The 121,015-nt window shown below is 42.0% G+C and overlaps 5 protein-coding genes across 5 annotated transcripts; 3 read left to right on the top strand and 2 right to left on the bottom strand.

Moving 5' to 3' along the window:
* Nucleotides 1-9,599: 9,599 nt before the first annotated feature.
* Nucleotides 9,600-27,288, bottom strand: slc41a2a (solute carrier family 41 member 2a; the record flags this gene model as incomplete). Its single annotated transcript, XM_080841824.1, has 10 exons — nucleotides 9,600-9,839; nucleotides 10,335-10,483; nucleotides 11,705-11,836; nucleotides 14,171-14,250; nucleotides 14,598-14,745; nucleotides 14,840-14,986; nucleotides 26,118-26,262; nucleotides 26,378-26,449; nucleotides 26,807-26,914; nucleotides 26,998-27,288. 10 exons carry the CDS (start codon nucleotides 27,286-27,288, stop codon nucleotides 9,654-9,656), a joined length of 1,458 nt encoding a protein of 485 aa, XP_080697950.1. The 3' UTR covers nucleotides 9,600-9,653.
* A 1,053-nt stretch (nucleotides 27,289-28,341) lies between these two features.
* Nucleotides 28,342-58,000, top strand: washc4 (WASH complex subunit 4). The gene is made up of 33 exons (XM_080842691.1): nucleotides 28,342-28,458; nucleotides 29,075-29,214; nucleotides 35,936-35,989; nucleotides 36,108-36,173; nucleotides 36,275-36,320; nucleotides 38,365-38,432; nucleotides 38,696-38,778; nucleotides 38,863-38,905; nucleotides 39,040-39,143; nucleotides 42,107-42,227; nucleotides 42,338-42,461; nucleotides 42,602-42,729; nucleotides 42,867-43,027; nucleotides 43,397-43,523; nucleotides 43,736-43,861; nucleotides 44,040-44,147; nucleotides 49,930-50,076; nucleotides 50,616-50,695; nucleotides 50,826-50,931; nucleotides 51,133-51,249; nucleotides 51,407-51,575; nucleotides 51,890-52,044; nucleotides 52,131-52,205; nucleotides 52,289-52,393; nucleotides 52,588-52,722; nucleotides 52,851-52,959; nucleotides 53,338-53,404; nucleotides 53,516-53,602; nucleotides 53,714-53,861; nucleotides 53,970-54,066; nucleotides 54,173-54,369; nucleotides 56,505-56,601; nucleotides 56,794-58,000. The coding sequence occupies exons 1-33, from the start codon at nucleotides 28,398-28,400 to the stop codon at nucleotides 56,859-56,861; spliced, it is 3,519 nt and encodes a 1,172-aa protein (XP_080698817.1). The 5' UTR covers nucleotides 28,342-28,397; the 3' UTR covers nucleotides 56,862-58,000.
* A 247-nt stretch (nucleotides 58,001-58,247) lies between these two features.
* cnot2 (CCR4-NOT transcription complex, subunit 2) lies at nucleotides 58,248-70,657 on the bottom strand. The gene is made up of 15 exons (XM_080842689.1): nucleotides 70,640-70,657; nucleotides 67,760-67,882; nucleotides 67,481-67,553; nucleotides 67,214-67,361; nucleotides 66,885-67,064; nucleotides 65,782-65,861; nucleotides 65,488-65,610; nucleotides 65,237-65,361; nucleotides 64,742-64,862; nucleotides 64,260-64,416; nucleotides 63,431-63,492; nucleotides 63,280-63,329; nucleotides 62,927-63,027; nucleotides 61,744-61,888; nucleotides 58,248-59,596 (listed from the first exon to the last, which is right to left on the bottom strand). Exons 2-15 carry the CDS (start codon nucleotides 67,868-67,870, stop codon nucleotides 59,510-59,512), a joined length of 1,563 nt encoding a protein of 520 aa, XP_080698815.1. The 5' UTR covers nucleotides 67,871-67,882; nucleotides 70,640-70,657; the 3' UTR covers nucleotides 58,248-59,509.
* Nucleotides 70,658-92,732: 22,075 nt separating this feature from the next.
* lrrc10 (leucine rich repeat containing 10) lies at nucleotides 92,733-93,599 on the top strand (the record flags this gene model as incomplete). Its single annotated transcript, XM_080842690.1, has 1 exon — nucleotides 92,733-93,599. One exon carries the CDS (start codon nucleotides 92,733-92,735, stop codon nucleotides 93,597-93,599), a length of 867 nt encoding a protein of 288 aa, XP_080698816.1.
* A 1,088-nt stretch (nucleotides 93,600-94,687) lies between these two features.
* On the top strand, nucleotides 94,688-115,080 carry fnbp4 (formin binding protein 4; the record flags this gene model as incomplete). Its single annotated transcript, XM_080842687.1, has 17 exons — nucleotides 94,688-94,805; nucleotides 95,990-96,067; nucleotides 97,986-98,116; nucleotides 100,264-100,435; nucleotides 100,766-100,913; nucleotides 101,075-101,207; nucleotides 103,013-103,333; nucleotides 105,280-105,478; nucleotides 105,677-105,774; nucleotides 109,251-109,355; nucleotides 109,484-109,617; nucleotides 110,569-110,735; nucleotides 110,867-111,129; nucleotides 112,173-112,308; nucleotides 112,613-112,779; nucleotides 113,228-113,385; nucleotides 114,171-115,080. 17 exons carry the CDS (start codon nucleotides 94,688-94,690, stop codon nucleotides 114,265-114,267), a joined length of 2,625 nt encoding a protein of 874 aa, XP_080698813.1. The 3' UTR covers nucleotides 114,268-115,080.
* Nucleotides 115,081-121,015: the final 5,935 nt, after the last annotated feature.

The raw sequence follows: 121,015 nt of genomic DNA, 5'->3' as shown, positions 1-121,015 counted from the left end.
TTTCGGGTAAAATTGCGGTGATTTTGAGAGTTGATTATGGAGAAATTACATTAATGTGAACATCATACTGTTTAAACACAAGAAAACACAACGTCAGCATAAAGATTTTTTTACTTTAAGCTAGGAGACATTAAAGTTGAGTCTGAATAACTTCAGAGTTATATCATCATTTAAAGTCCAGAAGCTTTTTTGTCAATAAAAGCTACTTCAGTTTTTTATTCTCCGTAAAACCTTTCAAATTGTCTCGGAAATGAAATGTTTAAAAACATGCTATCAAAACCAACCAGTGCAATGCTGTAATGCCACAGGCTCGAATCATTGCACTATATTTGTTTACCATCAGTTGAGCCGGGGGACTGTTCGGCGACGCTCGCTAAGCGGTTTAGAGAGCTAGATTCCAGGCTAAAAAAAGAGGATGCCCCTTTAACGAGTTCGCCGAAGCAACTTCTGATCAATAACCATGGTAATTAATCGCTTAGCACTAACCTGCTCCAGGGCAGGCTAACCAAAGTTTAGCTGGCTAAACTTGCCACACCCACGCCAAAAGGAGGGATCCCATTGACAAGGAGTCATATAAACTTTGGTTAGCCTGCCTTGGAGCAGGTTAGTGCTTAGCGATTGGTTACCATGGTAATTAATAAAAAGTTGCTTCGCGAACTCGATAAAGGGGTGTTGTCTTTTTTTTGCCTGGAATTTAGCTCGCGAAACCGCTTAGCGAGTGTCGCCGAACAGTACCCAGGGGAGATCCAACCCACATCCCTGAGTGAGATATAACACGAATATTATAGTATATAATAACAATAATATAATAATTATAGTAGATAATCAGAATACATTGTTAATGACTTCAGTCCGGCCGAACATATTATGACAAGGCTATTTAAAAGGTAAAGTGCTTTAGAACACCAGACTAAAGTAACTCGAACAGTCTTGATGAGGTTAAAACCTGCAAGATAAAATGCAATTCATTCAATACATTCAAAGATAGTAATTCAATAAATTCAATACATTTAAACATAGTAATTCAATAAATTCATACATAGTAATTCAATAAATTCATACATAGTAATTCAATAAATTCAATACATTAAAACATAGAAATTCAATACATTCATACATAGTAATTCAATAAATTCAATACATTCAAACATAGTAATTCATGAGGTAGCCTGGTTTGGCGCAGGCACAGACTGGTCGTGCTGCAGGATTGCCTGGGCCTCCAGAGTCCGGATCAGGATCTCGGCTGGCCTCCAGGTCTGCGGCGGTATGTGTGGCCACTTTGCGGAGGCGGCGTGCATGCCACCGCGTTCCATCTGAGAGGCGAAAGGTGGCAGGCCCCAGTTGCTCAGCCACCTGGAAAGGCGCTGACCAGAATGACAAAAGCTAATGGCCCCTTGTGGGCCTCCTGACCCTGACCCAGTCCAGAATGGTGAAAGCTGGGTGTTTGGCCCTGTGGGACCAGTCAAAGCGCTGTTTAGTTGCCTGCTGTCGTGCTGAGACTCGGTCGCGTAGCTGATCAGTTGTTTCCCGCTGGGCCCCCTGTGATGTCAGGTGAGCAGGAACACAAAGGCGATCCAGGGGTAGTGATAGCTCCCGCCCCAACATCAGAAGTGCTGGTAAGCTGTCTGTTGTAGTGTGTTTAGCAGCTCGGTAGTGCAGTAGGGTCCGCAGGAGTGCTCTTGAGAATTGAAACCCCTCTGCTAGGTGAGCTCTGATACCATTTTTCAGTGTCTGGTTCATGCGCTCCACACCCCCATTCACCTGAGGGTTATAGAAGGCCGTGCGTATGTGTCTGATGATCCCCCGCTCACTCAGAAAAGTCGTGAACTCTGCAGAGATGAATTGCGGCCCATTGTCTGTGGTGATTGTTGTGGGCATGCCCCAACGAGCAAAAAGCACCTCCAGAAAGTCAATGACCGCCTGTGTGGTGACTGACCCTGTAGAGGCTGCCTCAGGCCACTTAGAGTACAGGTCATAGGCCACAATGAGGAACCGTTGGTGATGTGGGACGCCACGAAGCTCACCACCATTTGGATGTGCTCCCAAGGCCCAGCTGGCCACTGCATGGCTGAAGGGGAGGAGCTGGTCTTTCCACTCACCAGGCAGGCTGTGAAGTCTCTCACCATAGCCTTCACATCTCCATCTCTTCCTGGCCACCAGACCACTTCCCTGCAGCGCTGTTTCACTTTGACAATGCCCAGGTGGCCTTCATGGGCCATGGACAAGACACGTGGCTGTAAAGCGGAGGGTATGACTGTGCGATGGCCCCTTGCAACGCAGTGGTCGTTCCAGCAAAAGAGTTCATTAAATTGGCGGAAAGGAGCTAGACTGTCTGGTAAACCGCTAAGCTGCGGAGGTCGGCTATATAATGCTGTACTGACTCATCCGCTTTTTGCCTGCGCTGTCGGAAGATTATTCGGCGGAGAATTACTGTCTGTGGAGCAGCAAAGTGTGCTTCAAGGAGTTTTGTAGCTTCTCTGTACTTTTTTGCCTGTCCCAGTGTTGTGTCAGATTTATAGTTTAAAAGTAGGAAAAATATACAGTTTTCTGATCTGGTTAAAACTCTAAGTTCTTGTTACTTGTGGTGAAAATACTCACAAAGTCCAGCTGACCGGCAGAGTGTGAATCAATAAGTTTATTCAGTCAGTGCAATACCTAACATCACAAACCTAAGCATGTCTGCAGACAGTGGTCCTGATTCAAAGATTTGCAATGGCTTATATACAGTAGATGTACCCTAAATCTTAAAATCTCCGCCCCTGTGTCTACAATGCAACTTCAACTTTTTGCTGAGTAGCAAGCAGGTGCAACAGTTGAACTCTCCATGACACTGGTGTAGGTTTTTTTCAGTACTCCCCAGAGACCTCTATGAGGAGCCGCTCGTCCTATTATTTCCAGCACTTTCCAAGCCTAATATGTTTGTTTTTAAGACTGCTGCAATCTTATGTCAGTGTAATATCTCATGCTGTGTTACACCCATATCATGGTGCTTATTATGAACATTCTATTGATTACTATAATATTAGTATTTTTCACATATTGAACAAAACCTGTGTGAGTCTGATGGTGTCTGCATAGGCGAGTAGGGTCCGTGGGCCTCTGCCTCTGTACTTCTGCCTGTGTGTGTGTGTGTGTGTGTGTATGTGTATGCGCATGTGTGTGAGTGAGTGTGTGACTGTATGAGTGAGTGAGTGAGTGAGTGTGTGTGTGTGTATATGTTTGTATGTGTGTGTGTGTGTGTGTATGAGTAAGTGTCTGATTGTGTGAGTGAGTGAGTGAGTGTGTGTGTATGTGTATGCGCATGTGTGTGAGTGTGTGTGTGAGTGTGTGATTGTGTGAGTGAGGAAGTGTGTGAGTGTGTGTGTGTGTGTGTGTGTGTGTGTGTGTGTATGAGTGAGTGTCTGATTGTGTGAGTGAGTGAGTGAGTGAGTGAGTGAGTGAGTGTGTATGTGTATGTGTGTGTGTGTGTGTGTGTGTGTGTGTGTGTGTGTGTGTGTGTGTATGTGTGTGAGTGAGTGTGTGATTGTTCAAGTTCAAGTTCAAGTTTATTTATATAGCACATTTCATATGGTATACATAGACACAATGTGCTTTGTGCAGAGAAAACATTCAATTATCTAAAATAAACACACAAACAAATACACTTAGCAAAAAATATATATACAGTACTGTGCAAAAGTTTTAGGCAGGTGTGAAAAAATGCTATGAACTAAGAATGCTTTGAAAAATGTAAACAATAAATGTTTATTTTTTATCCATTTACATGGTAAGACTGAGCACAGCAACAAGACACAACGTAGTTATACTGCATCAGCAGGGTCTCTCCCAGACAAAGATTTCAAAGCAGACGGGGGTTTCAAAATGTGCAGTTCAAGCTCTTTTGAAGAAGACGTTGAGGATCGTAGACGCAGTGTTCAGCCAAGGAAACTTAATGCAGCTGATGAAAAACACATCAAGCTTATTTACCTTCGAAATCGGAAGATTTCAAGCAGTGGCATCAGCTCAGAACTGGCAGAAACCAGTGGTACCCAGGTACAGACATTTACTATCCGGGGAAGTCTGGCCAGAAGTGGTCTTCATGGAAGAGTTGCAGCCAAAAAGCTCTACCCCGACAAGGAAACAAGGCCAAGTGACTGAACTAAGCACGTAAACATAGAAACTAGGGTGCAGAAACATGGCAGAAGGTGCTCTGGACTGATGAGTCAAAATTAGAAATATTTGGCTGTAGAAGAAGGCAGTTTGTTCGCTGGAGGCTGGAGAGAGGTACAATAATGAGAGTCTGCAGGCAACAGTGAAGCATGGTAGAGGTTCCTTTCCAGTTTGGGGCTGCATTTCTGCAAGTGGAGTTGGAGATTTGGTCAGGATGAATGGTGTCCTCAATGCTGAGAAATACAGGCAGATACTAATCCATCATGCAATACCATCAGGGAGGCGTATGATTGGCACCAAATGTATTCTGCAGCAGGAACATAACCCCAAACATACAGCCAATGTCATTAACAACTATCTTCAGCTTAAAGAAGAACAAAAAGTCCTGCAAGTGATGGTATGACCCCCACAGAGCCCTAATCTCTACATCATCGAGTCTGTCTGGGTTTACATGAAGAGACAGAAGAATTTTAGGAAGCCTACATCCTCAGAAGATCTGTGGTTAGTTCTCTAAGATGTTTGGAACAATTTACCAGCCGTGTTCCTTCAAAAACTGCGCAAGTGTATCTGGAAGAATTGATGCTATTTTGAAGGCAAAGGGTGGTCACACCAATATTGATTTAATTTAGAATTTTCTTCTGTTCCTTCACTGCATTTTATTTATGAAGAATTGATGAAAATAAACTGTTAACACTTCCATTTTTGAAAGCATTCTTAGTTTACAGCATTTTTTCACACCTGCCTAAAACTTTTGCACAGTACTGTATGTATATACATGAAATAAAAGAAAATAAAAAAAATAAAAAACTATAAGATAAAAAACAATAAAAGAAGTGTTAAAAACTTGAAAAAAAACCCTATAGTCATGAATAGGCTGTAGAAATTACAAAAGTTTTAATTCCCTTTTTGAAAGAGAGCACTGAGTGAGATGACCTTAACTCCAAAGGTAGGCTATTCCAGAGGGTTGGGGCACAGTAGCTAAAGGCACCGTGTGCAGCATTGGTGTTCATTCTTGGGGTCGTGAGAAGACGTTTATTGGAGGATCTTAGGCAACGCGATGGATCATAAAAAGAAATCAGATCGGAAATGTAGGGTGGGGCAAGACCGTTTAGTGATTTATACACAAGAAGGAGTATTTTAAACTCAATTCTTTGTTGTACAGGGAGCCAGTGAAGTGATTTAAGAACAGGAGTGATATGATTGAATTTTGAAGTTCTAGTGACTATTCTAGCAGCTGCATTTTGGATAAGTTGAAGTTTATTTAACATCTGTTTTGTTAGACCAGCATAGAGTGCGTTGCAGTAATCTAACCGACTTGAGATGAATGCATGAACTAATATTTCAGAATCCTGTAAAGACAGGAAGCCACGGACTTTAGAAATATTTCTAAGGTGGTAAAAGGCTGTCTTAGTAATGTTAGATATATGCTTTTGAAAATTAAGATCTGCATCAAGAGTCACTCCTACATTTTTTACATTCGCACATGGTTTTGCCCAGAGGGAGGTTAAAATTGGTTGAAAGTGATTTCTCAGGGCCTTAGGGCCTACAACCAGAATCTCTGTCTTGGCATCATTTAGCCGTAGAAAATTTTGGGCCATCCAATTTTTAATGTCGGAGATACAACGAGTGAGGTCATTTACCGGACTGGGGTCATCAGAGGAGATGGATAAGTAAAGTTGGGTATCATCAGCATATGAATGGTAGGAGATGTTGTGTTGCCGAATGATAGATCCAAGTGGTAACATGTACAAATTAAAAAGCAAAGGACCAAGAATTGACCATATAAGATGGGCCTTACATCAGAAGACAGGCTATTTATAGAAACAGAAAATTTTAAATTTAAGTTTAAATAGGATGAGATCCAATCAAGAGCTGTACCCTGGAGGCCAACTGAGTGCTGAAGACGTTGAAGAAGAATAGCATGATCAATTGTATCAAATGGAGCGCTTAAATCGAGGAGAACGAGAATCGATATTTTTTGATTGTCAGTCGCAATTCGAAGGTCATTTACAACTCTGACTAGAGCAGTCTCTGTGCTATGTTTTACCCTAAACCCAGATTGAAAGGCATCAAGAAATGGAATTTTGAGACAAAAAGGTGCAAAGTTGCCTTTAAACAACCTTCTCTAGAATTTTGCCTAAGAAAGGCAAGTTAGAGATAGGCCTATAACTCTCAAAAGCCAAAGGGTCGAGCGTAGTTTTTTTTAGTAATGGTGTAACAATGGCATGTTTGAGGCAACCAGGGAATGCTCCAGATAGCAGGGAGGTATTGACAATATGAAGTATGTCAGCTGCGATGCAGCTGAAGACTTGTTTGAACAGTTTAGTAGGTACAGGGTCGAGGGGACAATTCATTGTGTGAGTGAGGGAGTGTGTGTGTGTGTCTGTATATGTGTGAGTGAGTGTGTGTGTGTGTGTATGTTAGTGTGTGTGTGTGTGTGTGTATGTATATGTGTGAGTGAGTGAGTGTGTGTGTGTGTGTGTGTATGTGTATGTGTAAGTTAGTGAGTGTGTGTGTGTGTGCGTGTTCCTGTGTGTCTGTAGCTTTGTTCGTTAATAATATACACACAGATTAGTACAATTTAATTTACAGATTTTCCACCACACCAGGGTTCTGAAAATGCGCTGTCCCTCAGTAACGAGGCAATGAACAAGAAGTGCTCTTCGTCGCGGGTCGCTAGCATCCTCCAGTCCGAGAGCTGCGAGGTATGTTTCAAACGACTCCAGCCAACGAATCCACGGTACCGGAGGCTCGCCTGGTAGTGTAAGGAAAGGTGTAGGTGGTGGGAGTGAAAACTCCATCCTCGTCGCCAATGTTATGTGTGCAAACACTACGCGAAACACGGGAGCCTCATAAGTTCAACTGTTTACTGAAACTTATTCCGACGGACACACTGACCGGAAACACATCATCCGTTACATTAAAATGCAGGCATGCTATCAAAATACGGGCATGCCGTAAACTACCTACAATGATTTGCTCCTATCATCATCGCACTGATGATGATAGGAGCAAATCGTTGTAGGTGGACCAAATTGTGGTCCTGTTGTGGACCAAATTCGAATGAACTTAAAGGTGCAGTCAAAAAGCGTGAGACTGCGCAAGCTTGTCTCTGAACCCTGGACCATCTGCACTGGAGCCCCACAAGGCTGTGTGCTCTCCCCTCTACTCTTCTCCTTCTACACCAACAACTGCATCTCTAGCCACCTCTCTGTCAAACTCCTGAAATTAGCTTATGACACAACCCTCATTGGACTAATCTCCAATTGGGACGAGGCTGCCTACAGAAAGGTAGTTGACAGCATGGCTATCTGGTGCAGCCAGAACAACCTGGAGCTAAATGCCCTGAAAACTGTAGAGATGGTAGCAGACTTCAGGAGGAGCCCAGCCCCAACCGTCCCCCTGATCATGTTTTACTCCCCAGTTAACACTGTGGAGTCTTTAAGATTTCTGGGGACAATAATTGCACAGGACCTAAGGTGGACAGAGAACACCTCCACAATCAAGCAGGCCCAGCAGAGGATTTTCTTCCAGGAGCAGCTGAAGAAATTCAACATGCTGCAGAAAGTGATGGTCAAGTCATCCTTACCTTATCAATCACACTTTTTTTCCGCTGCCTCCACTGCCAAGGACAAAGGCAGACTGCATCAGATCATTCGGTCTGCCGAGAAGGTCATCTGCTGCGACCTGCCGTCTCTCCTAGGCCTGGTCCACTCCAGGACCAGCAAGAGAACAGGCAAGATCATTGCTGATCCTTCACATCCCGGTCATCACCTTTTCCAGAGACTCCCATCCGGCAAAAGGTACCGGGCTATTAAGACCAATTCATGCACATATACAGATACACACAAATACCCTTCAATGTAAATCTGCATCTTAGCCCTGCGCGTGCCCAATTATTTATTTGTACATTTTCGGTTAATACTTTGTTCTACTTATATACTACTATAAACTGTATATTGTTGTTTTATGTCTTATGCACCAACCACACCAAATCAATTCCTGTATTTCATATTCTATCAAAATAATTCTGATTCTGATTCTAATCACCTTCAAGGTGCAGTCATGATTGTAATCCAATACATGTTTGTGAAATTCAACGCAGTGTGCGCTCAAAGCCATTCTTCTTCTGGGGGCGCAGGGACAGGTGGACATGATGCTGTGGCTTTGATAGCTTAAGCTCTTTATTTAGCAATGATGATGCGGGTGTGCAAGGATGATGTCACAAAAGTAACACATTAAATGTAGAATACAACCTGACAAATGAGCACATAGTTACTTTATCTGAGTTAGTACATCATTCATGTGTTACAAATGATCATGATTAATGCTAGAGTTCTAGTTAAAAAGCACAGTGTTGGCCTCATGCACTATAGCCATAAGCTTCCAACAATGTAACAAGCTAATAAAGGGAAGTCTATGATTCTAATCGCATGCATTTTTTGTCGAATTTAGATAATTGATCCTAACACTTCTCTAGCTGTCCATTCAGGGTTGGCTCGGACTGAACCATAAACAATCCTTGCCAATCAACACGGTGCTGCAAGAGTATGGAATGGAGGGCTGTAAGTTTGATTGGCTGTTGAGCTCAAAGTTGAGTTAAAATACATACCTAAAACAATGATATACAAGATTCTACTATCACTTTCTGCACTATGCAGGTGGATTATTTAAATCAAATAAAAACATTACATTGTTTTGGGTCTATTCTCAGTAAAATATGATGATGGATGTTATATCATCAATAATTATACTATCAATATGATATATTACTGACAATTTTTGATTAATCTTCCTATCATATTACCTGCTTTGTGGGTAAAAAAACCCAAACATCCAATTTAATAAATACATTTTCACTTTATTTTCCTATTTTATAGTATTGCTTAAATGGAACAATCAAATTCATGCTAAATCATTCAGATATCGCCAGCCCTGCCACTTGATAAGGGATACAGCAGTAATTCTTCTAACCATCCAATTGTGGTACAAATGGTATTTCATTTAAATAAAGGAAATGAAAATATGCAATGTGGATAGAAGATGATCTTGGTTTATGACATTGGCACATTTTCTAAAACAACCATAAAAATCCTTGAGGGTCAATAGCCTTGGTAAGTGGAAGCAGAGGAGAATGTATATGCAGAGAAATGGTGAGCGTGGAGATTTATGTAAAAGATGTGTGTGTATGGCTGACCACTTCAGCACAATTAAATATTTGCATTTCAACACATAAACACACAATAATTCAATATTACTTCCAGGACACACACGATCTTGACAACAAAACCCTATGACAAATATGCTTTTCCAAAACCACTGATATTTGCTTGTGTTTTGTTCAAATACAAAGTCCTAAAACCTGAAGTATATCACCTAAGTAAGGTTGAAAACACAAAAGGCATTACATTCAAATACAGTATAGATAATAGAGTACAAATCCTGCTCGCTGTTTGCTGTGTGCAATTGCAAAAAATTTATCTTCCACTTCACAAGCAGTCATCTCAGTCTCCCACGTCACTTCCCTTTTCCACAACGATGAACAGGAGGTGAAAACTTAAAGCTAAGAAAGCAGTCCCTAAGAGGTCTCCCAAAGCTGTTAGATAGGGAATGGAACATGTATCTGGGTCTCTTCCGATCCGCCACAGACAGTGCACCATCCAGTCAGCTATAGACAACAGTAGAAGCACCTGATGGAGATAATGTTTTTTAGCATTTTTAGAACAGAACTGTACATAACATGGAATAGGGACAAACAACCAATACATAAAAAATCTACATAAAAACAGAATTCTTGCTCAATGTTCACCACCATGGTCAGCCTATCGAATAGGTAATTTTATTTTAACTAGTGTTTTTCAGCCCATCGAATGGGTAAGTCTATTTAAACTAGTGTTTTTTTCAGCAGCATCTCATGTCCAGCCTGCTTAATACTTGCTAACTGACCCACCACTAGAGGAGCTGTGCGGAGTGGCACACCCATCCATGGCAGCATGGTGAGCAACCCACCAAACTAAACTTGTGGAGGGTTCTCACTGAGATGTACTCTTAATGTAAGAGTGATCATTACTCTCTTTGACTGCACCACTAAGGAGACTACACAAAAGCCATGTGTGCTGTAATACCCTTAAATGACTAAAACATCTAGAGAGCACCTTGCAACAGTCATTATGATGTAGACCCACCTGCACAAAAGCAGCTGTCAATAAGAACACTATGAAGATGGGTGTCAGGATGGCCTGGTCATTTTGGATGAGGTGGATGAAATAAATGAAGATCAGGTGACCAGGGATGACCAACAGCAGAAGCAGTTGAGCAGACCGCTGGTTGGGCCCTTTAAGAAAAACACATAAAATACATACTTCATCCAGGATAGGCTGACCGGCTCTGCTGAAAGGTTGTTTTTGTTGATAAAGGGGAATTAAGACGGATTGAGTGGATTCAAGACGGATTTAGGCCGAATCTCGATTCTTCCCCTTGCCCCTTTTGCTTTGTCTTTGTCTTGTCTTAACCCTAGCACTTGCAAGTGTAAGGGCCAAGGGCTGAAAACTTTTCCCTATGAAATGAGACGCCACTCGGTTTCGGGTACGTCATGCGTGACTGTATGAGCTATGAAACTAGCGATTTAAAAAAAGTTTAAATGAAGAACATGGTTGCAAATATATATGTATACAACTGTGTAGAGCACGAAACAAGACTGTCGTCATTTTTTAATTAATTATAAGCCAAAAATACTTACATGTAGTGTATGTCGCATCTAGCTAGCAAGCTACCATATAAGCCAATGGAGTGGTGGTATAAGCGCTAATTGTACCCTAAAACTACCGTTTGAAAGCTTCAGTTAAGACCTACAATACTATGCATCGTTCGTGTAGCACATTTCAGATCAAACCGAGTCATTATAAACATATAAAAAGTTGTGTAGATAGCTTTATTCACGTAAAATATTCCTCGCTTCAAGCAGCCATGTTTTTTTGAAAATTCCCGAGCTGGTTTCGCTGTGTGCTCTGGGATAGCCCTTGGAGGAGCAAGTAAGCTCTCCGATAATCTTAATTTTAAGGGGTATAAAGCCCTCAATCTTATCCCTTAATCTTGATCAAATTGGGTATTGAGACACCACTAGCTCTCACATGAACGCGGAAATTTAAGGGTAAGGGGGAAGATAAGGGGTAAGGGGAAGTATTGAGATTGGGCCTAATACTGTATCACTTTTAAGCATTATGATGCTCTTTCTGTCCAAACTAAATGTTTTTTTTTTTAGAGAGAGATTTATGTATATGAAAAATAACAGATACCAGATCCTTGCTTAAAGAAACCCTAATAGAAACCATCACATAAATGTCAATGGTTTCAGTGGTTAAGAACACTGTCCTAACTGCAAGCGACCAGTGTCACAGCATATTGCATATTCCACATTGCATATTGATATATGTTCCAATGAAATGTCCTGACATTTTTGGCAACTCATACAGCAGTTGACATTCTAAACTGCCAAGCAAAATATCTTAACCTCAATAACCATACTCAAATAATATTATAGTGGTAAGATTGCTACCTTTGCCACAAAAGGTTTGGCAAGGGCAGTGGTAGCCTCTAGCCACTGTGGGCAGGACTCCGAGGACTGAATGAAAGTGCAGATAGGTTGCAATGCGACTGGACTGAATTGCAACAAGATTCCCTCCAATACCTTGATGAGAGGACAGGAAGGAGGAGACAGAGATGGATAATAATATTTAGTTATATTATTCAGGGATACAAAAACATACTGCAGTATAGTGCTGGCCTGGCACGGCCATATTACATTCAATTATTATACGGCTCTTCAGAATGTTCCAAAAAGTACCGTTGATTTGACTGGGCCATCCCTACGTCATAGGTCACATTAATTCCTGCTAACATACTGCTGCGAAAAGATAATGACCGCTGTCATTGGCAACGGGTTTTGTACTTCTAATTCACATCTTTCATATCATTCCGCCAGAAGTCCAGTCATTTTAACGCAACAGTAGACAGTAATTTGAAGTCAGCAAGTAATGGGTTGCTATGCAGCACCTGAAACTTCAAAGTTCTATTTGCTTGAAGAACTATTTATTTCTAAACGGGACTCATGAAACGGCAACTAAATCATTAAAAAGAGGTATGTTGGAGGAATTTCTTCTATCGTTTTTGGCAAGTAACCGTATAATAAGCGGGATAATGTAATGTCCGTCGGTGCACGTCGGGGTGTTGTTCGCCCCGTCGGTAATTATTTTTGGAGAATGACCTCCGGACAATACATTATCCCTTACTTAATTTATTCTGGTTTGGAAACATTCTATTGGATTGTAATTGAGCAAGGTTGCTAAAGTACTAATTAAAATAATATTAAAATCATTGGATCTTTGAGTCAGTAAAACTTACTGACTCTCAGATGGGAGCCAACATCCTTTTCCTAAGGAAAAGCCTACCCATATGGAAAATTCATATGTGTGTTTTTATATAGTATAAACTATAACAGTGTACTAGCACACATAATTATGGCACCTTTCATATACAGTAACATAGGAAAAAAGTTATGTTTTATATATGACCTACCTTGCGTATTGGACGGCATTATGCCATATTAGTTTAAAATGTATGTAGGCTCTTTGCCACAGATTTATTATTATGCACAGAATGTGATTTAGATGTTTTATTCACACATTTCCATATGGGTGTGTTTTTCTGCTGAAATTTCCATTACCTGATCCAATCATTTAGGATAAAATGCATCCCCTGCTCTTTGCCAGCAGCAAGAATGCTTAGTTGCAGTTTACAAGGAAACTCAAAAAGACATTTCCCCCAGTGTTTTTAGTTTCCGTCTAACAAATGGATCACACTGGTCCTAAGTGTTGTATGCTTGTTTGTCTATATCACCTGTCTTGTTCCAGTCTATAAATCTCCTGGATAACCAGTGTATACATCAGTTACTGGAAGTTCTAGTAGTAATCTCCTGGGTAACCAGTGTATACATCAGTTACTGGAAGTTCTAGAAGGAGTACCACCATGACCAAGAGCAAATCTGTGCTAGCTCTTCTTTCAGAGTACCAGCTTCGCGCCCCAGACATTGCCCTTCAAAAGGCCAGGAAGACCTGTGGGGAGGTAGACAGATCCCAGGGCAGAAGTGTACCACATTCAAAAGTGGTGGCAGTGGCACATTCCCTCAAAGACAAGGTTTAGAGCTGGATATCCATTTGGCTTGAGTGTGGACCTGATCCACAAAGCCAAACTCAGAATGCCCCAGTCCTGTTGCTCAAGTCTCAAGAATCTTGGAGAAAAGGTTTTAAGTACATCATCATCTTACATCATACAAGAAAATGGGGTTTCGAACTTTAAACAAGCATGCCACACAGATGCCAAAATACTGAAAAACGGGATTTTGTTCTGATGAATGCGCTCTCTACCTGTTTTCAACCCCCAGTAAGTAAAGTAAGAGTCACATGTGCATAGCCATGAAAAAAAATCAACCATATGGACAAGAACAGTAAAGTTCTTTTCAGGGCTTGACTGAATGACTGGAGGATTCTGTCAGCATTGGCTGCTGAATGCATTGATTCTTCCGGGGAGATTTAATTTCAGGTGAATTTATGTGGAGAATGTATTTTTTGTAAAGAAAAATAATATTAAAAAAATATGTGACAAAATATCCCTTGAGGGCAGTATGTCAGAGTCACTAAGCATTAGGGGTGTGTGACTCTCATGAAAAAGACTATCTGACTCGTATCTTGATACATGGGCGTGATGTAATACAAGAATGCATGCAGGCTTTGGACAATGACAGGCTGTCATTGCTCTGACTGAGATCTAATGCAACAGGTCAGCGAGTGTTTTGCGTAGCAACTTAACGGAGAGACAAACGCTAGTGAACCGGTTCATAACTTTTAAATCGGGCAAAGACCGGTTCATGAAATATTGCAGGGCCAGCATTTGGATATTCCTGTGGCAATATTTGATATTGCCATGGCATGTTTGTTTAGTCATACCCATTAGGCCTTAACATTACCATTGATGACAGGACTGTATACCACTATTCCCTCAAGGTTTGGGTTTGACACTGTTCTATTCAGAATAAGTCCACCCATGCTGTAGGAAAGATCAAAGGCAATGTTGGGGTATGGGGCTCACTGACAAATTATTTTTATAAAACATAATTAGATACTGACAGGCAATTCAAACATAATATTAATCTAAAATAAAATGATCACATTCTTACTACAGATAAACCATATAAAACAGCACATGGCTCAAATATCCTACATGTGTGCGACTCAAATATCACTGATAATAATAATAATTAATTTTATTTGTAGTGCACTCTACATTCAAAAAGAAACTCAGAGTGCATAGCAACAATTCATTTGGATGATGGGAGTATACTGGTTTTAATCCCTCAGTTTACTCTGCTTACACAGAAAATGTGAATGACTGACCTGCTGATAAACATAGCAGTGATGATTGGTTCCCAGCCAGTATAAAGCAGTTTTCGACTCTCTGGGTGTTGAAACGATGCTACCACCCAAGCTGGGGTCAGGCATAGCAAAGTTATACAAAGTAGATAGGAGACATAGGGGTGCGAGTCTATAACACAGAGAGAGAGGAGAAAAGACAGCCATTGAGAGAGAGCATCATTCAAATACCACCTTTTTCTAAATCTTTCTCTCATTCCTCTTACCAATGCAGACATACAGCCCTTGACCAACAAATGCTAAGATCATTAAGGTGAGTAGGTCTCCAAAGCTTGCTGCAATTGGTGTGGCTACATTGTCAGGGTTGATGCCCATCTTCTTGGCCCCAAGAATGACTCCGACCATGAGGATGCCTGTTGGACAATCAGAGTCAGGTATGGGCCATACCGTATGGGACAGTGGATGATACACTGGATGATACAGTGCTCGGGTAGAACTTAGGTTTTCAGATGACCATGACGTGACATGGAGAAGAACAGTAAAAAAAACCTTGAACTACTTTACAGCTGTGCAAATGTAATAAATTGATTGCCAACCTAAAGAAACACAGAATTGGGAATTCAACAAGCTGTGGAATACTTTAATAGGATAACAATATCAGAACAGGTAGTACTGGACACATAAGGGAGGAAGTCCAGCATCTCTGATATTCTTTAATCCCAGCTCAGTATTGATGTTTCCATAGTCTAGGTCACAGGTGTTAGTCAGTACGTTTACATGATGGCATAAACCCGATTTCGGCTAAAGCCCGGCTTCTCTATCCATGGGGTTTAGCTGCTTTATCTCACGGTAAATGGCAGTGACAAATCCAGATCTTGGCCACGTCAGTTCAAATCAAATGTGGAATGTTTACAAGCGGGCATCAGCTACCGTTGATTATACAGTAAATACGTTGTGAAATGAAACAAAAACATATCACAGTTAAAGTTGTATTAGTATTGATTGTATCACATCGATATGAATGGCTGACATGACTCAAGTGGTGGAAAAGTAATATGAAAATATTTGTTCAGTGAATTAGCGCATTCTGTCCAAAACAGTCGCAGTCAACGTTTTTCTAATGTCAACACATTGGTATAGACTACCACATAACTATCATCTGAAATATCCCGGTGTGTCGCAACAAACCTTTGATCTAAACAGAATAATCAGCATGGAAAGGGAATAGATCAGAGCAGTATCTTTTATCGTGTTTGACACATACATTTACATTACGTTTCAGTATTTGAAAGTGAATGAGAGAGCACAAGAACATCGAGTGTTGTGGAGACTCTGATTTTCTGGTTAGAAATGTTTAAAAGCCGCTGTGGTGCATCTGATTAAAATGCCTTAGAATGATGTTCAATCCCACTTGATGTTTATAAATAACTTGAAATGAATGGAATGAATAAAGGGTGTGTTTGTGTGTGTCTGTATGTGTGTTTAGGTTATATTTGCGTGTGTGATTAGGTTATGTAAATGTATGTGTGTCTGGTTCTGCAAAGAAACAATACAAAAGAGATACTTAGCAATCATACCTATATGCATCTCACAATATAAAGCTAGTCACAACCTCACAATAATAATAGCATTACTCAACAAGTTTGTCATATAACTAAAATGACACAACTACCCACATTATTTACTTACTCTATTAAATTCTAGCTGCTAAACAGCACAGGTTACACTAAACATGTCACTAATTCGCTAACGAAGATTAGATACACATTTATAACGTAACCGCGACCAGCATTAATTAAATATGCACCCGCGATCATGCAACGCATTTAAACATCAATGCCCTGTATGACAAACACAGACTGATAGCAGAATAAACTAAACATAACAAAAAGGAACAGTAAAGATACTTACAGGTATCTGAACGCACAAAATTTAAACGCTAATCTTTAAACTGTAACTTATGCCTTAACCCCATCTGCATCTCCAGTCCACTGCTCTACTATTCCCGCCACTGGGTACCATCAGTGCAAGCATCCCCCTGACTCCACTCTGATTGGATGCACAAGTAAAGCCATGGAGGGTGCATGCACTAAAGGAATGACCCAGCAGCAGCGAATGGGCTGTTCATGTGAACAGTCTTAGGGCAAATCATCAGTCCTTTGCAACAGCCGCCCCCAAAGTTGGTCCCCCAAGTTTGCCCTCATCAGAAGGGCTGGATGATTCCGAGTCAATTTCCGGGATGGCGGGAAAGGTGATGAGGCGGGCAACTGGTCTGAGGTAGTGTCTGTCCTTCACCTTGACCACCGCTGATCTGATACAACTGTCGACTCCAGGGTTCACCTTGGTTACTCGGCCCACAGGCCAGAGTGCTCTGGGTAGGAGATGATCCATCACCATGACGATGTCATCAGGTTGCAGGGCTGGCGTGTCCCTATGCCACTTTGAGTGGGTTTGGAGAGCGGGAAGGTAATGCCTGATAAAATGCATCCAGAACTGGTCTGCAAGGATCTGTGAGTGCTTCCACCATCTCCGACTTAGAAGCTCTGACTCTTTATAAACTGTTTGGGGCAGTGATGGGTCCAGCCGCCCCATCAACAACAGATTTGGGGTTACTGGATCTGGATCAGCCACATCACTGGACACATATCCCAGTGGCCTGGAATTGAGTATGCCTTCCACCTCAATCAGAACTGTTCGCAACACCTCTTCTTGAACTGTAAGGGGGTGCACAGTGGCATACAGGGCCGCCTTTACCGACCTGACTTCTCTCCCCCAAATGCCCCCAAATTGAGGTGCATTAGGAGGGTTGAATTTAAAGCTTATCTAGTGCACAGATAACTCCTCCTTCAGACCAGGATGCAATGCCTGAAAAGCTTCCCGGAGCTTTCTCACTCCACCTTTGAAATTTGTACCCTGGTCAGATAACAATTCTGATGGTTTCCCTCTTCTCGCAATGAATCTGCGCAGGGCCATCAAAAATGAATCAGTGTCCAGGTTTTACAGGATATCTAAATGCACTGCGTGTGTCGTCAGACACTTGAACAGTATCCCCCATCTTTTTTCATTGCGACGTCTAATCTTGATGGTGAACGGCCCAAAACAGTCCACTCCTGTGGAGAAGAAGGGGGGCTTGAACAGGCGGAGCCTTGCTTGGGGAAGGTCTGCCATTTTGGGCACCAATGGCTTGGCTCTCCACCGCTTGCAGTCCGGGCAGGAATGTTGATGCCGTTTAACGGCCTCTCGTCCATGTAAGATCCAAAACCTCCTCCGGATTTCTGCAAAGAGGCGCTCGGAACCTGGATGCCGCAGGTCTTTATCCACATCATGGATGAGAAGTTTTGTGACTTTGTGAGCTGGATCTAAGACAACAGGATGGATAGATTCTGCGTCCATGTGTTCGCTGTGGCAAAGGCGTCCTCCAACTCTGAATAACCTGGTGGCTTGGTCGTACTCAGGGGCAAGAGTAATCAGCCTGCTAGTGGTAGTAACTGGCCTGCCAGCAGCTAGGTACACCTGCGAGCTGCGGAAGATGAAGACGGCTGGGCGTGTCCTTGAAAGGCGGCTCAAGGCCTCTGGACTGACTGTTCACAAACAAGCTTACAGGGAACACAGGAGGGCATATGCAGATGCTCTGAGGGATGCACGGTCCAAGTATTACTTTACCATCATCAACAACAGCCCTGGTAACTCCAAACAACTTTTCTCCACTATAAATCACCTTCTCAAACCCCCTTCACCATCCTTTTCCGAGGTCACTGAAGAGAGGTGCAACATGCCCATGACTTTCTTCCGACAAAAAGTTGAGAACATCCACTCACACCTCTCCACCACTTCTGCCCTGCCTCTCACAACCGCAACTCACTGTTAAAGTCTGTCCCGCCCCTCTGCTTTTTCTCTGATGTCACGCAGGAAGAGGTGGAGGCCATCATCATAAACTGGCCTTCCGTGAACATCAAAGGGCCTACTCCAACTTACTTAAAGATGCTCACAGTTCTATTCCAACTTAATTAATAAAAACCCTGGCAACTCTAAACAGCTTTTTACCACCATAAATCATCTCCTGAAGCCACAACCATCCTCTTCAACTGAGGCTACAGAGGAGCAATGCAACAGCTTCATTGACTTTTTCAGATCCAAGGTCAACAACATTCGCTCTCAGATGTCAAGCTCCCCGGCTCTGCTTCCCTATGACACCAACGCCTCATCTGCGAGTGTGCTGTCTCCTCTACATCTCGCTGAGGTTGGGGAGAGCCATGTTGAAGAAATCCTCAGAAAAATGAGATCGTGTACCTGTACCCTGGACCCTATTCCCACTGCTCTGCTCAAGTCACACATCCCCACTCTCAGTCCTTTCATCACCAAAATCGTTAACCTTTCCCTTCAGTCTGGCTGTGTCCCACCTGCCCTCAAGGTTGCTGTCATCCGTCCCCTTCTTAAGAAGCCCACCCTGGACCCGGTGGTTCTAGCCAACTACAGGCCTATCTCAAACCTTGCCTTCCTGTCCAAGGTGTTAGAGAAGGTAGTTGCTTCTCAACTTCAGGACCACCTCAAACACAACAACTTGTTTGAAAAATTTCAATCAGGATTTCGTTCAGCCCACAGCACTGAAACAGCTTTGCTCAGGGTGACAAATGACCTGCTGATGACAGCCGATGCAGGATCACCCTCACTCCTCATCCTCCTGGACCTGACTGCTGCATTTGACACAGTGGACCACACTATCCTGCTAGAGCGCCTCCACACCACCATTGGACTATCAGACTCTGCACTCAAGTGGTTTCAGTCCTACCTTTCTGGCAGAACTGAATATGTCTCACTGGGAAGTTGCAAGTCCAGACAGCTCCCTGTCTCCTGTGGTGTTCCGCAAGGGTCGGTCCTCGGCCCCATCCTCTTCATTATGTACATGCTCCCCCTCGGACGCGTCATCAGCAGACATGGGATGTCTTTCCACTGTTATGCTGATGACACACAGCTTTATATCAAAACTGCCCCAAGCCCCACTGCAGCCATGTCATCTCTCAACACCTGTCTTGGGGAGATAAAGGCATGGATGAGCAACAACTTTCTCCAGCTTAATAGTAGCAAAACTGAAGCCCTTCTTGTTGGTACCCCACACCAGGTTCAGTCATCCTCCTTGACTCATCTCACCTTCGACAGCCAGGTCATCCCCCTCTCCTCCACAGTCACTAATCTCGGAGTTAGGTTTGACTCTCACCTGAACTTTAATGATCATATAAAACACCTGTGCAAAACCTCTTTTTATCATCTAAGAAACATCTCCAAACTCCGCCCCACTTTAACCCTATCAGATGCAGAGAAGCTTGTCCACGCCTTTATCTCCTCAAGACTGGACTATTGTAATTCACTCTTCTATGGGGTCACTGGCAAGAACATCCAGAAGCTGCAATACATCCAAAACAGCGCTGCCAGGATTCTGATGAAGGTCCGGAAATATGAGCACATAACACCAATATTACACTCACTACACTGGCTCCCTGTCTCTTTCCGGATAGACTACAAAGTCCTTATAATCACCCATACATGCATAAATGGACATGCACCTCCCTACCTGCAAGAATTAATTACTTCCCAAACCTCCACCTGCACCCTCAGGTCTTCAAACAGCTTGCTCCTCCGCATCCCCAAAACCAAGCGTCGCACCATGGGCGACCGGGCCTGTTGCTCGGCAGCGCCACATTTATGGAACAGCCTCCCTGACCACCTAAGGGCAACGCAGACGCTGGATTCCTTTAAAGCTGGACTTAAGACTTTTTTATTCAGGAAGGCATTTCTGGCCTTGTGTTGAATCTTTTCTGTTATGCTTATGTTAATATTTAAATTTGTTTTTAATTTTATTGTATTATTATAGTTATTTTCTAATATGTAGGCACTCTGAGATTCCTTTGATTGAAAAGTGCTTTAAAAAAAAAATGAAAAAAAAAAAAAAATGAATCATCAGAAAAATTAAGCTGTCCACCTGTGCCTTGGAACCTTTCCCTTCAACCCTGTTGAAAACCAACATCTCTGCCATCTCTCCACTCATCACCAGGATCATTAACCTCTCCCTCCTGGCCGGCCATATCCCAAACTCATTAAAAACTGCTGTCATCAGACCACTGCTAAAAAAAACCTCTCTGGATCCTGAAGTCCTCTCCAACTGCAGGCCCATCTCCAATCTTCATTTCCTGTCAAAGGTTCTGGAAAAAACAGTTGCAGCACAACTCAAAGATCACCTCAAACTAAATAACCTTTTTGAGAAGTTGCAGTCAGGTTTTCGTACCGGCCATAGTACAGAGACAGCCTTGGTCAGGGTCACCAATGACCTCCTGATGGCAGCAGACACTGGCTCCCCATCTCTCCTCATCCTCCTGGACCTAACAGCTGCTTTTGACACAGTGGATCACAACATCCTTCTCCACCGCCTGCAATACACCATTGGGCTCTCAGACAATGTACTAAACTGGTTCACCTCTTACCTAACCGACAGAACTGAGCACGTCGCCTTGGGCAGTGCAAAATCTTACAACCACAACGTCACCTGCGGCGTCCCTCAAGGCTCTGTGCTGGGCCCCACCCTCTTCTCCCTCTACCTGCTCCCCCTGGGCAATGTCATCAGCAAGCATGGGATTTCCTACCATTGCTATGCTGATGACACACAGCTCTACATAAGGACAACACCCACTTCTGCTGCACCTGTGCCAACATCCACTCTGACCACCTGCTTGGAGGAGATTGAGGCGTGGATGAAGGTAAACTTCCTACAGCTGAACAGTTCAAAAACGGAAGCCATACTAGTCAGCACACCACATCAGCTCCGCTCTTCCACCATCATTAGCCTTACCTTCTCTGGCCAAAACATCTCTCTTTCCAAATCAGTTACCAACCTGGGTGTTAAAATGGATGCTGAATTGACCTATGACACCCACATCAAACACCTCTGCAAGGTTTCATTCATCACCTCAGGAACATTGCCAAACTCCGTCCATCACTCACCCTGGCAGATGCAGAGAAGCTTGTCCACGCCTTTGTCTCCTCCAGACTGGACTACTGTAACGCACTCCTCATTGGGATCCCTGGCAAGAGCATACAGAGACTGCAATATATCCAGAACAGCGCTGCCAGGATCCTGATGAGGGTGCGTAAACACGACCACACCACCCCCACCCTGAAAGCACTTCACTGGCTCCCAGTCCCACTTAGAATAGAGTTCAAGGTCTCCCTCCTCACCCACAAATGCCTATACGGACATGCTCCCCCCTACCTCAGGGAACTCCTCTCCCCCCAGACCTCCTCAGGCTTCCTCCGTTCTGCATCCGCAAACACCCTTCAAGCCACCAGAACCAAGCTCTGCACCATGGGTGACTGGGCTTTCTCCTCTGTTGCCCCAAGGCTGTGGAATGCCCTCCCTGACCATCTCAGGGCCCCACAGTCTACTGACGTTTAAAAAAAAGGCCTAAATACTTTAGCTTTCTGCTAATCAATGTTCATTGTTGTTTTATATGTATATGTAGCACTTTGAGATTTGTATAATGTAAAGTGCAATACAAATAAAATGTATTATTATTATTATTATTAGGTGGGTGTAGTCTTCTGCAAAGCTATCCTGCTGAGCTTGTCGCATGACATCCAACTCTATTTCTCTGTAGTCCTCAGCAGTTGAACCACTTTTGCTGGCGGCCGCCCCATGGCTGGAAAGTGCAATGGCATGCACCATGTCTCTTAATGAGGAGAACTGTTCTGGATCTGGAAGGGAGGCGTGTGCCACTGTTGTGGCATAGCTGCAGAAAGTGGGCTTACACACTTCAGCCTCTTCCTCCACTTCACCCACAGCTGGCTTTGTGGGCCAGAACTCCGGTGGTTGTAATAGGAATGCTGGTCCATCTTTCCATCGGCCATCTACAGCGATCTCCAGCAGGGTTTTACCTCTCGTGATGTCATCCGCGGGCACTGCACGAAAAGCAAGATTATCGGGCCCGTATACGCTGTGATACAGCCGCGAATGATCACCATTCCTGGCTGATCGCGGACATTCCCCCGAAATATCCGTCTGCCGCATACGAACGGAAATTCCCCGGAAGGAACCTGCGAGGGGAGGGGGGCCGATTTGTTTAGCATTCTCACCTCCCGCTGACAGAGGTGCGAAATGCTCTTATTACCATATTGACTGTCAGCAGTCTAGCCACACACACCCTGCTGCAGCCATTGTTTGAAAACGACACGGAATTGAATTAAAACTTCTTGTGATGAGATGACATTCTGTCTATAGGTCAGCTTTCAACTGACAAAACGTATCCCCTCCCATTTACAGCTATTGCCCCATAAAAACGAAATTAAAATGTACACGATAATAATTTAATTAATATTCTGTCTTTAGGGTTTTGCGCCAGGGTTATCACATTTCTTGATTTGCCTTCCGTTTTCAGAGTTCTGTCTTTAGGGTTTTGATTTCGGGGATATCACGATTCTTGCTTTGCCTTTCATTTTCAGAGTTCGAGGGTTGCAATGTACTTTCGAGGCTGTTCCACTCATATTCCGGAGCTTCCTCTCTGTAATGTTCTTGAGATTCACTTTTGGCTTGTAATTATACAGAGTCGGGCTTACTCTGATATTGAGATAGTCATTTCGCAACTTGAGAAATGTTTGCCACTCGTAAATATCAAACCTGTGACTTCTCAGGTAGATTTTACGCGAGCTGTGCGAGATTTGAACCTGCGCTCTTCAGGTAAGTGGTATTGTGTACCTAATGGTGCTGTTTCTAACCGCTTGTTTTCAATCCAGGTCAATTCAATTAACATAACAAAACCTAGGCCTGGCCAAGGGGAAGGGGTGGGGGGGGCTTTCACACCAATGTGGGCTTCTACGGCAATACACAGGGTCGAAGACTGTCGTAAATCCCACATTTCATGCAGTGGGGGTTGCTGGCAGAATCCACATAATTCCAGCTGCTGGCATCCGTGAGTTCTTGGATCTCTGATACTCTAGTGCCAACGAACACTTTAAACCTGCAAGACTCTGACTGGATCAAGGTAAGCACGGTTGTGGAGTCTGTCCAGAGCTCAACACCCTGAGGAGGGTAAGTTCTTTCTGCAGTGGGTAAGAGTGTTCTGCCAAGCCTAGTTCATCTGCAGTAAATGCTCAACTGATCTTAAATATCCTGTGCGGCTGGCAGGCAGGAGAAATGGAGAATGACTCACATGACCCATGAACTTCCAGGCTGTTCTGCTCCATGGAGAATGCTGGTAGGACGGTTTGACTTAAAATCCCTACGTTTCTCCTTCTTTGTATCTCCATCCAATTTGTCACTCCCATTGAGAGTCTCAAACACAGTCTCCTGCATCTTCAGCTCGTACTCTAGCCACTCAGCAAAGTGCAGCAGAGTTGGGATGCGAGTGCGTTGAGGGTACAGGTACCTCTTAAATTCTGCTCTCATGTCCTGTGGGGGCTTCTGCAGCAATCTGGTAACATGTGACCCACAATGCAGCTCGATGTTGCCACTATCACCAAGCTGGTCAAGCATCCCCACGAGCGCCCTTGCTCGCAGTGCAAACTTCTTAAAGGCACCAGTGTCAATGGTGCGGATGTTTGGGGCTTCCATCAGTTTCTGCAATGCGTCTCAGAGCCAGCTGGTGTGGTTGCCCATAGTGTTCAGTGAGGGTCGCCATTGTATCTGAGTATGGCTGCCTTGAGTTGGTGTAGGAGTCGGCAATCAAGAGAGCCTCTTCAAACTTCAAATGGTCCACTAATATCTGATATTTAAAGCGCTCAGTTACATCAGCAGGCAACAAGTTTTCCAGTGCTATCTTTAGCCGGGCGAACTCTCTTGGGTCAGCTTTCGTGAAGTAGGGTATCTTGGGCTTTGGTCCAAGATACACACACTCTTGCTGATAACCTCTGAAGTCTTGTTGGACGGCCACTGACTCTCTGCTTGTGGCAGGGATGCTGAAGACAGAATTCCTTTCATAAACTTCATATGGCTCGCAGTACTCGGCTGTGGGCACTCCATCTCTATGTGGTGTTTTTCCCATCCTCTTCATGTGCTCTGTGAGCTCCTCCATCAGGTTACTGTGTGTAACTGCAACAGGTGCTGGCCTTGGCGCCACATACTCTGGTGGAGGTGGCGGTGGTGGGAAATAATCCTGCTCTTCCTTTGGCTGGCCATACTGATAACTGGAACGCTGTGGCAGTGGTGGTGGTGGCGGTGGCCAATCATCCTCCTCCTCCTTTAGCACACGATACTGCATACTTGAGTGCTGCAGCGGTGGTGGTGGTAGCAAAAAGCTTCTGTCCCTTGTGGGTGGCCTTGGTGGTGCAGAATGGTGCAACACTGGTCCTGGAGCGCTGGTGCTGAGCTGTCTCTGCATCTGTATGACTGTGTAGTGCAGTCTCTGGTTGTCCTCCGGGAGCTGCTTGATAGCATCCAATATGACTGATGTGGCCTCTGGTGCTGGTTCACTAGTTGGAGCAGGAGTGCTTTGATAATGTGGTCTGAATAGCGCAGGCTGACTTGGATTCCTTAATGCAGCACTGGCATCTTCAGCCCACTGCTGTATAGGCGATTTAGGGCAAGAGGGACCATCTCGGCTGACCTCTCCGCACCGTAATCTCTCTCCTGGGTTCCCACTAGATAAGGCACTGATTGAGCAGGTGGAGGGTGCTAATTGTAATTGGGGTGTGAGACAGTATAATCTACAAACCAGGCAGGAGATTCTGAATCGGGAGCTCTTGAATCGCGATACGAATGTGAATCGATTTTTTTTGCACACCCCTAGTGAACAGTCTTAGGGCAAATCATCAGTCCTTTGCAGCAGTGAGCGTCTAGCAGTGATTATCATAGACATATGATGCATCATGCATGTATATATGTCTATGGACGGGATCTCAACCATGCGCAAAAGACGTCATCTCCAGTTGTTATCTAGTTTCAAAAGTTACAAGCGCGCGTTGTCCGATTTACAACCAAATCTGATCCCTTATCTGGGGGTGTAAATCTGATTTCAGTCAGACACAGCATAGATTTGGGGAGTAACATGAAATGGATCTTCGATTTAAACCCGACAACGCCCGAAATCTGGACACATGTAACCGCAGTGACTAGAACCCTTTCCTAAACAACTGCTATTCTCCTACCTCACCTCTCCCTTTCTATCCCAATCTATAGAGGGCTGGTCTAGGCCAGATGGGTTCCCCCTTCTGAGCTGGGTTCTTCTCAGTTCCTTGCCACCGCATTTGTATTCTTGCTCTTGCTCGGACACTGTAAGTGCCTTTAGACAATATTAAATAAATAATTATTAATGGTGCAATTGGAACAAACATGTTTGGATTGAACTGAAATTACTGAAAGACAACTCCAGGCGTTTGCTCTATACTTAGATGAGTTTACATCATGGCTGCTGTGGCTAAAAGTGTACACCATTTCTTGTACCATATCTTAGATTTAGGTTCAATCATGTGAAGTCACGCGGCTTTCTGTGTCTTGAATTGTGTGCGAGTACTGAATCAGTGAGTTTGGCAGACAGGTGTCAGCAGTGAGTTGGGGAGACCTACCCTGTAAGAGGGAGGCAGTGAAGGCTGTCACCACACTGGAGCAGCACAGGACTGCTGCGTGGCTCAGTGTCAGCTCCTCGGTCAGAGCCCAGCCCAGGCCACAGGCAGCCAGAGCAGCCAGGAGGCCCAGCACCGTGGCCTGCACCTTGGAACAAAAGGAGGTGGTGCCACTGAAAGATCTGCCTTTATAGTAATGTGTTCATGTTTTGGAATCAAAATAACATTGCAGATTATATTGACAATGAGGAAAATTAGTTTACTTGCTTGAGTGCCAGATTTCCAATGATCAGGTTACGCTTTTCTGTTGAATTTTTAATCTTTCCAACATTAACCTGACAAAAAGTGCAGATGTATTATGTTACATACAGACATTGGATTAATCCCCCCAGTTTTCACTTTATTACCAGTGAAACTCATGCCCTCAGCCAAATCACAGCTGTGGGGACAACCTTTAACAACCATATTCTCCTCCCAGTCATATTGCTTACGTACACATTTACCATATCCTTGCTGGACTGTTTCCTTAACAAGTCTGTGTTAAGTTTCACAGAGGGGAGACAAGAGCATGTGATGCAAATGAAAGAATGTCACCAACAGATCCTGGCAGCCTAGTTTGTTTACGAGTGTGTATGTGTGTGTCTGAGTCTGTGTGTGTCTTTGTGTGTCTGAGTGTGTCTGAGTCTGCTCACAGCCGTAGACAGCCTCGAGGCCAAAGTCATCTCCAGGTTTCCTTTTAGGCCGAGAAGAGGAGGCACCAGAATGAAGATCTCTGTGATGTTCACAAACACATCCCAGTACTGTCAGACAAAGACAAACAGACAGACAGGTCCATTAATAGTCTACTCTCTCTACACTCTGAAACATGACTCACAGAACTCACCTGAATCACATCCAGCAACATTCCAGCTGACACAGTCCCAATCCCTGCAAGTAGGAAGGGCACCAGGATCTGGAGCAACATGACACGGACAGACTCATTGGGCATTCCATGAGGATGGGAGTGGTGCCCGTCCGTGTCATTATCCAAGTACAGTCTGTGCGAACGGCTGCTGCGTAGCAAAAGATCAGTCTCTTTGTAGTCTCTGATATCACGATCAGAGAGGCTAAGAGAACCCCCTGTGAGTTTCTCAAATGGGTCTTCATGTGCCCGTTCTAGTCCAGGATGAGCCATGGAGAACTGCTGTGCTCAATCTGTCTATCAGAAGGGTATACAAACGATCAAAGGCATCTCTCCATATCATTTAAACCATGCTTTGGGTTAACCTGGGATTTCATTACAAACACAAAACTGGAGGCTATCTGCCTACATTTGTTCAGGATTTGTAAATGTCTTCATTTGCATATGTTGGATGTTTATCTGAAACAAAAAGGAAGCACAGATTTATAAAGTTGTTCATTTATAGGCCTAAGTTAAGAAAAACAGCATTTACAACTACTTCAGTGAATAGTTATAAAGACATTGACTTAATAGGCTACCTTCGCAGTTTTAATGGTGGTGGGAAGAAATAAGGCCTATACAAAATGGTCTTCTATCACTGTGTTAATTACTAGGCTAGGATATCCAGGAACTTTCACAATGACTAACTCAAATGTAGCCAGTAGTTTTAGTCAGGTTTTTGTAAATATCATAAATGAAGCGAATTATGATCATGGCATCTGTCACACCTGGACACAAAGTTAGTCTGTCATATAGGTTATTACACACATGGCTTTTTTGAAAATGCAGTCTACACATTTGTATAACCGTTGAGTCTCAATCAGTCACACACAAAAATAGAGGAATATTGTTAGTGTACGAACTGAATGAAAGATCTCTGACCTGAAGGCATAGCGAAAAGCTGACAGTTGGTGGTCTTCTTCGCTTATTCCTCACGGGCGTAATGGCAACTCCTGGCAATTCAACACAACTTCAACTGAAGTCCCCGCCCAGATTTAGAAGTCCCCGCTCAGGCTTAGCTCTGATAGCCTATTCTCATATTCATGAGGTAACGCCTACCATTTACCATTTCTTAATGTAATCCACTCTAACTAATCAATGTTCTCACATAGATTGTTAAACAAATAATAATAACAATTTAAAGATGGGTGAGTATTTGTTTTTGCATTTTTGATTTGTCCAGTAGCTAATACTATTAGCAAAAACTACATTACCCACATGTCTTTCGTCATGGGTTAAATCATGGGACCGTCACGCCCTGTGATCACACCGTAGTGCATTCAGTGAGAGGTCGGTTTGTATGCATAGTTGGTTGTAGTTAGCCGATTGTGTCAAACAACACGATGGCCGTGGAGGCTATCTCCCCGGACTGGGAATTTGACCGTTTTGACGATGGTTCACAGAGTAAGTATCTATTGTGCAGTGACACCTGGCTATGATGTGGCAAATTCCCGATATTATATGCTAACTTGTCAGCTAGCATGGTAGCTAGTGGTCAGGTTGACAAGATAGCTATCGTTAGTTGGCACTGGGCAATTAAGTGTGAACTGGTGGCAAGCTTTCAGATGGCGACTTTTATATGCTGTACTCCGCAAACACTGGTTGCCGTGATCGGTTCGTGCAAGGTACTGGTTAAGCCGAGTCACGGTATTCAGTACGATAGAGCAGTTCTCCATTTGATAATGTTACGTGATGTTAACTGCCGATATTTCAAGACAATGATTACCATATCTCTTTAAAAAATAGTTTTCCAATTTTTGCGATATGCTGCTCGGAAGTTGCAGGTTGTGGTGATTCTTTAACAGAATTGTCACATAGTTTTGGGTCGGTTGAGGTTGTGAAAGCCAACACAGCATCGCATAGCAGTGATTTGAAAATGAGGCTATAGCCTCACACCACAAAGCAATTAGCGACACCATATAGGTTCTTTCGACAGAAAATATAACACTACAGTGTCAGTATGGGTACTGTAATTGCAGCACATTTTAACCAGCAGAACGGGCTCATCTTATGTTCACAGAAATACACACCGAAGTGCAGTTGAAGAATTATGGGAAGTTCCTGGAAGAATACACATCACAACTAAAGGGCATCGAGGAAGCCTTAGATGATACTATTGGGGATGTGTGGGACTTCACCTTGGACCCTATCGCACTGCAGGTATTGTGGCGTTCGTCTCCGAGACGAATAACAGGACTCGCTAGTCACTGTGTTTTAAAAATGAATGGCTCTTTATTCAGCACATGTGTAGCATTTCTTAAGTGCAATCAAAATGGTGACGGAGCGAACATGCGCGTATGGTTTTTATACTGAACGTAAACAATATCACGCATGACGTCACATGACTCCCCTCTTTTTTCAAGTATGAGTATGCATTACATTAACATAAACATAAACCCTCTTCGTTTAAATCTCCTGTTAATTGTTACTATTGAACCAAAAATCTCAAACACAGCAAACAAGATATTTTTTTTTTTTTAATATCTCTAACTAAGGTTGTGGGTAGACTACCACGATCCCTTGGACAGGGTTTATTCTGCCCTGTATGTCCTTCATCTCACTAGCTCTCATACCTTAGGTTTGGCTTTACAGTTCTACCAAACCTGGTGACAACTTGACCCGAGGACTTAGGTGTACTAGGGGGTTCAGTGGGAATGCTCTGGGTGTCGCCAAAGTCTGGTTCCTCTGGCCCCTCTTGGTCTTGTGGAGGAGAATCCGTCTTCAGAGGTGAGGACGGCTCTCGACTCACCAGTTGGATGGGGCGCCGGTTTCTCCTTGGAGTGTTGCCTTGCTCTGTCTCCATGGTGAAGGAGCGTGGCGTAGCCTCCTGGCGCTTCACAGTCGCGGTGGTTGTCCAGGCCTTTTCTCGATCAATCTTCAGCCTCACTTTATCACCGATGCTTAGTGACGGAAGAGGTTTGGTAGAGAACCTGCGGTTGTAGTACCTTTCATAGCACTTCTTAGCTTTTGCATAATTTCTTTTGATGGTTTCCAGGTCAGGCCACACTGGCAACAGGTTCTCTTTCAGGACTGGAAGTGTTGTGCGGATCTCACAACCCATCAACAGCCTGGCAGGGCTCTCTCTTGTTGGTTCTGTTGGTGTTGAACGGTAACTCAAAAGTGCCAAGTGGGGGTCATCCTGTTTCAAGATCCACTTTGCCGTCTTTACAGCATGTTCAGCCATGCCGTTCGATTGTGGAAAATGAGGACTTGAAGTCACATGTTGGATATCATACTCTGCTGCAAAGCATCTGAACTGTTCAGCTGTGAATTGTGGTCCGTTATCGGTCATGAACTCTTCTGGTGTTCCATAACGTACGAAGATGCTTTTCAGTTTTTGTATGACTGTTTCTGCGTTTGTCTTTGGTAGTTCTAGGATCTAGGGATGCAAATGATTAATCGACTTTAGATTAATTGTCGATTAAGAGGTTGCTCGATCAAAATGTATTAATCACGATTAATCGCTAGAGGGCGCTAGCGCGAGAGACCGGTTGAAAACGAAATGAAGCGAGCGAAAAGAAGTGCGGTGTGGGACCACTTCAACATTGTTAATTCAGGCAAAGAAGTCAAATGTTCGCTGTGTAATGCGGTATTGAAATACAATAGTTCCACTAGCTCACTCAGTTATCATTTGAACACCGTGCATGCTGCTGTCCTGCATGGCACCACCAGTTCGACTGGTCAATCTAAAATCACAGCTACACTGTATTATACCTTCTCTCGCTTACTGCCGCGATTTAAGGCTTAAAACTCAGGTTAGCTGTTAGATCGTTAGCGGGCTAGCTCACCTTGCTATGAATGTGAATATCTCTGTCTACTCCCGCGCTAACGTGTGCCCGCGAGTTTGGCTCATGAGAGTTAGTAAGTAAGTAAGTAAGTAAGAGTTGAGTTGGCTATTTAGCTTGATAGCGGACTAGCTCACTCAGGCTTAATGATATTATATACCTAGCTCGTTAGCGGGCTAGCTTACCTTTGCCTGATGGCTTGCCATTGAGAATGTAACTACTCTATCCCTCACTACCGTGAGCGCGAGTTAAACTTCAGAGAGTTGTGTTGGCTATTTAGCTTGTAATAGCCTAGATGCAGTTTCTTCATAATCTATAGGCTCAATAATATTCTGTTTGGCTCTCTATTTAATTTCTTCTATTCTTTTTTTTTTATGTCTGTTTCAAATGCAAGAACTGAGCCAGTCCATAATTGATTTCTTTGTCTGTATTTCTAATTAAAGAATGTATTTTGTTATACCATAAAAAAACTTTTCTGCTTTCTTTTCCTAATGCATAATTACTTGAGGAATGTATAATAGAATAGAATAGAATATAATTATCATAATGTAATGTAATATAATAACTCAACTATTTAGCGGATATTTGTAAAGGCCCTATTAAAGCACTGAAACTCAGGTGAAAAACGCCGCTTATCAATTAATCGAAAGTCGATCGATAAGATTATCAACTAATGATTAATTAATTAATCGATAATTTGCATCCCTACTAGGATCTCAAGCCATCTTGAAAAGTAGTCAACTACAATTAAGTACTGACGACCCTTATGCTCACATAAGTCAGCAGCTAGCTTCTGCCACGGTAAGTCTGGCAGTGGTGTAAGTCTGGCAGTGGTGACAAGCTGTTTCACGTCACTGGCTATGCCTGGCCACCACACAGCACCTCTGTAACGTTCGCTGCACTTGGTAAGGCCTAGATGGCCCTGGTGTATCTTCTGGAGCACTTCATCACTCATGCTTTCAGGGATTACAATATGTTTACGACGGCGCAGCAGTCCATTGGCTTCACTAAGTGAGCCACGCTCTTTGAAGTAGGCACTTGCCTGTAACGCTACACTCTTTAGATGTTCAGGCCACCCGTTGTGAATGTACCTGAGAACACACTGGAGTTTGCCGTCTGTCCTGGTCTCATCTTTTATTTGATTGATGACGGGCTTTCTCACCCTTAGGTCATCTTCAACTGAGTCCACGTATGCTTGCACCTCTGCTTCTAGGTCACCTGGTGAAGTGTCTGCCACAGGTTGCCTGGACAGGGCATCTGCCACGACTAGTTGTTTTCCAGGAACATATTCGGAAACTGGGTTAAACTTAATGAACCTAATGAGCAGGCGCTGACAACGCAAAGGTGTGGTGTTAAGGTCTTTTGAATTGATTAGGGTTACCAAAGGCTTGTGGTCTGTTAGCAACTTGTATTTCTCGAGGCCGCACAGGTACTGATAGAAACGCTCTGATGCCCACACTCCTGCTAGGCACTCTTTTCAATCTGAGCATACCTCTTTTCAGCTTCAGTCAGGGTGCGTGAACAGAAGGCCACTGGCTTCAGTCTTCCATCATGGCTCTGCATGAGGACTCCACCTAGCGCATAGCTGCTGGCATCAGCACTGACGACTGTTGGCTTTGCTGGATCAAAGAACTCTAGGACCGGAGCTGACGAGATTAACTTCTGTGAATACTTTTTTGTTGCGGTCCCCAGCACCAGTCACACTCTGACTTGAGCAGCTCGTTGAGCGGTTGAAGCACAGTGGACAGGTTTGGCAAATATCGTCCGATGTAGTTCACCATCCCCAGCAGCCGTCTCAACTCACTGATGTTTTGGGGCGGATCCATTGCTACAATGGCCTTGACCCTCTCTGGGCTTGGTGCAATGCCGTCTTTGGTCACCACTTGCCCTAGGAAGTCCAATTCTGGCTTGCTGAACCGACATTTCTCCTTATTTAACCTCAGACCTGAGGCCTGTATGGTCTCCATGACCCTCTGGTCGTGAATTTCTTGTGTCTCACCAAACACTAAAATGTCGTCCATGTAGACAACTGTCCCGTCGTGCCCCTGCAGTAGCTCAGACATCTTTCGTTGGAAGATTTCGGGCGCTGACGTGATGCCAAAGGGTAATCTTTTGAAGCAGTATCTGCCCAGCGGTGTGATAAAGGTGGTCTTCTTTTAGAGGGATCTGCCAAAATCCACTCTCAGCATCCAAGCTGGAGAACACTGTACTCTTGGCTAACTTGGGGAAGTATATCGTCTAACGTAGGCAAGATGAACTTCTCTCTTTTCACATTCTCATTAAGTCTTTTTAAATCAACACAGATTCTTATTTTTCCATTCTTTTTTATCACTGGCACCATAGGAGCACACCATTCAGTTGGCTCAGTTATTTTCTCTTTAATGCCCATTGACTCAATTCTTTTCAGTTCCTCTTCTACTTTGGAGAGTAATGGAATAGGAACCCGTCTTGGTACGGCTACAATGTACGGCTGTGCATCATCCTTTAAGGTGATTTTCACTGGATCCCCTTTGAGTGTGCCTACACCACTGAATGAGTTGACTTGACTTCATCCAATCGCTTAATTAAGCCTAGTTTAGTAGCCACAGTTCGGCTAAGGAGGTTTTCTCCACTGGTTTTCACAACCACTACACGAAAACAGCAGTTTCGTAGCTGTCCATTAACATGGGCTTTCATTTTGGCTAAAAGCTGCCCCCTAGTGGCCACAACACCGCCTGGACTTTGCAGCGTGTTTTTCACCTCTGTGAGTTTGGGCTTTTCCTTCAATTTCTCAAATGTGGTTTCAGACATCACTGATGCATCCGCACCGGAGTCAATCTTGAATGAGATTGAGAATGGTGTTTGTGCTACAGTCAGAGTTGTGCGCCATGGTGGCTCATCCTCAGCTAACAATGAATTAATCATGTTTTGCTCCTGTTGCACTGACCCTAAGAACATGCATTCTTCGACTTTAGCCTCAGTTATTTCATGTACAGCTGCTTTTGAGTGGCACACGGCAGCGTAGTGTCCTACTTTGTTACACTTAAGACACTTTTCCCCTATTGCCCTATTCGCCATCATCATGATTACGGCCACATCTTGTACATGTTCCTTTTCTATTCTTTATAGAAGCCTTTCCTGAGTAGCCAGTTATTTTGTATTCCTTCTTTCTAACTGACTTAATGTTATCCACATGCTGTGCATGTTTCTCTCCTCCAGTGTTCTGAGATTTTATTAACTCGCAGTGTCTCGCCATTTCAATAGCTGTTCGCAACGTGAGGTCACTTTTCATTTGTAGTTTTTGTGACACTTGTTTATCACGTATTCCAATCACTATGCGATCAAGCATCTGTTCATCTTTATCTGCTCCAAAAGCACAGTTTTCAGCTAACTCATAAAGCTGCCTGACGAATGCTACCACTATCTCTCCGGAAAGTTGGGCTTGTGAATGTAATTTGGCACGTTCATAGATAACGTTGCGCTTCGGGATAAAATGTTCATCAAACTTGGCCATTACTATGTCGTATTTGTCGATATCACCTACTGCTGTGAACGTGAATGACCTGAATATGTGCTCAGCCTCTGCTCCCATTGAATATATCAAGGCATTTACCTGTACAACTTCGTCATCCTCCGTCAGCGATGCAACTCGGTATCTGGCAAACCTTTGCTTCCAGTCCGGCCCCCTTCGGGCTTGTGAAAGTCGAACTGCTCAGGCGGGGAAAACTTGGCCATAGCCATGGCGATGCACACTTCAGTACAAAGTTAATCACGTCTTCACACACTTTGCTTCTGACACCATGTGGCGTTCGTCGCCGAGACGAATAACAGGACTCACTAGTCACTGTGTTTTAACAATGAATGACTCTTTATTCAGCACATGTGTAGCATCTCTTAAGTGCAATCAAAATGGTGACTGCGCGTATGGTTTTTATGCTGAGCGTTAGGGCTGTCAACGAATATTCGAAGTTCGAATAGTATCCAAAAACGCGAATTCGAACGTGAAAATTAATATTCGAATGTGAAAAAACACTCCCGCGGTACAAGCGCCTCTATCTGCTTTGTGAATGAGCCTCTGTCTGTTCGCAATGTCCCTCATGTAATGTTTAGTGCTGATCTTATCTTATTGTGAAATGATGCGTGAACCGGAAACTAGTGTAAAGTAGCTACCTGAGAGTGGAAGACGGTTGATTTAATAAAGACTCCTGAACTTGCAGTATATGTGGATACCGGGTAGTACTTTCTATGATAAAGTACAAGTCAATACATGGTGTCAGAAGTGGGATAATATTCGAATGTGAAAAAACACTCCCGCGGTACAAGCGCCTATCTGCTTTGTGAATGAGCCTCTGTCTGTTCGCGATGTCCCTCGTTTTAAAGTAAGGAAGCAGTGCTGCTTGCCATGATCGTTCTTATAGCCTTATTATTTATTTTTTCATTGAGAATAACCCAGCAGTTTATCCAAGGTTGCACTACATTACAAAATCATATAGCCTAAGTTCCTCATTTTTGTTCTTGGCGATTTCAATTGGTTGTCTGTGCAAGACAACAGACATGGACATTTATTCTTTCTTATTCACAACTGTTCTGAGCTGGACTTACATAGGCTATGCCATTCAATAAGCATCCGAAGTAGAGCTCAGGGGAGCTAGTAGTCTGGTTGGTGAAAGCTGCTGTAACGCAATGTTCTCGGCAAAGTCCGAGACAGCTTTTTTTCGCATTATTGACGGCAACTGCGTAAAATAGGCAACCAGATATTCAAATTCGTGATTTTTTTTTCCCAAACGAACATTCGAATGTCATTTTTGAGCAATTTTGACAGCCCTACTGAGCGTAAACAATATCACGCATGACGTCACATGACAGGTATTATAACCTTAAAGTGATGATATTCTAATTTAATAGATGGAAATTATTAATATTTGGCACTGGTAATGGTATTTTTAATCACTAAACAACATGAAATGAAAACCCTGTAATACATTGTCATAAACTGTACACCAGGTAAGATTTCATTTGTGAAAATGTTATAGTATAGTAGTTTGCAATGAATACATATTTGTTTACCTTTTGCACACGGCAACATTTGATATGCATTAACACGCTTTCTCCTACAGCTTGTCCCACACGAACAGTCGTCATTGTTGGAGTTGATTAAAACGGAGAATAAGGTACAATCTACCCTGAAGTGTTGCAGTCAAATACAGCATCACGGTCAATTATAACTAATGTATGTAAGCACATGTTTTCATTGTTGGTTTTGACATCATTGTTTTCTCTTAATCTTAGGTCCTCAACAAAGTTATTACTGTCTATGCAGCCTTGTGCAGTGAAGTGAAGAAGTTAAAATACGAGGTATGTTGCATGCCATTCTAAACAACACTAAGATAACTCTTAAACGCTCTAGACACCTGTCTAAGTCAACATGAATTAATATCCCATTATTTCCTCTGTAGGCTGAGAATAAGTTTTATAATGGCCTACTCTACTATGGTGAAGGAGGTAGGCCTATTCATTGATTTTATTTACTGTCATCTTTGTAAAATCTGTCACCTAACTTGCACTTCCTCTTCCTTCCTCTTCTTCTCCTTATCTTTCCTCTAATGCTATCTCCTCAAACTTGTACTTAAACTCGCACTGACAGTAGTTACATGCCTGCACTTTTTATTTCTTATGTAAAGTAGTATTTAATGTTACACTAGGACTTTATTGCTCGTAGCTTGATTGTTCTCTCCTTTGTACATCACTTTGGATAAAAGCATCTGCTAAATTACTAAATGTAAATCTATTTAGAAGATGTACTTTTGAATAATAAAGTTAGTTAGCTTTATATTTTGCTTTAGCTTTACATTCTCTGAGAAAAACCTGGGTTTTGTATTAGTATTAGTGCTGCCAAATGATTAATATATTTAATCGCGATTAATCGCATTTATGTCGTAGTTAACTCAAAATTAACCATTTCAAATATTTCCATTCAAAGCTTTTTATCATCCATTTCGCCTTATCCCGCCCACCATTCACTCAAACCATAACGTTTGCTTACTACACAGTTTGCGAACGTTAAATGAAAAATAAATAAATAAAAAATGTAATTAAAAAAAAGACGTTAGTCTTGCGATACAAAAATGAACGCGTTAAAATGAGTTTGCGTTTACGCTGTTAATAACGCGTTAAACTGACAGCACTAATAAGTATTAACCAATAATGTACATCCCATTAAAGCAGCATTTTGGAGATTTGGCCTAATAGCTAAAATCATTAAAAAAGCCCATGGCACTGATAAAAGCTTACTGATTTGCTAACTGGCACCTTTTGGCAATGTAGTTAGTGATGTGCTGTGACAGCATTTCTTAATTTCTTTATCTGTGTGCTACAGTTTAGTTTGGTGTAATTTTGGATGGAATGTTTACATGGCCCACAATACGTCAAATGCAACGTTTCTCCTACATGTTTTGTATGGGATCATAAAGGCCGAAATATGCTTCTACGACTGCGTTACTGTGTGGCCACGCAGTTGCTTCGACGAACTTGTGAACCTTTTATAGTTCTCCGTCGGTTGGTGGGTGTCGCAAAGCAATACAAAAAAAAAGATGGCTGACCAAACTCCGTAGATGGCCGTATTTGTACATAAAAGTTGTTTGCTTGACTTTTTTTTTGCTTAGATTTTTTTTAAAGTTACAGAGAAATAGACACTGTGCAATGTAAAAAAAACTCGTTATTGGAACTGAAAAGTAGGCTATGTCTCAGCCAGCTATCTTATGTTGGCATGCTACTACCCACAAGGTAAACAGTGAAACAGATAGTTTGTTTTACATTTTTTTGCTTAGATTTTTTAAAAGTTACTGAGAATTTGACACTGTGCAATATAAAAACCCTGTTATTGTAACTGAAAAATACGTCTAAGGGGATTTGTGAGGTGTCCGAGCCAGCTATCTAATGTTAGCATGCTACTACCCACAAGGTAAACAGCATGGGTTGAACCAATCACAGCCCTTCAGTCTCTGTGGGCTCGCTGTAATTTTGACGGATAGTAACAAAATTTGGGAGGTGCACATCAGGCCACGGAGAGGTGCTTGGAGAGTGTTTGCAACGATAGAGAGGGCTCTGCGTGTCTGCGTAAAAGGCTGACCATAAATCGGGCTTAAGCCATCCACTGTCTTGCCAACAGGTCTTGAGTTTGTATTTAGCATAGCTCAAGGACTGTTTTCAAATGTTTGGGCATCCCTGAGCAGAATATGCACTTTGATTTTTGAAGTGAAAAGCAGTAAATACAACCCCTGCAGCAAACCGACATTTAAAAACCAGAATTTCTTCAAATGTTAATGCACTTTTACATTTTACTTAATGAAAATAGTTCATATAGTTATTATGGCATATGCAAAAGTTTGGGGCCTAAGAGCATAATATAGTTAGACCTTGTTTGACTCAAAGTCCAATTGTTTGATGTCTGCTTGCTGCAGGGGTTCTACTGACTACTGATCTGGTATTCTACAGGGGTGCCCAAACTGTATTGTGTTCTTCACAAGTGTTCTGTCATGTATTACAGCATCAGATACTAGTGTGGTGGAAGGAGAATCACAGATACAGATGGGCAGATTCATCTCGTTTTTACAGGTGAGCCTTGAACAAGGTTCAAAGTGAGATCCTCATTTACATAATATTGAAGGCACAAATGTATTAAATGTTTCTTAACATAGCGTTATGTTCTAGAATGATCCTGTTTTAGGGATGTTTTAAGGATTGATGGGTGATAATAGAGCCAATATATCAATATTATTTTTCATTATCTAGATGCATGGTCATTATGAAAAAGTGGGCTCTAACCTCATCAGTCAATCTAGAGTTTCATCTTTCTCTGTCTTTTGTGTCCAATTCAGGAGCTGTCATGTTTTGTCTCTCGCTGCTTTGAAGTTGTGGTCAACATAGTTCATCAGTTGGCAGCTCTTTACAACACTAACAAGTAAGTGTGTTTGCGTTTCAGGGCAGAACTGTTAACTCCACAAGTGTTTATAAGCACATGTTTAATTTTTGTGTTTTTGTTTAGGGGTGCCACTAAAATAATTGAGTCTACTGGTGTTCACTTTCAGGTAGTTTTGATATGTTCCTATTTTATAACTTCTCTGTAGAATTCAAATTGTTGATGTAATGAAATGGAAAGTGTTTAACACATTTGTGCAACTTCAAAACCTTCATGTAAAATCCACAATTTGAATGTCTGCAGACAGTATATGAGCACCTGGGAGAGTTGCTTGTGGTTCTCATAACTTTGGACGAGATTATGGAGAATCACACAACTTTGAGAGACCACTGGAAGATGTACAAGAGGTAAGAATCGCCATCCCCCCTCTCATGGACGATGCACATCATTTATACTGAAATATATGTATTGAGAGAAGCTGTGTTGCTTTTCTCTAAAAGTTTAGGCCCATTTTAGTCTGCATATGCAGCTGAGAGTCTTTGGTCTCTGAACTCATATGCAGCTATACTGGAATCAGAATAAATTGTGATGCGCAGTGTTGAGGTCTGTCAACTCAAGGTTGAGATTTTCTTAATCTGTCGTTTGAATACCCCCTGTTCCATTATTTGTGTAATAATTATTATCACTTTTCAAAACCTAGTGCTCTATAGGCCAGGATAAGGCAACTCTAACAGCAAATGTGTTTTGATGTGAATAAGCCTGTTTACATTAACTTAAAAGGATATAGATTTATCCTAATTATCAGAGACTCAGTCAAGTGAAAATGGAATGTCAAGATTCAGGTTTAATCTTACAATGATGATCATCAGAGAAGAGAGAGACGAGACCTAAGCTCATGGATTAAAGTTTTCCGTCGCTATGACGGATTTCCGTCAACTCGGCGCGCATAAGGCCAAAAATGAGTGATGCAGATCCGAAGAGAAAAAAAAATAGGGGGGCAAAGGGCAAAACTGCCCCTAAGAAATATAATTTTGCCCCTAAAATTACTAGGAGAGGGGCAAAAAATGCCCCCACAATTTTCTGTAATAATAATGTGTCAAAAACATTGTAGCCTATATGACCCGGTCAGTTGCCATTTAATGTTTAGATTTTCGCCTTGACTGATTGTTGCGTGAAGAAACGAACGTTCTAACAATAAATATTTGGAGCGCTTCCTAATCAGACCTGGGACTTCGAGAGTGAGGAGAAATGAGGATCAGCGCAGTCTCCTTCACCATCTCAGGTTCTAAAAGATAAAATGTACACACCCAGCGACTGTCAAAAATGAAAGCTAGATTGGCTTGGGGTGGAGGAAGGACGGAGGAGGACGAAGAGAAACAGACCCGGTTTTGTTTTCAAGGCATGTCGGAATTGTGGACAACGAGTTGCCCAAATCTTTGTCAATCCAGCACAGGGAAATTCTTCTGCTGACTCCATCAAGGGGAGCGAAAAAACATTCAGAAATACATGGCATTTCGTCACCAAACGCCAAGCAACACGCATCGCCTACGGTGAATGATGACTAGTAATAATAATTTTAGAAATGATTTAGTTCGGTTAAGCTAGTTTAATGTTAGTTATCTAACATTAGCTATCTCTGATAGTTGGCTACAAAGGCTACCTAACTAGTCTAATATGTATTTCCTGTAGGCCTACTATGGTAGGTACATGAATAAAGGTAACTTAAACATCCATAAATATAATGTGTTATTATTATTAAAAAAAAGAAGAAAAAAACAATTGTTAAGTTATTTAATTTTGTTTTACCTTTGATAAGATTTGATTAGTGATTATTACTATAACAACTAATAACCACAAAGAAATGAGAATACAATTGAATATGATTGTCTAATTTACGTTGTTTGTTTGGTTTTTGTTAAAAAAAATCTAAGAAAACACTTTGAATCTGTAGACTAATGCCTAATAGTCTTATTATTGTCATTTGATGACAATTGTTCATATACTGTAAGCCTAAATAAGTGTGTTTATTATTTGGAACAAAGGTTAAACGTTATTTAACAAGTTTCTAAAAGTGCCCCCAATTTTTTGTTAAATGCCCCTGGATTTCCATTACGTAACAAGAATGGTGAAGTCTTGCAAAAAATATTGGTTTTATGCCCTAGCTTTGAACTAGTAAGTGATAATATCGTGATGATATGAAGTTCAAATATCGAGGCGGTATGCAGCCACGAACCAAAGTGAGTGCCGATTTAGTTTTTTCAGTCAGATGATTTTTTTTTGCTTTAATCCCTGCCTAAGCTTCACTAACAGATAGTTTCACCTAGCCTGTTTCTCACTGACTGACTGTTCTGAAATTCCTGTATTTAAGAAGAAGACATGGGGAATGGGGGTGGTTACCAGAATTCTAATTCGTACCTAAAAGACAGAAGGGCTAAGGTGGTCTATATCCTGGCCTGAGGTGTTATCACTTCCCACAGTGATCTAGATAGCTGTGACCATTTGGGTTCTTACAGAATACACAGGAAGTTTTATATATAGCTCTTGACTGTGGATTACATTGAATAATTAATCTTCTATTTCTCAGATACTATCAAACCTTAGTCTAATTTTACTCTATACGTGTGGGATTTCCTATTTGAATGTTCAACATTTGCATTAGAAAGTTGGATGGAAACCCAGCTATTGTTCACGGTTGACTGAGTAGATATATTTAATGCTGCCTCTTAAGTGCATTTGCTGTCACGGCACAGATATCTGCATGGATGCCAGGCAAGCCCTAGCCTGATGATGTCATACTCATAATTTTAGTCAGAATATGAGTCTGATACTGCTCTATTGGGCTGTGATTATGGGGTGTGTTTTAACGAACCAGGGGAAAAAAATGCCTCCGCTCAATTGGCTATACCTAGAACCAGTCAGAGCAACGTAGTATGACCATCGGGCCAGCTGGTACATTAAACTTTTACCGGATCCCATAGGAAGGATGGCAAAAACATCTTTTCGATCAACAAATACCTTGATAGCGTGTCTCTGTTCCTCTTTCAAAATGAATGCGCTGTCAATGTCTTCTAAAACAGACTTGAATCCCCAAATTTTAGCTCTCCAGCGGCAGCCATGATTGTTGAATACGAATTCAACCCAAGCGTTGGTGACGTAGTTGATTACGTTACGGTTGATCATCTGTCCATCATCGTATAAAGCCCGCTCTGACAATTTGATTGGTCAGATCAGTTTCTGAAATCCGATAATTTCTCCCAAACGGAACAGTGCCAGATCGAACTTCCAGACCTCAAATGTTGGGGGCTAAGTTCTGTCTGGTATCCAGGCTAGGCAAGTCCATCAGTTATTCTTTGTATTTCAACTCTTTCAGGTTACTGAAATCAGTGCATCACAACCCATCCAAGTTTGCCATTTCAGAAGAGAAGCTAAAGCCCTTTGAGAAACTGCTGCTGAAGCTGGAAGGACAGTTGCTGGATGGAATGATATTTCAGGTAGACTTTCTGCTTCCTAACAGTTCTTTAACATATTGATAATAAATGCATTATACTGGTTCTGTCCAGGACCTTGATGTCTGCATAACACCGTATGTTTTTCCAAATAGGCTTGTGTGGACCAAAGGTTTGATGATCCAGGAGAAGGTGTGTCTGTCTCTAAAAATACTTCATTTGCTGAAGAGTTTGGTCAGAACATCCGCACCATTTTTGCCAATGTTGAGTCAAAGCTTGGTAAGTTTACACTTGTCTGACCTTGTTTCTTTAACGACCATTAATATACTTTGCTGTGTGTTGAAAGTTTTGAGTGACTCATTATGATTTAATTTCATATTTGATTCATTTCATTTTGTGGCTCTGATTGTGCCTTTCAGGGGAGCCTTCAGAGATTGACCAGCGGGACAAGTATGCTGGAGTCTCTGGCCTGTTTGTTCTGCATTTTCACATCTTCAGAACAGTAGACAAGAAGCTTTACAAATCTTTGCTGGATGTTTGCAAAAAAGTGTGTAGTGCTAGTCTGTGGAATTTTACTTGAATAATAGCATATTTTGCATTTTCTTCTACAAGTATGATCATTTGAAAAACATCTAAGAGCTTTAGAGAACGAGAGCATTCATTTTCTATAAATCCTTTATGCAGGTACCTGCAGTGACTCTCACAGCCAACATCATCTGGTTCCCTGATGCCTTCCTCATCAATAAGGTTCCTCCTGCAGCCAAACTGATGGACAAGAAGAGTTTACAGAACATCCGTCTACATAGAGACACCTTCTTACAGCAGAAGGCACAGTCACTCACCAAGTCAGTGAAAACATTTTCTGTTTCTGCAGCCTTGTAATTACATAGAAAAAAAGGTAAAATTTAGATGCCATGAATCAGTGCAATTGGAGAAATTACTCATTTAGATGTTTTTGCCACAGTCTTCTCTGAAGCATTTTGAGCATGTAGAAAAGGAAATGTGTCTTCAGGTGCACAAGACTGCCAAAATAATAAGGAAAAAGGCAGTCATTATTACCCTCTGAAGGTCTTAAGTGTTGTGTTTATAGAAAGTACTTTATTTATATTTTATACTTTACTTAAAGGTATAAAACGTGAATATGTTTTCAGGACTATCATGGACTTCATCCAGTGGCTCTTCAGCATTTTCAGTATATTTTGTTCCTTGTTCAGGGATGTCCAGTCCTATTATGTGTTTGTGACATCCTGGATGATGAAGATGGAGTCCATCTTATCTAAGGAGCAACGGCCAGAGAAGCTGGCAGAAGACCTGAGCAGCAGGTGCAATGTGTTTGTGCAGGTAAATAAATAGTGATGTTGTTGCTGTTTCTGCGATTGTTGCTGTGGTGAATATATTGTTAATAACATATTTTTTGCAAAATAAATTGCTGCGTGAACTTGACTTTACTCTATGGTGTTTCTAATTACAGTGCCACAAATGCCCAATGTCAAAAACGTATAGTATTTTACCACAGCTCCCATCATCCCAACCACTCAATCATCTTTCTCTAGGGTATCCTGTATGCCTACAGCCTGAGCACCATCATCAAGACCACTATGAACATGTACATGTCTCTGCAAAGGCCCATGACTAAGACCTCTGTGAAAGCCTTATGCCGGCTGGTGGAGCTGTTGAAAGTAAGCCATGATTAATAATATCTTACAAATGAATTCATTAATACTCATCCACAGATCATTTTAGAATCAGGTGTTGATCTCTAAAGAATAAATAAAATAAAATAAAAAAATTGAATGATCAAATGCTTCATCAAAATAGTAACTGAACAAGATTTGACTGCCTGGTGTTCTTTTTCAGGCGGTAGAACACACATTTCACCGGCGTTCCATGGTCGTGGCTGATTCTGTGTCTCACATTACCCAGCAGTTGCAGTCCCAGGCCCTCACAGCCATTGCCCATGCCAAGGTGAGCCTCCTCTCTGACAGCTATTCTTAACTCACAGGTTGCTTTGAGGCAGAACGCTTGGCTTTTAGAAGAGCAAACCTACAGTTAAACATCTCTCTTTCACCTTTTGCTTTTAAAAGAGCAAACCAACAGTTAAACATCTCTCTCATCTCTATCTCACCGTTTGGCTTTTAGAACAGCAAACCTACAGTTAAACAATCTGTTATATTCTTACAACTTAACATTGATTTCTCGTTAGAAATGCAATCTTAACATGTTTATTGTACATCGTTTGACTTCATGAAGTATGTTCATGAGGAGCGAAAATTCTCATTCACTTTAAATGGGGTGACGTCATCAGTTCCATTTTACCAAAATATGTGTAATTACTGGTGTTCTGCTTCATGAAAAACTGTTTAGTTGTTATATTCTTACAATTTAACATTGATTTCTCGTCAAAAATGCAATCATAACACGTTTATTTTACCCATAGTCTTTGAATGGGGTTTGAATGGGGTGCGTCCGTTTTGCGCCCCCCCACAGGACCCATAACGCTGGTTTTAGTAAGCTATGTATTTTTTAAATAACCATTTCTTGCTCAATTTTCATCCGATTTTTAAACAGTTTGGTTTGTTATAAAGGTCAGAGATGTAGTTATCCTATGAAACCTATGAATAATTGTGTTATTTTCTAAAGAATTATAGCCACGTTAATAACGTTTGTAACAAACCAAACCATTTTTAAATCCATTGAATAATTGGGCAAGTTACGGTTATTTAAAAAGTACATGCCACTACCAACACAATGTTATGGGTGGGCGAGCTCATATACGTCTTAAGACATCAAGCCCTTATATCCATGGTTGTTGCAACGGAGCTGTGTTTTTTTTCTGAATAAAAGGCGCAATAGCGTTTACATTTCTCACCCAAGTCGTTTTTATATTCAGAGTTTTATGATCTACGTGCATTTATTATTATGACTATGAGGATTAACAATACACAAGAAGCATGTTATGTTGTCCTGTTACAGTTTTTCCCCCGAGAGGATATATTTTATATTGATATTGATATACGCACATAAAAGCATTATAATATCAACCTCTTAGTCATATGAATGATTCCTTCACTGACCAAGGCTGTTAAACCATTGACTTCAATTCAATTAATTTATATAGTGCAAAAACAATCAAATTGACTCCTTAGAAGTGGTAATAGGGGAGGGGAAACATTGCAGAAAAATGGTAAAACCATTGCTGATATTCACCCCCAGGAACCTGAACCAGCTGAACTTTTCCACTTTAGATTAGTTGATGTGTTGTGCATGCTCCACCTCCTGCCATCTCCTAAAGAACATAATCATCCCCTTAGTCTTGCTGATGTTGAGAGTGCAGATCGGTGCCAACAACAGCTCCTGCCTTTCTCACCAGCCTGTCAAGTCGCCCTGCATCCCTCTTCTTTATGCTGCCTCCCCAGCACACCACAGCATAGAAAAGGACGCTGGCAACAACAGACTGGTAAAACATGCGCAGGAGTTTGTTGCAGACATTGAAGGACCTCAGCCTCCTCAGAAAGTACAGTTGGCTCTGGCCCTTCTTGTAGATGGCATTTGTGTTAGCTGACCAGTCCAGTTTATTGTCCAGATGAACTCCTAAGTACTTGTAGGTGATGACCACCTCCACACTGACACCCTCTATGGAGACTGGTAGCAGAGGAGGCTGAGACCTCCTAAAATCTACCACCATCTCCTTGGTCTTGGAGGTGTTCAGCAGCAGGTGGTTATGCCTACACCACTGCACAAAGTTGTCCACCAGGCTCCTGTACTCAGCCTCCTGTCCATCCCTGATACACCCCACAACAGCAGAGTCATCAGATAACTTCTGTATGTGGCACGACTCTGTGTTGTAAGTGAAGTCTGAAGTGTACAGGGTGAACAGCACTGGTGCGAGCACAGTCCCCTGTCTCAGATACGCAGTCTTTCAGCCTGACAAACTGCGGCCTCTCCGTCAGGTAGTCCATGACCCAGGATACAAGGTGAGCGTTCACAGCCATCTGCACGAGCTTGTCACTCAGACAGAGGGGCTGGATGGTGTTGAAGGCACTGGAGAAATCAAAGAACATGATTCTCACAGCACCCTTCCCCTTGTCCAGATGAGTGTGTGCTCTGTGCATCAGGTAGATGATGGCATCTTCCACGCCCACCTTCTCCTGGTAGGCAAACTGCAGCGGGTCAAGTACATGGCGTACCTGGGGTCTGATGATGTGCAGTAGCAGTCGTTCCATGGTCTTGCAGATGTGTGATGTTAGGGCGACTGGCCTGTAGTCATTCAGCTCCCTGGGGTGTGGCTTTTTTGGAACAGGGATGAGGCAGGATGTTTTCCACAGAGCAGGGACCTTCCCCAGTTGGAGGCTCAGCTCATTTGCGACATTGCTTCAAAAAACCAACCATCACAAGGCCCAGATGATATTTCAGGTAGGGGTTGTGCTGACCAGCTAGCAGGGGTCTTCACTGACATCTTTAACCTCTCCCTCAGCCTGTCTGTACTTCCCACCTGCTTCAAGAGGAACACCATTGTTCCTGTATCTAAGAGCACTAAGGTCACCTGCATGAGTGACTATCGCCCGGTAACACTGACCTCTGTCATCATGAAGTGCTTTGAGCAACTAGTCAAATCATGAATTTGCTCCTCACTGCCCCCCACCCTTGACCCTATGCAGTTTGCATACCAGTCCAACAGGTCTTCAGACTATGCCATCTCGCTGACTGCACACACCGCTCTCCCACCTGGACAAAGGGAATACGTATGTGTGGATGCTGTTTATTGACTACAGTTCAGCATTCATCACCATCATCCCCTCCAGACTCGTCTCCAAGCTTGTGGACCTGGGACTTAAAATCTCCCTATGCAAGTGGATCTTCGACTTCCTGACGGGGAGGCCACAGGTGGTGAGAGTGGGTGACCGTATCTCAGCCACAGTGATCACCAACACAGGCACCACCCAAGGCTGTGTGCTCAGCCCCCTCCTGTTGTACATGTTCACACATGATGTTGTTCACCCATGTCGTGCGGCAACGCACCGTTCCAATCTCATCGTTAGGTTTGCTACACAACCATTGTGGGCCTCATCCCTGAGAGTGACGAGTCAGCCTACAGAGGGGAGGTTTATACCCTGACAACATGGTTTGAGGATAATAACCTCACTCTCAACATCAGCAAGACTAAGGGGATGATTATGTTCTTTAGGAGATGGCAGGAAGTGAAGCATGCACCACTACACATCAACTACCGTAAATCCTCAAATAAAGGCCGGGATTCAATTAAAAGCCGGGCTTCAGATAGTAGCCGGAGTCGTGGTCCATACGGACAAATAAAGGCCGGGCCCCGAATACAAGCCGGGGGTAAAATAAAGTAGCCTATATTACTGTAGCCTACCAGCATCAGTCCGTCGGCTCAAAGTAGACAACACAATTTAATTGAATGCATTTCACAAATACATGTTCTCCTCATGTTTAATATTATATTATATAATATTGTTGGCTAATGTCATGGGCTGTTTGCAATAAAAAAAGAAATTTCCCCACGTAGGAAGTTGTTATTGTTTAGCCTAAATGCACGTACTGTTGTTTATCTGTAACGTTTTAGTTGGCTAGGTTACTTTTTCCAGAAGGGATCAGAAAGCAGTAGTAGACTTACGTAACTTTGATATTAAATTCAAAGAGATGGTGTATGCTGATTGCTGAAGAATATTCGGGAGAAAAAGCATCAAAGAAGTTTGACTGACCCGAGACGAATGCGATAGGCTACGACTAGCAGGTGGAGGTAGAAAGAAAGTTAGGCTGGATATCAAACCAGCTCATTGAATACATTTTTTCAGTCCGCGATGGGCATAATAGAGTGTCTAGAAAAATGATTAAAATCAAGGCTTTGGAAATCTTTTCCTCCGTGACTGGCAGTGGAGACCATAACTCGATGGTTATTTTTCGTTCACACCGCATATAAACCGCTACGCGATGTGCAGAAAGTGTTGAACGCATATGCAATGAATTATATTAGCCTACTGCAATTAAGCCCATTATTTAAATAATACAATTCTATAACAGAGTATAAGTAAGAAATAAAGGCCTGCCCCTAAGACAAGCCTGCCCCAAATAAAGGCCGGTGCGCTGTGCAGCCTAAGTAAATACAAGCCCCGGCCATAATTGGAGGATTTACGGTAATCTAAAGTGGAAAAGTTCAGCTGCTTCAGGTTCCTGGAGGTGAATATCAGCAATGGTTTTACAATTTTTCTGCAATGTTTCCCCTCCCCTATTACCACTTCTAAGGAGTCAATTTGATTGTTTTTGCACTATATAAATTAATTGAATTGAAGTCAATGGTTTAACAGCCTTAGTCAGTGAAGGAATCATTCGTATGACGAAGAGGTTGATATTATAATGCTTTTATGTGCGTATATCAATATCAATATAAAATATAACCTCTCTGGGGGAAAAAACTGTAACAGGACAACATAACATGCTTCTTGTGTATTGTTAATCCTCATAGTCATAATAATAAATGCACGTAGATCATAAATCTCTGAATATAAAAACGACTTGGGTGAGAAATGTAAACGCTATTGCGCCTTTTATTCAGAAAAAAAACACAGCTCCGTTGCAACAACCATGGATATAAGGGCTTGATGTCTTAAGACGTATATGAGCTCGCCCACCCATAACATTGTGTTGGTAGTGGTATGTACTTTTTAAATAACCGTAACTTGCCCAATTATTCAATGGATTTAAAAATGGTTTGGTTTGTTACAAACGTTATTAACGTGGCTATAATTCTTTAGAAAATAACACAATTATTCATAGGTATGTCCTGTCATAACTACATCTCTGACCTTTATAACAAACCAAACTGTTTAAAAATCGGATGAAAATTGAGCAAGAAATGGTTATTTAAAAAATACATAGCTTACTAAAACCAGCGTTATGGGTCCTGTGGGGGGGGGGGGGGGGGGGGGGGGGGGGGCGCAAAACGGACAACCACTGATGACGTCACCCCATTCAAAGACTATGGGTAAAATAAACGTGATATGATTGCATTTTTGACAAGAAATCAATGTTAAATTGTAAGAATATAACAACTAAACAGTTTTTCATGAAGCAGAACACAAGTTATTACACATATTTTGGTAAAATGGAACTGATGACGTCACCCCATTTAAAGTGAATGAGAATTTTCGTTCCTCGTGAACATACTTCGTGAAGTCAAACGACGTACAATAAACATGTTATGATTGCATTTCTAATGAGAAATCAATGTTAAGTTGTAAGAATATAACAGAAAAACAGTATTTCATGAAGCAGAACACAAGTTATTACAGATATTTTGGTATTCTGAGACACTAGAGAACTTGACAGCTTCGGTGTAATAGGAATCAATGAAACACCCTTGCAAGTGGAAAAATTACGCCTGATAGAACGCAATGAAATAACATTGCACGTCGAAAATCGACGCTAGAAGGCAGATATTGCTTCGGTTTTTGGCGCTTTTCCGACTGACCAAGCTGCAAATTCTGACGAGTTGGGAATGAGAACGTGTTGTTTAGAACAGCAAACCTACAGTTAAACATCTCTCATCTCTCTCTCACCTTTGGCTTTTAGAACAGCAAACCTACAGTGAAACATCTCTATCATCTCTCTCACCTTTGGCTTTTTTTGCTTAGTAGTTGTCTGCTCCTTAAAATCAGATTTGCCTTGATTTGCCTTGCCCCCTAGCCAAATAAACAGTGCTTCCATGTTGTCTTCACCCCCATGGCAGAAAAGAGTCATATCAGACAAGAAGTACAGCGAGCAGCGGCTGGATGTCCTCTCTGCTTTGGTTCTGGCTGAGAACACTCTGAACGGGCCGAGCACCAAAGAGCGCAGACTGGTGGTGTCACTGGCACTCAGCGTGGGAACGCAGATGGTATGTGAGGAGGTAGGGGAAGTAGGGGGGAAAGATTCCACTCATTGTTGATTAAACGAGGGAATATTAAGTTTTTTTGTCCACAAAAACAATAATGAATATAGACTTAAAAGTTAAAACAATAATGTGATTGTGAGGGCGTGGTGAAATAGTTTCCCCAGTGTTCCTGTGCAATTTCCTTTGTTTTAGGCCTTCTATTGCATCTGCTTACGCTTCTCTGGTCATGACCAATATAAACAACTACCATGCATAGAATGCACAGAAATATTCTGCAACGCCACTGTTTGGTTAGTCTGCACACACTATATATAGTTATATTGCACCTTTAAGCTGTCAGTATCATTCTTTAGCTTGGACTACTACTATTTCACTTAACTGCAAGGTGCTAACATCACCAAGGGTATGGGTTCAACACCCAGGGAACACGCAAACTGATCAAAATATCTGTCTTTACAATACTGCTGCTTACTTCGTATAAAAGCTCCTGATGACTAGATGTGAATGTACAGTCTCCTTGTCAAGTACTGTTTCTATCACAGAAAACCTTCAGGGATGAAGAGCTACTACCCTTGCAGCTGGTTCTTAAGAAGCTGGACTTAATCAGTGAATTGAGGGAAAGGTATGTGCCAGTGAATAGCTCCTTTCTCCAAGAAAGACAAAGACGACACACGACACACATCTTTCCTGTGAAATGACTGGTAAACTACCCATATTCAGATACAGCATTAAAGAAGATCTCTTTCTCCCAGGGTGAAACTTCAGTGTGACTGCAGTTTTCTATATTGGCACCGTGCCGTTTTCCCGATCTACTTGGACGATGTGTATGACCATGCTGTTGATGCTGCACGGATACACGTAAGACTCCTTAAAGCATGTTTGTTGTTCCACACTGTGGCTGTGGAGCTCTTGCTCATTCTTCTTGTTGTAGTACAAGTTCCTCTTGTTCTCTGGCTGTTGAAGTACATGGTCCCCTTTTCTCTCTGGCTGTTGAGTACACATTCCTCTTGTTCTCTGGCTGTTGTAGTTCATGTTCCTCTTGTTCTCTGGCTGTTGTAGTACATGTTCAGTGCCCTCAGAGACAGTGTGCCAACCATGATGCACGCCAAGCACATGGATTCATGCGACCAGCTACTGGAGAGCTACAACGCTGAAATCATGGAGGTCTTCAAGGAGGTAAGAGACAAAAAAAGAATGCAATGAAATTGGAAGACAAGCTCAGGATTTCAGGGTTCACATTTTTTTCTTCTTCATTTCCCCCCCCTCATCCTCCCCTTCCATCTTCCTTTTTTCCCTCTCTCTATCTCTCTTTCTCTCTCTCTCTCTCCTCCAGCACTTGTTGGACAAGCTTTGCAAGGAGATTGAAAAGGACTTGCGCCTCTCTGTGCACAGACACCTCAAGCTGGATGACAGAAACCCGTTCAAAGTGGGCCTTAAAGACCTGGCTCACTTTTTCACCCTGAAACCCATCCGTTTCTTCAACCGCTTCATTGATATCAGAGGTAGACCTTCAGATTGCTCTGGACAGACATTTACTCACCTTTGTACATGTTTGACTGTGGTGACCACTCTGGCACACAGGAAAACATACTCTAAAGTCTCACTTGGAATGATTGGACGAGCAGCAGTGCAGGCAAACAACTTGGCCCTGTTGAACTAAATGTTTGCAGGTGCATACAAATAGACAAGACATGTAATCTTATATAAGTAACAGTCTTGACCCCCCAACCCTGTTAGGTCCTCTTCAGGGGGTTGTTTGATATGCTTGGTATTATACTAAATGGGATGTCTTTGTACCTCCATGTGTTTCTTACAGCCTATGTGACTCACTACTTGGACAAAACCTTCTACAATCTGACGACTGTGGCTCTGCATGACTGGGCTACATACAGTGAGATGAGGAACCTTGCTACCCAGCGCTACGGACTGATGATGACTGAGGCCCATCTCCCCAGCCAAACCCTAGAGCAGGTCAGCCAGCTAGAGACTTGTGAATCATGAATCATGGTTGGACTTTACAAGCCAGTTCTAACCTCAGTGTTGTTGCCCTGTAACAGGGGCTGGATGTCCTGGAGATCATGAGGAACATCCATGTGTTTGTGTCACGCTACAACTACAATCTCAACAACCAGGCAAAGTCTTTTTCAGTCGCTTATCTTTCACTGACCTTGTGGCTCTTTCTCTGTACTTAATGTTGTTTTTGTTTTTCACACAGATCTTCATTGAGAAGACCAGCAACAACAAGCATCTAAACACAATCAACATCCGACACATTGCTAACTCTATCCGTACCCATGGAACTGGAATCATGAACACCACAGTAACTTCTTTTTTAATATACTGTATCGCCATGGATGGATAACTTGCAATGATTTTGATACACCTAATTATATAGTTCATATAGTCCAATACCATAATTTACTAGTTTGAAATGAAAACAACTAGACATGTTTTATGTTCATAGGCCACAGTAGCTCCAAGCTTTAACCTGCTAAAGAACCCTTTGATCTCTAGGTAAACTTCACATACCAGTTTCTCCGGAAGAAGTTCTACATTTTCAGTCAGTTCATGTATGACGAGCATATCAAGTCCAGACTCATCAAGGATATCCGCTTCTTTAGGGAAACCAAAGATGAGTCTGATCAGAAGGTAAGATACTGTTTCTTTGGGCCTTTATTCCCCTTGCGAATTATGGCTTGTTGATACAGTTGACTTTTGTTGTATGGTTGATTGTCTGTTGGCCTGTGTCTTGTTTTTGGCTGGCGCTATGAATGCAGTACCCCTTTGAGAGAGCAGAGAAGTTCAACCGAGGCATCAGAAAGCTGGGCATCACACCAGAGGGCCAGAGCTACCTGGACCAGTTCAGACAGTTGATCAGCCAGATAGGTGAGTGGACTACAGAACACCAAGAACGCACAGGCAATCTAACTCCTAACATATTTCAATAGCTCAGTGTTAGTCTCTTCCTATATTAAAGATGCATGATATTAAGGTGCTTTTTTTAGGAAACTAGTTTTTATATCTTCAAATCAATTTTGAGGGTATATGGTCAAGTGAAGGGGCTATAACGCATCTGAACAGCTTTTACAAGACAAGGCACAGTGTCGCCAAATACTTGACACTCATGTTCGCCGGGTTGGTAAGGGATTTCCCCACAGATGGGATTGGGCTGTTGGCACAAGACCGAGGCCAAGTATAAATTGCTGTATTACGAAAGACAAAAACTCCACAGAGTACCTCTTTTAATTGCTCCTCTCCTTGTAGGCAATGCAATGGGCTATGTGCGGATGATTCGCTCAGGAGGCCTACATTGCTGCAGCAGTGCTATCAGGTAAAGAGAGATTATAAAGGGTTTTGTACTCTTAGAAAAGGTGTTCTTTCATCATTAGCTTAGAACCCAAATAAATTATGTTTGACATTTTTTTGAAATTTTGTTTTTAAGATTTGTTCCAGACCTTGAGGATATAGTGAACTTTGAGGAACTGGTGACAGAGGAAGGTCTTTCAGAGGAAACTCAAAAAGCTGCCAGGTAATTTATCTTGAATAATTATCCACTGACATAACTAATTCTTATCTAATAGTTATCCACTGACATTGGTTATTCACTAGAAAGGCATTCAAAGCACCCTCTGACTTCCAGCCTTCTAGACGCCGTCCTTGGTGATTTGACCAGTAACTCGGCAGAGGGCACTGAGTACTTCAAGATGCTGGTGGGGGTGTTTGCTCCAGAGTTCCGCAGTGTGAAGAACATGCACCTAAGGAACTTCTACATGATTGTCCCCCCTCTGGTGAGTCTCAGACTTGTCTTGGCAGTGCAACCGTATCTTCTCATACTGGTGATTTGATATAGACAGGGACTCCGACTCAGTTTTAATCTATCATACTCTGCTTTTCAGACTGTAAATTTTGTTGAGCACTCAATTGGTTGCAAGGAAAAACTAAACAAGAAAAACAAAGGAGGGGCGGCCTTCACAGATGATGGCTTTGCCATGGGTATGTGAACATTTTGTGTCTTTCTCTATTCAGTATGTATCTTGGTAGCCCTTCATGTTAATGTTTGTTATGTGTTGTTTTTCGTGTCTGTTTCTGGATGGCATAGGGGTGGCCTACATCCTGAAACTTTTAGACCAGTACCAGGAGTTTGATTCCCTCCACTGGTTCCAGGCTGTGCGGGATAAGTATGTGAAGGAGATGAACGCTGTGGTGAAGGAGCAGAACGTCCAGGCCACCAGCCAGGATGAGAAGCTCATGCAGACCATGAACCTCACGCAGAAGAGGCTGGACATCTACCTGCAGGTAGGATCGGACACAGAGAAGGGAATGATGTTGCTGTGGCTCAGGTGTGGATTCCATAACCAGGGAGCACTTATACTGAGGACCATGTGTATCTGTGTAATACTGTAAGTCACTGTAGGAAGTGTATTCAATATGAATACATGTAAATGTAGACATTACTGGATGTAGAAATATTACAAGCCAAGCCAGTTACTAAAGAAATGTTTGGCATCAGGTCACAACTCAATCGATCTCGGTTGACCAGACGTTCTGTTTTCCTCAAGCCAGCCTAGTGTTTCAGCACCTATCCAGGTGTCAACCTTTTTTTTTTTTTTATGTAGCAAAGTCAAGGGCGTAGGTTTGCATAGGGTCCATAGGGACTAGTCACGACCAAAGTTTGGGAAAGACACAATTGTCCCCACCAATATTTTGTTAATTTGAGAAAAACATATTTTGCACAATATATTTGCGAACTCATTCATATTATTATCAATACTATGTTGGTCGCCCAGAAGAGCTATAAATACATTTCCAAATGTTCCAATGCGCCCTCGAGCCTGCGAGACAAGATGCTGTCATTTAATTGGCTGAAGTGGCAGAGTCAGAAATAATTCGTGAATCGTGACTTGCAGAAAGAGAGCTGGAAGTAGTCTGACAAGGTTAGCTAATAAATACGCCAGGAAATAAAAAAGCCTCATATTTGAATTTCGTTTGGTCTCAGCATTGATATCTCTGACCCTTTTGTGCTTTGTAAGTAGGAATATGCCACCCAAAAAGAGGTATCAGATTTGTTTTCACCACCAGAGAGTAAGTAGCTGTAGCCATCAAAAAGCCCAGGTCGTTGTTAGTTAGCTAGTAGGAAACTACCCACACAGTGCAAACCTGGCTTTACATCACCACCCATTCTACAATGGAAACATGTCTTGAAAGTTGTTAGTGTGTAGAGCATGCAACTTTTGCTTGTATTAAATCTATCCCTAGCGTCTGCAATCTTTCGACCAGTGTGTTAGCAGCAGCTGGTCTTGAAGAAAGATTTAGCTAACCTACCCACATAAAGTTACCATGCTAGTTTAGCCTAGTACCAGCAGGCTAGCAACTCAAAAGTGATATTAACTGGTAATAATAAGTAGGCCTATATGATCCATTGGATAGTAATGAGACTATCTCCGTTCCCTGTAATCTCTTGACCAATGTCAGTAGTCAAATGCCAGTAGTCAACTAAGCATTGTTAGTGTCTGTATTAAATTGATGAATTGCTGTCCAGGAAAAACAGCAGCCTGAAGCTACAGATGTAGAGCAGGTTGATGATGAATCAGCACCAGGGGTTCTGATGAGACGTTGAATGGTCCATTTTGGAAAAGATTGCATTAAAATTCAGTTTTTAAAGGGATTTTTAGACAATGTGACCCATGAATATTATCAGTCGCCTTGTATATTTTGAGGATAAATGTTATACTTGTAGGTTGTAAAAAGGTGCAAGAAATTGGGATTCCCAAATCCAGTACAGATTATGTTGGCCTAGTACAGCTCCATAAAACCTGAACAAATTACCTACCTAATAAAAATTAATTTCAGAACAAACAAATAGAACAAAAAACGTATTCATTAAGGCATTTTTTTTAATGCATTCAGGAAACTTAGAAATCCAGTGCAGATGTAGTGCAGGTTGAGGAAGGAGCAGCTGGACCATCAGGGCTTCAGGTGAGGTCTCACTCATGTTTGGGATATCCAAAAAGGACAACAAAAATAAGTGATATCGGGCTGCCGGGCAGTGTCCCTACCAATGCTGAGACCAAACCTTCGCCCTTGAGCAAAGTGGGTCTAACCTGCACCCTGACCGCCATGCCAAAGAGCCAGCCTCCTTGGTGTGGCAATCAGGGCACATAATCAACTGTAGTGGCATCACAGCATACATTTCTCTCATATTCAAAGGGGAAAGGACAAATGAGTTGTGAATTTCACTCCAGGTGGGCTTGTAAAAAAGATAGTCCATCCCCATAATGTTGATCTAGCTGATTTCTGCTGTATTTCCAAGAGTAGTGATGACCGATTATTACAGATTGGGGACAGTGAAGCTTGGATATTTTCTGATGTGTGTGAAACATACGGATAAAAGATTTGTGCTCTGAACTACAAAGCCTTCTCCTTACCAACAGGAGTTTGAGCTACTCTATTTCTCCCTGAGTAGCGCACGCATCTTCTTCAGGGCCGACAAGACAGCAGCTGAAGAGATTCAGGAGAAGAAGGACCGAGGTAAGTGAAGTATTTTATCAGCCACTAAGTCACATTGTCGTCTTCCTTCACATAAATTCAAGTTATCTGATCGAACACTTTATTTCCATGGCTTCATCATGTGTTAATAATAAAACAAGATCATTTGCAGTTAGATTATTCAGTGATTTTGATTTGGGTAAATAATTGGATAAATTGATTGTTTCCTTGTAGAAGTGTTCTTTAGAGGCAGCGCTGCATCTTCTACTGAGGCTCCACCCTCTGAGTCAAGCTCAAAATGATCAGCACTCTGCACCACTCTGAGACCACGCAAGAACTGTGAATGGACCTGACCTATGAATGTGAAGACCAATACACACTGGCAGTTTGGGTCAAAACTGGCAGAGCAGAGGTCGTTTCTATGGAGAAATTGAATGACTTGGAACTCTGAGGTGATCTGGGTAGAAAAACGAATGTAGTTTTCTGGACTGCTCCTGAGCTCTTCAGTGCTAGCTGACCGATCAGACAGCATTTTGGCATCATTCTTTTTTGATAACACTGTCTTTCTGCAGTGCTTCTGCTTGTTTGTTGTAATTTGGTATTTTCCACTAAAAAGATGGTAGGCTGTTTAAATACAATTACCACAGATACTTTATGTACAGATCTGTGTTTTTCTCTCTTTCCATAGCCCAATGTACAAACAGAAAAAGCAACTCAAACATAATCAAATAGATGTCTGTGGAACTCCTACACTGAAATAACAGTCAAACACAATTTTCTACTTCAGATAAAAGATGCTTAGATTTTGGACTTCAGATATCCAGATTAAAAATGCCAGAACTATTTGGAATAGTTGGAAAACAAATTATTTGAAATCCTTTCCTCCACAGCACTGTGACTGTCCCAGACTTGAGTAATCAGTGGTTTCTCTTGTGTTTGAATGTGTTTGCAGTTCTCCAAAATCCCAGCTATACCAACAGGATATATTTTAAGTCCGCTATAGCAGCTTGTTAATCATGTTACTGTTACATGCTTTGTTTTGTTGCTTTCATTCAGTGTTATTTGAACACATCACAATCAGATAACTTGGGTAAACAGACATGTAATCCAAAGTCCAAATTAATTTCTAAGACACATACAGGTGCTATGTCTGCTTAAATGGCTTCAAATGTTTGGCAAAAGGAGAAAAACAAGAAATAGCCTTTTAATCCATGAGTTCCCCATGTGCCTATAACCTTCAGCAGAACTTGGTCTTGGAAGAGGAACTTTAAGTAAATTATAATCAAACTAGTGGATCAGATTCAAAAACATCTTCCTGGGACAGCTTAATGGATGAATAGTTATGACATTTGCATAGCTACCAAGTACTGCTTACAGTTCAGATTGTTTTGGGTAGTTTTTCATAACATTCCAAAGTGTGTCTTGCCAGCCTTTTGTAATATGTGAGCAAATTTATATGCATATATTTGTCAAAATAACCTGAGTAAATATTTTATTGAAAATGTGTGTTTTGGCATATCTGTGAATACCAACATGCTGTCCTTGTTGACTATTTACTACAGTAGTATGTTTCTCAGTAAGTACTCATTTCAGATGCAAATATATAAGCAGCTAGGCCTTTCTTGCGTGATGTGCTTAGTGTGCTGCTAGACTGAAAAATATAACTCCACACAATTATTGAGGAAAACTTGTAGATTTATTACAAATAAAAGAACTTGGAACATGGTCAGAAAATACAAGATTGTGTTTAAAGTAGTACTAGCAATTCTGTTTTACCTATGAAAGGCTGTCAATTTAAAAGCTGGTCATGAAACATCTCCAACCTGGTCACTTTGGGTTTGATGTCCTTGGATAGCTTAAATCAGGCCTTCTCTTCAGTCTCGCTTAATTGTCTTGGTCATAAGTGCACAGGGTAAGGGATGCGACCTCTTGAACATCACTTCCACCAATATCCTGTTTCATCAACATAATGCCAACCTTGCGACCCTCATAAAAACGAGGTGGCAGGGCTTTTTTTTTTCTTTCCAAAATAGACATTGAATATATATATAGATCACTATATATATACTTATATATTATATATACACATTCATACATACATATCTTTATTTATGTGATGTCCAAAAATTAAAAAATTTACACATTTATTACAAAATTGTAACAAAGACTGGAAAGTGTTTATCATTCAGTCTGCAAGGATGAAGCTTGATGATTTCACAACCTGTCCATGAAGGAATGTCCAGAGGTTGTGTGAAACAGGTCACTTGAACAGTCTCTGGTTTGTAATTACTTGAGCTGGGCTGAGCACCCATTCAGGTCAAGTTCCTCCACAGAGAGGGCTTCTGGGACCATACTGCTGGGTTGTGGGAATGTGTCACACTAATGGATAGGAAAGAAGTGAAGATGCAAAGAGAACTGAACATTTTCCCATGTAGAAAAGGACAACTTTTGTGTTCCTTTATTACCAAGTAGTGCAACAATGAACATTGCATGTCTTCTGCCCTTCTGTTTCTGACAATGTTGTCGAAGCTGTACTTATCCGTGCTGATGATTTCAGTTCTGTACGCTTTGGAAAACTAAAGCATATAGCCTTTGTTCTGTCACTGAAGCATGTCCTGTACTGTCATTTCTCCTGCCTTGGGCCAGATGGGCATCTGGCTTGAGGTGTAAACAAAACAGACCCTGCTGAAATGAAATGAGAAGTCAACAAAACAGGGTGGCGAGGGGTGGGGTGGGTGGGTAAAACCTGAATGAATGTGACGCTAGAGAGTAGCGTTGAAGCGGTGAGGGCCTCTCTCCCCTTTGGTGGTACTCCAGCCCAGCCCTCCCAGTCCATTGCCAGGTTGGTGTGGACTTTAAAACCAGAATCACTGAGCAGCAGCAGCAGTGGTCTTTGTGAGTAAGGGCAGCCCCTCTGCTTGCACCCGCCATCTCAAAAGCAGGGGCGGCCTCAGAAGGCCTGCTGTGCTGGGTTGTAGTTAAATGTCGTTGGCACATGTGGCCGTTCCTCTAGCTTGTCGTATTCAAGGTGAAATTCCTGGGAGACAGACATTTATACTGTAAGCATCATTTGTTTTTATACTGTGATCATTACTGGACTTCACAGACTGAACTTCAAGCCGCATAACCATCTTGCCTGGTGTGACAAACCCATTTGATTAGATGATATACGCTACTGATAAATTAAAACAAAATGAAAATTTTATTGATAAAGTTTAGACATTGTTGATGTTAATAGTATAGCTGAAATTGCCTTATTCTTAATAAAATATCTACATGGGTGTACATTTCCTACTGCAATCACTCCTGTGTTCCAGAGACGCATTATGTTAGCTAATCCTACAGAATCATAGTCCAGTGTTTCATTACAGAAGACTTTTGCAATTATGTCTGTGCAGCTGAAGGTGAAGCACTGGCTTCTTTGAGGTATGTGTGGGTTCAATTATAATCCTTCTTTGGGCTATGTATGGGTTCAATTATAATCCTTCTTTGGGCTATGTGTGGGTTCAATTATAATCCTTTTTTAAAAACGTGTCTAATAAGAAACCTCACAGAACAGTGTGAATTCAATTTTGCCCACAATAGAAAGAAACCAGGAAGGCCCTAATCTGCAACAGTGGAGGGCTGACTATGGAAAACTGACCTTCTAGGCAAAGTTTATCAGAAAATCATATCTGGGTAACATAAGGAAAATATTAAAATGGACAAAATAAAAACTGGATGGTTGGTGACTGGAAACAAGTCTACAGACAAATCTACTGTGAGTGAGGTGGTGTTCAAAGAAAATAAAATGTGTGGGGCACAGAAGGGATGAAAGGATGCTCAAGGTGTACTTGATACACGGTAGTAGGAATGTCTTGGAATGTCTTGTTTTGGTGCTAGTCATGTGGGACATTTACAAACTAGAAGGGGTGATCCAGTGAACGGTTCCAAATTATGGAAGAACTATAAAGAGAAGTAGTCTTCAGCTGATTCAGTCTGTGACAGATCCGCCAGTGCAATCACATGATCTTGACCCCATCGAGCTGTGAAAGCAACTTGACTATGATGTGATTAATGTTTAATGCTGCAAGTGGAAGAGTGCACAAAATGATTGGCGGTTAGAAATATAGATTTCCAATCAATGAGTCATTGTGCAATTTATTTGATGGATAAAAATATGAGTTTAAGAAAAAAAATCTTAATTGCAGAACTGTGTACCTGAATAAACTGTACTTTGAATGCTGTAAAAATGGTCATATACCAAACTATTTTGGTCTTTTAGTGTTATCATTGTTGCACATTTCAAAACTGACTAACATCACCAGCTTGACTTCCAACAATTACTGCTTTGACTGCAATGAATGTAAAAGCATTGTGTCAGTCCCTATACTTTAAAGGTGCTATAAGTAAGAGTTTTAGTTTTTAAAAAAAGCGAGTCACTGTAGTGAAAGCATCAAGGCAAAGCAAGAGTGCCGTCACTGGCTTAAGCCCACACTGTCAGAAATTGTGTTTTTAATTGCTTAAATCCCATTTCAGAAGCTAAAATAATAACAGTTTGTTTGTTAATTTGGGGGAAAATGGAATGGATCAGACTGGTATCCCATCAGCGAGCCCACCAAAGAAGAAAGGACAGTGGAGGCCGATGAGGAGCAGGATAATGTCATCGGAGGATCCGATGGACAGCCCAAGCATCAACAAAATAGCTCAGTAGCAAGCTTACATTAATGATAAGACCATCAGCTAGCTCAAAAGGTCCAGTGCTTAACTAAAGACCTAAAGGGGTCTGTTAACCTCGACTAAGTTAATGCAATGTATAAATATCAGTTGATAGAGACGCTAATGGCAGCCAAGATATCTTTCAATCATTTAAATGTCCACTGTCCACCCACCTTGGCCACATTGTTTGCTTACTTCTGCGAAGGGAGAGGAGGTAGGGGTGTACATATGTAGTCATACCTTTGGTAATGCTCCACCCCCATTTTGATTGGGGTGGGGAGTATGAGATCATTTAGATTGCTAGCCGACAGCTAGTCAGGCTTACATACAGCCCTATAAAGTCATCTTTGATAACACAGATCAGAAAACATAACTAAGATGATATATTTGGGCTCAGAGATAATGTACGGTCTAGAGATCAGCTCTCTAGGCAGGCTGTTAATGGGAAAGTGTGTTGGAGATGATCAGCCAAGTCACTGCCGTTACCTTAGCTACCTTCCTCCAGTTAAGACAGTCAAAGAAGTAGTACGTCCCCCTCTCGTAGGTGTTGGTCTTCAGGGTGGGCTCCATGCCGGGGGCCCGTGTGATCCAGACACGCTCCTCCTTGTGGTACCTCCAGTCCCTGTTGAAACTTATAGCACACAGAAAGAAAGAATGTCTAAAATAATCCATGAACAATATTGTTTGAAAACCAAATTTAAAAAAAAGCAACAGCAGAGAAATGTTCTGGTTGCTGACAAAGTGTGCTAGTAACACTTAGATCATGACATACCCAACATCCATCAACACCAGATATTCTACAAAAATCAATGCAAAAGAGAAGGGTGCAAGGGTGCAACAGTATGTGATGACAGTATACCATGACACTCACTAGTGTCTGACAGCATGTTGTACATGTAAAGTAACATACAGGTAAAGGTTGTGAGTCACAACTTGTGACTTCACCTAAATATATGCAATCATTACGTAATGCTTCTGGCTGTGCATACCTGTCACCTATCAGAGTTAGAACGTTTGCACAGGTCTGGAGGCATAGAGATTGATGAGCCGTAAAGAAGGTTAGTTTGAAATCTTTTAAGAATCGCTAACCCCATCCCTGAAGCTGGCCTTGGTCCACTAGAGAAATGGGTTTGGAATTTCACAACCATTTAATGTGAGGAGAGACCAGTGGTGGTCCTGGCAGGAGGGGGTTAAATGGATTTGGGTTCTGACCAGCAAAACAGATTAAGTGTGAACACAACCAGTATTGGTTTAACTTAAAAATCGACCGTTTGGACGTTTCGAGAAAGTATGGCGTTTACTGACTGCAGTGCATGGGATGTACAGAACAGGTAATCATAGGCTACCACTGCCCCTATCTCCACCTCCAAACGATACAATACGATATTTGCATGGAATATTCGGGAACAAATATATCATACAAACATGTCCACACTCCTGCAGCTGCTTTGGCGCATTTAATTTATGCGTACCTTATTACGATGAACCTGTACTCATTTATGATGAAAAATATCTAAAGTTGGTTCAAACTAACCTTATTTGTATTGGGGAGAGGTCTGAGCCCATACCGTGATAGTCATGATACGAAGTTGTACCATTATTATACTGGGTAGGTTTTTATACTGTTGCACTTGTAAATACCTTGAACAAAATAAAAACCCAAACTTACAGCTCTACCGCTGCTAGGAGTTGCAAGAGATCTCCTCCATTCATGTAATACAGGTAGAAAAGAAGATCCTCGCCGTAACGAGCCAATTTGATGGCAGCCAGCTGTTGAAGTAGAAACCAGTGCGAGTTAGACACACTCCATGTGATCCCATATCTTTCTGCCTGAACTAACTTCAGCATATTTACTTTAAAGTGTAACCAGAAAAGAATCATATTGATGACATGTACAATCACGAGTCAACACTATAAAACTCTTATGGTCCACAAATATTGGAAACAAATATTCCATTTCTTTTTAACAATCGAAAACAAGTATGCTGACCAAATAACATGTAACTACTAGTGGTCACATACCTTATCCCTTATGTGAATGTTGGTCAAGTATTCTGACGGGACATGAAAGTCTATAAATAAAAAGAAAAAAAAAGTGTATTACTTGTGACGGAACAACATTAATTCTGTACATTAAATCTCTGGTAGCTTAGTGGATTGCATTGGCTCTTACCAATGTCCTGTGGTCGACACGGCGCTGAGGCCCACGGAGAGGCAAACTTAGGGTACAGATTTCTGTCAAAGGAGGCTCTGGTTAGAATACGTTAGAACTGAATAGGTCAGTAAATGAAGTACTTTTAGCTTTTCTGTTTGTTTTTCCTGTGTCTTTCATGCCAGGAAATCCAAAGACAATGTTCTCTTAGAGCATTCATATTCAAAATATTGAATGGCAAAATATGTATACAAATCTTTTGAAATGCAGAAAATTAAGATAACTTTCAAGGGGGTTGAATAGTTTGGAAACATCAACAAAATGTGTTTTTTGGTGAAAAGAACAGCCTATTTAAACAGTTAAAGCAGTCCATCTTTGTTTAAGATTAAATGAATAATGCAGAACCTAAGGAAAGGAAATAGCAGTCATGTTTTTAACCCACTGTGCCATAGAAGTTGGCTGAAATTGTACAGTAAAGATTGATTTAATTGAAAACCAAGCCATTACTATGGACCTTACGCCCACGAAATAGAACCGTGTTTTTAAACGTTGTCATTGTCAGACGCCGCCAGTGGGGGTAAATGCTAAACCCGGGCGTCGCTAACAAGTACTAAATGCTAAACCAGGGCGTTTAGACACGTAAGCTGCTGCTAGTTGGCGTTGGCCTATTCCCTCATGGCACCAACATGACATAACGCCAGCCAAATCACAGCTTTCAATGCGAATGGGAATGGGATTTTAGTCTCCATTTTGAAACATTGTTTCTATGCTTACTTGACCATAGTGAAGGGTTGGTAAGGAGTCAATACACAATACAGGTCAGTGGATATATACCATAAAGCCATCTTACTCTGGAGAATTGAGATTGAGACCTAGTGTTGTTAGGTCACTTCCTAGTGCCAAATGAACCATCCCAGGGTCCGTCTCGGCTGCCCGGATGAAGGTCAACAGTCCAATCATGCCAAACTGGTCTGTCACCATCCCAGAGGGAATATTGGTCACCTTGCCTAAGCATCATAGTAGTTGAAAGACAAATATTAATGCTCTGCCCCTCAATGGTTACCAGGATCTATGTTGTTCATTACATATAACTTACTACATTTACATTACTACAAAATGTATTCATCTTATATTATGGTTGAGATAGACACTTTTATCAATGTGCATCTAGTCATGACCTTGGAGTTGTTAACACAGAGTTCTACCAGCTGTGCTACATGAGTGTACCATTTCCTACTGGTACTACCTACTAATCTTTACTGTTTTACTGGTTTACCAGTCTTCATATTTTTAATTGAATTGATTATAAACTTATGTTAGACCACAGCTCACCATCAGGTAAAACCTGAATCCCTTTCTTCTGCTGGTTGTTATTCTGTGTTGATGAGGCCTTATCACCAGGGAACTTGGGTCCGTCCACACTAGAGCTGATCTTACCTGAGGAGTTCAGATTCTGTTGAAGGAAAAAACAGATCATGCTGGACATACGGTCACAAATCAAGAACAGGACGTTATGCATACAATGGCTCAGAGCAAATTGCTTGTCTTAAGACCCTTTCACATATGGAACCCTATAACACTGTTGAATGGAAATAACCCAATAAAGATTTAGTTTGTTCATGCATGTTAGCGCATGTCATGGATACTAAGCTTGTTATCCTGTAAGACACACAGTAAGACAGTAAGATGCCCAAGAAGGCAAAAGGAGGGAAGAAATCCCAGAACATAGACACTGGTCGAGTTCCTACTGGTTTCACTGGGAGTGGCGAAGAGGCTTTAAAGTTAGCAAATATGGGAACTGTGACAGGTTACTCAGGTGTCACTTACTGATTTGCCGTCATCAGTAGTTAATGTGGAGTCCTTATAATTTGGCCCAGGAAGTGCAGGAAAGTCCTCATTATGGATGGAGAAATCTTGCGATTGTTCATTCAATGGCTTGGTGACCATCCCAACTAAAGCCAAAAGAAACCATGAGCACTCAGATATCCTTAGGATCACCATTGGGATCCTATGAAAAAGCTACAGGTCAAGCTGACATTCTACTCAATGCAAAAACATTCATATTCATGTATGTGTACCATAGGGCGCTCTACCAGCCAGTGGGTTGTGTAGTGGAGTAGGATTGCCTCCTTCCCTCCGAGTTCTGTCTGCCAAAGCTGGGAAGTCTGAAAGATCTAGCCCAGTCACATTTTCACTCCCATCTGTCACAGAATAAGGAACAATTTTTTTTATGTATTATACGAAACACGGTACTATTCAATATTCTTCTTTCGTTTTGTAACTAGCACTCCTGAGACATGCTTGAGTGAAATCTGAAGGGTTTCTAATAAATGAGGAATCTGCTCTGAGGGTTCGGCACCTGGGTCACTCACCTGTTCCATTGAAGATGTTACTTGATAGTGAGCTATTCATCCCAAACGCCTGGTTTCTGTTCATTCCAAAACCAGACATACTATGGAAAACACAGTCATATTAGACAGGACCTTTTATGCTTTCTGTTTTTCCCTTCCCTTAAGTGTGTTGTACAGCGTTCTTTCATTTAAATGATCGGCAAACTTATAAAAAACAACTTTTTTCAGCTGCCTGAAACACCTTGTCGGAATATCAGCCCTTTTGTTTTGTAATAAGATGCAATCACTTAACACAATCCTTACTGGCCGACAAGCTGACCAATCAGAGCAGGGCTCATCGGAAAGAGGGGCTTAAAAGACACGGGGGCTCTGACAGAGCGTTTCAGACACCGGTGATTAGAGATGAGCAGTAGGAGACAAATAATGGGTTTTTGGATCACTGAAAAATTTATTTTTGTTTTTTAGTAAACCCTCAAAATAAAATGATGAGCACTGAAAACAAGCATATTACATCCCCTTTAATGAGTGCAATAAGCAAAATCCAGGAATACTTAATTTAAAAACCTACAAAAGTAATTTAAATGTAGACATACTTACATATTTCAGTATATCGTTACCATATTGTATCTGGCCAATCCTTTTTTGACCGAATTCAATATTATACTATAGAAATCTTCTAAAAAATAGTATAATATTGCAGATCATTTTCAGCATATATATATAAATTAGTAACCTCTGAGGCTCATAAATGATTTGTGGATCATGCTGATAAAGGACATTGTTCTGGGCTTGGGTTGCTAGGCTTTACTGCCTCATTTGATATGAAATGATGGAGTTACACAATAGACTGACATACTGTGTTAATAACTGGGAATGCAATGGGTTGATTAGCACCAAAATTGTACTGGTAAGTAAATTGGAGCATTTAAGATTTTAAGGATACAGTTTCTATATAACCACTAGATCTCACAAAGAGCCTAGGTTGTTCCAGCTTCTAGATTAAAATCAAAGGGGAGATCAAATCAAATCAGATCAGATTATAACAGATACTGAGTTTCCCATTCTGCAGTTGACAGACTGTGTCCATTCATTTGGGATATCCAGAGCGTGTGTGTGAGCTTCACCTGTTGATAGTGAATGGCTGCCGTGCTGGCTGCTGCTTGGGCATGCAGATGATGCTGGGTGAGCTCCGGTTGGGGCTGCCCAGTCCTGAACTACCCATGCTGTTGGTCCTGCCACTCATGCCCAAACCAGGGCCTACCTGTGAATGGTTTATCATGTTTCTGGTGTTCATGGGCAGGATCCTGTTGGGCACACCAGGAGTTTGGGATGAAAACTCTGGTTATGAATACACAGTTTCTGCTACAATTCCAGTCATTTTGTAAGATGGTCTTTGAGAGAATTAGACCCACTTGTAAGTCATTAAACTCTATAATAAACAGAGGCTACTTGCCGGTTAGGTGAGGGTGGGGTATGGAGGGACACTGTTGGAACCCCTGTTGTTGGAGTAATATGGCTCGGTAGTTGGACGCTTTGTGTTAGGCTTCGATTTAGTTGTGGGGTGTTATTGCTCATGCCCCTTATAGAGAAACCTAGTGCACCTGGTAAAAGACAACAAACTGTTGTGAGTTCACCAACACAACTGGCTAGATTTAATGAGCAATATGAGGAGGCAAATGTGCAACTATTAATGTGACTTATTGTTGCACATTTGACTTACTTTGGGGTCCATATAGACTTGCGCCTAGCTGTGACAACTGTCCTGATGACGAGGGGGAAGGAGAGGCAAGCATCTGCAGAGGACACAAAGGGATGTTAATTAATCCACTGCAGAACCACAAAACTCTCTTCACTGGAAACACAGTCCATAGAAATGCAGGTGTTGACACAATGCTTGCTTATGTTGACACATACTATAAGCAATGTGAAGGAACACTAACCAGATATATTGATTTATGTTTGATCTCATGAAAACATAAATACACTTAGCTGTACTTACATCTTTCTCTGGTCGATGCTGAAACATTGATGACTGGCCATAGTACATACTTTCATCAGGGTAGTCACTATCGACCCCCTCTCCAAACTTCTTTCTCGTAGCACTAAACATGCCGTATGTCACCTGGAAATAAAACACTGGGTTAGTTGGTCAAATGAGGCATGCAGAAAAGCACAGTGGACTACAGGCACTGATTAAAAAAAAGGTCGCTCCCAATGCAAAATGGCAAACCAGATAATCCACAAACAAACACTGGCGTCAACGCAGCTAAATGCTGAAATGCATGAGGTGTAGAGCGCTGTCATTACCACAGTCAACTTCATCAAAACCAGACTCCTTAAATATCGTCTTTTTGCTGGGCTTTCAGTCCTTCTTTCTCATGGCAAGGTAGTCCCAGGGTGTTTCATTATGAGAGAAGAAATCCATTTTTTTTGGAAGAGGAGGGCATAGCAAGAAAGCTTGCAAGAAAGTTTGCTAATTAGCCTCTCACAAAATTGTCATCTCAATGACATCTCTAAGAAATGAATTAATACAGCAGCTACAAGGCAAAGATTGAGTTCCCACTAATAGGCCAGTAGGAAATAGAGATCTAAGATCAACACTGAGAGTGCCATGGCTGGTTAAATCCAACTTGTAAAACCCAGTTTGAGAACAGACTCTCCAACCAATGAATACTGATACAGTCCAATACAGTTTCCTTTCACTTCAGATTAAATGTTCAGGTGGATAGGATGGAGAAATATTCAGTGAGAAATATAGGCTACAATTAAAATATCAAAAAGAAAATAATTTTTAAATGTTAACCATAGAATAAGATAAATAAATAAAATAAGAAAATAAGGTATTTAGCCTTAAGTTTAAGTGATTGGTTAAATTAAATTGAATCTTTTTTTAATTAGAAGTTAAATTGCAGGTAATATGCGTGTCTCAATCTTTGCCTAAATCGGTCAAGCATTGAGCAAGGACGCAAAACGGGAGTACAATGTAATCCGATGGGGCAAGCATCCTCGTCAAAGTAAAACGCTTGTTTTCGCTAATGACAGGCTAATAATGTTATAAGTGACGTGACATGGAAATAATCCCTACGGAGAAAGATTGTGTCTTAAAAGAAGTATTGCTAAAGGAATAGCCTCGCTCTGAAATATCGTGGGAGTTGAGTTGTTGCAGGAAGAAAAGAGTACATGAGAGGTAGTTAGCTGTCCGGGAAAGAGTGTAGTAACGTTGGAGTACATAAACTGTAGCTTTCCGCGGTTTTTGTTGTTTAAAAACGTTAATCGTCTACAGCTACTGAATAGGATGTCACAACAGAAGAAGAGGGAGGTAACCAATAACTGCAGATACATTTTCTATTTTCTTCAGCTTTTTCAGTCATTGACTTAAACCGACATACGTCTGCCTCCGTAGGTATCCTTTCCATGTTATCAGACAGACAGACAATAACAATATGAGCCCTTCAGTGGCAAAAACAAGCAGATGCTTGACCGATAGGATTACATTGTAGCCGCGTTTTGCGGATGCTGATAATAGCGTTCTCGTCCAATCCTTGACCGATTCTCCCCAGCTAAAATCTGCACCCAAAATATGGACCAGGTTAAAAATATAAAATATTAATGGCCATAATCCTGTGACTATAGAGAAGAAAGCATTAATCAATCTGCTTTGGTATAATTTGGTAACAAAAAAAAGTATACTGTCTGAACAGCCATGACCGTATACAAATAAAATGTAAAGAAACTAGAACCGCTAACTAGCCGGCAACGATAGACCAACTTTTGCAAAAATAAAAGTTAAGTGCACTCATCACCAATTTTGATCTACTCTCTTACGAAAGCTACTTTAAATTGCCCTTAGTTATTACCCTTTCAAAATAATATGGACCTCTTATATTGATACCAACTCGAAGAGACTGCAAGTTAGCAAATGCAACATGCTAACTAGCATTGCTTTCCTATTAGGTAAAGTAGAAAACTTGCCAAAAATAGTCAAACACATACAGATTATCAGAGAACATCTCAGCTAGCTAGCCGACTAACATTCCAACGTCGTTCACACTACCATCACTAAGGTAGTACCAATTTATCCCACAATATATGAAACATATAGCTAACTAATATGACTTAAGCTCGAATGGAACTAAGCTAACCAACAAAAGCTAGCTAATATACCAGGTTCAGTTACAGTAGGCTTGCAAGCTAAACGTTGGCACTGTGAGAACCATCAAAATACCAGCTATCCTCCCAAATGAAACCAAACGCAACTTAAATGCAGCACAAGTGACAAAGCTGCAGCGACTAATTTGTCGAGCTGATTGGCTTCCTAATGATACAAACGCCGTTGGTTATATTCGGTACTCTCTGATGAAGCCACATAAACATACACAAAACCATCATAACTGATGGTTATGGCTAATAGCTAGTTATGTTGCTAGCAAGCTAAGAACCAAGCTACATGGAGGAGACAAATGCTCCAATCAAATGCCAGCCATCACAAGCTAGCCAGAAAATGCAACTGTTTTGCGTGACTCTTACCAAGCAAGTTTTCCATCAGCTGTTAGCAGTCAGTTCATGTGCGTTGAAATAGCTCACACTAATGCTAACGTTTGCTAAATAGGCGAAACAGATATTTCGAAACTCAAGGCCTGTTCTAAGTCAAGACTTCGTAAGCATGCTAACGTCGGGTAAATACCTAGCTTACATGCTAGCCAGACACCCCAGACAAAACAGTTATTCCAAATCCTCAGAGATATCTATTCACTTAACCCACTCTGAATATACATCACGCGCAATGTGATTGCTAAAGACACGTATTGACCATACAGCAATCGCGTCCCTCATCCTAAAAGCGCAAACGTTTAGGATAAAAGAAAGACATGGAACTCACCACATTAATTTCTCTTCTTCTCGCAGATCCAAGATGGCTGTAGATTCTACAATAGAGAATCCTGGGTGAACACCCTTTACCCTTTGACCCACCATAACATTATACGCTACCTTCACCAGAGAATTTAACGCTCATCCTTAATCGAGTCGCCTCCTGGTGGAAGCGTTCATATCACTAGGCGAAATGAATGGGATATAGATTCACAGACATTCTTTGAATACAATATATCTCGGTCCACATCGAAAGGTTGGTGGAATTATCGGACATAGCCTATGCTTTGAAATAAATGTATTGATTGTGGCGATCACAGTGTTTTTAGTCACAATTTAAGTGTCTCATATGCTTGACCGGCTGGATATTTCCGTACTATGAAAAAAATGCACCGTGTGTTGAAAACATAGGTCAGCTCATGTAGAGTAGTGCCTCTTACTTAGAGGAAGAGCAAACAGTGGTGTCTAACATGAAGGATAAAGATGGGGTATTTTCATTATTGGCACTTTTGGCCGCGCCGAGCTGGGCTGTGCCGAGCTAATTTGCTCGCTCAATGTGGACAAGTAACAAGTTTCAAGTTACAAGGTCTCACTACTGTGGAGTGAGGTGGAGAAATGGTGAAAGCACCACAACCTCGCAATTGGTCCGTTCAAAGTAAGTCGTGGGTTCACGTATTTTCATGCATTGAAAAATGTCTCCCTGGTGTGCTAGCCCATGCTTCTCAAATTTAAAGTGTTGATTTTGGATGATCTGTTATGTGTAATGAAGTCAGTCGTATTATCAATCCAAAGTATAATACAAATATTTTTGTTACACTTCTTGTAATTCTTAGTGCTTTTGATATTTTGCCTTGCAAGAACGCACTTCAAACAACTTACCTGTGTGTATTGGCATATTAGAATCCCCCCAAAATCATTGCATTACCTAGGCCCTAGGGCATCCCTGCAGTATCCAGTTATGTGGACTACTGTGACAAGGCTTTATTTTACTAGGAGATTGAAGCCATAGAGCTCTTCTATTTGGAGGTTTACCACTTACTCTGAGGTAACTAAGCCAAGTTCGTCACTAAACCATGTACGCTATGTACGTAGCAGTGCTCACAGACAGCAGTGTTCACAGACAGCAGTGCTCAGGAGACAGCCGTTCAGAAGTTGGATGCAAAGTATGGTCATTGTTGTGATAACTGTTAATAATATTTTGAAATTGAAATAAAGTCTTGGTCCCCACTTTACTTCAGCAGCATGTGGTCATGTAACTCACTGTTGTTGTTTGTTTTCTATTTAGTACACACATAAAGCGGAAACATACTTGTGTGCAAAAGCTAGATTCAAATCCATTTGGCTATAGGCCTATTGTAAAGAATTCCGAAATATTGACATTTATTCCAGGTTCCACATACCATCTTCAGGTCTGTTTTTAATTTTTAATGAATACATTTTTTAATACAGATTCTAAACCTAAGAACTATTTATTATGATCTACAATACAGTAGTTATCTAAACAAAGTCATGGCACATTCATATGAAATGTGTGGCTTTGTCAACAAACACAAACATAGTAACATATCATTGTCACAATTGTGAAACAATGCAAATTTCTCTGAAAGTGATATGTTGCTAACTCTATAATAACAAACCTATCAAAGGAGCTAAATGCTAAATGAATGTGCAAAATTTGATATAAAAGAGGCCTGTAATTACTGTCAGATATGTAATTGAAGAATTGTAGAATATTCCTTCTAAAGGACAGTCACTGCCAAAACAGAAATTTGCCACAGGACACTTATCATTCCACATGCACAGCTTGTAGTATTTGTTTATTGTCTTTTCTGGAACACAATAAAATATGTCACACCACATTTGGTTGTCATTATTTGGGTAGCATTTAAAGAGATATTACATGTAATGGCTGTAATGTAATGGATTGTTTATGCTATAAGTGTAAGGAAGGGCATTTAGAATTTTCAAGTGAGATATGACAATGCAGAACATAAATAAAGGCTTGCATATCCTCAACTCAACATATGTCATCTTGTCCGAGAACATTTTTCTTGGTCTACTGCATCAAATTCAATTTTCAAAACAAGTTCCCAATACCAATATGCTACTTGACAGCTGTGAGTACTCAAGATAGCCATGCTTGTTGTTCACGTTCAGTATAATAATGTTAGGTGTGAACTACATGTGCATTAGCCATGAGGAAGTATGATCTTTTAAGCAATGCTTTGCTCCTCTCCACAATGCTCTCTCTGTCGTAGACTTGTCCTCCCAGACATCTGACGGTACACATTTAAGTGGCTTTGCAGGGGAGGCTGAAGGAAGGACCTGGGATTGTTTTGTGTTTTCTTTTCCTCCAAAATCTAGCTCTGTCACTGGTTTCTCCAAGATCACATACCGTGCCTTTAATGTCCAGTTCAACAGTCTGAAAACTATATGAGATAATTCATAGGAACATCAACAACAACACCCATACTCTTTTTTGTCATGGTTGACAAGCTGACCAACCTTCCCCAAAACAGATAGCTCTAACTACACAGAGAAATGTAATGAAGTTGCTTGCTTTTTTTAGTTTAATTAAAATCAGACGGGCCATCAACACGTCAAACAATGAAACGGAAACTTCACCACTTTGCCACAATTGAATACAAGAAAAACCTAGAGGAAACAGTTTGGCATATTAAATCATTGACATGTTGTCTCGACACACTGGCATCTTTTTAAAAACAATTTTGAACTGATTTTCTAGAAACAGTTTATGGCTCACTGCTATCAGGCACTTTCTCAAAGTCGCTTAAAACTGCTATTTAAGCCACTCTTAAAAAATCAAGTGTTAAATGATATACGGCTGAATACTGATTCAGGTAAAAAATCAGTTCTGGTTTTACTAGATCAATCAGCTGTGGAATCACTCAATGATCAGTTCAGTGAGCGAGCTCAGTTCACCAGCCAGTTGTCTGTTGTTGTATCCTGCTGCTCAGGATCTTTGGTTGGACAGTTGTTATATTGGGTAGGTTAGGTTGTTGGGTATGAATACTTGCAGGTGACAGTGAGAGGACTGGCCGCTGTGGAAAGCGATAGCACGAGGAGTTCAAAATCTTTTCCTGTCTATAAAAAAATAAACTTTAAAAAAAATTAGCAGTGCCACCTCTGTTCTTGTCAGGGGTTCTAAGGATTTTGCATACTTAGAACTCATGGACACCTGAAGGCTGAAATATTCGACTATGCCTGATTTATGGTCGGCCTTTTACGCAGACACGCAGAGCCCTCTCTGTGCACCTCTCTGTGGCCTGACATGCACCTCCCAAATTTTGTAACTATCCGCCAAAATGATGAAGAGCCCACATAGACCGAAGGGCTGTGATTGGTCCAACCCATGCTGTTTACCTTGTTAGATAGCTGGCTCAGACAACTTTTATGTATAAATACGACCATTTACAGAGTTTGGTCCGCCATTTGAAGTGTTGATTTCGCTACAAAGGCTCCAACACCTATCTCCACTGTTTGTGTGTGCTTGCCTACCTTGTTCCCTCGCTTGAAATTGTCTCCAGACATCAGCCAGCAATCTTCAGTCCTGTGCTGTAACCCAGTGGCCAGTACTGTTTGTATGTGCCTGGTGTCCACTTTTCCCCTCCTCTCGCACAAAATAAATTCTATTGTCCCTGTCATTTACTGGCAAAGAGTTAACCTCAACTTGCTTATTGACAAACAAACACACAAATGATTTGAAAACCTGATTATGCCTGTCTGTGTAGCGACCCTGGGTCAGGCAAGTTTTACACCCAGACAGAATATGTTTCAATGAGCCAACACCCAAACACAACTCGTAGCTTCACCCGACCACTGACTATGGTTCTGCGGTGTTGGGAGGACATCATAAGTAGCTCCAACGCTTAACTTAATGTGGTTAGCGTCCATAGCCCAAAGTTCTCTCCAGCTGATCTTCCTCGTCTCAACACCATGCCAGTTCATCCATTGCCCTTGCTTTGCTTGAGAAGCTGCTGCTGCTCGTCTAGTTTCCTCTTGCTCGCATACAAAGCTAGTTACCATCTGCCTCCTTTCTGGCAATGAAGCCTTACCCCACACCTTTCAACTGTCCCCTAACACAAACCCTGCTCTTCCACTCTGTACCTGCCCAATGATATTCCTATGCTGTAATGTGCCTTATGCATGTTGAACCGTTTCGGTGGATGCCACTTCTTCTAACAGTTTTCACTTGTAGCAGTGTTCTTGATTCCTCTTCTTCCAGTGTCGTCGACTAGTGGATCCTTAGACTGACAGTCATCTCCAGGCTGGTCTTCGCACATTTGATCTCCTGTACCAAGCTGGTTATTGGTAACTTCAGAATTCCTTTCCCATATGTAAGATGCAGTTGTTGTCATCATGTCATCCATATAAGAGGTAATTGGGTGCTGTCTCACCACCACCGACCCTTCTAAGTACCTCTATTGCCAAGGTGAAAGCCTTCATTACATCTTAAGGGGATTGATAGGTTGGAAATGGCCTATGTCACTGTTTTCTTCTCCTTTGGAATGAAAATACCGCCTACCAGACGCCACATTCTCAGAATTGTTACATTTTTCCATACCATCACCATGAGTTTCCATAGATATTTCAAGATACCAGGACACGACACGATAAGGTACCCCAAAGCTTGCTAGCATGCTAACTGGTGACCTTTGGGGATATATTTGGCAATATTTTTCCATCCCTGATCACAGAACTTGTGTATCGTCTGGGGGGCAGTGTTGTGCATGAATGCGTTCATTGAACATGATCATTTATGAGAACGATGAACTGAAAGCAACTGAGGAGAGACACTGTCTAAATTGAATGCTTGCACCATGTCATTGCTCAGTTGCCTTAAATTTCCGCCATGTAGCCTAACCTAAAACAACTAACTCGACTTTGCACTACGTTACCCATGATTCATCACACACACATGCAGACCAAACAAGCAACGTATTCCAAGACAACAGTGTCGCTGCCCTATCTGAGTCCGCTGCCCTATATGAGTCGCGCATGCTCAAACACAAACGGTTTACGGCAGAAGGCTCAGGAGCAAACTATCCAAGACGCGCATGCTCATACATGGTTTACCATTAGGCTCAATATCAACGTATCTGGCTTCTCTTAACGCATAATGTAGGTTTATTTAACGTAGTGTTTTATAATTTTGTCAACGGTTTACAGCATAAGGCTAAACGTTGACATATGGGGCTAGTCTTCACGCATAATGTGGATATATTTACTGGTATATTTAATTGTGTTGTAAACGGTGAACAGCTAGGCTCAACGTCAACATATGGGGCTGGTTTTAACGCATAATACCAGTACATTTAATGTTGTATTGAATTGTGTTGTAAACGGTTAACACTAACAGCATAAGGCTCAACGTCAACATATGGGGCTATGTTGTATTACTGTTACTAGTAATGAATGCACTGCTTAACTAATAATTCAATAAACATGAAGCTTAACATCTTAAACCTTGGTGGATTTCAAACGTAAACAAATGCGCTTCTCATTCCACTTCATGCTGTACAGCACCATGTTAAGGACACTAAAGAAGGCTATCAGTTTCATTCATTCATTGTACTACAACAGTGTCGCAAAGTGACGCATGCGCGGCTCATATAGGGCAGCGGACTCAGATAGGGCAGCGACCAACAGCTCTCGGTCTCATATAAAAATGGCAAGTAAAAGCAGAGACTCAGACTCAGTGACTACTTCCGATCCACCTTAATATTATTTGTGGGATTTTTACACACTGTCTGATAAAGTTTCCTAACAGTAAAAATCTCACACCTCTGTGCAAATTGTGTCCTCCTGCGCTGAAACCCCCAGAAAACGTTTTGTCCTCTGTCCATATTTATTTTATACATTTTAATGATAGAATTGAAGGCCTAGCCTAATAGTTGATTTTATAGCAAGTTCACCATTTGAATGGTGAACTATGAACGTGAACTTTTCATGCTTACTTTGAACTAGTTCATGAAACAACAGTTGCACAACAGTTCTTGGAGGCTAGTGGGGACTACTCATTTGGCTACCTGTCCTTCACATGACCATATACCTTCAAAATGAATTCAAAGACGGCACCAAAACTAGTTTCCTACAAAAGCATACCTCAGAAAGTGGTTGATAGAGAAGTTTTTAATGAAGACATTGTTATTGTATTTTAATCTGCTTGCTTTTCCTGTGTGCTGACAGGCTGAGGCCTTGAATACTCTCATGCTGAGGCAAACCACCTGTTTACTGATAATCATGCACACTGCTCAACTCTCAAGGACATATTCTGAGATCACTGCAGCAGCTTCTGAAGCGATGGGACGGGAGAATACCGCCCTTTGTGTGATGAAACATGTTTTTTCTACTCACATAAGGCTGGCTGTGCCCAGCTCTTCTTGGGAGTTTGTTCATGATATTTGGTTGTGACACATCTCCCTCTTTTGCAAAAGATATAAAAGTACTATTCTAAATTCTGATTGCTGGTCTCTGTCTCATCAATATAAACGTCTTAATATAATGTATCTAACAGAATTGGGGGCTCGTCCGGGATCCCAACATCTGGTGGTTCGAAGTCTGGACTTCTGAAATTCCGTGCACGGGACGGTCTGGGAACGGTTTGGGAAGACCTCCCGGCCACTTTGTTTGGCTGAGGGAGGCGAGGAGGAACGACTTCTGAGCCCCGGTGACGGGATCCCATGAACCAACTGCGTCGTGAGAAGAGACAGCATATCTAACAGACTACTCAGGCCGTGAGTGAAATCTTCATACGTATAGAAGTGCCCTAGGGCCAGGGGTCCACAGAGGGTTGGGTCTTAGGAACCAGAGTAGGGACTCAAATCCTAAGTGGTGTTAGGAACCAGAGTAGGGGCTCAAATCCTAATGGTTTAGGAACCATAAAAGTCCGAGTAGGGGCTAAAATCCTAAGTGGTGTTAGGAACCAGAGTAGGGGCTCAAATCCTAATGGTTTAGGAACCATAAAAGTCCGAGTAGGGGCTAAAATCCTAAGTGGTGTTAGGAACCAGAGTAGGGGCTCAAATCCTAATGGTTTAGGAACTATAAAAGTCCGAGTAGGGGCTAAAATCCTAAGTGGTGTTAGGAACCAGAGTAGGGGCTCAAATCCTAATGGTTTAGGAACCATAAAAGTCCGAGTGGGGGCTAAAATCCTAAGGGGTATTAGGAAAACCAGAGTAAGAGACTCGAAAACCTAAAAAGCACACCCGGGTAGTACAAAAAGACTGCTCCGTTGGTATCATAAATTTGGATTTAGTAGAAATCTAAAAGAGACTGAATTAAAGGATCTTGCTGAGAAAATAAGAAAAGAGCTTAAAGGCAAGCCGAACAAACAACAGAGAAAAGACTTGAGACTGGTAGAAGTGTGGATGCTCAGAGTGAAAGAAAGAAACATAGCATGCAAAAATAGGAGGAAAGACAAATAAAGTTAGCTCTGATGAGTATGAAGAGAGCAAGAATAACACCAAAGTCCGCCTCCCTAGAGACACAGACAAGGGAGAGGGAGAGGGGGCATCGTCGTCGCAGCCTGATAGAGGCAGAAATATAATGGGTGTATTATGACAAAGATGACGATACTGTTAAAATAAATAATACAAGTGCAGATCGATTTGAGGATATGGAATTTCGGTCTGGCCAACCGAAAAGTCACTATCCAATTATCGAATATTGCCTAATCCAGCCGCAGGGGTAGCGGGTACCGAAATGATTAAGGTAGTTTAAGGGGTGCTAAATCCCTCAAAGGGAGCGGAGAGATGCACTAGGGAATTTCGATTAATAGTGTAAAGTTATTGATTAAATGTAGTCAAAGTTAAAAGAGCATTGAGGACAGCTTCAGGACACATCGAACAAGGAACTGTAACAGTGCCAACAATGTTTACTGATAAAGCTAGTCAAAAATAGTAAAATAAAAAACACCCACACACCATAGGTTATAGTATCAAGTACAGGTCCAGTAAATGTAATGGGTAGAGATTTAATTGTTGGGCTGGGAAACGGGATGGTTCCAAGAAAAAATAAATAAAAAATGGGTTAAAAAAAAAAGACAAAGATACGGGCTACCTGTCCTTCCAAGAGAATGGTTTCATATGGTAGCGAAAGTGAGCCATGGTGTGTTACCCATGTCTCAAAGGGAGGAATGGTGGACTTAGTACAAAGAATATTTACCACATTTGGTTGTCTAACTACACGAAAAAAAAAAAAACTATGTATGGTGTGTGCTAGACGTAATGTGCAAGGCAATCTTAAACCAAAACCTGAAAAATTTTAAGTAATACGTTTGAAATAATAGCAATGTGTAACATGGTACATTCAGCTATAATGATAAATGTGTGTAAAGGTGTTTGATACACTGCTTTACTGTGCGTGAGCTTTGAATTTTCGATTAAGGTTTTTGATAATATGACGTACATGGAGCACAGCATCAGAAAAAGAATTGACATCTGTTCACAATGATGGTAATATTTCTTTATTTGTTACATGATACAAATCTAAATATTTTTTTTATGATAATTTTAAATGGTTTTAATGTGGCTTAGATATTAAATTAATGTAGCCAATATGATATTTCAGACAAAGCCATCAGTTATCTAGTTATTCTGCGTTAATCCATGATCTGAGTGTTGTGTGTGCAAACACTACGCGAAACACGGGAGCCTCATAAGTTCAACTGTTTACTGAAACTTATTCCAACTGACACACCGACCGGAAACACATCATCCGATACATTAAAATACAGGCATGCTATCAAAATACGGGCATGCCGTAAACTAGGGATGGGCATTCGATTAAATTGTCTTAATCGATCGTCGGGAGAATTAATGATCGATTTTCGATTAATCATTAAAAAAAATTATATCAAAAATGCGCTATTTATAGGCTGTATTAAAATGCAGTGAAAAAAAGATAAAACACAGCGTGTTCCTCAATGAGATCTTTATTACAAGATTGACATCTCTTGTGGCAGTTAAACCGGATCCGTTTAATGGTTATACTTGAAAAATATGCGCTGCTGTTCTCTTAAGCAGCGGCGCCGACAGCTAGAAGCCGGTGCTCATAAACACAACTTACTCGGTTAGCCTTCCTAACAATGAATTAGGCTAATTGACAAAGCTCCATTAAAACAACCAGTAACAGTATTATTGACAAGCCATTCAATTCACCGGTAAAGAGAATATTAATAGTTAAGCCCTAAACCTACAAGTCCAGGTGATTAGAATAACAGCTGATAGTAAACGTCAACTTTTAAGATGATTCTTGACCAGTGCCAATTTCAAGCTATGTCATTCCCCGGTTTTCTAACCAGAAACAATAACCCTGGACGGTATTGAAAACTAGTAACTAACTGTTAAAGCACACGTTTTAAAACGACCAGTTAGCTAGCTTGGCTACCTTTTGGAATCCTTCAAGCCAAGTTCGCCAGCAATCCTAGGTTAGGTAGGGATGCTAACTTAGCCTCGGTAAGCTAAGTGATGGAGGCTGGTAGAATGGCAAGCTATTTCCAACAGTGCTGATAAATATGGTGGGTTCCAAATGTTTAATACTTACTTAGTTGTATACTGTCACTAACCATGGTCGGATGTGCGTTGTTCAAGTGGTACATCATTTGAGTTGTGGCCGAGTTGTACTTATACACAGCTTCGCAGTGTTGTCAATGAACTAAGTCATTTTTTTAATCAAAATGGTCCCATGCTACACGCCGTGACCTCTTCATGTTTACTTTGGAAAGACACGGAAACTTGCAGGTAACTGAGTAGGCCTGTTGCATTTTTTCAAACATTGCCCTTGTTTGGTAAAATTTGAATTGCTGCCACATAGCGAAATCCATTGCATTCCTTCAAGACTCACACTACGCAACAGAACGTGCATTACTTTTATCGATGAAAAAATAATGTCATCGACAAAATTCTTAATGATCAATTAATCGATCGTCGATTAATTATGCCCATCCCTACCGTAAACACTGTCATGGATACATAACATTTTCCCCCCTCTCCAGGGTAGATCCAACCCACATCCCTGAGTGAGATATAACACGAATATTATAGTATATGGGCCATTCTACCGAATTCGTGTAATATGCAGTCCCTCAACAATAAAAACTATTTACAAAACAATTAGGTATTTAGGCATAGATATTTAATTAGAAAATGTTATGGTCTATATAAACCCAATGCATTACATGAGATAGTGATAAGCTAAATATATACAAAATCATCATTTATAGGGTACTTTCTATTGGGAAGTAGCTGTCCCCAACCCTGACATCTAAATTTCAATGCCTTTAAATAACACTTTTCAATTTTTTTAGATTTTTTTCAATGATTTAATTTCAAAGATCTTTATGATTGGGTTGAAACAGAACTTGGAATATTTAGATTTATTGTGGGTTTAATTTTTAAATCAATTTTCTATACTCAAAAAATCATGTCCCTAGTTTTCATGTCACTACCGAAACACAAGAGTTTTAGTCCATTGGCTGAGCCTGTGTTTTAGCCACGACTCTGCATTTTTGACCATGCAGTGACACTGCATCTCTGACCCTCATGGTTGAATGGTAAGTAGCTAAATCCCATAGTTTTTATATAAATGTGTTCCAAAGTCTGAAAATCGACGTGTAACCTTAAGAATTGTCACTACCGAAACGCATGTTTTCTTCAATTAAGTAAACCTTTTGGGGTTTCATGGAAAATCTTATGTTTGTATGTGTGTTCACCTCTTCAAAGATGTCTTTGCATGCAGTGTGCTTGTTAGAATTCTTTATTTATGCTTAAAATTAGCTAGAATTGTCACTACCGAAACAGTCACTACCGAAACATATGGTAGTGACCTGATGATTTCAGTAGTGACAAAATGAAATGGTAAGTAGTTCAATCCGATATTTTTTTAAATAAATGTGTTGTGTGGACTAAAGGGCGGCCCAGAGCACCTTTTGGAAGATTTTGGGAGAGAAATGAACATCCATCCAACAGTGCAGTCACTACCGAAACACTGGATGTCACTACCGAAACAGTGCAGCACTACCGAAACACAGGATGTTTTGTAAAAAATTAAGTATATTGAGTAATCAACTAAAATGTTATGATACTGATTGGATTAATGTATGTTCAATTTCATCAATCAACAACTCTGGAATCAATATGATCAGTATTTTGCATTTTACAAAGAAATATTGCACTTAGATTTTGATGAATTGTATAAATTGAACTTGAAAATTTGGTAAAAAATTCATTTTTATGGATTTCATTGTGAAAACCTTCAAGAAATATTTGTAAAAATACTCTTCAGAGAAGGGAAGGAAACACAATCTGAACAGGTCAATAATAATACTTTTTTACTATAGTAAATGTGATGTTTCGGTAGTGACAATTTTTGGAAGAGGAAAAACATTCCAACACATTCTGAAAATACAATATAAAAATTGACTGTTCTTTTACTAGATAAGTGTACTTTAGATATGGTACAATATACATACGGACAAAGTTTTGGGAATAAAACATAAAAAAAATCAAAATATTTCCGACCTGACTTTGCACCAATTCGGTAGAATGGCCCATATAATAACAATAATATAATAATTATAGTAGATAATCAGAATACATTGTTAATGACTTCAGTCCGGCCCAAACATATTATGACAAGGCTATTTAAAAGGTAAAGTGCTTAAGAACACCAGACTAAAGTAACTCGAACAGTCTTGATGAGGTTAAAACCTGCAAGATAAAATGCAATCAATTCAATACATTCAAAGATAGTAATTCAATAAATTCAATACATTTAAAACATAGTAATTCAATACATTCAATACATTTAAGCATAGTAATTCAATAAATTCATACATAGTAATTCATAAATTCAATACATTTAAACATAGTAATTCAATACATTCAATACCTTTAAGCAAAGTAATTCAATAAATTCATACATAGTAATTCAATAAATCCAATACATTCAAACATAGTAATTCCTGAGGTAGCCCGGTTTGGCGCGGGCACGGACTGGTCGTGCTGCAGGATTGACTGGGCCTCCAGAGTCCGGATCAGGATCTCGGCTGGCCTCCAGGTCTGCCGCGGTAGGTGTGGACACTTTGCGGAGGCGGCGTGCATGCCACCGCGTTCCATCTGAGAGGCGGAAGGTGGCAGGCCCCAGTTGCTCAGTCACCTGGAAAGGCGCTGACCAGAATGACAAGAGCTTATGGCCCCTTGTGGGCCTCCTGACCCTGACCCAGTCCAGAATGGTGAAAGCTGGGTGTTTGGCCCTGTGGGACCGGTCAAAGCGCTGTTTAGTTGCCTGCTGTCGTGCTGAGACTCGGTCACGTAGCTGATCGGTTGTTTCCCGCTGGGCCCCCTGTGATGTCAGGTGAGCAGGAACACGAAGGCGATCCAGGGGTAGTGATAGCTCCCGCCCCAACATCAGAAGTGCTGGCGAGCTGTCTGTTGTAGTGTGTTTAGCAGCTCGGTAGTGCAGTAGGGTCCGCAGGAGTGCTGCTGAGAATTGAAACCCCTCTGCTAGGTGAGCTCTGATTCCATTTTTCAGCGTCTGGTTCATGCGCTCCACACCCCCATTCGCCTGAGGGTTATAGAAGGCCGTGCGTATGTGTCTGATCCCCCGCTCACTCAGAAAAGCCGTGAACTCTGCAGAGATGAATTGCGGCCCGTTGTCTGTGGTGATTGTTGTGGGCATGCCCCAACGAGCAAAAAGCACCTCCAGAAAGTCAATGACTGCCTGTGTGGTGACTGACCCTGTAGAGACTGCCTCAGGCCACTTAGAGTACAGGTCATAGGCCACGATGAGGAACCGTTGGTGATGTGGGACGCCACGGAGCTCACCACAAATGTCCATTTGGATGTGCTCCCAAGGCCCAGCTGGCCACTGCAGTGGCTGAAGGGGAGGAGCTGGTGGGGGGCCGGTCTTTCCACTCACCAGGCAGGCTGTGCAGTCTCTCACCATAGCTTCCACATCGCTATCGATTCCTGGCCACCAGACCACTTCCCTGCAGCGCTGTTTCACTTTGACAATGCCCAGGTGGCCTTCATGGGCCATGGACAAGACACGTGGCTGTAAAGCGGAGGGTATGACTGTGCGATGGCCCCTTGCAACGCAGTGGTCGTTCCAGCAAAAGAGTTCATCTTTAAACCGGCGGAAAGGAGCTAGACTGTCTGGTAGGCCAGAGGCTGGAGGCCACCCGGAGTGGATGAAAGTGCGGAGCTGTGAGAGCACTGGGTCCTGTTCAGAGGCCTGTTGGAGATCTTGAAGTGACACTATTGCCTCGAGAGGGGAGTGGAGGAGCTGAATGAGGTCCAGGTCGCTGTTGTCTGGAGTCGGCTCCACAGCTGGAGGTGGGGTGGAGCGTGACAGTAAGTCCGCCACCACATTCTCTCTTCCTGGTGTGAACTGCAGTGTGAAATTGTACTGGTGAAGTCTCTCATACCAGCGGTGGATGCGCAGAGGCCTGTGCCCAGAACCAGATGTGGCCAGCAGGGCTGTAAGCGCTTGGTGGTCCGTACATAATGTGAATGACCGGCCATACACGTACATATGCCACCGCTCACAGGCCCAGACACAGGCTAGGGCCTCTCTCTCCCCCACGGAGTACTTCTGCTCTGCTGAATTTAGAGCTCGGGAGGCAAAAGCAATCGGCCGCTCTGTGCCGTTGTGAAGCTGAGACAGCACAGCCCCCACGGCGTAGTTGGAGGCATCACAGGTGACCAGCGTCGGGCTGGGTGGGTCGAAGTGGGCGAGAACTGGTGGTGCGATGAGCTGGGCCTTCAGCTGCATGACCGCATCTTCGCAGGCAGGGGTCCATGCCCAATGGGCGTCTTTTTTAAGGAGCAGCCGTAGAGGGGCAGTGGTGGAAGAATACTGAGGAAGAAAACGCAAGTAATAGGCGGTCATGCCCAGGAAGGAGGCAATTTGGGCAGGGCTGGAGGGCATGGGCAGCCGTTGAATGGCCTCCACGTTAGAGTGCAGTGGGCTGAGGCCTTCTGGGGTCAGGCGAAACCCCACAAACTCCACCTCGGACGCAGAGAAAATACACTTCTCCCCATTCAGTGTGAGGGCATGGGAAACCAGCGTGTCGAGTACCTGTGTGAGTCGTTGGTCGTGGATGGCAGTCGTTGATCCGTGTACTACTATGTCGTCCAGGAATATCACCACCCCTGGGATGCCAGCGAAGATGGTGGACATTATTTTCTGGAAGCAGCTAGGGGCGGAGCAAAGACCAAACGGCACCCTGGTGTAGCGGAAAACGCCTGCGTGTGTGACGAAAGCGGTGAGATTACGGCTGTCTGGGTGAAGGGGTACCTGCAGGTAGCCTTGGCGGAGGTCAAGCTTTGAAAAAATCTTGGAGCCGTAAAATTGAGAGGTCAGTTCCTCTGCTGTGGGCAGCGGGTATTTGTCGGGCACCACGGCCTTGTTAACCGCCCTCAGGTCCACACACACACGCAAACCACCTGACTTCTTCTTCGCGATGACCAGGTTAGAGATCCAGGGCGAGGCGTTGACTGCCTCAATGATGCCTAAATCCAACAGCTTTGTCAGCTCTGCTGAGACGTCATCGCGTAGTGCCAGGGGAATGCGGCGGAGAGGCTGTATGACAGGGTGTATGTCTTTGCGAAGCAGAGGTTGATGGGTGAAAGCTGAGATGCAGCCTAAGCCAGAAAAGAGTGCTGGCCATCGCTGTTCCCATGGTGAGCTGACCTGGTGAATTGTTGCTCCACCGCTGTCCATGAACGTGAAGCCCAAGCTGGTGATGAGGTCCAGCCCCATGAGGTTAGCTCCATGGCGTGCCACTTGAAAAGTGAAGGTATCCAAGGATGTGTTGCCATGGCGCACCGGACAGCTGAGGGAGGCCACTAAGTCGATCTTAGAATTGCCATATCCATGGAGAACAGCCGAAGGCGTCTGCAGCGTGATGTGGGGCAGGAAGCGCTTGACTGTGGGCCAGTTGAGGAGGGATAAAGCCGCTCCAGTATCCAGCAGTAAAGGAACACAGACCCCATCTAGTTCCACTGTGCACGTCTTGAAGGATACACGTGCAGAGCTGACAGAGTGTATGGGTGTTGGGGCTGATGAGCTAGCCACAGCCTGTCGTGGGCCTGTCCGTGGGCCGAGCACGGACGGCGCAGAGCGACAGACTTTGGCGAAGTGGTTGTCTCTCCCGCAGGACTGGCAGACTTTTCCCCTGGCTGGGCATGTTGGGGCTCTGCTCATGTGGGAGGAGGATCCACAGTTGCCACAACTGCGACGTGGCTGGCTACGTGTGTGGGATGTGTAGTTAATCCCTGGGTCTGTGTCTGACGATGCAGGGCTAGGTGAGCGCTCAGAATCTTCGACATGTTGCGTCAATGCAGGCTGAGAGAAAGCGCGGGAAGCTAGTTGCGATGTCAGCTCGGTAGCTTTTTCTATTTGCAAGGCTATTTCCAGTGCTTTTTTAAGAGTCAAATCATCTGGTGACATTATCAACTTTTCCCGAATTTTGGGGTGGGCTGCGTGTTCTGCAAGCTGGTCCCTTATCATCTCCTGCTCCATTTCACCGAATTTACAGAAAACCGCTAAGCTGCGGAGGTCGGCTATATAATGCTGTACTGACTCACCCGCTTTTTGCCTGCGCTGCCGGAAGATTATTCGGCGGAGAATTACCGTCTGTGGAGCAGCAAAGTGTGCTTCAAGGAGTTTTGTAGCTTCTCTGTACTTTTTTGCCTGTCCCAGGGTTCTGAAAATGCGCTGTCCCTCAGTACCGAGGCAATGAACAAGGAGTGCTCTTCGTCGCGGGTCGCTAGCATCCTCCAGTCCGAGAGCTGCGAGGTATGTTTCAAACGACTCCAGCCAACGAATCCACGGTACCGGAGGCTCGCCTGGTAGTGTAAGGAAAGGTGTAGGTGGTGGGAGTGAAAACTCCATCCTCGTCGCCAATGTTGTGTGTGCAAACACTACGCGAAACACGGGAGCCTCATAAGTTCAACTGTTTACTGAAACTTATTCCAACTGACACACCGACCGGAAACACATCATCCGATACATTAAAATACAGGCATGCTATCAAAATACGGGCATGCCGTAAACACTGTCATGGATACATAACACTGAGGATCGATTGTTTGAGTCTATGGATATTTAGTTCAGGGGAAATCGCGGGATTCTCTCTCTGTCTTTCAGTGATTGTGCTTTCTATTTGATGAAGAAAGCTCTGAATGACTTTGTGGTTATTTTTCACTAGATCAGAGGATAACAAATCACTTTATTTAACTATCAATGTGTCAACAAATGACATACTTCTTTGTTAACAATTGACTGTTTCTCTTAATGGGTTGAAATCTTTCCAACAGCAAACGCTGATGCAAAACTGTGGTAAAGGCAATGACACATTGGATTTACCGACATTTGGTATTCCTAGACTAATGTGTAGCGATAATGGAACTCACTTTGTAAACCAAGTGATAAAAGAAATGTGCAAAATACTAGAAATAATACACAAAGTAGACTATGCCTATCACTCACAGTCGGCAGGGCTGGTGGAAAGAACACACGGAATGAATAAATTAAGTAGACTGTTTGCCTGCTGTAAAATTGTCAATGCTTATTAGGCCTGCTACATTTTATAGGCTATACATGGTAAACCATACTTGTTCAAAACCATTTTTCAATATTGCTGAAAATGTTGGCGTAAATGACACTGAAAATGACAGTCACATGTATGGCCAGACAGGTAGAGAAGTGGCACAAGTCACAAAATAGTGAAGTTGGTGTGTTGAAGATCCAAGGAAGTTCTTTATGAACTTCTGTACGAATGGGCTTTAAGCTATTACGTTCAAGCGTTTGCCGATATTTGAATATGTAATTTGTAGCCTGCACAGAGTGCCATGGCGTTTTACCAAGGAGACATTTTGAGTGACGAAGTGGAAAAGTTGGGTGAGTTGGCATGGGCCTTGTGTTGTGTATGTGTGATTTTATGTTTGTTTGATTGGCGGGCATCGTATACGCCACTGTTTATGTCCCGCATTTAGTAGACTATGCAAACGTTGCCTGAATCAGTCCAGTGTGTTTGTGGGGGGGTTAGCCTACATTTGTAAGGCAGTTTTGGTCATAATTTAAGGCAATACCAATGTGGCAGGTGGATGCTACACAGTAGGCGTAGTCTATACATTGTACCAGAAACCTAGGACTGACGCGAGAGTGGGCGGGTGTCTGTATTGGGTTTTGTTTTGTTCTGTTTGTGAGCTGACTTGTCTCCGAGATGTATATATATGAAAATTAAAGGTTGTATGTTTTTCTAAAACTTTGACAACATTCTCTGGTATTCAGCTCATGTTGACGTCACTAACTACTCCTTCTGCCCTAAAAATAGCTGAATGAGCGACTTGGATACACCAGAGCCACTGTAAGCTGATCAGAGGTGAGCCTGGCCTCCCAACGGGTGGTGGAGAGTAATAGTCCAGCTACAAAGGGGGGGTGAGGCAATAGGCTCCATCTCGTCTCAACCCTGGTGAAGAAAACCATAGACATCATATAGACCTATATGATGTCTATGAAGAAAACCAACTACTCTTCGCCCCCATAGGGGAGGTAAGACTCGGGTTTTGATCATGTGGGTGCTGTGGTTCTGCCCTGTGTTTATATTGGTGAGGGCCAGCAAGGTAGATATAACAGTGAATTTGGTTGAAGGGGAGGATAGCACATTCGTTATTGATTTTAGCTCTACAGGAGCATGTGGTAATGAGGATGAATATTATGCGGTTGATACTAAATATCTATGTTTCGATTTTCAATGTAAAAATTGGGACAAAGTATTTTTAGCCACGGACTCTTCTTATTGGACGAAACCCAAACAGTCTTACAAACAGAGATGGAGTATGATAAGGGGAACGCCTAGCATGCCATGGGGGAAAGGGAGATGTAATCCGATCTTTACTAGAAGTAAAAGTTCTTTAAAGACCTATGCTGAAGGAGACACCCTGGGTAAGGAGTATAAATGTGACAAGCCTACAAGAGACCTTTGCCTTGGAAACAGGTTTTCCAGATAAGAATGAATGGTTGGACTGGGTAATGTATTCTGTAAAATCACTGGGGAAATCAGACTGTTATGCTTGTGCAATGGTTTTAAATGCATGTTGCAGCTGTACCTGAGCAAGTCAATACCGACGGAACAGAATTGCACCACTTTGCATTATTTGTTTCCTCCAACTCCTCTTGTGGTACGTCCGAAAATGTTGACTGGATTAACTATATCTATTATAATCAACAGAGATGTGTCAATTACACTCGAGATGCAATCCAAGGGATACACGAACAGTTGGACAAAACAAGTTTAATGGCATGGCAAAATAGAATGGCTTTAGACATGTTGTTGGCTGAGAAAGGGGGTGTTTGAAAAATGTTAGGAGATGCCTGTTGTACATTTATCCCCAATAACACAGCTCCTAAAGGCTCCATCACCAAGGCACTGCAGGGGCTGACATCCCTCTCGCTGGAGCTGGCTGGGAACTCTGGCTACTCTGATCCGTTCTCTGACCTGATGGGAAAGTGGTTTGGCGTATGGAAAGACACCATTACCAGTGTAATAATAGCTATAGGGATTATGCTTACAATTTTAGTGTTGTTTGGTTGCTGTTTGATACCTTGTTTGAGGGCTCTCTTTCTCAGTGCAATAGAATCTGCTGTGGAGAAACGGGACAATAAGTATTCTGCACTGCCTGTGGAGGAAGACTACTATGCTCAACCATTTGCACCTGCTATGATGATGATGAAGTGTTTTTGCATGTCTTTGATTGTAACCTTTTTAATGAATGAACTAGAAATGTCTTTGCATCGCTTTGATTCCATCCGTTTTAATAAATTAACTAGTCAGGGAAAATCTACACAGAAGACCTGGTCTGATGATTAAAATATAATAAAAGGGAGGATTGATAGAGAAGTTTTTAATGAAGACATTGTTATTGTATTTTAATCTGCTTGCTTTTCCTGTGTGCTGACAGGCTGAGGCCTTGAATACTCTCATGCTGAGGCAAACCACCTGTTTACTGATAATCATGCACACTGCTCAACTCTCAAGGACATATTCTGAGATCACTGCAGCAGCTTCTGAAGCGATGGGACGGGAGAATACCGCCCTTTGTGTGATGAAACATGTTTTTTCTACTCACATAAGGCTGGCTGTGCCCAGCTCTTCTTGGGAGTTTGTTCATGATATTTGGTTGTGACACATCTCCCTCTTTTGCAAAAGATATAAAAGTACTATTCTAAATTCTGATTGCTGGTCTCTGTCTCATCAATATAAACGTCTTAATATAATGTATCTAACAGTGGTACATTCCTGCATGGTGGTGCTTTAAGCATGGTACAAAGCACTTACTAAACCCAGAACATGTTTGACCCTTTTAACACAATTTCGATGTGTTTCTCGGGGAAATGGCCTGGTTCAGACTGATTGTTGTTTTGAATTAAGGCTATTTTATGCAAGATATAAATAAGTTTCAATGAAAGGGGTGTGCTTTTGCCAGAAACAGAAGACAAAGTGTGGATCCGATGAAGGCAAAAATAGCAGTGAAAAGCGAAGAAGGCATTTGTAGCAGATGTCTATCTTGCCTTAGCTGACAGGCAAGCTTAGCTCAGCACACATGAAAAAACAGTTTTTTGTTACACTGTCCACCGGATACCACAGCATTTGACAGCGACATTCTATTCCCTTTGATGAGTATTTCATTGATTTTTTCCCAAACAGACGACCAATACCTCCAAGCTGTGCAAATCGGCTGTCGTGTTGTCTATCATAAAATGGCTTGCCCAATCATGCAATCTTAACCTGATTGTGTTGCCATGGGAGGAAACTGTGTCCACAGTGGGAATCCTCTTTGGAGTGTCTTTCAGGAAGCTCTGTGAAAAATATCAAAGATGAGTATTTAAAGAAGCTGATTGTATGTATGTGAAGGTGTGATGGCTGCCAAAGGTGGCTGTTTTGTTGAACTCTACAGAGTTCAGTGAAACTATCAAAATATAATTGTCCATCTTCAAAGTCCCAAAAGGTTAAGTGTGAGTCATATAAGTCTAAATAAGTGTATTCAGCTGACCTGATACCATCAACATCCTTTCCACCATCATGGCACATTTTTTTAATAATCCTTATTTAGTCCTGGACATTGTTTATTTTTGTGCTTTTCACAAATCGCTCAAATTATTCTTGTAATCCTCTAGTTATCTAGATATCAGCATTTTGTTCTAAATAGTGTTGGTGTCACTCCCATAATCTGAAGAATACATTTTGTGCTGCCTTCCTCCTTTGGTGCAAATTCAACATTAGAAGCTTTTTGTCCAGCTACGGCTTGGAGCTGCTTGGAGTCATAGCAGCCTAGCAGTCTCATAGCAGCCTGTTAGCTTGATGCACCAGTTGTGGACTTCTGTTCCATGTTATCTTGGGACACTATGGAAATTAAGGCAATGTCACATTTTGGGCAAATCAAGCCAATATTGTTTGCACATCCTTTCCTTTAGACCAGGTCTTTTGTTCTGATATATTTTAGCAGGACACTTTCAGCTTTATTTTCTGTAGGTTTATGGACTTTTTCCTGTTTCCATAGAAGTCGCTTTGCTCATGTTTGGATGACACAGGGCTGTGGTCTGAGCATGTGTGAGAGAAAGACAAGCTGATGGCACATTTTATATGGCACATTTCCCACATTTTCTCTCTTATCAGTTTCCCTGTGTGACAGAGGCCCTGCTGGGATGCTCTTGTGAGCTATGAGTGGTCCCGGCTAAAAACAGTCTATCAGTATGAGCTAGTAAGGGCCTGAGGCAAGGCCCCAGAGATAAAGAAAACAAAATTCCTCTCTTTTATCTGCTTGGAAAATTGCTGCAATGACAGTACTGGAGATAATAATACCTTAAGAGTATTAATAAACTACTGAAATGATAATAACACCTTAAGGGTATTACTAAACTACTGAAATGCAGCTGTATATCCTCAAGACAGATTAAGAAAGTGTTAAATGTAGTGCTGACTGTGAAATGTTTGAGTAGTTGCACTGCTATAGATGGATGTTCACTTCAGCTGTTGTTTCCCTGTTTTACATTGTACATCCTCAGTGATTTGAGGAGGAGTCTTCTAAAGAAGGCAAATGTATTTGAATGCCTGTCTTTTGAACCACTGGTATGTGTAGAGGCATGTGATGGCTTTGACTGCACTCAAGCCCTTTCAGCGGCATTCACCAAACACTTACACCAACAGGGGAGCAGCTCACTTACCCATGCAGTGCAGCACAATACAGCTCTTGCACTGTCCAAAATACATGAAACAGTAAATAACTTGTTTGAGTCCAACTTTATTAGTATGAAAAGTCAAAAGTAATATTAATGTCAAAAAAACTTCACAATTCAGGATAATAATATTATCTGTTGCCTTTGTCCTACACACAGAGCCTTTATTCAGTCCACAAAGAGGAAATGGTATGGACTTATTTACCTCGGACATTAGTTGGTGATCCACTGACAGTCTCACGTCAGACATGTCTTCAATCCACTCCAGAGCATTAAACCACTACTGAATATTGACAGATTTGTCACCTTCTGTGTACTGTACCTGGGTACTGCAATTAGCTGACCTGAAATGATCGTGTATACATTCTCCCTTGAAATAAATTCTCATGGACAGTACTATTTGGGACCACTGGTCTCTGGAATGGACAATCCTCCCAAAGGGTTAAGTGTGAGCATGTCTGTGTGCTGGCAGGACCTTGTGGCACAAGTGGGAAGGGGTTTGCTGGTCATCATTTGCACTTACCTCAGGCGTAGGAGTCAAGTATATAGGAGACAGAGGTCCTAGCAAAGTGGATACATTTTCCTCCACTGAACCTTTAAATGAGCTGAGGACACTTGAAAAGAAGCCACATTTGCCGCTTTTATGAAGAATTCACTCTGGAATAAAACTATATGGAGTCCATCTACGGGAGTAAGTAGGCGGCAATGGAGAGGAATTTATTTTAAGCTGACATGTCAGAATTATGCATAAACAAGTACTTCGGTATCTCAATGATACAGGAACTTTAAAAATGACAATGACATATCTTTGATGTAAAAAATGCATTCAAGCATTTAGAATGGGTAATGCATTGCGTGGTATTGTGGCCTTCATACCCACAGAACGCTGTCAGCAATTTTTGGTGGGTGACATAAAGGAGATGCCCTTGGATTGTACTTTGGATGTGAGTTCCCGTCAGTTACGCCACTTTCCAAATAGACTCTGTATCTTTAATGAGCTGGTTAAGCTGTATCTAAGTGACAACAACCTTAGCAGCCTTCCACCAGAACTGCACAGACTGTGCAAGCTACAGCTGCTGGCCCTTGACTTCAACTGCTTTGAAGACCTTCCTCTTGCTGTGTGTGGCCTGCCACAGCTCAACATCCTTTACCTCGGAAACAACCGCTTGGCTGACCTTCCTCAGGAAATAGCAAAGCTGAAAGAGCTGAAGACCCTGTGGCTGGAGAGCAACTGCCTCACTGAGTTTCCCCAAGTGATTTGTCAGCTCCCAAACCTTAAGACACTCCATCTGGGCTACAACCAAATCTGTAGCTTGCCAACTGAACTAGGCCAGCTGGAGGAGCTGCGCAGTATTTGGCTGGCAGGCAACATGCTGACTGAGTTTCCAGCAGTGCTACTGGAGATGCACTTCCTAGATGTGATTGACGTGGACCGGAATCGCATTTGTCGTTTTCCCTGTCTGTCTCATTTGCAAGGGCTGAAGCTGATTATATATGACCACAACCCCTGTGTGAATGCACCTGTGGTTGGGGAGGGTGTAAGACGAGTTGGACGCTGGGCAGACTGCTGTGATGATGAGGATGAAGATGAAGATATGGGGAAAGTGGTTGCAGAGACCTTTGGGGAGGTGAAGGAACCATTTCCAGAAGATGAAGTCCAATCAGCAGAGACAGTTGTAGCACCTGACCTCAGTGACATTCTGTAGAGGTCTAAAAAAAACAGTGATCATAATGAGAATTGTACACAGCATTATTTTGATTGGCTACGCCCTTTTCCATACATCAATTCATAAATGAACAACCTCTACTCGGGTTAAAAAAACGTAATGTGTAGAAGAAATTAAACATTTTCAAAAACATTATCCATGTATTTTGTATTGCATTTGGTCATGTACCAAAGGTAAACACAAGAACAAAACCATCCAATGCATACTCACATGTTACAGGTGTCTTTTTAAAGCAATAAGTGTATGCATACTCACATGCAACAGGTGTCTTCTTGACGCAATAAGTGTATGCCAACTCAAAATTAAAGTGACCAAAACATTTTTGGCTCCGATGACCAATGGAAATCTTCCTCAGAACCTGCTTTCTCAATAGACCTGTCTGCTGCTCTCAGTGAGGTTATGTGTGTCTATATGGATGTTTAAATTATATTGTGCACATCTTATCGTGCAAAATTCAATTGACTGATTTGGGTATTAGGTTTGATGTAAGTCTTTTATCATCATTGAATATATTTGAAGATAAAACATGTACTCCATCGTGAATACATTTTAGATTACAAATATGTAGATTTTCCCTATGAATATGAACATACAAAAATTGAGCATAATCAACAGTAACATTATTTTAGTCATTTGTTGTTGGTCAGGCTAAGATGTGCCTAATTACTTTTACGTGTACTAATAGGCTGTAATAACTTGAAATAATGCTACTACGTTCTAAAATGTGTGTGTGTGTGTGTGTGTGTGTGTGTGTGTGTGTCAAAAATGGGTGTTCAGGTTTCATAAACTGAACTAAAACAATAATTGAACTCCTTATTTCTTTACAAATGTATATTTGTAGGACTTGTCATGGGGAATACAGTATAGTTTAATGCACTAACAGATTTCCTTATATGAACATTATGTTGCGTTTAAAATTCGATACGATAAAGCTCTAATTATATCTGGGCTCTTAATAAAATACTCCATCTAGTGGTCAATACTGGACATCACATATTTTCTCAATTTCAACCAGGTACACGTCAAACCATCGAGTCTATCTGGTTTCTTCAGAGTTGCGCGCAGCTATGGGGAAGAAAAATCGCACAGGAACTGGGCGAAGAACAATTATACAGCTCTCTCCACCAGGGCATCGCACGGGCACGTCGGGTGGACAAGAGGACGTGTTGGGATCAGGATCAGAAGGTAGCTACTTGTCAAGTGACTTCAGTAAAGACTACTATTTTGTTGTAAAATATTCTTAGTTAGCTGATACGTGGTATTTGGTGTCGGATAACGTTACGGGACCAGGCCTTAGAAATTCCGCCCTATGCTATTGTTATGCAGCTAGCGTGTGACATATGCTAGCTATTGTAATACTAGGCCTTGTTATAGGAAAATAAGTACTCGAGTTATCCGCTTTAAGATGTCCCAAAACTAGCTAGCATGCATTTGGATGCAGGTCACCATTTACAAGTTGTGAACCGTTCATGAAATATACCCGTCATTAGCGAGGTAATCAAGCATTTATCAAAAGCTGCTTTGTATAGCACTGGTGAAGCTTGAAGCTAGCTAACCTGAACTAGCACACGCCCGAGAAATACCGAAAAGAAAGCTGTGATGGCGAGTTAATGCGACGATGTATGCCTCGCGTCAACCTATTTATGGTTAGCTATGTAAGCTGTACATCTACGTGGCCCCAAATTGTGAACTTATAGTATACACATGAATTTAAAGTATACTCTGTTTGTCGTGAGGTGGAAAGTCAATGCGGCTGGCTGGCTCACTAACCAACTAGCTAGCTAACATAGCTTTTTTATCCTATCTTCTAAATTGGTCATGATAACCGTATGTAACGGTGGTATATTGTAACATGATGCAATAACTTGTTCAGTAAGCAAGCAGTCATTGTTGAAATCAAGTGCTTGTCTTTGAACAATTGTATATATTCTAGTAAATAGATTTTAGAAGCTATCTCGGCACCCATTTTGCTTAAAATTCATTACGTAGTAGCTAATAGTAAGCAATCAATAGTATATTGGCTAAAGTTATAAGGACGAAACGAGCCGTCAGCTGCATAGTCAACCATATGTCGTCTTAGAGCTGTGAATGACTCACGAAGCTAACTAGTTATATACGTATATTTACACTAGCAAAATCACCGTCAACGTTAACCATGTAACTGTTAACTAGCGTATGGTATCACCACCGATGCTATGAGTAACCATAGCCAGCGTTCTTTGTTGAACGAAGAGTCATCAGTTAACCTTGTTTATATCAAGGAGCTATGTAGTTAAGGAAATATGAACGTGATAAATAACTGACATCAAATCATTTTACTTGATGTATAGTCGATGTGCATGTTTACAAGTCAACAAAATGTCTTCCAGACGAACAAGAAGGTGATGGGCAGGGAGTCTTAAGAGAATCCATGAAAGACATGAAAACAGCGGCGATGATGACCACACGTGAGTACTGGTCCTTTTAGATTTCCCCAATCACCTTCCCCTCCGTGATTTCTCTGCTTCCTTATAATGGTTACAAATCTTTTGCTAACGTTACGTTTCTGGTTGATGTTTGCTAGGGCACAATTGTCATGTGAAAACCATTCTTTATTTGTTAACATTCTCTAAAAAAGGTGGATTAATTAGTCAATGTACATGATACAATGAATTTGGTAGGAGTAAAAATGGAGTTGAAGGAATGCAAACCACATATACAGCCGCGGAAAAAATTAAGAGACCACTTCAAAATTATCAGTTTCTTTGGTTTTACTATTTATTGGTATGTGTTAAAGTAAAATGTACATTTTAGTTTTATTCTATAACCTACTGGCAACATTCCTACCAAATTTCAAATAAAAATATTGTCATTTAGATCATTTATCTGCAGAAAAATGACAATTGGTCAAAATAGCAAAAATGATGCAGTGTCTTCAGATCTCGAATAATGCAAAGAAAACAAGCTCATATTCATTTTTAAACTACACAATACTAATGCTTACACTTAGGAAGAGTTCAGAAATCAATATTTGGTGGAATAACCTTGATTTAAAATCACAACTTTCATGTGTCTTGGCATGCTCTCCACCAGTCTTTCACATTGCCGTTGGGTGACTTTATGCTACTCCTGGCGCAAGAATTCAAGCAGCTCGGCTTCTTTTCATGGCTTGTGACCATCCATCTTCCTCTTGATCACATTTCATAGGTTTTTTATGGGATTCAGGTCTCGAAATTGGGCTGGCCATGACAGGGTCCTGATCTGGTGGTACTCCATCCACACCTTTACTGGCCTGGCTGTGTGGCATGGAGCATTGCCCTGCTGGAAAAAACACTTCTCAGAGTTGGGGAACATTGTCAGAGCAAAAGGAAGCAAGTTTTTCTTCCGGGACAACGTTGTACTTTGCCTGGCTGAGGTTTGTAAAAGACCATAAGGATTGAAAAAGCGGACTGGAGGGTCTTCTAAGTTTGTCTTCTCTGATGAGTCCGATTTCACAGTAGGTGCAAGACTCTCTGGCTTGTAGGCCTCTCCAGGTCTCCGTCTAACCATCAGACGACCATGTGTTGGGCAAAGCTGAAAATTGGACTCATCAGAGAAGACGAACTAGAAGACCCTCCAGTCCGCTTTTTTCAATCCTTATGGTCTTTTACAAACCTCAGCCAGGCAAAGTACAACGTTGTCCCAGAAGAAAAACTTGCTTCCTTTAGCTCTGACAATGTTCCCCAACTCTGAGAAATGTTTTTTCCAGCAGGGCAATGCTCCATGCCACACAGCCAGGCCAGTAAAGGTGTGGATGGAGTACCACCAGATCAGGACCCTGTCATGGCCAGCCCAATTTCGAGACCTGAATCCCATAAAAAACCTCTGAAATGTGATCAAGAGGAAGATGGATGGTCACAAGCCATGAAAAGAAGCCGAGCTGCTTGAATTCTTGCGCCAGGAGTAGCATAAAGTCACCCAACGGCAATGTGAAAGACTGGTGGAGAGCATGCCAAGACACATGAAAGTTGTGATTTTAAATCAAGGTTATTCCACCAAATATTGATTTCTGAACTCTTCCTAAGTGTAAGCATTAGTATTGTGTAGTTTAAAAATGAATATGAGCTTGTTTTCTTTGCATTATTCGAGATCTGAAGACACTGCATCTTTTTTGCTATTTTGACCAATTGTCATTTTTCTGCAAATAAATGATCTAAATGACAATATTTTTATTTGAAATTTGGTAGGAATGTTGCCAGTAGGTTATAGAATAAAACTAAAATGTACATTTTACTTTAACACATACCAATAAATAGTAAAACCAAAGAAACTGATAATTTTGAAGTGGTCTCTTAATTTTTTCCGCGGCTGTATGTGTAGATCTGAAATGACTCCTCTTCTCTGTAGAGGGTTTATCGCTCCTGGGGGCGTATGAGGACAGTGATGAAGAGGATGGAGTGGATAACCAGTCATCTGCACCAAAGGCCAAACTGAACCAGTCAGGAGACATTGACAGCACCTTGGCAAATTTTATGGCTGTGAGTATGGTTATTTGCATCTACAGCTTTACTAAGCTTGTACAGTATGCTACGTAATTGAGTCCAACCCTCTCAAACATTGAAATATGTCGCATATCTTTCTATGTTGTTATTAAGTAGATGCTATACACTACCGTTCAAAAGTTTGGGGTCACCCAGACAATTTCATGTTTTCCATGAAAACTCACACTTGTATCTATCAAATGAGTTGCAAAATCAATAGAAAATATAGTCAAGACATTGACAAGGTTGGAAATAATGATTTTGATTTGAAATATTAATTTTGTTCTTCAAACTTTGCTTTCGTCAAAAAGGGTCCATTTGCAGCAATTACAGCATTGGAGACCTTTGGCATTCTAGCTGTTAATTTGTTGAGGTAATCTGTAGAAATTTCACCCCACGCTTCCTGAAGTACCTCCCACAAGTTGGATTGGCTTGATGGGCATTTCTTGCGTACCATACGGCCAAGCTGCTCCCACAACAGCTCAATGGGGTTGAGATCCGGTGACTGTGCTGGCCACTCCATAACAGACAGCATACGAGCTGCCTGCTTCTTCCCTATATAGTTCTTGCATAATTTGGAGATGCGCTTTGGGTCATTGTCCTGTTGTAGGAGGAAATTGGCTCCTATCAAGCGCTCTACACAGGGTATGGCGTGGCGTTGCAAAATGGAGTTAAAGCCTTCCCTATTTAAAATCCCTTTTACCTTGTACAAATCTCTCACTTTACCAGCACCAAAGCAGCCCCAGACCATCACATTACCTCCACCATGCTTGACAGATGGCTTCAGGCACTCTTCCAGCATCTTTTCACCTGTTCTGCATCTCACAAATGTTCTTCTGTATGATCCAAACACCTCAAACTTTAAATTTGTCCAGAACACGTTTTTCCAATCTTCCTCTGTCCAATGTCTGTGTTCTTTTGCCCTTATCAATCTTTTCTTTTTATTGGCCAGTCTCAGATATAGCTTTTTCTTCGCCACTCTGCCTATAAGGCCAGCATCCCAGGGTCGCCTCTTCACTGTAGAAGGTGACACTGGCGTTTTGCGGGTACCACTTAAAAAGCTGCCAGTTGAGGACCTGTGAGGCGTCTATTTCTTAAACTAGACACTCTAATATACTTGTCTTCTTGCTGAGTTGTGCACCTGGGCCTCCCACTTCTCTTTCTAGTCTGCTTAGAGCCTGTTTCTGCTGTTCTCTGAAGGGAGTAGTACACACTGTTGTAGGAAAAGTTCAGTTTCTTTCCAATTTCTCGCATGGAATAGCCTTCATTTCTAAGAACAAGAATAGACTGGCGAGTTTCACATGAAAGTTATCTTTTTCATGCCATTTTGAGAGTATAACCGAACCCACAAATGTGATGCTCCAGATACTCAATTAGCTCATATGAAGGCCAGTTTTATAGCTTCTCTCACCAGAAAAAACGTTTTCAGCTGTGCTAACATAATTGCACAAGGGTTTTCAAGGGTTTTCTAGTCATCCATGAGTCTTCTTAGGCGATTAGCAAACACAATAAACCATTAGAACACCAGAGTGATAGTTGCTGGGAATGGGCCTCTATATACCTATATAGATATTTCATTAAAAACCAGATATTTTCACCTAGAATAGTCATTTACCACATTAACAATGTATAGAGAGTATTTCTGATTAATTTAATGTCATCTTCTTTGAAAAAAACAGTGCTTTTCTTTAAAAAATAAGGACATTTCTAAGTGACCCCAAACTTTTGAACGGTAGTGTACTTCGTATGGGCTTCGCCCTCTAACAGTTCTGCACTGCAGCCCAGTGATGAATTTACATGTCCCACCCCCTCCAGAGACGGGCTAGCCTAATTAAGGGCTACGGCTCAACCAAACAGTTGCTGTCCTTAGGCAAACAAGATTAACGTTCTGTGCCATCAGTGCATAAATTACTAGCAAGTATGCCCCGCTATGATAACCGGCAGCTAGTTGCTGTTGACATCACTATCAGGCAGACCTGAGAAGACTTCTCATAGCTCTGTGCTGACCAGGGCTGCTGTTCTGTGGACCCCATGGCCTCTGGTTTCTCCAGGAAGTTGCTGTGGATAAATGTTCATGTTGTGTTGCCCACAGGAAGTTGCTGTGGATAAATGTAAATGTTCGTGTTGTGTTGTGTTGTCCACAGGAGATTGATGCCATAACCACAACGCCAGCTCCACCAGATGGGACGCCAGCTGACAGCCCCGCTCCAGTCCCTACTCCTCCACGCCCTGAACCCAAAACAGACCAGCACACACTGGAGCAAAATGGACAAGCGCAAGCCGCCCCGTTCGACACTCAGTATTCACTGGCTGGTGGTGAGTTCTCCAGCCAATCACATTGCGTTTATGAAATATCCAAAGAGAGCTAGACTTATATAAACGATGGTGAACCACACGCCATAGATGGCCGCGTTGTGACAGTGTGACATTTTTATTTTATTTAGTTTTTTGTTGTTTAAAGTTCTTTAACCACTAAATACGTCTGAGGTGATCAGACAAGACGTCTGAGCCAACTTTCTAACATTAACACATTAGCAAGGTAACTACCCACAAGTCAGCAATTTTTACTGGTGCGATCGGTTAAATTAAGCAATCAATTCTGTTACTCAGTGAATGACTCGATGTAAAAATGTTTGCTTTTCACAGTGGGTGTTGAGATGGGTGATTGGCAGGAGGTATGGGATGAGAATACTGGTTGTTACTACTACTGGAACACCCAGACTAACGAGGTGGCATGGGCACTACCTCAGGACCTGGCCCACCAGGTGCAGAACCTTCAGCAGTACACAGACAGGTGAGTCCACAAGGTGGAGAACAAGAAGATAAAGGTTTGGTTTAGAATCATGGATCATGCACCTTCATAACAATTCATAAGGCGGACTTGGATAGTCCTTTGCAAAGGACATGGTGTCTGCATAGTATGTATTAGGAAAAACTCCCTTTGTGTCTCTACAGCTCGACGGTCAACGGTAATGGTGTGTCCCAGAATGCAGAAGTGTACTCTGAGCAGCATGCCTCTGCTTCTGCCTTTGCCTCTGCTTCTGCCTTTGTCAGTGCCCAAAGCTCAAAGAGGGAGCCCAAAAAGAAAGTAAGTTTAGATTTGATTTGCAGTATTGGTCCATGGATGTGGTCATTTTGGTATTATGCGTGTTTGTCAAAATAGTTAAGAGGATGCAGTGGTCAGTCTATTTTAAAGTGAAGTTGCAAATAGCACAATTAAATGACAATTACAAACATGTACACAGTGGTGGCCAAATTTTTTAGAACACTAGGCATATTTTAAGAGGTTTCAGTTGTTTTTGTTGAATTGGCCATTAAAATACCCTTAAAACTAATTAAATACCTACAAAGTCATCATTATGCTCTATAAACCATGGAATAGAGCCATCATAAGTAGATTAACGTAAATTTTCGTACAAAAACAAACTAGGCCTATTTCACACAATCATGTTCCTTCACAGAAGAAGCCAAATTACTTGTGTATTCATTGTCAGGTGTGATCATGGTTAAATTGATGGTGATGCAAGAGTCTTAAGACACAGCTCTGTGATTCTTTTGAATGCACAAGGCCTATCTTCCGCATTAAGTGATTGGTAACATCAGGGTTTTGTTACTGAGGCCACACCACCAATTGGTATAGATTCAAAGCCTCGAGAGCTCTTTGAACATGGCTAAGGTGAAGAATGAGCTAATGAGTGAGCAACGGGTTCAAATAAAGGCCCTTTTTGATGCTGGCTGTAGTTACCGCCGCATGGCCAAGGACTTGAAATGCAGTCCAAGCACTGTAAAGTACACTTTAGACCGCCATGCCACCAGAACCGAAAGGGGAGAAGCTGAAAAAAGAAACTTTCAGACAGACAAGTGAAGCATCTCAGAATTCTCAGTCTTAAGGACCCAAAAAAAGACTTCACGAGAACTGTGTGACGAGATCAACACCACAATAACTAATGGTTCAATAGTGTCCTCAAGAACTGTGCGGCAGAAGCTGTGAGAAAAAGGACTTTTTGGCAGAATAGCAGATTACTGAAAGAGAAAAATAGAGTGAAACGCCTGAAATTTGCAAATAAACACAAGAAATGGACAAAGAAAGATTGGTATAAAGTGTTGTGGACTGATGAGTCCAGGTTTGAATAGTTTGGCAACAAGCGAACAGTGTATGTTCAATTAAGTGAGGGGGAGAGATATAAAAATGAGTGTCTCTTGCCAACAGTTAGACAAGGAGGGGGTAGTATTATGGTGTGGGGTGCCATTTAATCCTCAGGAACAGGTGACTTGGTGAAATTGATGGCATCATGGATAAGAAAGTACACCATAACATTTTGGTGAGGCACAGAGTACCTTCTGGGAGTTGTGTTAATGGGCCTAGATTTATATTCCAAGCCGACAATGACCCTAAACATTCTTCTAACTATTGCCTGTATGACCTGTGACAGAAGGAATCTTCTGGAACATTGAAAATGATGGACCAGCCCTCTCAAAGTCCGGACCTCAAACCCATCAAGCAAATTTGGGACGAGTTGGAAAATAAACTGGACAGATCTATTGTACATTCAAAGGAAAGGCGTGAGATGCAGAAGGCATGGGATAACATTAGTGTTGAAGTTCTTAAGAAATATATTGACTCTATGCCAGAGAGATGTGCTGCTCTAATTGTTGCAAAAGGTGGGCGTACCAAATATTAAAGTGGATAAAAACAGTAGGACTCACTTCATCTGATATTTGTTGTGCTCAGAACAACCATCTGCATGTTTCATTTACATTATGAAATTAAATCATGTTTTGGAGACAAAAAAAGGTCAATATTCTCAGATCTGTCAGGTGTTCTAATCATTTTGGCTACCACTGTATGTTTTTGTATGTTAAGCTTTGTGCCTTTCTGCTTGATCCTTTTAGGAAGTAATCGAGAGTGTTGTGGCCCTGACTAGTGAGGAAGAGGATAGGCGAGGGGTCGCTGCTTCCCTCCTTGCATCACTTATCCCAGATGAGGTGAAAGAGGCGGAAGAGAAGTGGAGGAAGAGCGTGATTGCTGTGGAAACAAAGATGGACACTACAGATGGGGAAGATGATGATGGAACCCACCCTTCTGGGTCCCCAGCCCTGAGAGACGGGGATAGCGTCCCCTGTAGCAACCAGCCAAGCAGGAGTCAGTCGCCAGACAACTCTGAGGCAGAGGAAGACACAATAGAATTGGAGCTGGCGCTAGAGAGGAAAAAGGTCAGTAACAAATTTGGTGTTTAAAATATTAACATGGATTTAAGCATTCCGGCACCGTGCCGGATTTCCGACGTTTGGCTGCGAAAAAAGAAAGTATTATATAAAAAAAACAAATTAAACACACGAGAGATAGGGAAGGATAGTAAGCCGTTTGGTAGCCGGTGTAAGTAGATAAGAGAAGCAGGTGCTTGCTTCTGCTCTTTTTGCTCAAAAAAGTGCTTCCCCGTAACTCCCGCTCATTGAGAAGGTGTTCACGCTATTCAACACACAACGCTTTTACCGGGAGCAACAACCACAGCTGGTGTACCGGCATCAATAACTGACGTGTGTGTGCCCTGAAAATACGCGTGTGTTCATTCATCGCAGAACACAATCTGTCTTCCAGGCTCGCCCATCCCCTGGTGAATTTATGCCAAAAAATAGGTGAAGACAAAATTGATTTGACATAACTGTCAAATCAATTTTGAATATAGCCAATGCCTCAACACTTATGCTAGCATTAAAAGATGTATATTTTAATTCACGATTATTTCTTTTGAACAAAGTTATTTCAGTTAACTACAGTATTATCTACATTTCACTGTTGCACTTTAACGGTTTAAAAAGTGAACTACTGTCCTTTTTCATATATCCTCAATGAAATGGTTGCAAATCAAATCTTCGACTGACTGAATTTCACATACCGTTATAACATGTCACCTTGTGATTGTAGCGTAACTGTGTTAAATATCGGGTTGAATTTGTGATAATAATATCCTTTCTCTCTTGCTTTGACATATACCGGTCTAATTTCTGTACGAATGCCTTAGTCACAATATGTTTTGACAAGCAAACGTTAATCTCACTAGTGTTATTTTTGTTTAATTTTGTGGGCTTTCTTTGACCTGACTCAGTTGTAGATGCAGTCTAGTCACTTAAACATGCACAAAACAAACATGGCGTGATTATGTTATGTATTAAAAATTAAGACATCAATATAAGGGTATTGTAATTGTACTATTGTTAGTGGAAATACAACATTTTTATCTAATTCAACTTCGTTTTAGTTAAACTGTAAACGCAACTACGGAAGGCGAACGTCTTCCGTCCAATTTCTCAACTAGTGCCTTTCATATTGACATGGGTCTAAACGACCAGAGTAATCGGATTTGATCTCTGTGAGCATCCGTACTTACATTACGTCATGCTATCTGTGTTGGCATTTGATATGACCGTTTAAAATGACAGTTAAACTTCATCTTGGAGATAACTAATCCCACAGTGCAACTTTAAGACCAACCAAAATATTTGTCGTGCCAGCGCCACTGAGTGTTCCACACTATAAGGTACACGCAAAAGTGCACTATAAAAAAACACTATTTCGCAAGCTTAAATTAGGTCTACAGAGTTAATTTTTCCACAAGTAAAGCTTAAATGCCATATTTTTGTGACCGCTTACGTTTCTATCCATAATTTCCCGAAGTTGATCAGGAGAATGGAATGTAAACATGTCAACGCCCGGTATTTGACACTGTTCTGCTAGGTCATCTTGAAATCTCCCAAGGACAAAGCTTAGCAGCAAAACTTGTTATCAAAAGAAACCATAAAAGCTTCATGTGTTAATACCATATTGTAGTGAGGTGGAGTACTATTGCTGACCTTTCTTGGTATTGCAATTTCAAAAGTCCCACCATAATCAGTTTTTTTTACCCTGTAAATTTGTCCTTGCCACAGGACAACACCCCCCCTCGCACTCACCCACACACAAAAAAAGTTCAGGCTCAGAATTGTTTGCTTTAACCCCTGTATTAAATTCCTATTATAAACTGAAAAAAGGCAAGGACATGATCGTATGTTCCTGTATAGCAAGGTGTTTGGGGAAAAGCATGTATAATATTGTATCTTGCTTTGGATGCAAGTGTCTGGTAAATGTTTTGTTGTAAATAACTTCTTTTGTGAAACTGTAGGCTGAGCTTCGTGCTCTTGAGGAAGGGGATGGCAGTGCTGAAGGGTCCAGCCCCCACTCTGAAGCCAGTCAAGATGGCCCCCACAGCCTGGCCCCAAAGAAGACCAAATGGAAGACTCTAGTGCGCGCCCCGAGCCCAGACTCTACCAGCCGAAGCTCTGACAAGACTGCCGTGGACACACAAGAGCAAAGCGACAGTAGTAAGACTTGATTCAGTGATATCTTGATATCTTAGTGTGTACCTTATTCGATGCTGGAATAACACCCTCATTTATATTTGGCTTATTTGCGAAAGGAACTTCTCTCTCGCTCATGTTTCTTGAGTGAGTTTGTGCCTCTATCTATGCTTCCCATGAATAATCTGTTGCATATTAAGGCCTGTCTTTTTTTCTGTTCAGCACATTCCAAGTCTTTGGACAAGCCTGACGAAGATGACAAGGAGAAGGTTATCTCCAGATTGCAGCCAAAAGAGGAGGAACCGCCTGCAGACCTCAAGGTAGCTTTGTGTTTTTGGTTAATTTGTTTATAGCACTGTAGTTTTGAAGGGTGTGTGTGTCTGCTGCTATACCTTCGGGCAAAGATAGGGCTGACAGTATCACCGCAGAAGAATCGTCAGTTGTGTGAACACAGACACACACACACACAATCGAGTCACAGCAGATCAAATAAAAGTGCAAAAGGCCATCTCTCAGGCATGCAAACTTGTCGCTTTTCGGCGAAATTCGCCGTTTTCCCACCGAAATATGCCATTTACGTGAATCGTGTAGATCCGAGGAGTTTTTTTTTTTAGGGGGGGGGCGTGCAGCGGCGTGCAGCGTTTGGCTGCGGGGAAAAAGTCTAATATATATATTTTTTTTATATTGAAAACTCGTTATCATCACCATTACTTTCGAGTTTATGAGTTCGTCTGCCAATGATATGAAAAGCACAACTCTCAGGCTGTCAAAAGAACATAATTAGCCAATCAGAAGTAGATTAGGGCGGGTCTTGGGAAAATGTGCTTTCACCACCGACTTTTCTGTATCGCTCTGCCTACGTAGATGCCAAAGTAGAGATACTGTCAGACCGAAGCAGAGTAAGTTCAAGAAGATGATGCCCTCCTAGTTGATGAAGGATTGAAAAAGAAATGGCGCTGGGCATGGATAGAAGAGGGAAGGACGGTAAGCCTTTTGGTAGCCGGTGTAAGAAGTTAGGAGAAGCAGGTGCTCTCTTGTTGTGCTCAAGAAAGCTATGTATGCAACTAGCGGGAAAACTTCCACTTATGAGTAAGACCCCGCTCGTAGAGCAGCTGTTCGTGCTATCAAACACACAACGCTTTTACTGGGGGCAACAACCACATCTGATGTACCGGCATCCATAACTGACCGTTTATGTGCCCTGAAAAAATGCGTGTGTACGTTCATCGCAGAACACAATCCAGGCAAGCTCGCCCAACCCCTGGTGAATTTATGCCAAAAAATAGCTGAAGACAAAATTACTTTTGACTAAACTGTCAATATCCAATCAGCATGCCAGCTATTTTAACACACACGGCATAACACCAGAGTTTAAAAGACGTATTTCGGAAAAGCTAAAGTTTTCCTTAAATGTCGACGAAGCCACCAACAAGAACCTGGACAATGTCCTTGTTCGTTTTTTTGTTGAAGATTACAACGCAGTAAAAACGCAACACTTGCCAGGCAGGAACATGAATATAGCCAATGCCTCAGCAATTAGGCTACTGTATGCTAGAATAAAACAGGGTGTCCGCGGGGTCTTAAAAAGTCTAAAATTACACATTTTCCATTTTAGGCCTAAAAAAGTCTAAAATATAGCGATTTTTTTTGCACTGGATGTCTAAAATTGAGTTTGAGTAATTTAAGACCTACGTTTCAATGCAAAAATATATTTTTTTACGTCCTTTTCCACGCCGTTCTGTTTTTTCTTTTCCTGTAATGGGCACAGTTATGGTCCGTGTAGTTCTACATGACATGTTGCTGTTAGTGGAACGTAATAAGAAAACTACGGATGTGAAACGGAAATGTACTCTCGTCACTTGCAGTAGCAAGTATTTTGATTCCCTGTGTGCGAGCAAGGCGGGAAGTTATGAAGTATAAGACGACTAAATGGCAGAAGAAGATGGGGAAATGCAAACTCAATGATAACTCTCGCGACCGGAATTTTCGGACTGGTTGAAACGCGTTCCCAACGACAGTGAGGCTTCCTGCATTCTCTGCAAAAGAACTCTAACACTCGGGACCCTGGGCATTAAGGCACTGGAATCGCACACAAAGTCAAGTAAGCACCAGGACTCGGCAAATGCGCCGCGAAATTCGCATGGTGTAGCCCAGTTTTGTTCTGCAGCTAGCAGAAATAATACCTCTACCGGTAGTGCTAGTTCTAGTGCTGCGTCCAGCATTTGCGATCAATAGGCTAGGTGCACGAAATACTCAGTGTGGGCAGTTTGTTTCCTGTTTAGCCAGGTGTATTTGAACCTGCCGCTATTCTGAATGTAATTAGCGTCTACACGGACCTGGTTAGGTGTTGCACCTAGTGAATCAGCATTACGATAAAGAAGGACTTGTAGACACCAATTACATTCAGAATAGTGGCAGGTTCAAACACACCTGGCTAAACAGGAAACAAACAGCCCACACTAAGTATTTCGTGCACCTAGCCTATTGGGCTCAGTTGGCAGAGCAAGCAGAGGGCAAGGCTGGCAGCAAAATGGCAGAGCTCCTCTCAAAATCCAATGCTCTGAGGAGGGCTGCTAAAGACAAACTCTAACAGCTTAAGGTTCTGGAGGATGAAATTGCCACCAAAAGTGCACAGCTTAGAAGCATGTAAAATAATGGATGTATATATGTTTGTTTCATTGACAATAAATGTCAATTGACCGCAGTCTGGCTTTGTTATTTCTTTTTTTGATACTCCGTGAAGGTCTTAAATTGAACCCATGATGGTCTAAAAAAGGTCTAAAAAAGTCTAAAATTGCACTTGTTAAAACCTGCAGACACCCTGATAAAAGATGTATATTTTATTATACGATTATTTCTTCTGAACGAAGTAATTATGGAAATGTTGCAATATAAAACTACATTCTACAGCTCACTGTTGCTCTTTAACGGTTTAAAGTGAATCACTGTCCTTTTTCATATACCCTCAATGAAATGGTTGCAAATCAAATCTTCTTTCACTGACTGAATTTCACATACCATTATAACATGTCACCTTGTGATTGTCCTTGGAAGATTTCAAGATGACCTACAAAGCTTAGCAGCAAAACTTGATATCAAAAGAAATCGTAAATGACATGTGTTAGTACCATATTGTAGTGAGGTGGAGTATTGCTGACCCTCTTGGGATTGCAGTTTCAAAAGTCCCACCATAATCTGCCATCATTCATTTCTAAATGTTTTTTTGTTTGATTATTTGTTTTTTTGACCCTGTAAATGTGTCCTCGCCACAGGACGACCCCCCCCCCCCCCCCCCCCCCCCCTCGCACTCACCCACATAGAAAAAAAAGTTCAGGCTCAGGATTTTATTGGCTTTAACCCCTGCGTGAAGAAGCGGCAATTTTTCCTCTCACGCAACCTTCTCACCTTTTTCACCCCTGACCAGTTTGCATGCCTGATCTCTAGAGCCAGTGTTTTGGTCTGTGCATTCTGGGCCTGTGTACTCAATGGATAAGGACCCACTCCCTATGGAGATAAGAGCTAATTTCTAACAGAACAAAAATACAAACGATATGTTGTTACAGCTGATTATACACTTATGAAAATATAATAATAAATAGTGTATTCTATTTCTGCTAATAGACCGCCATAAATAAATAAATAAATAAATAGTACCCCTAAAACAGCAGTCTCATCGTCAGCAGTAAAGACGCTCTGGAATGCAAAGAGATGACCATATCTGTCTGGCTAATGGAAGTAGAAGACTAACACAGGCGGATAAAAATAAGCATGTTGTTCATTCAAGTCTTCTCCTCAGTTCCAGATTGGAGAGCTTGCCAACACTTTAACCAGCAAAATGGAATTTTTGGGGATCAACAAAAAGGCCATATCTAACTTTCAGCTGCTCTTGCTCCAGACAGAGGTGAGCTGGTATAAATGAGTCTCTCAGCTATTTCCTTGCCCTTTTAAGCCCCTCTATAGCTCCACTTCCTTCTTCCCTCTTTTGACTGTTCTGATTTTCCTCCCATCTCCTCCCTGTCCACTCCACAGACGCGGATAGCAGACTGGCGAGAGGGTGCGCTGAACGGATCCTACCTTCGGCGCAGGCTTCAGGAAGCTGCCGAGCATATAAAACATTATGAACTTAACGCCACCCCTAAAGGCTGGTCCTGCCACTGGGACAGGTACGCGTTCCTTACCTTTCACATCTTTCACCCCTTCCCCGAACCTTCCGCCCCTCCCGTACAACTATGACCTCTGACATGATTGCCCTTCATAGCGGGCAGAAAGTAGACCCTGGCCGTGATGTGCTCACTTACCTAAAGGGGGAGTGTCAACGAACGGTGGATTTTTAAAAGAGACACTTCAGGTGGTGGTGCGCGCTAGCTGTCATAAGGGAGCGTCAAAAATGGCCAAGCAGAACAGAGAGGAACCCCTAGACCTCCTTTCGTGTGTCAGAGGACAGATTTTTGTGGTAGCTCATAGGAGAGGTGGTTGCGCGTGCGAGAGCTTTGCACTTTGCAGGACTACTGCCCCCCCCACACCTCCCCACACATGCAGGAGCTTGGGTGACACTGAGTGGCTTCCTGGAAGAGGGGCGTGTCACAACCGAAGACTGTGCCTTGACGTGGGATCCAACAGGTCAGACAACTTCTCTTACATTGTTTCATACTGCTTTTACATGATGCTTTGGTAATGAAAACAAATCTCCTGTTGCCCCCCTGCGCGTGTTGAAGATGCTTTCTCTTGGCATCTCAGGGGACTGTGTGCTTGTCTTTGTGAGTATCAATTCAAAATGACTGTGTGATGTCAATAAACTTTGAACATATTATGTCAATCAACTTTTCAGGCCCTGCAGGGATTTTTTTTTTCATTTGTCTAATTAAGAAAAAAAAGGGGGGGAAAAAAATTGAAGGTGGGTTGCCAATTGGTATGCCCAACACCCTTCCCCCAATCCTCCTGGCTCCTATGTTGGGCTGGAAGATCCCCTCTCAACATGTCCTCCACTTCAACCACTGTTCAGTGGGGTAGTACAGATCCCCCCCCCCCCCCCCCCTTCTCCAGCTCTGGTGCAAGCTGATGGTTGGGAGGACAGCTCTTGAGATGCATCTGTGTCTCTGTCTCTCCACCTCTAGAGAACATAGGCGCTACTTCTATGTGAATGACCGGAGCAGTGCCTCCCAGTGGGACTTCCCCGTGGTGGAGGATGACGACGACGATGATGATGATGATGATGATGAGGAAGAGGGGAATGAAGCAGGCAATGAGGCAGCACTGACCAACCCCAGCAGTGCACTGACAGGTACTGACCAGTAAGAGGGTGTACTCCTCTGATATTATGCTGCAGTTATGGACTGTAAAGGAACACGCCAATTGAATGATGAATGATGAAGGCTATGGAAAGTGCCATAATTAATGTTCCCTTCTGAACAGGCACCTCCTCCTCCTCTAGTGCCCCAGCACCCACAGCCTACTGGCCAATGGCTCCAACCTCGCAGCCCCCCCCACCTCCACAACCACCTCTGCCTCCAGGTGAACCCCCTCCCCCTTCAGAGGCACCGCCGCCTCCCCCACCACCCCCAGACTCCCCACCCCCTCCCCCCCCTCCTCCACTCAGTGATGATGGAGAGATTGAAGAGGTGGAGATGGAGGATGAAGAGGGAGAGCCACCAGCCCCGGGAACGGAAGACAGCAAGGTTTGTGCTCTATTGCCCTTGGGCATTTCATGAGGCATGTTCATTAATGTAGTTGATATGAAGAAGTTCAAATGTGGCCACCTTGAATTCTTGTACATTTTAAGTGGACCAGGACTCCAGACTGATTAACCCAAATGACTGGTCAAAAGGAAGCCTCTGTCATAGCTAGTCTCTTGAGCTGACATACTTCACTGGTGCCACTGGGTTACAAGAGCATTTTATTGTAGATGAAGCCTCTTCATAGGCTTTTAAAAGAATGGCTAGTGTACTGCATAGTACAGGTAACATAATCCACAGGAGCAGATGTGGCAGATAAATCTCTAAAACTACCGTCACAGTTGTTGAATATGTCTGCAGTCTGTCCAGTCAGTCGCCATTGAATGGCAAAACATTGGAATGAGTTTCAGTATAGTAGACACATCCATGGAATGAGTTGCAGTATAGTTGCCGTGTAGTAGCCACCTCCATGGAATGAGTTGCAGTGTAGTAGACACATCCATGGAATGAGTTGCAGTGTAGTAGACACATCCATGGCATGTTTAGGGTCACGCACATGGTGCGTCATCAGCCTGGTCTTGTGTACAGATGAGTTTTAAAGCTCTGGTTATGTATTCTATTTATTCTTTTAGCAGACATTTGGATAGTACAGATGCACATTTTCATTAGTATGTGTGCTCCCTAGAAATAAAACTATTGGACACTCCGTTATGAATTGACACATTTGACAGTTTCAGTGCATCGAGTGAAAAAGAGTGGATATGCATATAGACAGGGTGAAGAGTGGGGGGAAAAACGATCACTACTCCTAGTTCTCCAGTTCCATTGAGAGGGACAGTGACAAAGGGAACCTTCATATTGGCACAGGTGGAAGTCACCTCAAATACCTGATGTCGCAATGGAGCGATGTCAGTCTATGGGAGATGTTAAGTAGGGTTCCTTAGTTGTTATTCCTGGAAGAAGCCTAGGAATGATTAGTTTGGCAAGCAGAAGCACTGTTATAAAGTGTGTGTGTGTGTGTGTGTGTGTGTGTGTGTGTGTGTCAGGCTGCTGAAGCTGCAGCCTCTCTTGGACTCACGGCCAAAGGGCTGAAACGCAAAGCCCCTGGTGGTGGCCAGACCAACAAATCAGTCACCATTGGGAGCAGTGCTGTCCTTTACACCCAGTCTTCTACCACCGCAGGTGAAGCTCCTCACAAAAGTCTTTGGTTCATGAATACATGTTTACTCCAATTACAAAGAAAAAATACCATTCACATTACTGTCATTACAAAGTCATATTAAATCCTCAACCTAAACTTACTCTTGGGTTTTTTATTATTTAGATAATTGACAATAGATCCTAGAGAACAGAAAAAAGTTCACATGTTATTGTTCACATGTGGTTAACATTTGCCGTCCTAGTTCAGGCACAAAGACTGCAGCATCTGACCATTGTAAAGTAATTTGACTTGTCAATGACTGTCATTGTGTTTTCCCATTTGCAGAGCCTGTGTTGACTGGAGGTGCCTATTGGGGTGTGTGTGCTCCACCTGTGGTCCCTGAGGCCCCTGCTCCCCTGGCCCCTCCAGTCTCCCAGCTGCCACCTACTTTGGAGCTCGAATCAGCCAAGGCATCAGCAGTGGACAAGACCAAGAAGCCTAAGAAGGAAAAGGTGTGTGTGTGTGTGTGTGTGTGTGTGAGTGCACCTGTGGACATTTGTTTTGCAACAAAGTACTTTGGGTACAGTTTAATGTAATACAACGGTGATGAGATGTGCTAGGGACAGCTGCTAGCATCCATTGAAGCGATCAAGGAGTGTGTGTGATTATGCGCGTGCGTGTACAACTCCAGTTGCCTTCTCACTCCCATGGGTTTTAGCCTTCTTGCTAGCACTCCACCTTTTGTGTCTAAAGTCCTGTTTGGGTGGGATTAGTTTGACATGGGGAGGTGGAGTAATGTAACTTTCCATCAGGATGTCTGTAATATTCCATGACTGATTTGCTTTGTGTCCATGGGGAAGGACCAAATGAAGCTAAACTGTGACTCACGCACAGAAGCAGCCCCATGCATTAGAGCTTAATGCCACTCAAAAGAGACTGATCATATAAATGTTTTTGCAGACAAAGAAGAGCAAGACTAAAATGCCATCTCTAGTGATGAAGTGGCAGAATATCCAGAAAGAGCTGGATGAGGAGGAGAAGAGCAGTTCGAGTGATGAAGACCGTGACCAGATGAACAGCCGACGCATTGAGGAGTGGAAGCAGCAGCAACTCGTCACGTACGCATTATTTTCCAACATCGAATAGTTGTCTGTATTACCACGGAAAGTTTAAAGATTTACAATGTTGCCTTAAAATGTGCACTTATAGGCTGTTCACACTTGGCATTAACATCCGTATTAGCGCACCTGCGATCGGATCAATTAAGTATGCCAGCTCACACCTGGTATTAGAACATATAACATTGCATTATAACATAGCTCTATATGCCAATAAACACGTACATCATTTCCGTTTGCAAAGACCAAATGCACGAGGGGGCAGTGCCCCCTTACTTCATTTACTGTGCCCCCTAGCTTTTCTGGAGTAATAGTCAAATACTTTCCATAATGTTATGGAAAATATCTCTAGTATTTTAAACTCTGCCATGAATAATAACATAACAATAAATGTGAAGATCGACTAGAAAGCTTAGCGAAATGCACACAACCTGGGCCTTAGGTGGTCGGCGGATACGAGAATCATTTAGACACAATGTGAATATTTCCCAGTTTAAAATCGATCTTTATCCAGCTCTAAACTTTATATAGGCTATCTATGCTGTCCAAAGACACATTCCCATACACCCTGCTTAAAGGATGTGCATTCCAGACCCCCTCCGAATGTGGTCTGAGTGATCGGATCACAGTGCATCCTCAGTGCGTCTTGAGTGCATGCACATATCCTAAGACACATGTCCTTAGAGCTGTCCACGGACCACCCAAGATGCATGTTAATGCCAGGTGTGAACAGGGCTTCAGACATGGCCGTGAGTAACTTAAATGAGACATGTTTCATTTTGCAGAGGGAAGGCAGGGAAGAACGCTAACTTTGAGACCCTGCCTGACGACTGGAGGCAACGCCTACTGAAGAAGAAGAGGAAGATGACGAAGAGTTCGTAGTGCTGAAAGCCAGATCAAATTACTTACTAATAATCAGTGGACTCTGTTTCTGTGCCCTGCTCAAGTCACTTAATGTATCTTACAGACATGATTGAAGAAACCTGAATGTTCTGTTGACTGTATATTGGTGTTAGTCCCCATTGGGCATTAGAGCCCTATTCAAGTTATTTATGGTTCCTCATTTTAAATGCAGTTGTTGTGCCATAACTCATGAAGCTTTTTTTTTTTTTTATGGGGTTCTCTTCCTTTTTTACACACCATATTGGTCTGAAGTAATATTACTTTTATCATGTGATATTACTATGTAATAGTTGCACTGTAATAAGTGTATTCCAATTTACCAGTCACTATTATTACACCTACATGCAGTGCTTTCTCATGTAATATGTTATTTACAATAGAACTTGAACAGGCATTGTTTAGAAATCATTACATACTTTAGTTTGTTTTCCATGGCTATATGAAACAATATCAAAGTCCTTTACCCAGTTTAAAATGAACAGAATGTATCAAGCCACTTCTTTGTATGTGCCAATGACCGCTGGAACCTTTTGTTTTTTGTCTCTTTTCACCTCATGTAAAACACCTTTACTGCAAATGTTGTGTTATTTAAGTGGACATTGACATTGTATGTCCCACATCCCCCCCCCTTTCCTTACAGTATGATAACTTCTTTCTGTTATCGAATTGAGGTAAAAGGCCAAGAAACTTTTTTTTATGTGTAAATAATGATAATGATAAAGTTGTTGCCACTTGTGTTAACCTTATGTGCATTGTATTTATTTTTAAGACCGTAGGGTACCCAGTGATACATTTGAGATTTTGCTAAATAATATTTTGAAATAAAGTTGTTCTTGAGGGCGCATTAAGAAATTTGCGTGCATGACAAAAATCAATTATTTGCATGCTGGTAAAAGTTGAAATGTACGTTAGAGTATTAGGGCCAAGTATAAGGAAAACATTATTTTTGGGGGGAAATCGAGAATAATGTCGACATGTCGAGAATAAAGTCGACGTGTCGAGAATAAAGTCAACATGTCGAGATTTTCAATTCAATTCAATTCAATTTTATTTGTATAGCGCCATAACAATACAATTGCCTCTCGGCGCTTAACAGAGCCCAGAGCCTGAACCCCCTTAGTGCATGCACAACGGCAACAGGGGCAAGAAAAAACTCCCTGTTAGGCAGGAAGAAACCTTGAGCAGAACCACGGCACATAAGGGGGGACCCATCTGCTTGAGGTCGGCTGGGTGGAGACAGGAAGGTGGGACGGGGGGAAGGGGGGAAGGGGAAGGGTAGTGTGGCAGAAGGGGAAAGGAAGCAACAGGGGCAATACACAGCCAGCATTTGGTCACTGGACATATGTGTACATACATCTGGTGGTAAATACATGATACAGACAAGACCAGATTACTGTGGCAATAGGGTTATTGTTACAGGGGTAGGGGATGTAGGGACAGAGAAACATTTCGGTGGAGGCAATAATGTATATTGTACATAAATGCTAGCATAGGGTATTGGGTAGAGTAGGTGTACGGCAATGCAGTGGCAGTGGGTGCGGTTGGCCGAGGGTTTCTCTAGGTAGACCAGGTAGAGAGACTACGTGCAGAGTGGTGGGGGTGGGGAGGGAAAGTTCCACATCCATCAGCGATTGGAACACGCCTGGCTCCGGGGAGGCAGTGGACCTTGCAGGGGCCGCTTGTTAAAGGGGGGGGTGTGGACATCTCGGACCATGGAGCTGCCGATGACCAGGGTGGGGGTCGTCACATCCAGCGGGAGAAGTCGTCAAGGGGATGATGACTGAGTTGAGGGCCCAGGATGGGGAGCAGGGCGGCGTGGGCGATGCTGGTGATGCTCTGGAGCCGGTCTGCAGGGGCGATTCGGGGCGGGCTGAGGAGGGGAGTGATCAGGCCCAGGAGGCTCCTCCTGATCCATCTAACAAACAGGAAATGACAAATCAGTCTGCAGGTCTGTCAGTCGGGAATCAGCACGAACAAACACACAGATGAATCATTTCACCAACCAGGGACATGTCACCTGTGTGTCGGTTTGCCTGTTGCATATTGCAATATTTAGATATGTTTAGTTTTTCTGGCATTGAACATTTTGTTTTTTGTTGTGATCTGTTTGCCGGGGCCGTACATGCATCCACTCGGCAAACAGGAAACACATTTGATGTTGCGGTACTAACATTGAACATTTTGTTTTTTGCTGTGATCTGTTTGCCGGGGCCGTGAGCTAAGGTCTTGTCTGCGAACGGGTACAATTCGCATGTGCGAGAGTCGCCATTCGCTTGGCACAATTCGCTTCACGCGAATCAGGCAATTCGAGTGGGCGACCACAACTCATTCAAAGACAAAACAAATAGCTACACGTAACCTATAAACGTTGTTGAGACTTTTAATAAAGATCTTAATCATTCTCGTGGTCGGTAACAACAACAATAACAAAACAGAGACAAATAGCCACACGGTCAAGCAATGTAATTTATTACGTTCTACGAATCCAACTGATACAAACATGTAGCCTACTGTTCGGGTAATAATCTACAGCAACTCTTGACTTCTATTGAAAGAGATTTAGAAATCCTCAAAACCTGGTTTGATGTTAATAGATTGTCACTCAATAGAAAAATAAAAAAACTAATTCATGTCTTTGGAAATCGAAAAGGAAACAGGTAAGGACATTCAATTAAAAATAAGTGATGCTGAACGAGTGACCGAGATAACATTTCTAGGAGTGGTCATTGACCATAAATTAACATGGAAACCACATGTTTATTATATCAAAGGAAAGATCTCTAAGATGATAGCAATTTTGTACAAATCAAGAAGCATGTTAAACTATAAGGCCTTACATATTATTTACTGTTCACTTATACTTCCCTACATATCATATTGTGTGGAAGTCTGGGGATTGACATATAAAACAACGGTCAATGAAATCATTATTTTACAAAAACGAGCCATAAGGATAATAAATAAGGTTGATTATTATGCACCCACTAACCCATTGTTTATTAAATCATTTGTTATGAAATGTAATGATCTGGTATATTATAAAATAATGCAAATAATGTATCAAGCTAAATCAAACCAACTCCCAGTCAGCATACAAAGGTTTTTCTCATTTCAAGAGACAAAATATAATCTCAGAGATGTCTGTAAATTTAGTGTACCAAATGCCAAAAAAATAATTAAAAGGAGATGTATATCTGCTGTTGGAATTTCATTATGGAATGATGCTAACATAATCTTAAGAAAGTGTAAGACATTTTTTGTTTTCAAAGGGATAGTAGCTAAAGCAATTTTTGAGGGCTACAAGTGTCCATAACGTATGCAGGATTTTGTGCTGTTTATTTGGGATCTTGCTTCATTGCTCTTCTTGTGACTAACTTTTTGGAGGCAATTCTTTTGTTTGTTTTTTTATTTCCATTACATGTATTACTTGTAAAAAAATAAAATAAAAATGCATATGTTGATGGGTAGCTTAAATTGGTCAAACAGGACAGGCTTAAATACAAGCATTATGCTTCAGCTTGTGCCTTTTCAGTCACTTTGAATGTATTATTATTTGTGTTGAACTTGTTTGTTGTTACTGTGTGTGACTGAATAAAAACATAATCAATATCAACTTACATTACCACTTTACACTCACAACCTTACAGATAATGTATTGTATAGCATTTGTATTCAGTATGATGTGACAGCGCAAGATATATGGGGTATGAGTAGTTGTAACATTGGCAGCAATAGTTGGTCATTAGCGCAGATATGATACAGGTACAAGTCAAGTCAAGTCAAGTCAAGTCAAGTCAACTCTTTTATTGTCAGATACACAGAACAACAGAGTTGGACTGGGCACTGAAATGCTTAAGACAGGACACCATACCACACTACCATAGATACTAAACATAAATACACATATTAAACAGATACTAAACAGATAAACAACCTACATGAGCTAAACTGAACATGAGCTGGACTGAGAAAGTAGTGCAAACAGCAGTAAAAGTGAGCCAGTGAAGAGTAAAGTGGCAAGTGTAAAGTGAGGAGTGCATTATTGTTCATTTAGGAGCCTGATGGCCTTAGGGTAGAAACTGTTCTCCAGTCTGCGGGTGCGAGACCGGACACTTCGGAACCACCTACCAGAAGGCAGCAGGGTGAACAGTCTGAAGGATGGGTGATGACAGTCTTTTAGGATCCTGCCAGCTCTTCGGAGGCATCTTTTAAGGTAGATGTCCTGAAGGGATGGGAGTTTCCTGCCGATGATGAACTCAACGGACTTGACCACACTGCGTAGGGCCTTACGGTCCATGGCTGTGCAGCTTCCAAACCACACTGAGATGCTAACAGTCAAGATGCTTTCTATAGTGCATCTATAGAAGTTGGTGAGGATGTCTGGATTCATGCCAAACTTCCTGAGTCTCCTCAGGAAGAAGAGGCGTTTTCGGGCAGCTTTGACCACCTTGTCAGTGTGGGCAGACCAGGTGAAATCATTGCTGATGTTGATATGATATAAGTACAATGCAACGGAATCTAACCAAAGGAACCATAGCAGAAGAGTGCAGAGTATTCTGCATAGTGGTAATATAAAAATAAATAGATGGGATGTATACAGTATGATATGACAGTACAAGATATATGGGGTATGAGCAGTAGTAACATTGGCAGCAATAGTTGGTCATTAGTGCAGATATGATACAGGTACAGGTGAAGGTAGCAATAGAGGTTATGAATGAGGTAAGACATGATAAGATATATAGGCCTAAGTACAATGAATATGAGGTAAGAGTCATGAGGCATGATATGACATAAATAGATATGAATACACTATAAAATGTTAAGTGGCTGAACAAAAAAAATACCAATTCAACACCCACAAGCTGGTTTACACAGCACCAGGTTACAACCATCAAGGCGGCTCCTGGCCTATTGTTTAGGTTGATGGGCCATCAGACCTGGTTCCTGGCTTTTTTGTGTCTTGGAACCAGAGCTCTTACACTCTGATTGTTTGTTTTTGAAATAAATGACATGAAATGACATTGCTTGAACGTGTAGCTATTTGTCTCTGTTTTGTTACCGACTTTCAACCACGAGAATGAGTAAAATCTTTAATCAGAGTCTCAACAACGTTTATAGGCTACGTGTAGCTATTTGTTTTGTCTTTGTGAGTCAACAACGTATATGTCTCATATGCGCCCGTCTCTGTGCAATTCTGTACCGACTTTCAACCACGAGAATGAGTAAAATCTTTAATAAGAGTCTCAACAACGTTTATAGGCTACGTGTAGCTATTTGTTTTGTCTTTGTGAGTCAACAACGTATATGCGCCCGTCTCTGTGCAATTCAGATCGCGTGTCTTTGTGAGAATTGTCAACAACGTAGCCTATACTGTATGTCTCATATGCGCCATACTGTATGTCTCATATGCGCCCAAAGTGTCGACTCTCGCCCACTCGAATTGTGCCTGATTCGCGTGAAGCGAATGGCGACTCTCGCACATGCGAATTGTACCAATTCTGAAGCGAATGGCGACTCTCGCACATGCGAATTGTACCAATTCCCAGCTTTGGCCTTACCTGTCCACTCGGCAAACAGGAAACACATTTGATGTTGCGGTAGGCCTACTAAATGCAAGTAATATTTGAATTTGTGTTCGGATATGTCTGGGTGGCTGGTATAGCAGGTGATTGGTTTGTTGGCGCGGTTACTTTTGGCTATATAATGCACTAAAGAGGAATGTCTTAAGTCTTGATTTGAATATAGGCACGGTGTCTGCAGCTCTGATGGAGGCAGGGAGATTGTTCCAGAGGAGAGGGGCTTGGTAGCTAAATGCTCTCCCTCCTATTGTGGTTTTTGATATTCTTGGAATAACCAGGAGGCCTGCACTCTGGGAACGGAGCAGCCTTGGAGGGCAATAGGGGACGACTAATTCCTTGAGGTAGTTTGGAGCCAGATCGTTTAGGGCTTTATATGTTAGCAGGAGTACTTTGAAGTCGATTCTACTTTTAACGGGAAGCCAGTGCAAAGAAGCGAGTACCGGTGAGATGTGTTCATATTTTTTAGTTCTGGTGAGTGTACGAGCAGCAGCGTTCTGTATAAGTTGGAGGCTCTTTATTGTGTTGATGCTGCATCCGGACAGGAGAGCATTACAATAATCGAGGCGGGAAGTAATAAATGCGTGGATTAGTTTTTCTGCATCTTGGAGGGATAGGACCTTTCTAATTTTGGCAATATTGCGTAAATGAAAAAATGATGTCTTTGAGATCTGTTTTATGTGTGAGTCAAGTAGGAGGTCTTGGTTGATAGTTACACCAAGGTTTTTGATGTTAGTGTTGGGTGTTGGGAAGCCATTGAGTGAGGGTAAATGAGTAGATAGTGTAGTTCTCAGTTGATCGGGGCCTACAAGCATAACCTCAGTTTTATCAGAGTTGAGGAGCAGGAAGTTGTCATCCAAGATTTTACATCATGGAGGCAAGCTTCTATCTTGGGTAGATGTACAATTTCATCAGGTTTCATTGAGAGGTAGAGTTGGGTGTCGTCAGCATAGCAATGGAAGTTAATGCCATGTTTCCTTATGACAGCACCTAAGGGTAGCATATAGAGGGAAAAAAGCAGTGGTCCAAGGACAGAGCCTTGTGGGACACCGTAGCTTACTCTGGTGTGATTTGACGACTTCGCATGGACATGAACAAATTTAAATTTAAATCGACATGTCGAGAATAAAGTAAATAGGCTACACTGA

This window comes from Sprattus sprattus, assembly GCF_963457725.1.
Source record: "Sprattus sprattus genome assembly, chromosome: 7".
NCBI lineage: Eukaryota > Metazoa > Chordata > Actinopteri > Clupeiformes > Clupeidae > Sprattus > Sprattus sprattus.
The sequence above is the reverse complement of the archived record's forward strand: the minus strand, read 5'-3'. Positions and strand labels throughout refer to the sequence as shown.

Coding starts and splice junctions, on each gene's coding strand:
- washc4 (XM_080842691.1), top strand. CDS start 28,398: ATGGCCGTGGAGGCTATCTCCCCGGACTGGGAATTTGACCGTTTTGAC. Junction 52,045..52,130: donor CCAGCCAAACCCTAGAGCAG/GTCAGCCAGCTA, acceptor GCCCTGTAACAG/GGGCTGGATGTCCTGGAGAT. Junction 53,862..53,969: donor ACATGATTGTCCCCCCTCTG/GTGAGTCTCAGA, acceptor TCTGCTTTTCAG/ACTGTAAATTTTGTTGAGCA.
- cnot2 (XM_080842689.1), bottom strand. CDS start 67,870: ATGTTTAGTGCTACGAGAAAGAAGTTTGGAGAGGGGGTCGATAGTGAC. Junction 65,611..65,781: donor TAACATCTTCAATGGAACAG/GTGAGTGACCCA, acceptor ATTCTGTGACAG/ATGGGAGTGAAAATGTGACT. Junction 63,493..64,259: donor CTCAATCTCAATTCTCCAGA/GTAAGATGGCTT, acceptor CTCCTTTGACAG/AAATCTGTACCCTAAGTTTG.